Source organism: Lonchura striata, chromosome 22 (genome assembly GCF_050655825.1).
Source record: "Lonchura striata isolate lonStrDom1 chromosome 22, ASM5065582v1, whole genome shotgun sequence".
Lineage (NCBI taxonomy): Eukaryota > Metazoa > Chordata > Aves > Passeriformes > Estrildidae > Lonchura > Lonchura striata.
Genome location: NC_140724.1, coordinates 6,482,675 through 6,604,570, shown reverse-complemented (window position 1 = coordinate 6,604,570; position 121,896 = coordinate 6,482,675). Strand labels below are relative to the sequence as shown.

Sequence of the window (121,896 nt, the reverse complement as noted above, 5' to 3'; positions counted from 1 at the left end):
GAGTTCTGCAGAACCAAAAGGCATCAAAGTCTCTCAATGGACGTTTCCACCAAGACAGGAATTAAATTAAGAGGCGCAGCAAAGCCCAAATAATGTTTTACACTTAAGAGAGTCTTTGCAGCTGAATGATACCGAAAGACACGTTTAACCAGCACACAGTGAGCCCCCAGAGGCACCAGCCCTACATTAAAACCGCTGAGGAGCAGCAGCTTTGCAGGGAGGGCTCAGGGCTCTGTCCGGCCCTGCATGGGAAGGGTTCTCTCTGGGATATTAACTGAAATATCCTCTGCTTTACAGCTGCCAGATAAAACAGCCAAACCCAGTTCTGCACTTCGGTAGGAAGAACTCATTAAAACACAGATTCCCTTTATCCAGCAAAAGTATTTTCCATGGAGAGAGGAGAAGGAAGGCACAATGGAGACGGTGCTTGTCATCAGATACAGTTTTAATAAAATGTACATAAGTTTACAAGTGGAACATTTCTTCACGATTACCAGGAACAGACGACCCCAACCGGAGTGCAAAAGTTGTGCCCAGGGATCTGCCAGGCATGGGGGGCACAGAGGGGACTGGGGGACTCAAGTCACTGTGTGTCACTGTGCATCACTGTGGGGACCATGGACACTCCCAGCTCCGGCTCCTCCTGGACACAGAGGAGTTTTTCCAGGGCCAGACTCGGTGTGTGGGATGCTCCACCTGCTGCATCGCACACCAGAGCGAGCCCCCTGCCCTCCCACCCCATCCCTTTGGGGGCAAGGGATCAGGAACGCTGATCAACATTATCCCTCTGCCTTCACAGGGAGTATTTCCAGGTGTGCGTGAGGCTGTTCGCCCACCTACAGCAGAAACTACAGGCTGTGGGTTATTTCTAGAAACGCTCATGCAGCTACTCAGGTTTCAGGAATGTGTTTCAGAACTGGAGCAGGATTTCAGCATCATGATACAACCGTAAAAAATGCTTTGGGGTCTGTCAGTGTGCTCGAAGGCATTGATTTAACACTGTGAGGAAAGAAACAAAAACCCACAAAAATTCAACTCCCCAACAGAAGAGTCTTTGGTGGAAGCTGAGTTAAAGTAACTGAATAGCACTTTGGAGTGATTGAGTTCAGCAATTAAGCAGATCTCGCCCGGTTTTGCTGCTGTGGCACTGAGGACACGATCAGGCCGTGTCGCCAGTGCTCACACGGGTCGGGGTGAGGCAGGAGAGGGGACACTGGGACAACCCCCAAAGTCCTGCAGCAGCTGGGGAGGACAGTCCCCCCAGCAGTCACGGCAGTGAGAGACAGCTGCTTGTTTCACTCAGGTAGAAATTCTGATCACTTTGAACAGAGACTTTAGTGCATTCCGTGGGTGAGAAGCAAGAGCCAGTCCCTCTCCCAGCAGGAATCCAGGATTGACGTGGTACAAGGGCCCAGGGCAGTGAACACCTTCTACTACAGCGTTACAAAACACGTGAAACCAGTGGTTCTTTTCAGCAAACTGATTTCAAAACACACCCATTGAGTCTGTGTAAGTCTCACTTCATTAAGATCACTGATTGTGTGGCAAATAATTAGCATGATTCTTCCACATTCATTAAAACAATAAGCTTCAGATGCTATGGAAATTAAATTTCCACTTATAACTCATCACGCTGAGGCTGCAGCAGCAGTAGTATAGGATTAGGAGGAAAACAGGCTGGAAATGAGAAGGGTATTAGACTAACAGGCATTGAAATTGAGTCTTCTGACCATAACCAGACATCCCATTAGAGTCACATGCAGAGATACAAACGAGCTGCCTCCACCCCTAGAAGAAATTTAAAAGAGTTTAAGAACTGGATGTGTCTGGCAGGATCATGAGCTCTGTGGCACAGTCAGCCTGCTCTTCCTGTAAAGTGCCTGAAGGGCAGAAAAGCTGCCAAAATGCCAGCTGGAAATTCAGCCTGACCTGGGCTGAGCAGGGCTGGAGTGGAGCCCGCATGGCTCAGTGCACCTTCCCTTTCTCCCAGCATGAAGGGACAGGCTGATGCTCCTCCAGCACCAGCTCTGTGGGACCTGCACGTGGCACTGACAGAAGCTTCACTGAATTATTCAGAAGCAATTTTTCAAGTAAAAATGAAGAGAAGGAAGGAGAACCTGAATGCAGTGAGCAGAGGTGACACCTCGAACCCACGTGGCTCACACAGGGTACTGGCTCACTCCAGCAAAGCACCTCCCTGATCCACAGGTCCATCCACAGCACCAAGGCCTGACCTCCCTCCCAGCAGCTTCCGAGCAGACTCCAGGGCTCGGGGGCAGCTCCTGGCTCAGTGGGGCTGTCACACTGGCTGGTGGCTGGGCTCACACTCCCTGTCCTTGAATTCACAGTTTGCTCTCACAGTTATTTTCTGCGTCTCTCACTGATCCCATCCAGCTACAACTGACTTGGGGGAACACAGATTTAAAACTAAAACCACCTCCCTTGAACCAACGAATTTCTATGGGGTTGTGATTGTTTAAAAGAGGTGAAAAAATCTACCAAAACTCACGTGTCATGGAGTGATCCCCTCTGCATGCTCGGGCTGTGTGTGGATGAAATTATTGCTGCTGCACATCCTTGCATGAAGCAAAGTAAAGCCTTGATTCTCTAAAAATGTTGCTGGAGGGGTTTTGTTGTTGCCGCAGTTCCATCCCTGGAAGCGTTCAGAAAAAGACTGGATGTGGCACCTGGTGCCAGGGTTTAGTTGAGGTGTTGGGGCTGGGTTGGACTTGATGAGCTTGAAGGTCTCTTCCAACCTGGTGATAGGGTATACCCCCATGAAAGACTGCAAGAAACCTTATATATATATATAAAATTTTTGAATCACCTTTAGAATGACCTAACCCCAGTCCAATGCCCTTTCAGTGGATCACACACTCACCTAGAAAAAGCTCAAGTACTTGTTAAGAATCCTGAAAGTGGAAAATGGGAAGGTCCCTTTCCATTAATAACCTAGTGGGGAGGATATGCTCATGGTTCCACAGATTCTGGTCCATGATGTGTACCTGCAAGGGTGGTCTGACCAGCCTCTGTTACTCTAACTCCATCATCAGCTTGGGAAACTGAAGGGACAAGATGAATGGAGCTTGTTCAGTGACTGGTTTGTGATGTTTGGGCCGTAACTTTGAACATTTTTACACAAGAAACAGTTGGGATGATTGGTAATTCTGAATATATTGTGTATATTGTAATGCTAATACATGGAGTTTTTATAAAGGGGTTGAGCTGTAATATAATTACCTGACGTTATTTATATCCTTTGTTCACGTTACCACAGATTATTAATAAAGGTTTGTTTGTAAGATATTTTAGGGAAACCCTCCCAGTCAAGGCCTAAACTCCAGCCCTGGCTGGTCAGGAAGCTTGCCATCAGACCCAAGTATTTCTGCGCTAAAATCATCATTGTCATCGCAACCATGAAAAGTGAAAGCTCTGCCTGATTGTTTGCATGTTTGATTTTCCAGCAACAGGAGCAGCCTGATTGCCTCACTGGGTTCACAACACCTTCCCTGCCCCAGCCCCGGGGCAGCAGCACTGCCTCGTGCTCCATCCAAGGCTGTGCTGCTGCCCTGGCTCTGCTCACCAGCACTGCCCAGACTGGCACCAGACATCCCAGCACGGCTCTGGCTCTGTGGCACAGCACCCACAGGGCCGTGGCTGCCACTGCTGCCGAGCAGCAGCAATATCACTGAGAGCAAAAGTCACAATAAGCCTTTAACCTGTGAAATCATGTCCTTTCCAGAGCATTAGCAAGTCCTGCTTGACTCGCTCTGTAATTAATAAAACTTTTAATTCATCTTGTAGTGCATTTCTCCACCCAGGAGAACCACCAGAAAATATGGAATACTGCTGGTTCGAGAAAAGCATAGAAAAAAAATAAATGGAGGGAAGACAGTGAGAGGAGGAAGGTGAGAAGCAACTGGAAAGGATACGAGGATCCTGAGAGCCCGGCATTCGGAAAAACATAACTTAAATGGTTCAACTATATATCACTGCAAATAGAGTTCTGACCAAAAATAATAATTACTTTATATATATATATATGTATATATTGCTATGTCATTCAGTTCAGCGCAGAGGTCTGAGGTCCTCCCGAGGCGGTCCTGCAGGCAGCACAGCCCCCGCTCCCGGCACGTCAAGGCTTCTGCTTGGCTGCTTTGGAAGGGAAGGGCGCCGAGGCGAAGGGATCGGCGCCGGGCAGCTCCGTAGTCCTGGAAGACAGCGGGACAACCGAGACAGACCCCGCTATGGCCTGTCTGCTGGTGTGAGACACCACTTTGTAAGCAGCTATGGGCTGGGCCTCGAGCCCCGGCCCGTCTTCGGGGCCGTAGTGCCGGGAATACTTGGACAGGGACTGCGGACGGAAGGGCTTGTTGGCCACGGAGCCCAGCGCGTCGCCCTGCTCGGGCAGCGCCGCTTTAGCAGGGCCGCTCTCCTGGGCCTCCACGGCTCTGACGGAGCAGGGATGGAGATTGCCTGGCTGAGCAAAGGCAGCAGAAGGATGCGGAGCTCTCGCCGAGGCCACGGACCCGTGCGCTGCTGGATCCAGGCCCGGGAACATCGGCTGAGCTCGGCCGTCGCCTCCCTGGCTGAGGAAAACGGGCGGTGTGAACGGCTCCTTGTGGCAAGTCAACTCTTCCACGCTTTTCTTCTTGGTGAAAGGGGCTCTCAGAAACACATCTGCTTCCTCTGGATGCCGCAGAGCCGCGTTGCCCTTACAAATAAAAGGAGCTTTGGTAAAGACATCCACTTCATCGGGGACCTTCCTGGAGCTTCGGAAAGGAGCCGTGGCAAACACGTCGGGTTCGTTAAAAGCCTCCCCGCTGTGCGACTGGAAGGCCGGGAACAGTGGCTCCCCTGCTCTGGTCTGGGGATCCTCTTTGGAGGCCTCGTGCCTGGGCACAGGCTGCAGGAACCCCGGGCACAACTTGCACGTCTCCTCCTCCTCTTCCGAATCCATCAGTAAAGGCCTGGACCCGCTGCAATCCAGAATATCTCCCTCGTGGTCTGTCCCCTCTCCTTCGCTGCTGTAGAAGGAGCTGTTGCTTGAAGGTCCATCTCTGGCCAGGTACTCCGGCTCTGAGTTGTGCTGCACTTTCCCCTCCAGCATCTCGGGCTGACCCTTGTACGAGGCGCGTCCGTCGCTGCCGGGATCTCCTTTACAGAGCTCGAGAGCGACAGCGGGGAACCGGCCCGGAGCCCTCTGCACACCTACGAACACAAGAGATGGGTGTTACTGAACCAGCTCAGCAGTCACAGCAAAGGTACGTTACACAGGAACGGCAGATGGAAACCACCACCATGCATGGAAAATGGGCAGGAGAGGGAGGGCAAATCAATGAAAAAATAATGCCAGGGAAGGTGTTGGCGACACGGCCCAGGGACACCACGGGTACCACTGCTCAGAGGATGGGAGATGTCTGACACACGCATGGGCACGCACAGCACCCTCAGCACCATCCCACCAGGCTTCTCTCCCACCCACCCACCAGCACTGAGCGCTTCCCTTCCCCACGCTGCTGCCTGAGGGAAGCTCCAGCAGACAAGTTCTGTCATTCCATCCTGCACTGCTGCTCTCCAAGCACACCTATTGCTTGGCCTAGCCTCTCTTCCTGTGGGCCAGCCCACAGATAGGTGGAAAAGCTTGTGGAATACGTGGGGATGCCCCAACACCTGCTAAAATAACAGGCCACTCTCAGAGACTGAAGGTCAGCTTACAGCTTTTAGTGAATCCTAAGTAGCAGCTATTTTAGTAGCAGCTATTCTTTTTAACCACTGCCAGACAAATGATTTTTAAATACTCCACACCATGACTTTAAATCAAGGAGCAGAGCTCCAATGACCTGGCTTGTTTCTGCATTGGTGTAAGAAGGCAGTGCAGGGAGAGGCTGTCCTGCCCTTCTCCAGCTCCAAGAGCCACCAGGAGGCCTTAGGACTCACACAGACAAAACAGAAGATCTCTTACCTTCACAGAACTACTGGCAGGTTAGAAGTGTCATTGGACTCGTTAGCAAGAGGATAGGAGAAAATCACATGAAAACTAAAACAGCAGGAATTGCAGGAAGAACGAGGAGGGTGAGGAGGCTGGTTGGTACCCAGGGTCAGCAAGGCACCAACCAACACACCCTGCAGTGCCAGAACCACACCCAGGGAAAACTCTGCCCAGGTGAATTGTTCATGTTTGCACACCCATCACAGCCCTCGGGCACTGCTCCTCCATCACACCCACAGACACAAAATAGCCCCTTCTCCATCACTGCTCACAAGTAAAGACACAGCAGCCGTTGATGAGGCATCAGAACCAGAATTTATTGGGAACTCTCACCTGGATACATCACACTGCTAAATAAAGACAGCGCAGCTGTGAGAACATTGCACCTCCACAGAAATCCCCTCTCCTGCAGCCCGTGCTGTCCACGCTGGCTTTCCCTCAGGGCCCACTCTGGGATTCCAGGAGCAGCAGGCTCCCAGGAGGGTGGTGGCCTACCCTGGCCAGGGGTCACTGGGACACTCTGAGCTACAGCAGGACCAGCTGCCGCGTCATGGAAACGCCTCTGGATCCACATGGATCCAGGGGAAAAGGCATTCAGCATGCAGAGCAGGGTCATGCACAGCAAGGGCCCACTCTGCACAAGAACAGCACATCTGGGTGGAATTTCTGACTTGTGCAAGCCTGTGCCCACACAAGCCATGGCATTTGGGACAGTGAGAGAGGGAGGACAGCAGCTAAACCCATCTGCTTAGCAGCACGCAGCTCTGAACATGGGGACACTGCACAAGGAGCAGAATGCCCTGTTCTGGGAAAAAATCCTCTTTCTGATGTTCTCTGTGCCCATTCACGTGAGAAGGGCACCAAATGCTCAGCAGCAGTTTTCTCCTGTACAACACTGGTGTGTATAATATTTGATTCCAGGGTCAGATATACATACTAAAGAAGATTCCAAACTATACTCAGGCTCTTTTTCAAGAGGGAGAACCTTAAAAAAAAAACCTCTGATCACTCAGTACCCCAGAAACACACTCTGCAGGTATTCAGACAGCAGCCTGAAAGAGTTTTACCCCAGGTGACAGCTCTAGCACCTGGAGTTTCCCCAGCTTCCAGGGAAAACAGTGCCCTGAAGTGGCAGAGTACTGAAATAACCAAGAGAAAATCGAGAAAATATTTACTCCCTATTCACAAGAGGCAAAGCAGTCACCACAATGGGTGAGGATCTCACTTCTGGAGCAGAGCCCAAAAAAAGGTCAGGGGAGACAGAGAAACTCCTGGAGTCTAAAGCTCCCCTTTCACCAGGAAACTCTCCTGATTTCATCAAGCCAAAGTCAGGACAAAACATCCAGGAACAGGCAGCTAAAGATCAGCACAGTTACCAGTGTGCAGAATTACTAGTTTGGAATTTTGAAGGGCTCAACAGCCTTTTATCACTCCTTCATTCTTGCACTGTGCAGGTTTTCCTTGTACTGCAATTCCTAGAAGCAAACTGTTCCAATTTCTAGAAGCAATCCCATTAAACAACAGCACAGAACTAACCCCACCCAGCACTCCCACCAAGGAGGAACAACACAGCACCAAAGGTCAGGGACACCTGTGACACTGCACAATTTGCAGGATCAAGTGTTTCTGCTCCAAGCCACTCACAGTGGGAGGCCAGGAGGCAGATCGAGCCCTCAGTTCCAGAGGAAAAGGAATTGAATGCTGCAGTCCTGGCACACCAACCCCCACCCCACCTCCCAGCAGCTCAAGAGCAGCCTGAGCCCTGCACAGCAGAGCAGCCTCAGGCTGGGAGATGCCCCCAGAACAAGCCCAGCCAGCAGCCCCTCCTGGCTCCCCAGGACCAGCACACTGAGTGATTTTTAAAATAAGGTGGTTTTGCACAGTTTTAGGCCAGAGAACACCATTATGGTTCCTTCACAAGAAGCTCCCTCTAAAGTGTTTTTGCTTCACACAGATCAGCTCGAGCTGCCCTGGCCTGTGCTGAGTGGGCTGGAGGAGGATGATGCAGATCTGCCACAAAGCCAGGATTCTCCCACCACTGTCCCAGCAGGCTGCACAGCACCTGAAGCCCTGGCCAAGGAGGTCTCAAAGGATCCTGAGAAGACTTGGACAGTCCAAACCCAGGGAGCTGCACCTTCTGTTTTGGGACAGATGCTCCCAACACAGCAGATACTGTCAGAAATGAGGCGGCTGACTGAACTCATCTGGTTAAAGATGAACAGGAGGTTTCCAAAGGCAGGGGCCCTTCCCAGCCTGAGCCCCTCAGAGTAAGCAAGAACCAACACTAAAATTCCAACTATTCCTTTGAATCTCTGCCACTCAAAGACAGAGCTTGTTCCTGCACCCAAAGCACGACCTGAGGTGAAGGGAAATTGCTCCACGTGCTGTGTTTGACCCTGACAGGAGATCCACCAGAACAGCTCCAGCCCCTGCTGCCATCCCAGCACCAGGGCACTGCCATGGGCAGAGCAGAACACCTGCTGGGGTGGCACTGAACCCCTCCTGAGCCCTTCAGAGGGGACAGGAACACCTCCAGCCAAGCTCCAGCACGGATTCTCAGCCCCTCGGGGGACACCAAGCGTGTCCCCTGGCAGAGCTGTGCCCTCAGGGCAGCTCTCACACAAACCCTTCAGCTCTGAGCACCAGCCCAGGCCCCTGGGACACTCACAGTTTCTGGAGAGTTTAAAATGAATCCCCAGTCTCCACTCATCTCTCAATTCCATTCGCTCTGCAAGCACATGGTGAATATTTTCTGGTGAAGGAGGTTTAAGAACAGACATCTCTAAAATATCGTATTTCCACCCACACCCACGAACAGCTACTTGAAAAAGCAATAAAATAAACATTCACATCTGCTTATTTAATAGCATTATTAACAACCCAGTGCATTTGTCATTTTTTCCAGAACCCTTGAACAAGCGCCATTAGATTTAAAATCTTAAACATTCTTTAAAAGTACTTTAATTCACAGAAATCTTTGTTTCTAATATACAGTAGATGGTTACTTTTTAAAATCCATTCTCTTTTCATATAATCTCAGTATCTGACTATACAATAACTTTCTATCTATAGCGTCTTCATGTTTTCCAGTCCAGCTCACCTGTGCTTTAGGAATATAAAACAAAAAAATAATAAAGTTCTATCCACAATTTTACTAAGGTCATTTCCATAGTTCTCATGTAAAGCTTCTCTTGGAAAGTGCAGTATACACATGTAATGATACAACACACGTAAGCAATACTTTTATTAGTAAGTGTAGGTTTTAAAAGAAGAGTAATGTAGAGACACAACCGATGGGAGTTCTATGTACAGAATTTGTTAAACTAAGTGTCGGGCTGGGGAGGAGATGGAGGGAGGAGAGGAGGAGTCACAAACTTGGGGTTCTTCCCTTCCCAGCGAGGTCAGCACAGACACATTCAGTCGCTCGCACTTTCGCACGGGGGAACTGCACCGGTACTAATACAGCTACAAACACAAACACGGGGAGCAGGAAAGCTGGGGAAACTCCACTGCAGAGGGAGAGTCCTTCTGCTCAGAGAGGGCTTTCAAATACGAGATAGAAATTCCAGACTTTGTGGTAAGCCAAGGAGAAGGAGCTGAGCGGATCCAGCTATGACAAACCAAGCGTGGGGGGAAGGAAAAGGGAGAACCCATCGAGTTGTAGCAGCACTGATTTCAAACCACCTGAACCGAGGGCATGCGTGGTCACAGAGACTGGGGTGGAGAAAGGCCCACAGGAATCTTTGTCTACTGAAACAATGGCTCCATACTGAACTGGGGTGCACTATAGCAGTTACAAGAGAGAATGGAGAACCCAGAACAGATACCAGATGCTTGACTAAAACCAGGATTAAAAATAGACAAACAGCCGTAGGACAATTTGTTTCATACACCATTTACAATAGGTTGAGGGGATTTTCTTTTTTTCCAGTCAAACACAGAAAAGAAGTCACAGAAAATACATCTGCTGCTGCCACAGCGCCCTTTTCACCCCAAAAAAGGCCAATGAAACACTAGTCACAGCCATACTCACATGGATTTGGTTCAAAACCTTGTCACGCTTCACTTAGGGTCATTTCTGCAGCTTTAACAATCTGGTTTTTACTTTTGTCCTTTTTTTTCCCCCTTTCTCTGTTTTCCCTCCCCCAGGAAGCGCAGTTTGTTCCCAGCAGGATTGTCAAACAGCAAACCACGAGCTGGGGGCAGCTGGAAAACTCTTCATGTGCACCATCACCAGAGTATGGCCGGGAGGAACTCAGGGCTTCCTCCTCCTCGGAAGCAATTCAGAGCCACCAGCTCTCCTGCCCCGTGTCCTGCAGCTGAGGGACGTCCCTGCCACTGTCCCCTGGCCCCTGCCCAGCCGTGGGGACAGGGGAGAGCAGCAGAGCCACAGCCCAGAGCCCAAAGCCCAGATGGGGCCGCGCTGCTCACGCCCGGCTCCGGGAACAGGAGGCTGGGCCAGGGTCACAGAGCAGCCCCAGCTCCTGAGCAGGGCCCGGGGGCTCTCAGGCTGCTCCCCTGGACACAGCCACGGGACAGGGCAGAGGGAACCAACCTCCCAGGGCCTCACCAGCCTTACAGACACCAGGCTGCCTGGAGAACTGAGCCAGAACTTCCCCAGGGCACAGCAAGGCAGGGAGAGAGGTGGGTGACCGTCTCCTGTTGGCAGATTTTTCTCTTAATTAAAGGAGGGAAAAAAAGAAAAGAAAAGCCCCAAAGAAGCACAAGGAAGGGAACTCTTCTGGCAAGGAAACCGGAGTGTGGGTACGTTACAGAAACTGCTTCTGCTACTGTGGCACTGCTACAGGTCTATGAGCTGATCCACCAGCAGCAAAGACCTGGCTATGTTGGGAAGACTGGACTCAGAGCTTCCACTGTTGTTTCTAGAATGCCCACCTGGAAGTGTGAGAGATAGGAATTCAGTATTGAGCAGGACACACACACACACGACAGTTTCAGAAGTTCAAGATCAAGAAAGAAAGAAAAAAGTCAAAGCAAAACAGAGAATTTGCTCAAGCTCTTCTCATTATTTCTATCACCATAGCAATGAATCCCCTGCTTGGTGCTCCACCCTCTTCCCCCAAACCAAACCAGCACAGCAGCCAGCAAATCCCTACAAACCCATTCTGACCACAAAGTTTATCCAGAACCCTGGCCTTACTAAGGGATCTCTAAAACAAATTCAAGGACAGGTCAGAATTTTAAATCTTGAAATCTCCTTTAGGAGCACCTTTGGGTGCTTTGAGCTGCTTCCAGGAGAACTGGGCTGTCGTGGGACTGGGACTTGGATACTAAAGGAGAGACCCACAGGATGGTTTGGGCTGAAAAAGACCTTAAAGAGCATCTGGTTCCAACCCCCCAGGGGTGGCCCAGCCTTGGGAGAAATCCCTGACTCCCAGCAGGAGCAGAGTTTGTAATGCCTGAGCTGCTCCTAACGAGTGTCAGCCTCTGACAGCCAAGACTAGTGCAGAGCAGGGGCTCAGCACACTCCTGCTGTTGACCAAAAATGGGAGTTAGGGAAGCCAAAAGGTTCTGTGACCAAACTGAAAAAAAAAAGAAGACAAAAAAGGCTTAAAAAAATCCCACAAAAGTGATCAGCTGCCCAGGCACTGCCCTCCAGGCTCTGCCTGCCCAGAGCTCCTCAAGGAGGTGGGGACAGACCTCTGCTATTTCACAGCTCAGACTGGAACCAGTCACAAGTGCCACAGCACCACTGCCCCAAAACTAATTTATATATCCACTCTGCCTTTTTTCCTTCCCTTTTGCACTCCCACATCCTGGCTTACCTTGTGAATTTTTGGATATCAACACTGGAATTGGGTCAAACTCATCTTCTGTCACTTTTTCAGAGCCCTCAGGAGCATCAAAGCCTGATATCAGGTTAGTATCTTCTGCAGCATAGAAGAGAAGGAAGGGTAAAGAAGCAAAGACAGCAGAGAGGCTGGTTAGAATTGCCAGGAAGTGTTAGAACATCTTAATGTCTTCAGAGGCAGCGTTTAGATGCAGGAGTTTTATTTAAAAGGTGAAATGAAGCTGGTAAGTCTGGGCAGGAAAGAAGAGAGGCAATGAGATACAGAAGTGGAGGGGATCAAACCAAACCAAGCAAGACCCAGAACAAAACCTGACCAGTCTGAGGGCTCAGCTGGAAGCCGTGGCAGAGGCTCAGCCTGGCTCTCTGGCTCCCAGCTCTCATGCACAGGGAGAGGAAAAGGGCTGGGGGAGAAAAAACAAACCACAGAAGAAATTCCAGTCATCTATATGAGACAAAACCCTGCGCTTTCACCCGCTGCAATGAAACAAGAAGGGCAACATGAAGTCAGATTTCCAAGGAGTTGACCTGCCTGGAGAGTACCCAGATATTGTGAGAGCTTTTCCAGAGGCCCCTAGGGCAGTTCTGGGAGATAATTCCATTTATTTCAAACCACATCAGCTGCAGTTCAGCACGTGGTGGGAGGCACTTCCAACCATCTCCACAGATGAGATGAGATTATTTATCCACCTCATCAGGCAATTATGTGTTTTCAGAGCCTCTCACACTCCCTGGGCATCACTACTTGTTCCTTCAGACACCTCAAATACCCTCCCAAATCTGCTCCCCAGCTCCTATGAAGTGTTTCTGAAAGCCCAGCAAGGACACATCAACCCAGCAGTTTTCATTCCTGTCTGACTCCTGCTGGGAATAAAAGATTTCCACCTAAAGCTGGACAAGATTTAACAGGTTTGGGGAGAGGGAGGTGAGGCAAGAAAGCACTCGTGGAACTACTCTGTGCCCTGGAGGATCAGACCTAGGGAAAACAACCCCCAAAAGCTGTAGGAGAGCAGGGCTGCTTTTCCATGATCCCAATGAAAAAAGGCTCAGAGCAGGGCTGCTTTTCCATGATCCCACTGATAAAGGCTCAGAGCAGGGCTGCTTTTCCATGATCCCAATGAAAAAAGGCTCAGAGCAGGGCTGCTTTTCTATGATCCCACTGATAAAGGCTCAGAGCAGGGCTGCTTTTCCATGATCCCACTGATAAAGGCTCAGAGCAGGGCTGCTTTTCCATGATCCCACTGATAAAGGCTCAGAGCAGGGCTGCCTTTTCAGCCCTTCTGGTCCCACTGGTGCCTGGAGCACTGCAGCTCCATGGGCTGATGACACCCAGGGACAGCAGCACCTGTCCCAGAGGTGTTTCAGATCATCACCAGCACCAGCACTGGATAAACTAAACCAAAAGTAAAGAGTGAGACTGATGTTCAGTTAATAACCACACCCAGAGCTAAAAGTGAGGTTTGGAAAGAAGCCCTCAGTGAGTTCTGGAAGATTTTAGCACCTTGCCCCGCCCCTGCTAACTGAGTCTCACCTTCCTCAGCACACACAGGCCTTTCCATCCCAGAGGACAGCCCTGGCAGAGCCATGCAGTAAATTCATTTTCCCATTAAGCCACAGCAGCACACCTGGCCTTTGCTGTGCCCCAGGATGGAGCAGTAAGTGCTCCACACCCATTTCAGTGCAAAGGGAAGGGGCACAGGGGTGGATCTCAGCTCTGAGCAGCAAGAAGGACTGCCTGTGCAACCCCAAAGCTCTGGGGAAAGCACAGACTCATTCTGAAGTGCTGTCAAGTGCAAAATTTGATTCCAGGCTGGTTTTGGAGCAATTCCTCTGAGGCCAGAGCATTTCTGTTGCTACAGGGACACTCAACAAAGGAGCCAAGCACCCCCCAGCTCTGAGGGGCACCAGGAATCAGCTCTGCTGCTCTGGGCCCATCTTTCAGGGCAATAAATAGCCCAGGAGTCCTGGCCTTCCCCTCAGGCTCTCATTCAGGTTGGCTGTGGCACTCCAGCTGGACTCAAGAACTTCTCCTGACTGGGACAACGTTCTCTAGGGCTGCAAGAGCTCATCTGCCCGAGATGCTAACTCCAACAAACCACAGCAAATTCTTTTTGCTCCAAAATCTTGTGACAGATGATGATCAGGCTCCCTTCTGGAATTAATAATGCAGGAAAACCACCAGTCTCAAAGGCCACGAGGAAGAAGCAAACCCAGAGTGCAGTCACTGAGGGAGGGCTGCACACAGCCCACCCTTCCTGCCTGCTGGATCCCACTCCATGGAAAACAACACCATTCTGGACAAACCCTGGCTTTACAGTCAAGCTGAACACTCGATTCTTTTTCCCCCCTTAGAACATCAGTGCACATTCCAAGTTTGAGCAGTTTGGGAAGAAAACAAAGCAGTGGCTTGGAGACAATAAAGCACCAGAACAGGGCAGAGTCTCTGTCTCTGAGGAGGAGGGCCAGTTTACCTTTGTGAGGCTGAGCTGTGAAAGCTACAGGAGCAAACTCATCCAGGAGGTCAGCAGCAGGGTTAGAGAGCAGAGAACAGTCAAGCAGAGAGTCTTCCCCAGTGAGAGAGTCTGGATCCAGGTGAGCATGGACAGGACACAAACAGGGTTAAGCTCTCATTGCCACATCCCCCTCAGGCACAGCTTTGGTGCCAAGCCAGCACAGGAACTGCCACTTCTGGTGATGGAGGAGATTCCCTGCTCCCAGTGAGGGCACAGAGCACCTCCAGCAGGGCTTTGTGCCCCTCTGGAGCTGAGCAAAGGAATCCCTCAGAGGCAGGTGACAGCTCTGCAGAGAGGAGCTGCAAACCCAGCTCAGCCCAGCTGCTGTGGGCAGTGCCCAGCCCAGGTTGCACAAGGAGAAAGGGCTCAGGAGCTGCTCTGTGCCCCCCAGGACACACCAGGGACTGCTCCTGAGCTCTGAACCACCTCGTGGAGCCATGCACCAGCACCTCCAGGGCTGGGAGGCTGGGCTCAAGGAACATTGCACAGCACCACAGAATCTCCTGAGTGGGAAAGGACCCACAGGGATCAGAGCCCAGCTCCTGGCCCTGCACAGACCCTGAATTCCCACCCTGGGCATCCCTGGCAGCGCTGTCCAAAGGCTCCTGGAGCTCTGGCACTCTCTGGGTCCGTGCCCACTCCCTGGGGAGCCTGGGCAGTGCCAGCCCCTCTGGGGAAGAGCCTTCTGCACTCCCCCCAAGGAGAGGAGCAGCCCAGAGCACTCCTGAGCTGGCCCAGGTGCCAGCAGTGGCAGAGCAGCCCCCGGGGAGCAGGCAGAGCCCCTGGTGCCTCACCAACCTGTTCTGTTGGAGGCCACGGAGTCGCTCTGGGACACGAGGCGCTGGGGCAGCGGGGCCTCCAGCCCCGGGATCAGGCTCTCCACAGCCACGGCAGCTTTGCCTTTCCAGGGGCACAGGAGAAGCCAGAGGTTAGTGTGCAAGGAAAAGCAGGAGGAACTGAGGCAGGAGTTGTCTGAATCCTTTACTGGCCCTGTAGAGTGTCAGCTCAAGGGTTTGGTTGGTTTCGAACTCTGGTTTCAGCTTTCATTTATTTTAATTTGTACAAGCCCAATTTGAAACGCCCAGAGAGTGGAACAGGAGGTCACTAACACCTGCCCCACAGCTGAACAGGAAGAAAATATCCACAAAATCCTTGTCCAGCAAAAGGAAAGCGGTGACCACTAGAGTTCCCTTGCATTCAGAGTAACTGACCATTAAAATTCAGACAACTGCCAGAAACTGCCAAAGTTTTGCTGTTACAGGGAGTCGGGTCCTTCCTTTCTGTCAGAGCCACAGGTCACACCCAGCTGGGACCCACCCACAGCAGCTGATGGCAACAACCCCAGCCTGCACTCCTGTCTTCAGGGCACCTGGCAAGTAAAACACAGCTCTGCAGCACCCCAAAACCCTGCCTGGAGCCCAGGTGTGGGAGTCCAGGGCACCAGGCTCACAGCAGCCACCTCTGCTCCCAGCCCTGCCCAGCCCAGGGAACGCTGCCCTTCCTCCTCCTCCTCCTGCTGAGGGCCACAGAGACAGCCCAGCCATGGTCCAACACAAACTCTTGACCACAAAGAAAGGTACTTCTGCCATACCTTTCTTCAATCAGCAATCAACTTTCTCTCTCCCAAGGCCCAGCAGTGCCACTGCCAGAGCAGAGCAGCCACCAAGTACCCACCCCAGAGGGAAAGGGCAGCTGTGCCTCAGCACCTCCATCCCTTCCCAGGGGCTGCTCTGGGGGTCAGGGGGAGCATGCAGGGGGGCACAGGGGGCACAGGGGCAGTTACCATTGACAGTGTCTGCCGTGCTGCCGAAGGGGTCAGCCAGAGGCAGCAGCTCGGGGAGCAGGAGCGCAGGCTCGGGAGATTTGAGGCCCTCAATCAGTTTTTCTGGGGCAAGCAGGAAAAGGAATAAAGGAGGCAACAGAGAGAAAAAGCAGAATGAAGAAGAAGACACCATTAATCAGGAGCTCAGCTCGCTGTGCTGTGTGTGAGCCCCAGAGCAGCACCTGCACCACAGGTGGGAAGTGGCTCCAGCACAGAACCCTGAGTGCCCCTGGCTGCAGAGGACCTGTGGGAGCTCAGCCACCCCTGCCATGGCAGGGACACCTTCCACGAGCGCCAGGGTCCAGCCTGGCCTTGGACACTGCCAGGGATCCAGGGGCAGCCACAGCTTCTCTGTGCCAGGGCCTCACCAGCCTCACTGAAAAGATTCTCTCTTTAACCTAAAACCCTCCTCCTTCAGCTCAACACCACCATCCCTTGTCCCACCAGGCCCTGCCATGAAGTTTGTCCCCCAGCAGCACTCAGAGCCATCAGAGGAGCCACCTGAGAGAGGTGAGGACATCCTCACCCACCGTGGGCTCCTCTCCCAAGGAGCCACTGCAGAACAGCCCACAGTGCTGCCACTGCCATAGTTTTTATATATATATAAAACATATATAAATATGTATAAAAACACAGAGGGGGATTAAAAAGTGCCCTCTCAGCACAGCCACACACTGCAACCTTTGAGATTTGTCAAGTTCCCTCTTCCTCACAGTAAGAAATTCCTGGTTGTTTCCTATCAGAGTAAGGAAAACATCTGCATAAAGAGCAGAGCAAGAACCTGCAGCTGATGGGTCTTGGAGCATCCCCAAGAGGCTGATGCTGGTGGCTCCAGAGCCTGGAAAACCAAATCACTTCCTCCAGGAATGAAAGCCTCTCTCTTCTGGTTTGCACCAACACCAGGAGGAGCAGCAGCCACTGAATTAACTCAGGATTTGTAGCCTGGGACAGGCAGACAGGCCAGACCCCACCGTGCACGGGCTGAGGAGCAGAGCTTTGGGCACTGGCCTGCTCTTCAGACCCCTTTTGCAGCACATGCACACACCTGATGGAGCTGACAGTCAGCCAGACTTTGCATCTGCAGCCAGCAGGGCCAGAGGCTCTGTAGCCATGCTGCTTTCACTGCTGGCCACACACCCCTTCAGCCACAAACACCCAGAAAGCATTTTAGGAAACACCAGAGTTAGGAAAAAACATCAGTCGAGATAACACCAATCATATCAACATCAAAAACGTCAAATCAAGAGGTGAGAGAGGCAAAGGGGCTTGGGTTAGAGCAGGCTATTAGAAAGAACAAGGACTCCTGACAAGTTGCGAGTTAAACGGAGCAGAGGGCAGAGCTGTGTGCCAGGGCGAGGACGCAGTGCCCACCAGGCAGGTGGGGCACACACAGGCTGGTACTCACTGCAGGGCTGCCCTGGGCAGCACACAGCTCAGCAGAGCACACAGCAGAGTCCTTTCCTTCGGGGGCCAGCTGGGAGAGAGAGACAGGGCTGTGAAAATCCTGCCAGGGAGGGACACGGCCAGCAGGGCAGCATGGCACTGGCCAGGGTTTCTGCCTGCTGACTGATGAAGTTTTAGCAGCTCAGAACAGCCCTGAGTGCTGCCAGGCTGTGGTGCTCCCTGGGCCAGGCCAGGGAAGCTGCACTGCCACTCTCCTGCAGAAATGGATTGGTTCTCACACAGCAGGGGCAGGAAGAGAAGGGGAATAAAGGCAAAGGGAATCAGGGCTCTGCAAACACCACGGAGCTACCAGCACAACACTCAACAGCTGTGGATGTGACAGCCTGCTCAGAGACAGAGAAAGCCAGAAAAGCTTTCCCAGAATGGGCCTGGGAGACCTTAGGGAGCTGGAGATAAACAGTGATAGCCAATCATTATAAACAACCTGCAGGTGTTGTTTTTCTAATATCTGTTTTCTTGTTATTCTCCTAAGATTGTTTACACATGGGCATCTTGTTAATTATTCAATCAGGTGATTGATTCAATGACCAATCATCTTGCTAATTCTTCAACCAGGTGAAATGCATTAATTAAATGACCAGTCATCTTGCTAATTCTTCAACCAGGTGAAATGCATTGATTCAATGACCAATCAGGCCCACCTGTGTCAGACCAGTGTATAAAAGAAGAATTCAGTAAAGACTGAGGCACTTATGCCACTCAGCCTTCTGATGACTCTGGGTCATTTCTTATTAAACAGGGACAAACACTGGCTCCTTAAGAGAGCAAAACCAAGCAATTTTAGTTTCACCTTCAAGATCTCAAATATTTGTAAAATAGTAAATTCTCCCCGCTACAAATTCAAAGCCCAGGCAGAAGAACACTGGATGCTCTTTACACTCATTTAGCTGGGATTCTCATGGTCTGCTGGCTTTATTGCTTTAAATCATCACTCCCCCACCTTGTCCTCCCAGTAAATACAGCAATAAATCCATCATTCCCACATGAGCAGTTGCCCTTTTGCATCTTCCCAGCTCAAGATGTAAACCCAGACCATTAGTGCACACCCACAGCTGCTGTGCCTGCCTAATTGTGCATGTGCAATTACTTTATCTCAATGTGTTATCTTGGTGCAAATAAATCCTCAGCAGAAATACAGTTGTTTATCAGAGCTGTTCTGAACACCCAGGCATAGCTGGGCACCCAGTTATCTTCTCAGAATTGATGGGCCTGGAGTAGAGTTATGGTTATTAAAAACATCTCATCAAGTGTTTTATTCCCAAAAAAATAAAATGCCCTCCTCCATCAGTCGGAGTGACCCCACAGAGAGAGTTCCCCTGACCAACACCCAGGATTAGTCAGTGGTGAAGCCTGAAATAAGCTCATTAAGAACAACTTGGCTCATTTTCCTGCACATACACAAGGAAATATGTTTTCAGCATGAATATTTAATTCTCCCTTATTTTAACAGATGTTTTGCCATATTTTTACATCCCTCTTGCCAGCTCCTCTTCCTAGCTATAATTCCATTAAGAACTGCAGCCATTAGCCAGGGGAGGAGGAGGAGGAGGAGGAGGGACACCCACTGCACCTGCACCTCCAGGTGCCAAGGGGAGCAGGTCTGTGGCCTGAGCTGAGCTGCAGCCAGGTGAAAACCTGAGCTCAAATCCAGAAGTTTGATCTTTTCTGCTGAATTTACAAGCAGACAAGCCCTCTTAGTATCAAAGCTAAGGACTGGTCTGTAGCCCTAGTCCTTGAGAATATTCATGAGCTCCTGGCCTCAGGTTTTACTTTAAAAAGAACAAACAAATGGAAATGTCTTTTTTGGGTCCTCCAAAGCAGCAGTGAGCCAGAGCCTTGGGCTGGAACAAGGATGGGACTGCAGCTGTGCTCTGGGGCTCACTGACGTGGGACCTGCCACACACTCACCAGAGGGCTGAGAGAGGCTCTGAGATAAAAACATCCCCAGATTCCAAATCCCACCGATTTGCAAATAAGCTCCTAAGCACTTACATAATCTTGTGCTAAAAAGTGTTGGCTGCTGCAGTCAGAAATGTGCACAGAAAAGGCTTAGAAGCAGCACTGCAAAGTAAATGAAACAGCACCAACTGCACTGGAAAACCTTGCCAAATCAGAAAAGGTCACATGTAACTTGTGCTTCACAAGATGCTCAGATTTGCAACAGACTTTGGAAGCCAAAGAAACACTGACTCTTAGAGGAAAGAAAGATTAACAATAATAAAACCTACAATTTCAAGGTTGGAGGCCATTGGAAAACAGGTAATTAATCACCTGGGGATTATTTCTCACAGGATCTTGGAATGGTTTGTGTTGGGAGGGACCTTAAAGCCCGTTCCATCCCACCCCTGCCATGGCAGGGACACCTCCCAGGTGCTCCCAGCCCTGCCCAGCCTGGCCTTGGGCACTGCCAGGGATCCAGGGGCAGCCACAGCTGCTCTGGGCACCTGCGCCAGGGCCTGCCCACCCTCAGGGAACAATTCCTGATTCCCAAAATCCCATCCAGCCCTGCCCTCTGGCAGTGGGAGCCATTCCCTGTGTTTGTCCCTCCAGGCCTTGTCTCCAGCTCTCCTGGAGCTCCTTCAGGCGCTGGAAGGGGCTCTGAGCTCTCCCTGGAGCCTTCTCTGCTCCAGACTGAACAACTCCAGCTTTCCCTCCTAGGAGAGGTGCTCCAGCCCTCCCATCACTTTTGGCTTGGCAAGCTCAGCCTCCAAAGACACCCACCTACACTTCTGGCATTAGGAACAAAGAGAGAACCCCAGGCCCTGCCATGAAAGCCATCCCCACTGCCACAGAGCCCTGCAGAGCCTGGCAGTGCCCAGGACTGCAGGTGTGCCTGAACAGCAGCAGGAGATTGAGAGGCCAAAACGAAGGCCAGGACTGCCCCCCTCAGCCCCTCAGCTCGGGTTACCTGGGGTGTCGGATAACGGGAGAGGAATGAAAGGGTCAGGCACAGTCAGAAGAGCAGGGCTAGAGTCCAAACTCAGAATGTCTTTCGTTTTTTCTGCTGGTAGAGTAGAAGAGAGGAAAAGAAAAGAAAAGGCAGAGTGAACAGAGAAGAGGAGAAAGCACAGAGCAAAACCCCAGCACAGGCAGAGCCCCAGCTGTGGCCTGACACAACCACTTTTTAGTGTGCTACTAAAAAGAATGAAAACCCAAACAAAACCACTGTTAGCATGCAGCTCTCCAACACTATTTGACCCACAGATCTCAGAACATTCCCTGGCAGGGAAGAACTGTTATCTGCCTTCACAGCAGCACAAAAGGTGAAAGGCTTCACAAAGGACACACAGCCTATTTGTTTGCAGTAAAATCTGCAGCACTGTGCACCAGCCAGGCTGGGACAGGCTCCTGTCTCTGGGGAAAGAAAGAGAAGGGATGGAAGTGCCCAGCCCAGCACCAAGATTCCCAAGATACCTTCCCACGCCAAGCCCCAGCACTGGTAAGTCAAGGGGCACATTTTGAAGGCAGACACTGCAGGAACTGACCATGGCAGAGCAACCACAGAGCCCAGGGCACACAGATGCTCCCCAGGCTTTGCAGAAGGTGCTTCACAGCTCAGCGTGGAGCTGCTGCTGCTCAGCATCATCCACAAAGGCTGATGGAACATCAGAAACTGCTCACAGCTGGACAAACTCGGAAAACAACTCCCCAGGGAGCACTTTTGTGTCAGGGACTTCAACTCCTTAATTCTCCAGCAAGGACCAACATACCAGGCTCAGTTATAAGCTCCCCTAAATCTCCTTTTATAAACAGAAATAAGCACAAATGGATTTGTCACTCCTTGCCCCACAATGCATTCTTCAAGAGTTGTGTTTCAGTGAGGAGGCATCAGCCAGGAGCATTTGTCACCAGGGGGAGGATCCCTGGCTCCTGGAGCTCCTGGAAGCAGCTTTCCACCTCTGTGCTTGGCAGGTCTGAGCTGCCCACAGTGAGAACTGATGCTGAAGGAGTAGAAATGAGCAGCATCATTCACCAAGGGTTTTTGGCACGGAAGGGGCTGCTCACAGCAAAACCTTAGGACACAAGGACCAAAGGAAAACCAGACAAGGTCCCACAGGCAGAAAAACTCCTCAGTCCAGCCACATTGGAGCCACACAGGTTTTACTCCTTGTTATGAGCTCCATGGAACTTCCACACACTAAGAAGCTTCCTTGGGAACTCAGGGCTCAGTTTTTTCCCCCACCACAAGCACACCCCACCTTTGCCTCCACACAGTGTCCTGTCTCTGCCACCCAGCTGTGACATTCCCTCCTCTCCTGAAGTGCCAGCCCTATCCCCTGCAGCTCTCAGTGTCCATGCAGCTCTGTTTGTGCCAGTTTTCCTTCCCTTTCAAAGGGGCTCTGGCCAGGAGCTGCCCTCCCATGCTGTCCATGCTCCCAGACTCACCTGGCCCAGCAGGGAAGGAGGAGCCACCGAAGGCATCCGCCGGGGCCGCGGGCGCAGCGGGCTGGAAACCTGGGATCAGGTTCTCTGTGGAGCTGCCTGCCTTTTCTGGAGCTTTCCCTGGAATGCAGGCCCAGAGTTAGGGGCACATCTTCTATTCTGAAAGCAGGCTGCTCATTTGTATTTTTAGGACACTGTTCTACTAGGTGACTTAAGGCCCTTGCTGCAAATCCCAACTTGCAGATGAAGCAGAGTTTAAACTGCAGCTGCCACAGGCACCTGAGCAGGGACACTGTCAAAGCAGCTGCTACCTCTGCCTTGGAGGCAGAACTGCAATCAGAAAGAACCTGGGAGGGTTTAGCCAGAGGACTGCAATAATACAGAGGACTGTAATAATACAGGGCACCCGAGCAGTCCCTGCCCAAAAGCACCCACGGCACCTTCCCTTCCAGAGCAGGTAGGTGTCACAGCACCCCGTGCACCTACCATCCCCCAGCTTGGCAAAGTCCTTGTTCAGCAGCTCCTCGGCTGTCAGCTTGGAGAAGTTGTCATCATCAAAGGGGTTCCACGTGGACATGTCGGGGGGGTTGTAGACATTCTGCTGTGAGGTCCTTGGCGAGCCCGAGGGCGTGGTGGAAGCAGATCTGGATGGGATCACCCCAAGCAAGAGCCATTAACCACCCACATGAAACCCCCTGGCCAGCACCATCAGCTGCTCCAAGCAACTACACTCTAATGACTTCCCAATTAAAACATCCAGGGGAAGTTACCGCAGTCCCATGCTCAGAAGCCTGGGAGCACTGAGGCTGAGGACCCACATCTCAGGGGTTAAAACCAACAACCAAAAGGCTTTTTGCCTGTAGACACTGCCAAAGCAACCTAGAAAACACTCCTAGGCAATCAGAGCTCCATTAAGATCTCCAAGACCATCAAGTCCAACCTTCAGGAAGCGCTGGTGTCAAGCAGTGAGAATGAAGTGCTCACCAGGGCTGTGGCTGAAATGACACTGCCTTTTGTGTGCCAGAGAAGGCCCTGGTCACCTCAGACAACATCAGGACTGTGGGGCAAATTTTCCAGCACTTCCTGCCAAGCCCTAAACTGAGGTCTTGAAGGCAAAGACTTGCTCAGAGTTTTGTGCTTACCTCCATTCAGAGCTTTGCATCCAACACCTCCCAGAGCATTCAACAACCCAGCCCCTCGCTCATACCCCACACAGGGACCCTGGGACTACTTGGACTTGCTGAGGCTGAGCCCCAAAGCCCTGGCACCTACTTGGGCTTGCTGAGGCTGGCCAAGAGCTGACACCCAGGGCCTGGCACCTACTTGGATTTGTTGAGGCTGGCCTCAGCAGCTGCAGCCTGCAGCAGCTGGGTGGATTTGCTGGCGGGCACGCCGAACACGGCGCTGTGGGTGACGTCGCTGAGGATGCGGCGGTGCCCCGCGCGCTGCGCCTTGGGCGAGGACGGCGGCGTGAGGGAGCCCAGCTTCTGCCCCTGTGCCTGCTGCTGCTGCTGCTGCTGCTGCCTCTGAGCCTGCACCTGGGCCTGCCAGGGGAGGAAAGCACAGTGACCTTGCTCAGAATGGCAGCCACGGGGAGAAAACAGCTCCTGCTGGAGCACCCAGCATTCCAGTCATGGACTGGGAGAGAAAACAGCTCCTGCTGGAGCACCCAGCATTCCAGTCATGGACTGGGAGAGAAAACAGCACCCAGCATTCCAGTCATGGACTGGGGACAGTCTGGAGGGGAAAAGCCAAACACAACAAATGTGGTAGGGGGATTTGCTGCTCTGCAGTGTTTCAGGATTACAGCACAGGCAGAAAGTCTCTCCCCTTTCTGTGGTGCAGCTCTGGAGGTAAAACCTCCATTAGGACTTGGCAAAGGCTGGCTGGGCTCAAACCTGCTCAGGGGTAGAGAGGCTGAGATCCAGAGCAGAGGTGGAAAGAACTCAGATCAGCACTCAGGAGCTGGCAGAGGAGCATTTGTACCCAAGTCCCAGAGCCCCAAGGTCTCACCCCCTGCTCCTGTGGCTGCGCCGGTGGTGCCGTGCCAGGCTGGGCCTGGGGCTGCTGCTTCTGCTGAGCTGCTGCTGCTGCTGCTGTGGTCTTCTGCTGCATAGCTGCCTGCTGGGCCAGCAGCTGCTGCTGCTGCTGCTGCTGCTGGTAGTAGTTCTGCATCAGCTGCTGCTGCTGCGCGGGCGCTCCTTGCTGCACCACTGGGAACTGGGAAACAAGAGGTTGGACGTGTGGTGGACCTAGACCAAGTCCTGCTGCAGGACACACAGGAAGTGCCTAAGAGCTGCACCCATTCCCCCCAAAAGAGCAGGAACTTGTCATAAACACAAAGGTACAGCCCCGCAGACACAGAGATGTGATGAACCCAGCACACACACCCACCTGCTGTGCCTGCATCATCTGCTGCTGCTGCTGCTGCTGGAAGTAGGCAGCCTGCTGCTGTTGCTGCTGCTGCTGCTGCAGGAGCTGCTGCTTCAGGAAAAGCTGCTGCTGATGCTGAGGGGTGGCCTGGGGCTGTGTCGAGGGCACCTGGGGCTGTGCCTGGGGTGCTGCTGCCGGCTTGGCCTGGGGCTGGGCTGGAGGCTGTTGGGGGGCTGCTTTTGGCTGGGGGGTGCTGGCAGGGAGCGAGGGCTGGGCACTGCCCAGGGCAGCCGGGCCTGCAGCTGGGATGAGAAGCCAAAGGCAGGTTAGGTCACTGCCTGAGGCACACGGGGGAGCAGGGGGCACACAGACACTTGCTCACCCTGGGGCTGAATGGCTGCCTGGGCTGTGGCTCTCTTCCTGGGCGTCAGGGCTGGCTGGATGGGCAGAATTCCAGGGTTGGGCTGGGTCTGTCCTGCTTTAGGTCGCTGGCGGGGTGCTATGGACGTTTCTGTCGTAGGGATGGGGTCTGTGAGCCTGTTGAGGAAGGAGGAGAAGGAAGGGCAGTGAGCACAGCCTGTGAGCTGGGCAGCTGCTGCACAGAACACACAGCAGGGGTAAACACTCACCCACACCTCAGCAGGGTGTGACTGACAGAGGTGACATGCTCACAGGCACCCAGGCACAGTGAAACCTCCTGCATGCATTCACAACAATTAACCCAACACCATCGTTCTGACTCCTCTGCCAGTCGTGGCATCCTCTCCTGGTGGACAGCTGGGACTTGTCAAAACCACTCAACTTATATCCAACTATTTCCTACAACATATTGCTTGAAACCACTCAGACTTCTGAATGAGCACATGAAGGACACAAATCAGCTCGTGAGCAGCTGGTACCTTTGGGCAGAGTTGTCTAAACTGCCATCTTTGGATGCACTTTAACTTCTATACATGCACCCCAGAATCAGGTCACTGAACTCTCTGCTCAATGTTTACTGAGCTCCAAAAATGCACAGCAAGAGAGAGGAGCAGCTATGCCCCCAGCCTGCTGTGGTTTGTAGATACCAAACTGTTCTTGATAACTAATGAACCTGATATCAGATTGTTTCTGAGTCAGGGACAATAACTGTGCTCAGTCACCACTTGGCAGCTGAAGTCCCAAGGAAGCAGCTAAACAATAACACCTTTTCTAATAAACAGCAGAGACAACAGGCAACAAAAGGGGGAGTAAAAAGCAGGTGGGATTACCTGGCCTTTGGTTGACTCTTCTTTGCAGCAGCTTCACTTGCTTTAACTGGGTCTGGGAGTTTAGCAGGGATTGGAGAGTTCTGCAGATCCCAAAAATGCCCAGTTTGGTATTTCAAGGGCAGAAAACAGAGTCAGAAATAATGTGCAAAAACATCACAATAAAACAGGGAGATCTGGGCATCCCCAAAGCAATTATTCCTCATGTGGACACATAACAAACACTACAAGGTTCATGCCATGGGGAGACAGGAGTTTGGGAGAGTCTTTACAAAGGAAGAAAAGAGGGCTCAGCTTTTTGACCACTGAGCATGGAATATGAACATAAAGCTCCACAGCACAATTTTTTAAAAGACATGTCATTTTTAAAAGACAGCCAGGGGACAGTAGTGACAAAATTTATTAATGATGCTATAAAAACAAAGGCATAGTAGAACCCAAACTACCTCTTATTCATAAAGACCATAAATCATCACCTGAACATGGGGAAGAAAAAGCCCTAAGTTTCTATTTATGTAGAAACAACAAAATAAAATGTCTGTCACAGTCTTCATAACAATGTAAGAAAATAATTGTCAACTCCATTTTGCAGATGAAGTCTCTGAAGAGACACCAAGAAGGGGCAGATGGTTGTGCAAGGTCTGATGCAGTTCAGATGCCAAGTCCCAGCCAAGGCCCAGAACTGCTGTGCTCAAACCCAAGTGCAGGCCAAATTACACACGCTATGATGAGCGTGCCTGGAAATCAAATTTCCCAAGCATGGCCTAATTTCCCATGTTCACATGCATGAGATCTCTTGGTTGGCCTCACACTGGTGACTGGGTGAGGAGGTAAATCAGGGACAAACAGAATGAGAAACTGATTTCTGACCCAAAAAATCCAAACCAAAGCGTGCTGTTACAAACAAGACCCTCCTAATTACAGGACTGGGGAACAACCAAGAGGACAGAGGCAAAAGCTCAGAATTCATCAGCTCCCAGAGCCCCCTCAGGCCACCCCTCTGCTCACCTGGACGTTCTGCACCGGGCAGTCCTTCTTGGCCAGTTTGAATGCAAAGTAGGACACCTGATAAATGTCAGGCCTCTTATCAGGGTCTGGCTCGAGCATGTAGCCTGGAAGAGATGGAGATGCTGAGATCAGAGCAGCAGGACACACAGATGCAGGGCAGCACATCACACTTGATCTAGCAGAGGACTTTTCTGTGCTGAGGGTGGGGAGCCCTGGCACAGGGTGCCCAGATTTGCTGTGGCTGCTCCTGGAGCTCTGGGAGTGTCCAAGGCCAGGTTGGAGCAGCCTGGGACAGTGGGAGGTGTCCCTGCCATGGCAGGGGTGGGATGGGATGGGATTTAAGGTCCCTCCAACCCAACCAATGCTGCCTGGCCAGGGAACAGCACCGGGTGGGACTGGGCACGTCAGGTGAACCCACAGGAAAAGGGTTGATCCAGCCCTGGTGTGCCAGCAGGGCAGGGAGACAGGGCAGCCACAGGCACCACTGCAGACAGCCCACATCAGCAAAGAAAATACCAGCCTGCTCTGCAAACACATCCAACTCTGTGTGAGTCAAGACTGTGGCTAGGGAAAGGAAAAAAATCAAAGGCTGTGCTGGAAACAAGAGAGCTTCCCCAGCTTTGCCAAGAGTAGTGCATTGTACACTTAATTACACATTCACTCTAGTTACTGGGATATTTATAAATCATTTCAGTTCTGTTTCCCAGTTCACAGGAGATGAATTCTTATCACTAGCCTAAGTCACTGTGGTGTTTTCAGTTCCTTATCCAAACAGATTTATTACAGCAGAAATACGTTTCTGCATAAATAGCCTTATTGTCAAGCTCCTGCAGGACCCAGAGCAAGGCTGTGTGTGCTCCTGCCCTTGCACAGAGCTGCCTCAGCCTGGCCAAACAGAAACCTCTTTGTGGGGCCCATCTCCTGGGGGTGAGCTGCTAAAGCAGCAGGAGATCACTCCCAGCACCTCTGTGAGCAGCTGCTGCTCTGCAGGGCTGCGGGAGCAGGGCCCTGGCAGACTCACGGATGAGGCAGTGCATGTCCTGCGAGTGCCGCGAGTTGTCCGGGATGGTGAAGTTGCCATCACAAATGGCCACCTGGCTCTCCCCAAAGGGCAAGGTGAAGTAGCACAGCTTGTACAGCAAACAACCCAGGGCCTGCAGGGAGAGAGAGAACAGACTGACCACGCTGAAACCATCCTGGGCTCCTGCTGGTGCCAGGCCTGCCCCAGCCCCCTGCGAGGGACCCGGGACAGGCACAGCTGCAGGGGAGGATGAACATGCACAGCTCTCCCTTGTCAGACTCTGATCTGGGGGATTGCTCATCATCACACCACCCTGTGTGTCACTGAGCAGGAAAAGCCCTTCTGCCACACTCTGGGAGGAAAGAGCAAAGCAATAGCACAAATAAATGGCAATCATCATCATTAATACATCCATTCTGACAAAGAGAAACCCAAACTGTTTCCAATACTAAGTCCAAACAACCTTTCAACTGCCATAAATAAATGCCAGGGAAGTACAGCTCATTCTGCAGGCTGCCAGGTTCTGCCACCCTTCTTTTGGCACCAAGAACCACCACCTCTTGCAAAAGAAAACAGTTTTTGCACAAAGGGCTAATTATGAAACACTCCCACCACCTCAAAGGGGGGGGGGGGGGGTGGCAGGAAACATTTCCTAATCCTAAGAAACTCATCATCAGCTCATCTCTTTTGTCACAGGATTTCACAATGAAATTGCACGCTGGCTTCAAATAACCTCGGTAAGGTTTCAGGGAAAGGGAGGCTCCAGCAGGACAAGCCCTGGAGCAGGCCTGCAGGCTGAGGCCACAGCCCAGTTGACCCACAGCAGCTGCTGCTTCCCCAGCCAAGCTCACTGAGGGGACTTTCAGATGTCACACCAACAATTCTCCCTCTTGTAGATGCAGAACTACTGAGCATACATCAAAACTCTCTTTTTCTGCTTCTACCATGTTACCTCCTAGCTCAGGGCTCCAAAATAACCCAAAACATGCTCTCAGTTAGCATTTTAAACACTTTTAAACACGTGCTGATCTGCCACTCCAGACAGCACAGACTCTTTCTCACCTCTGTCCCACCCAAAGGAGACCAGGTTAGCCAGGAATGAACCCCACCACAGCTGGATCTTGTTCCCACCATGAAGAAAGAGCATGGCAGGATTGCCCTGATCACCAGAAACAATGCAGAAGTTTGGCCTTTGGCCAGTTTGACAACTCAGCCCTGTGTTCCACAGGATCAGCACACTGCTGCTGCTGGGGCAGGGCCATTTTTTCAGGTTTCTACTCAATCCTGACCAGAACTTTGATTCCACATACCAACAACCCAGCCCCAGCACAACCAGCCAAAACACCCTGAATTTTCTGATTTAACTCTTATGATAGAAAATCACATTTGCCCCATTCAACCCTGGAGTTTCATCCATCTCTAAATTCAAACCACACAGGAGGAGCACACAGTCAGCTCCAGCAGCCTCCCTGCTCAGCAGGAACTCATCAGACACATCCCCAGAGGAATTCTGCATTCCAAAGCTGTCCAGGATCCCAGAGAAGGAGGCCAGCCCCGTTTCCCTGCGTGGCACTGAAAGCATGCCCAGGGTTTGCCATACATACCCAAATGTCTGCTTTTGTAGTGATGAGTTTGCCACTGTACAGGTTCACCATCTCTGGTGCTCTGTAGGACAACGTCGTGTACCTGCAGGGGAAGGTGGATCAGGGACTTCAAAAGGAGCATATCAGGTATGTCACATTCCCAAATAACTCAAAATTCACTCTTTCCCTGTTCATTTTAAGGAAAGGGATGCTAAAGGTATCTATTGGAAAAATCTATACACCTCAAACAATAAAACACCCTTCAAACTGCCTTGGGAAGCCAAAATAATAACCACAACCCTCTCTAAAGCACAGAATTGACCACAAAACTGTGCAGTCATTTTAAAAACAGAAACATTCAAGGATTTAAAGCATTAACAAGGTCAGTCATCAAACGTCCTCTGCAATGCCCTCACTGCAGGGCTGTGGCCAACTGTATTACAGAGATTGTAAATGGATCTGTGGTCCTAAAAAGTAGATTTCCACATCAGGAGTCCTGCTCAGAGACACTCTGGCAAGGGATGGGTCACTGTGTGCCTCAAACCAGTGAGAATCTGCCTCATCTTAACAGATCACAACAAACAGAAAAGCTGGAAACTGCTCCACAGATTATGAGGCTGTTCTGGTAAGATTTCCTGCCAGCAGGTCTGTCTTTGCTGCCTGCTGCTCACCCTGATCACTGCCAAAGGCAAAGGTTTTGCAGGCTGAAGTGTACAAGTAGGGCACTCCAAGGGACTGCAACTGAAAACTCCAGCCAAACAAACCCAGGAAATCCAGGCAGGTGTAGCTGAATCCCAGCAAAACTCAGGCATCTGTAGCCAGCCATTCCTAATAACAGGAGTGGCCAGTCTGCAGCAGTGATGCTGTCAGAACTAAAGCAAGGCCAAGGACAGTGTGCTCCAGCCCTGACCCAGGGCTCACTGAACTGAACCCCTTTTAAAAAGCACCAAGGGGCACCAGAGCTGCTGCCAGGACAGCTGGCAGTGTGTGGGGCAGGAGGAGGAGCTGGACTGAACCCTCCAGGAGCTGGCACTTCCCATGCAGAGCTGGGATCACGCCAGTCAGTGCCTGGATCCGTGGGGAGGGGAGCTCAGCCAGGATGGGATTGTGCCACCCCTGCCTGGAGCTCAGAGGAGCCAAGACAGATGAAGGACAGAGACAGCCTGACCCTGCACAAGACAGAACAGGTCACTGCCTCACTGAGGTGGGGCTGCTTCTCTGCATTAATCTCAGGTCCAAAGCAATTACATCAAGCTCAATTTATTGTTTCACCTTCCCCCAGGCACTCATTCACCTGCAGCAGACACTGCCATGCAGCACAGCCAATCTGCTGCAACAGGCTGAGCAAAATGAACCCCAGCACAGGAGAAAATTACCCTTCAAACACAACAGAGCTGAGCTGAAAAGGCAAAGCACACTTACTTCTTGATCTCCTCCTCGACTGCGTTCACCCCCTCTGTTTGAGGGTTCTGGAATTTGTTGGTAGCACTCCCAAAGTCACACAGGACGTAGTGGCCACGGTCATGCAGCAGGATGTTTTCAACCTGGCAGCATCACAGACAGACACAGAATCACTCAGACAAAAAAATAGTCAGGGTTTGGTTTTTTTTTTTTTCAGATGAGTCAAGGTTTTAAGTGCCTGAAGACATATCAGACACATCTGACACTAAAGCTTAAAGTGACAGCAAAGAAAACAGGCATCAAAACTGTCACATCTCCTAAAATAGACATCAAGTCATGTAACACTGCCTTCCATCCTGCCACCCCTCCCTTCTCCTCCTGCAAGCACATTTCCTTGCCTCTTGTAAGACTTCAGTGTCCCAGTGCCTTTGGGGCTCACCCTTCCTGAGCTACTGTGGCCCTGGTCTGGCCTCTGACCTGGGGACAGGAAATCCAAGCTGTCCCAGCTTTACAAAGGGTATAACTCCTCACAGTCTATGGGGCAGAGGGGAGGCAAACAAATGACACACTCACTTCCATATTTATGAAATTAAAACATATCTCCAGGTCTTTGTCTGCCTCTTACCTGTCCCTGAGGGTCTCGCTGAACACAAACTTCAGCTCACGCTCACATTTATTTGCTTGTTCTCAGAGTCTGCTGGGTGCCCCACAGTCCCTAAACAGGGCTGCAGCAGCAGAGGCTCCCCCAGGCTGCTGAGAAGACCCCCTTTCGTTCAAATATGATTTGGTACCTTCAACCAGGCAACAGAAACAAATAAAATCAACAGAAACCTTCTGCTCCATACTCACAACTGTGCATTAACAAAACTCTACCTTGCACCCACCTAAGGAAATTGCCTGTTCCAACACTGACTTTAAATGTGTGAAACCCTGCGTTCAGATCTTTGCTTTGGCAGAGCACCCCGTGTTCCAGCTCCTCATCTGTGCAGCAGCACTAACAGCATGTTCTCTTGAGGGAACACACCATTTTTCATGTCTTTATCTTCAATCAGTGTCAAACACTCAGATACAACAACGAGATAAAACACACTGCTCACAGAGCTCAAAATAAATTAAAAAATCACCACATAAGCGTTTGCTAACAAAACCCTTTGGAAGCAGAGCTCCCCATCAAGGATGATCTTTACAAGAAGGAAAGAAATAGAAGGAGTCAGCATTTTAAGCAACAGAAAATGCAGCCAAATTAGAGCAGCTGAGGGGGAGAAGGCTGGCTTGAAACCAAGGGTTAAACACGCCCCTTCCCCCGTGCCATCCATCTGCTTTGAATAAAGCACTGCACACAGATGTTCTCTCAGCAGACCAACACTGGCTGTTATTCCCTGCTCCCTGCAAATACTCCTCCAACATTTCCCCAAGAGTCCTCCCCCTTTACCTGCCTGAGAAGTCTGAGGTGATTTCTCACTCAAGCACCCTGAAAGGTTTGTTAGACATCAGCATGGGACTATCCAGCAACCAGGTTTGACAGGAGAAGGAAAAAGTAAACACAGCAAGAGAAATTCCTGCTACGCACTGCCAGGCCAGAGAAAACTGTCTTTAAAAGGAGGATGAAGGTGTCTTCTTCTGGTCAGACAGTCAGAAAGCTGCACCCCACCCTGAGCACAGGCAGGGGTGACACAGGAGCTTACCCACAGAGCCACGTACCCTTTGCCCACCGAAATGCTGCCTAAAGGTGCTGCTGTCCCCAGCTGTTGGCCACTTCCCACCAGCTGGGGACTGGGCCAACAGGAGGCTGCTCTGCTTCAGGCAAAGCCTTTGGGTTAATTCAAACTCAGAGCCAGGGGCCAGTGCAGCTCCTCCAGCTGCACTTGTCTGAAAGCTCATTCACAGCCTCCCTTCTGCTGGCAGAGCTCTCTGGGCAGGAACCTCCAGCACCAGAGCAACATCAAAGAGCTGGAAGGCAAAAAAAGCCTCCAAGCCCCCAGCTGCCTGCAAAGCCAACATCTGCCCCCTCTTCAGCAGGGTGATATTCAACCCAGAAATCATCTACATGTCCCTCCTTACACCCAGAACTTGTACTAAACTTCTCTGGCCCTTAATCTCTCTTGGCTTTGCAACTGTCCCTTGACAGTATTACATTTTAACACAAATGAAGTCAAAATATATATAAATATTCATTCTGTGTTAGTGCTGAGATCCCCAGAGGTCACCGTGACAGAAACAATACACTACTCAAGCAGAAAACATGTCTCCAAGCAGAGAAGAGCCAACCCCGACTCTGGGCACAGCTTACCAAGAGTCAGGCCTTGCAAAACCTGCCCTGGCCTAGGCAGGCAGCAGTGGGCTGGACACCAGCACCAAGAGCCCACTGCAACTGCAGCTCAGGCAGAAAGCAACACTCCAGATCAACTCACTAACCCAGCACAGATGGCCCAGATTTATTCCCCTGCAACACACTGAGTTTGTTCTGCATTAAACCCCCCAGGTAAGGGCAGGGTTAATGTCAGCTGCAGAGGTTCCTGACTCTCACCCTGTTTTCCTGACCTGGACAAACTCCTGCAAGCTGCCCACAGACTTTACAGCCTTAAACCCAGGACTCAGATTGGTAAGAGGTCACCTGTTTCCCCCTGGGAAGAGACACTGGAGCTGTTCCTGTACCCAAACTGACTGAGCAGGGGCATCACTGTCACTTCAAACATGCCAAAGCACACCAAACCCTGAGGATGTTTTCCTCTGCTCTGTTTTCCTATCTGGCTCTCCTTGGTACACGTGGTGTATAAAACAATGAGCAGTGGCACAAACAAACATCTGTGAGGGCTCTGAAAAAAGAACCTGCCCCTCGAAGAACATCTAAATTTCAAATGCACACAGCAGCCTCCTTCTTGGCTGAGTATTTCATTCCAGCTCGTTGAGAGCAAAGGGAACATCTTTTTGTTTGCTGGATTACAGGCAGGGGATTTTCCCCAAGCTGGCCCAGCTAAGCACACAGAGTTTTGCAACAGCTTTCATGGTCAGAGCTCCAGAGGCCACTTTCAAAAGCTCCTAAGGATTCCTACCCCAAGGCCAACACTTCTGGAGCGCTTCTTTTGATCTGGAAACAATTTTGTGAGCTACCTTAAATAAGCAGTGTTTCAGGTCACTGTGAATAATTCATCGGGTACATTCTGGCACACGTGCAAGCCACAATTATTCACAAACATTTGTGTTTAAGTAGATCTATAGATGGCAAACATATGGTAAGCAACACTGAGAGGCTCATTTCTTTTTTTATCTTCCAGCAGAGAGGTGTGTTTATGCCCACTTTCCCTCATCAGCAGCAGGAGAAGCACAGCGTGGGCAGCCGGCAGACAGGCAGGAGGATGCTGCGTGCTGCCCTGCTGCAGCCCTGGGGCCAGAGCTCACCTTCAGGTCCCTGTGGATGATGGGGGTCTTGCACTGGTGCAGCCGGGCCACGGCCTCGCAGGTGTCGCAGAAGATCTGCAGGACCTCGCTCTCGGTGAAGCCGGTCTGCAGGCGCTGGTTCATCAGGTTCACCACCTGTCCCCCTGCAGGGCAAGCAGCAGGGACAGTGAGGACACCGAGTGTCCAAATCACAGCAGGACACCGAGTGTGGGTCCCCAGATCACAGCAGGACACCGAGTGTGGGTCCCCAGATCACAGCAGGGACAGTGAGTGTGGGTCCCCAAATCACAGCAGGGACAGTGAGGACACTGAGTGTCCAAATCACAGCAGGACACCGAGTGTGGGTCCCCAGATCACAGCAGGACACCGAGTGTGGGTCCCCAGATCACAGCAGGGACAGTGAGGACACTGAGTGTCCAAATCACAGCAGGACACTGAGTGTGGGTCCCCAGATCACAGCAGGGACAGTGAGGACACCGAGTGTCCAAATCACAGCAGGACACTGAGTGTGGGTTCCCAGATCACAGCAGGGACAGTGAGTGTGGGTCCCCAAATCACAGCAGGGACAGTGAGGACAATAAGTGTCCAAATCACAGCAGGACACTGAGTGTGGGTTCCCAGATCACAGCAGGGACAGTGAGTGTGGGTCCCCAAATCACAGCAGGGACAGTGAGGACAATAAGTGTCCAAATCACAGCAGGACACCGAGTGTGGGTCCCCAGATCACAGCAGGGACAGTGAGGACACTGAGTGTCCAAATCACAGCAGGACACTGAGTGTGGGTCCCCAGATCACAGCAGGGACAGTGAGGACACTGAGTGTCCAAATCACAGCAGGACACTGAGTGTGGGTCCCCAAATCACAGCAGGGGCATTGAGTGTGGGTCCCCAAATCACAGCAGGGACAGTGAGGACACTGAGTGTCCAAATCACAGCAGGACACTGAGTGTGGGTCCCCAAATCACAGCAGGGACAGTGAGGACACTAAGTGTCCAAATCACAGCAGGACACCGAGTGTGGGTCTCCAGTCCCAGCAGGGACAGTGAGTGTGGGTCCCCAAATCACAGCAGGGACAGTGAGCTGTGGGTCCCCAAATCACAGCAGGACACTGAGCTCTGGATTAATTTTCTTTTTCTTCTTCCAGATAGGACTTCTTTTGTCTGACCAGAGGAATAAAAGGCTGGATTTGGGGCACCCACAGTCCACAGATTAGTCTGCCACATGTAAGCAAGAGGAGGGAGGAAGGGAGACACTCACAAAACCCACACTTTAAGTGGCTTGGCTGAAGCTGTTGACTGCAAAGAATTAAAAATCCATCTGTAACAAGGGAAACTCTGGACAAACAAAACAAGTTTTCATTTATGAGTCCTGAATTTATCTCAGCTTTGGGGTTTTGTTGCTGTCAAGGCCTTTCCAAAACAATCCTGAGGGGTTTTTTTCTCCTCTAAACACCCTAGACAGACAGAGAAAAACTCCTTTCTGAAGCTCTGGTGAAGCAGTACTGCATCATTCCACATCACAAGTGCTGGAAAACTTTCGTGGTAGGAAAGAAAAGCTCAGTTTAATGAATACTACAGCTGTGAACATTTTACACCCAAATGAATGCAGTTCTGCACACAAAGGCACTGATTTGGTTTGGAAACTGTCAGCCACAAAAGGAAAGTAACAAGGGAAAATCAGTGTGTAACAACCATTGCAAGGGGAAGGCTGCACAGCATCTGGCAAGAGCCACGTGAGAAAAGCCACCTCCTTCCAGATGGAAGGAAGCTCCTCAGAAAGATGGATTTTACTTCATCAGCCCAAAACGTGGGTACTGCAGCTGGGGGGGTGCCTGTGAAGAGCTCGGGTTTGTGCCTCCCTCCACAGCAGGCTCTGCACTCGGGGCTGAGCAGGGATTTGCCAGCCTCGTGCTGACAACATCTCTGGTCATGCTTAGCTTGAAGCTTAAAGAGAGTTTATGGAGTGATTCCTTCAGCCAAACTGCACAGAGTTCCTGCTCCCACCAGCAAACAGCCAGGCAAGGCAGGCCAGACCCTGCAGCACAACAGAGCAGCAGAGGACGTGGCAGAACACGAGCCTACACTGGGCCTGATTACACACAACTACACGTGTGTAAATGCTGCAATGCTTTTGAGTTCCAAGCCAGACAGGCCCAGAAATACCCATTTCCATCAGCTGCCACAGGCTCCTGAAGTCACCTGGCCAAAACATTATTTTTGCTGAACATTCTTCTGCAAGAAGACAGAATTTGAGCCCAGCACATGCACCATGTTCCAAACATTACATCCCAGCCACAAAGATCAAAGCTTTGGGACAGCTGGAAGAGCCTGTCTGGCTACACACAGCCAAGCAAAAAGGTCAGAGGTAACAGGAATGCTTTCTGGCTTCCCATTATCCATGTCTTGCTTCTTCCAGAACAATCCTAAGCCAGGCTGATGTGGAACAAAGCTTGCAATGAGACTAAAGTGAAGAAAAATTACATTCCTGGCTGCTTTAAGAGGAGCCACTTCTTGTGTGGACCATTCTAAAGACAACAGCAAGATGTATCTAAGGGTTCTCCTTCACAATAGAGGGGACCCAGGACCACCCTGGGCAGCAGCAAGGATAGTACCAATCCCATCAGCAGAGTCAACACAGCCCACTTCTCCAGCCCCAGCCCTGGCTTTGCTGAGCTCAGAACAGCTTCCCGGCAGCTTAGGGACAGCTCTTTTTTCAAAAGGAAGACGTGCAAGTTCCCTGTAAGCACGGAAGGACAAACCCAGCCACGAGGAGCCCCACAGAGCCCCACTCACCCCGGCAGAAGTCCATGAGGATCAGCACTTCCCACACGTCCCCGCTGCTGACTGAGTTGATGCTGGAGTCGATGTAGCCCACAATGTTCTTGTGGCCAGACAGATCCCGCTGCAAGACAGACAAATTCACACATGCACCAGCCATGTTCGCACATGGACCAGCCCAATTCACACATGGACCAGCCACATCCACGCCATGGACCCTCCTCACCCTCACTTTCCACGAGCCACCATTCCAAAGGCACCAAAAGAATACAGCAGCAAGTGCAACCCAAGTAAACAAGCTTTGTGAGCAGAGCTAAACCTTTGATGCAAGATCTAATCTCATCTTTTCCCACGTAGCCGAAAGCTTCCCTGCACTATCACAAACTACAGCAGTTCACTTAAAAGGTATTAACCTAATTTAAAGCTACTGCAGAAATCACACACAGAATTGCTACAGGTAGGAGTTTCTGATATGAAGATCATCCACCCCAAACCTGTACCTCGTGTGGCAAATTCACAAAATGAGGATTTTGTGAATTCCCCACCTGGCAGCTGTTCTAAATGCTCATCAGTATCTCTGAATACAACTTCAAAAGTGGCACTTCCATGTTTACCATGCTGCAAACAAGATTAGGCAAATTTATTTGGATCATCTCCACTTTGTCTTTTGTTTAGGGAAGCTAAGTTTGAAACAGCTATTAAAAATAGCTACGCCATCATATAAATCCTTGTGGCCAATAATCTAAAGAAACATCCCAGAGCTTGTTACAAACTCTTTACATTTCAGAAGCCCTGGCAGCAGCTACCCCACAAATACTGTTTTTATCTACCAGCCTCAGCAATGCAGAGATAACCTTCATCCCGACCCACAGGATTAGAAGATGCTGTGATACAGATTTATCTCGGGATGGAGGTCTGCCACTCATGCACTGATTTCAGTTCAGAGATATCAGAACCATCAAGTTTAAAAGGCTGAAGACTTGAGATCTCAACTGAAGATAGAGAGACTGAATTCCAACATCCCCAGTCATGCTCACATCTTCTGCCCTTCCTTTTCCCACTAAGCCATTCAGTTCTCCCCTCATTTTCCCATTTTTTTCAGGTACCGGGTTTTCCTTCTCCACTGGACAGGACCTTTTGAAATAGGTCAGTACTGGATTTACACACAAGTCCAGAGGTCAGCTCTCGCCACACAAAAGCCATTTTTGCTAGGAAAACACACAGTTGGTGCCCTGATGCTCAGAGCTCGCAGGCAGAAGGTGCCCAGGCCCCACCCCTGCACTCCAGCCTGGGCCCAGCACAGAGCAGGGACTCACCATGATCTGGATCTCTCTCTTGCAGACCTGCAGGTCGTACTCGTTATTGACGTACATCCTCTTCAGGGCACACTTCACCCCATTGCTCGTCCTCACCAGGAACACGATTGCAAAGCCACCTATGAGGAGACAAAATCACCTGGTCATTGGCAAGAACCTCTTTGCCAGGGGAGCAGAGCTGGGACAGGGAGGGCACTGAGCAGCTCCCACCACTCCCAGTGGGAATTGTCCTTCCCGTGCCCCTCTCCAGAGCTCCCGGCTCTGCCTGGACAGTTATCTCCAGGAACTCAAAGGGATCCAAGGGGGTAATCTTCAATTAATGGCAATGAAGTTAACACTTAACATCTCCACAAAAACAAGCAATTACACCAGTTCCTGGTCCTGCCAGACAGTTCCTCATTGCTCCATTAATTCCCATTATGAAGAAGAAAGCTGGAGGAAGGCAATGCTGCCTTGGACAGAAATCAGAGCTACAGATCACCCACTGAAGCACCAAAGGCCTAAACTTAAAAGGCTCTGCAACTTTGAAGCTTAAGTTGCATTACAAAGCTGATCTGTGCAAGAAGCAGAAGAAACATCTCCACACGCGGTTTGATGTTAATGCTTTTAAATCAGGACAGAAGAACAAGAGAAAAATCCACAATTCATTCTGTGGTCATTGCTATTAGTAAAGTCAGGATTCCCAGGATAAATGGACTTGTTTCAGATGAAAGCTTTTAATCTCTGTCAGCTCTCCATCCAAATACACAGGTTCACATTTGCAGTCCTGGCAGAAATGGGAAGCTGATGGAGGATGGAGGGGAAGAGGCAGCAAAAGTTTCACACTTGGCTCTCCATGGTTGTTTTCAATAGCTTTTATGACATTACAGTTCCTCTTCCACCTCAACACAGGTAACTCACCTGCCAGCAAGGGACCTGCTCAGCAGGAATCTCTCCTGGCAGGCAAACCCCTCAGCTCTACTCAGCACAATCTGCCTCAGGAACCAGAGCAGGCTTTCCAAGGAAGCCCCACTGTCTCTTAGAAGCAGCCCCAGCAGGAAGATGGGACAGAAAGAAGAAACAAAACAAAACAAAAAAACACCACTCCTCCTCCCTTCCCCCCCCCACAAAAAAAAAATATAAGCATCAAGATTTCAATTAAAGGTCTTGAAAACTATAGCCAAGCTGCAAAATGGACACTCAAATGGATTAAAGTGGGACATGGCCCTGGGATGCAGCACGTCACAGCTGCTCGAGCCCCCTCGCAGCTCTGGAGGGGCCTCTGTGCACAGCGCTGGATTCAGACCCAAAAATAACCCTGACTCTCCCTGAAGCTGCTGCAAGTTGAGGATCTCAAATTACAAGTCATCTTTAAGAGCTTCTGAACGCACAGCAGTAGCTGTATTGTTCTCCCCAGCCACATCTGTCTCGTTTTTGGAGAACAAATCTGCACATCCCGCTGTGAATCTTCATCCCAAAGGGTGGCTGTGGAAAAGAGTAACACAGCAGTGCACTGATTCTTCTTTCCCCTGTTATAACCCACAACAGAGCCAGAAAGAAATAAGGGACCACAACCAACACAATTTTCCCAAACCTTATTTTGCTAACAGCCTATATTTTTCAGAATAATCGGAGAGATCAGGTTTGGAATACTTTTTTTTTTTTTAATTTCTGTTAATTAATTTAATTTCATATATCTCAGAAAAATACTAGAGAAAAAGGGTTTTTTAAATTTTAAAAAACCAAAAAAAAAACAAAGAGTTGGTTTTTCAAAGTTTATTACAGTCTCAGCCATTCTCAAAACTTTTTGGTAATCACAAGACTTTTGGGTTTTCCTCCCCCCCAAAATGAGCAGTCACCCAGGAGAAGTCTCTGCTCCACCCCAAGGGCTCAGTTCCCTTTTCCCAGCTCTGGCGAGGCCTGCAGGATATGGGATCTCTGTTTACAGTGCTGTGCTCAGCAGAAAGAAACACGAGCTGAGCAGCAAAAATTGGTCAATTAAACTTTTCTTTTTTTTTAAAGCAGCTTCACTAACCTCAAGAACCTCCTCCTGTTCCCAACCTTTGCTTCAGCTGAGTGGGACTGGAGCCTCTTCAGACCAACTGCTAATGCCTCATTCACAGGTCCCTTCCCTCTACCAGGATCCTGGGCTAATTAATTAACAAAGTCACCTCCAGAGCACCCTCGTTAGAACATGCACATCGTGCACAAGCCAGGTGGCACAGAAAACTACAGTCTGTGCAAGGGAGAACACAGATAAAGCACCCCGAGAGCCCAGGGGAGAGACCTCCCAAATGCCCAAAATGGTCAGCATCATGCTGAAAACCACACACTTACCTCATCTCTTAACTGCTGACAGCTGCTTAACCCTTCCTCTTGCCCCCTGCACATCTACACCACCTCCTCCTCTGCCTCAAGGGCTCTCAGCTTCCAGGGCTCCAGACCACAACCAATTTCTCCCTCGTAATTCCAGTCCAACCCCCAACTCGGCTAAACCTGGGTGAAGTTGAAAGGAAACAGATCAAAGACAAATTTACAAGCAATTATGATGAAGCCCTGCCAGATGCACATTATGGGACCATTTACAGAGAACAGCAAGCCAAGAGCCTGGCACTGCCAGCTCCAACACGAAGATGATCATCCCGGGATCTGAGCAGCCAAGGGCAGCCCGGGAGCCTGTGCTATGGGTGCCCAGGGAGGGTGGGTCACACACAGGCACAGCTTAGAGGCAAAGTATTCCAGGCCCCAGGAACATCCCCGTATCTCTGCTGGTAAAGCTTCTTTTCCAGTTCACGTGTGGAAAGCTTCAGCTGCAACAGAATAAATAAATCCAGAGACCTGCAAGTGCTAGGAGGGACAAGAGCAAGAGCTAAGCCTGAGAGTCACCTCAGAGGCCAGTTCTCCCCTGCACACGTGCCTCTGATTTAAGGTTCTGAAGGAAATTCAGCTCTCTTCCCACATCAGCCAGCAAAAGCTAAAAACCCTTCCCATTCTAAAACATGAGAAGTTATTTCTGTGCTCACCCTTAAGACATATTAATACTGCTGAGCAGCCAGCACTGGGATCACAGTCAGCTCAGAGCCACCACCAGCTACAGGGGTTTCTCTGGGGAAACTTTTTTGTGTCTTTGGGACTTAAGGCCTGCCTGAACTGCATGGAAACATGGTTATCATGCTGCACACTGCTGCCCAACTGTTGTTCTTGCTAAAAGGTTTTAGGATAAGCTGAAAAAATACTGGGAAGTTCCAATTATCTCCAGTCAATACAGATGCCAAAGCAATTTTCCATGCAGGTTTGTGTCAGGGCACTGGCCAGCTGCCAGCTCTGGTAGTTATGTTTTCAGCCCTTCTGTAATTTCAGCAGGATGCACAACTCCTCACAGCCAGGCAAGTACTCCTGAACTAGGTAAGAGCAGCTGCAGGTGATCCCCCCCAGCTCCTCCGAGGTAAGGAGATAGCTGTGCTGAGCCCAAGGGATTCATGTTGGACTGCAGGAATCCTCCTGCAGCCAGCAATGCCAACTGAGCACAGCATTGCTGCTGCACGGAATTTGCACCAGCTGAGCCCCTCACTGCTCTGCATGCAGAGCCCACTGTGCTTCAGCATTGCAGCTGAGGGGAGGCCAAGGGCTGCTCAGATGCCCCCAAAACTGCCCCGGGAACATGCAGCCTCCAGGGACAGCCAGGGAGGCATTTTAAGCTCCAGCTGTACCAGCAGGCACTTAATTTTAAGTGCTCTGCTGAACCAGGCACAAAGCCACTCCATTTGCACAATTCCAATACTCACTGATCCTTATCCATCAAGAATTATGTCATATTTTGCCTTATCTCACCAGCCAGAAGAACTTCCTTAGCGCTTACCTTCCTAAGTACAATGGCAGGCTCACTCAGGTTTTGTTTTTCCCCCCAGTCAGGATGCTGTGATCCAGCTACAGGAAACCCACAGCGAGTCCCTTGCATGGGGTGGTTCCAGCTCACCATCCCCAAAGCTTTACTAAAACTCAGTAATGTGGTTTTCCCCCAGTCACAGCCACAAGCAGCTGTCACACAGACACTGCACATTACCCAGAACTGGACATCCTCACCTGGCAACACCAGAACCATTTTCTCTCTGCTGTTGTCCTGAGGAAGCCATCCTGCACCTCTGGCTTCTCTAACTGGAGCAACATACAGTCATTCAAAAAAAGAAGAGTTTTTCCCCCAGGTGTGTATATACAATAGTCACTCCTTTCAACCCAAACTATTCTGTGCTGTGATTCTTGATCCTAAAGCACCAATGTTTTTGGGCATCTTTTCTAGAGACTCAAGTGCCCTGGGATCCTGTCCTCTGAGCAGCTGGAGCTGCAGAGACCCCAAAAACACCTTCCTGTGACTGCTGGAAGTGCCACTGGGACCCCACCAGGAGTCTGGAGGAGACTCCCCAGCAGCTCCTGTAAAAAGCACCACACTGTCCCACAAACCCAGCCAAGGAAAGCAGTCCTACTGATCCTGCTCGTGCCACCATCTGCTGTGACCCTCCCCACAAGTAAATATTTGCTGGTGTATTTTAATATGGGCTTTTTTCTCAATAATAGCTCCCCATGATTTGCATTAGGATTACAGTGCTATTTTTGAGGCTATTAATCTGCAGCAATGTATTCTTTCTGTTGCCTTTATTCCACTCTTCCATTGCCCAGCAGGAGGGTATTGCTGCACATACCTGCTGAAAACACACCATTTCAAATTGCATTTTCCCCGTTTTTATGCCACTTCTGAGCTCTTTGTTTCCAGGACAGGGTATTTCACTCCAAATTAAGCTTTCTGTTCCAGCATTATTCCTCGTTATTACTAAATGTGCCCACAAACCAGAGGCAGCACTGTGAAGTGCTCTACTGTGATACATAACGAGGGGTTGGAATGAACAGGATCAGTGCACATTGCTTTTTCTGCTTTATGAAGCATCTGCAACACCTTTAAAGTCACAGTGTGTCAGCATTAACATCCTTACAGAAAAATACAACTGTCTCATTTTGTTTTGAAAGTCATTTAGGGCATAATTCAGAAGGCACAGTAATGAGGCAGACTTTGCATTAGGGCTGTAATATCCAAGATGATGAAAATACCAAAGGAAGTGAAGACAACACTGGTACAACCCATGATTTACTGAGTTCAACCTGGAACATTATCTCTGCTCCCCCTTCCTTTGGATGGAGACAGTCAGAAACACAAGCAATTTGCAAGTAATTTCTCTGTTCTTCAAGCATGCTGTTAAAATGGATGTTATTGGGGTGAGAAAACCTATGATTAACAGAAAAGGGCAAAAAGCTTACAACTTGACCAGAGAATGTTTGGGTCAGTTTGCCAACACCACTGAGAGCAGCAGGGTGAGCTGCAGGCCCTGCTCACCCAGCTCAACCTCCCTGAGACCTCCTCTCACACAGCAGCTCTGCAGCCTGGCTCCAGAAAGCAAAACCTGCACCTTCAGATGGTCCCAGCCCAGAGCTGACCCCTCAGACCACAGCACCTCCTGTAAGAGACAGCAACGGGTCATCCCAACAGGATGGGACTGAAGGTTCACCTTCTCCTGACACCTTGGCTATGGCAGAACATGTTTCCAACAGGAAGAACATTTTTAGAGGTTTCCCAGCACTACCAGGTACCACAAAGGATTTCACCCAACCCAGCCTCTCCTGGCAGGACTGACCCTGCCCACAGTCCCTCCCAGCACCTCTTCTAAGCTGCTCTTTCACCACTCTACTCACACTCCCCACCTGCTCTGTAGCAATTTATTCCTGGGTGCTGTCACCCTGTCACCACCAGGATCTCTCACCAAGATCTCCACTGGATTTCAACCCCAAGTTCTTCCCCCACAGAGCAGTGTAGCTATAACCCATCTTTTCTCCACAGCCTCCTGGTTGGATGCTATCCAGTCTTTTCCAGATGATCCAGCACAAGAAGGCTAGAGGGACTCAAAGCAGTGGTGGTTGTACTAATGTTCTCCTTTGTGTTTGCATTTTGTTGTTTTAGTACTACATGTTGGAGAGACACGACACTTGGGGTTTGGGATTTAATTAGTGCCTGTGACTCATTCTCCCACCCAATTCCATAATCCTCTGGTTACAGCAGGGTATTTACATGCCATTTTATAGCCATATCAGTGAAGATTATTCACCCTCAAGCTGCAGGCACAGAAAACACACAGTCTGTCCCAAGGCACAGGCTTGCATCACCTCTCAAGAGTACATGGACAAAACCAGTGTTGGTTCCCCATAACCAGCCTAAAAACCCAGGATTTTCTGCACCTGGGCCAAACTGGGCCAACAGTCAGCACGCTGAAGCCCAAAGCACTGACAGGGTGTGCTCAGCCACAGGCTCACACACATCCACAGGTGTAAGGGGCACCTGCACAACTGTCTGAAGGTGGCAGTGGGGACAGGGGGGACACTCAGGACACACCACACACACAAACAACAGCAGCAGGCTCTGCTCCAGGGGGGGCTGAATGTGGATCTCCTGGTCTTACTACACCCAAATGTCTGTAAACAGTGCATGTGTTTGTGTACATGTGTGTTATAAACCAGAGTCCAGTTCTGAACAAGAACAAAACAAACCCTCATGCCCTGCCAACAGCCTCCCCAGCTGAGAAGAGCAGATAATAACACTAAATTAAACAGGGCCTCTCTCAGCCCAGATTTTCTACCTCAAAGGAAATAACAAGCTTCACTTAGCTGGTTTTTGTTGTATAAGTCCCTTGACTTATGTAGGCATAACAGTGCCAAGTTGAAGGGACTGCTTTGATTTAAAGCCCGTCCCAGCACCTCCCAGAGCAGTATTTCAAGGAGCTCTCAGTGCCTGACCTCACCATACTCACCTGAACAGGGAGTTAAGCACACTAAACCCAAACAAAAATCTGGGTGGTTCACTGAGCTTCCAGCTGTGGCTTCGTCTGCTCCTCTGGGCCGATTCCACTGTCCCTAAGCAGCACTTTAAAAGGTTTCATCCTGCAGTGGAGATAGAGCTGCTCTGGGAAATTTATCAAATCAGATCTTGAAACATCAACCGCCAATTAAATAGTCTGAACATTTAAGTTTTATCTTGAGGGCAAAAGAGAAAGGGCACACCACTAACTCCAGCTGAAAGAGTTTTGTCTGTGGAAGGAGCAATGGTCACAGTAACTCAAATTCCAGCCTGGTTCTGCCCATTTTAATTGGCTGGAGGAGGCAATCAGAGCTCCAGAACTGCAGGGAAAGTAGATAGCACCTAGATAAAGCACAGAGGACATCTAGTATTTCATGACAGGAGACCTGAAACGTGCACAGTATCAGGAGAATCAGCTGAATCCTGCATCTGCCCAGATGGAAAATTAGCTAAGAAAGTATTTTTGCAACAAGATCAGGAATTTAATAGTGAACATACTCTAAAGAAGATTGTAACAGTTCTAAATGTAAAAAGCCAGGAAAGCTCAGAGCTAAAGTGAACATACAGGAAATGCAGCTATTTTGTGAGTGCTTCTAGTGATTCAGTTGAAGAAACACAAGGCACACAGACACAGGTTGTGTGTCAAGCCAGCCAAGGACAGAATCCCTGTGGCACAGGACAAACTCTTGAAGATTATTCAAGCTTTGCTGGGCAAATCACCAGCTCCCCTTCCCTCCCTGCAGAGCAATGTGCTCAGCTTGTTTTCTGCTGGGGCTTCCCAGGTTTCATCCTACTGCCAGAGGAAAGCCGTGCTGGGAAACTGAGGTGGATTCTGTGCTCACCCAGTCCATATTCACAACAGCAGCAGCTCTGAGCAGGACAGGTTACAACTCACTGCTTCACTGTCCATAGCAGGGAAATACATGTCAGCCCTACAGCTCCCAAAGTTAGGCACTGTTCTTCCAGCAATTACCATTTCAAGCAGCCAGAAATTCTCCACACAGCTCACATTCGAGCTGGGAAGAATTTGACCTGCACAAAGTCCATCTCACATAAGCAGCAGTTTCCACGTGGAAGCAGCAAGCAGAGGAGCCTCCAGGCTGGCCAGCTGAAATCCCTCAGGCTGAGAGAGCTCTCCAGGCACGGAGAGCCCAGCACCTGCCCACACAAAATGCAACTGGGACTCAGTGAGAGGCGGGAAGAAAAAGGGAAAAAAACCGAAACAACCAGCTCCAAAGATAGCCCCAGAGTCCACCAGAGCCAGCACCCATCATCAGGGCAAAGGTCTGCTCCCAAGAGAGCAGAACAGCCCAGGCAAAGCCCTGCTTATCTCAAACCCTTCTCACTCCCAGCTCCAGCACTGCTTAAGCTTAAGGCTTTAAATACCAGCAGGAAAACTTTAACAGAACATCCAGCACACCTGAGCAAAGGACTTCTCCCCAGGTAAAACAAAGGCTTAAGCTTACACAGAGTTTGTGGGTCAGCCTCTCAGCCAGGGGAAAGCAGGGCCATAGTCAGCCCTACTCAGATTTACCACAGCTGAGAATCCTAATGTGATTATCCAATATTACCAACATAATTATAGGGCCCTTGCTTAATGTCACTGCTGCAATATCTAGGCCATGACAGGACAGATTTAGATTTACAAAGCTCCACCCTCTCCTCTTAAACAGGCAGGATGTCACCATGGTTAATGTTGGTGTGGCAGCCCCAGCCAGGAGTGCCTGAACTGTGCAAAATAATACAGCCAGGAACCTCATCCAACATACAACACCAGCACAGCCTTTGCCTCTCCTGATTTTAGAAGAGCAAGACTGGTTGTTTAGGGATTGTGGCAGTTTTAGGAGTGAACATTCAGTCTATCAGCTATGATGCTCACATTGGCAAACAGACACAAAATAATTACAGTTAGAGGCATTTTCACTGCATGGACAACATGGGAAAAGCATAACTGCCTCTTGTCATTTCCCTGGGGATTTATTTTGATAGAGCCGATTTAAAACCATTCAGCTTCATTTCTTTGTGTGTTTCAGGACCCCATCTCATTACAGACCTCTAGGAGACACCTCACTCCCCACACAATCCTGCAACTCCCAGGCAGCTCCACTGAGGAGAACAAAACAGGAAGCTGTAAATCACAACACAGCAGAGAAAGGAGGGGAAAGGAAATTAATCTCTGCCATGCAACAGCATTTTAGAAGCCTAAAATAATCACCGGGCAAGATCCAGGCAGTGCATTAAACCCACACTCTTGTCAGAAGCTCCAGTCCAAGGGCAGCAGCAGCCTGGCACTCCGAGAGCAGCCCAGACACCCCAGCTCAGGGCTATTAAAGTCTCCCAGTATTTGCAGTGTTTGTGACAGCAAGTTCCTAACAAGCAGCAGCTCACTGGAGGCGATGGCACCGTGCTGCCTGTCACAGCAGGAAGCACGCTGAGGTGTTCACGTGGGGAGATCTGCTGGGCATGTGCTCCGCTGCACAGCCCTGTGCATCCGCTCCATTACTCCCTGACGGGCAGACTTGCAAAACCAAAGCTGATAGAACAGTGTTTTATTGCTATGCAGCAAGACACGCTGCCTCCAAATAGATTACTTGGCAAGGCAGACTCAGTCCCTCTCTATTGTAACAATTTTAGTCCTTGAACTTCCACTGTAAGCCCAAAAAAAAAAAAAAAATTAATGGGTCATGAATAACTCGTGGCTTAAAAAAAATTTACAAGAATCATTTGTTTAGTTATCAGTCAGCCCTTTAAAAAGCATATTTCAGCTGCTATTATTCCCAGCAGCTGCTAATAGCATCTGAGCCCTTGTTCATCTCCAAGTGAAATTAGCACTGGCATCAACATGCTGCGGAGCATGACGGGCTCTGAGCGAACACGGCTGGAACTGCAAAGCCAGCAAGAAGCTGCAGCGACTGCAGGCAGCTGAAGAGCTTCCCTGGAAAGGCAAGGCAGCCGTGAATCACTCAGCAGGAGACGAGAGCAAAAGCAAAACGAGTGGAGCAGAGAGCAGGTTGCAGCTGGAGGTGTAGAGGAGGGAGAAAGCAGCATGAAGGCCAGGGCTGGACTAACCGGGCTGGCTTGCAAGGGCCAGGCAGAGCAGGCCGTGGAGAGGTCACGGTAACAGCACACTCCATTTGGGAAGCACTCATGCAAGGATCCCAAGGCAGCTCAGGACAACAGAAAAGTCAGGCATTTAGGAATTGTGATTGCCTTTGGGAATTCAGGTTCCTAGGGCAGCACCCAGACACGCTCCTGAGCACGGCAGCAGGAGAAGCACAAGCACAACTCCACACATTCCAGAGGAGCCCGAGCTCACGGCCATCAGCACCCTGCCAGAGATCCACAGCAGTGCATGGAGGCTTCTCTCCAGCCAGCTTCCTCTCTTAAACCCAGGAATGCAGTTCACCTTTCCAGGAATGCCAGATAACTGCAGGTTATGGGTACCTGTGTAGCTACAGGTTACAAGTACCCCTGGGCCACTGAAGTGCCACCTCCCTGAGTAAGAGGAAAACACAACTTAAGCACATCCCATTCCTCTGGAGGGCATTTGCTAATCCACCCCTGAAGACAGCAATGACCTTTTCAACTCCTGAGTACATGCCAAGCATGGAGACAGGTATCCACTGTCCCACCAGGCAGGTCTTGGGGAATTTAAACTCCCAGGTACAGCCAGGAGCACAAAGTATTCATGATTCAGCACTTAATGGGAAAAAATATCAGCTCTACATGAAACAGGGCTTTGAGTTTTCCACACATGCACAGGTGAAGAGGGGAGGTATGAACTCTATGTCTGTTCATTTATCAGATGTCTAGGAACAGGAAAAGTAGCTGGGGTCCAGAACCTGCAGTCTTGTCACTGTTACTCACCAAGCCTGTAACCATTGGGGGTTGAATTCATCAGTTCAAATGAACTTAAATAGTTGCTTTACTTATTTATATCTCAACTTAAATAATAAATATATTACTAAATCCATCAGCTGCAGAAAAACTTTCAAAGGTACAGCCTTTCAAAGGTAAGGCCTTGTTATGTTTAAAACAAAAGCAAAAGGTAGAAAACAACCACCTGTCCCCCTTCAAAAATAGCATAATTTCAATTTTTTAAAAAGTCCAATACATTTAATCCTGTCACATGTGCTGCTGAAAGCTGGGTGAGCAAGGCTGAGTTTGTGTGTTTCCATGGTCTATGAATAATACCAGAGCTCCAGAAGACCCTGTGTGTCAACTCTCACACCATGATGAGCTGTACCAGCACAGCTGCTTGCACCTCACAGCCTCTCTCTGAACAGGCCTCCTAAGGCAGCAGCACAGAGTGTGTTCTGGTGCCAAGGGAAGGGCCAGGAATCTCCAAGGAGCAGGGACAGGCTTTGTTCTGCACTTGCATTATGTGACACAGGCCTTGGTCCATGATAAAAGTTCCTGGGTACTATGGTGACATGAATATTAATGACCCTGTGATTAAAACACCAGGCAAGGAGTTATATTTGCATTTAATACAAGACTGTCCCTGCTGTCCTACACAGCCCTTATCAAGCGGCTTCATCTTCATGGGCTTCAGCTTCTCATTTGTGAAATCATTTGATGAGCCTCCCTGCCACCATCTGTTTGTGTGCTCCGCAGAGAGGGGACGGGCACAGAAGCACAGGTCGTGTGACACCTCACACACAGAGCCTTTGTGTCCTGCACATCAGCTCAGCAGTTCAAACTGCAGCTGCTAAAGCAGCACAGAAACAGAAGGGCAAACTCAGGCTCACATACCCAAAAGTGCATCTCCTGACTCAGAAGCAACAGGTAAAGGCTGAAAGAAGGGCTCTGACATCCAGCAGATTTTTACTTCCCAGAAACATGTGCCCAAGGATGACAGGACAGTGTGACCTGCCTGTACTGCCCTCTGCCCACTGTCCCTCCTCCAGCCCTTGCCACCCCACACATCAGGGCTCTGCGACGCATTTCTTTGTTTCCTTACAAACATAACCAATAAAAGCCACAAACACAAGAACCAGCAGGATCACATCAGCTGGCTGAAAAGGCAAGTGTGGCAGCACTTGAGTCCCTGCACACACACAGGCGCCGTCACAGATCCTTCCAGAGTGTTTTCTTTAGGAATCTCAGGGTATTGCTCATGACACCAGCCATCTGCATACCCCTGGTATTACAGACTTCTTGCCAAAGGTCATGAAGAGAGTCATTAGAGCAGAGCCCTGGGCCAGCAGCAGCCACAAACAACCTTCGTGTGGCCACACTGCAGCCATAAGGGAGGACTTCCCATCGATCCAGCTCCCTCCTCCCAGGCAGCAGCTCAGTGCCAGAGAGGTCTTTATGGCTGAAGCACTTCCCAAGGCAGAAGCCATTAATCCTTCAAAGGGTCACAACAGGTAACTGAAGTAACACTGAATTAGCAGGTAGGTCATGCAGACAAGGCACATGAGGCGGAAGGTCTCCATTTCTGTGCTTTTCACATCAGCACTGACTTCTTGTGCTCCTTTTAAGAATTTCAAACCACTTTGGAAGTCCACATTGTGCATCACTCTCATAAATGTCTGAATAGCACCCCTACACAACCTGGGATAGTGATCACAGAAACATATATAACACACCAAACCAAGGGCCCCTCCTGCTTGCTCTGGTGCCTTGAAGAGAGACCGATGTTCAGTGGCAGCCACAGGAACCAGGCACATCATGTCCTCATGGAGCATTCTGCACACCTTTGAGACAAGCTTGAGTTTATTCCACTGCTGCCATTTGTGCAGCAAAAGCACACATCAGCCCTGCAACCATCATTTCGCTTACAGAAGGAGGGACAAGCTAAGATGATATCTGAACAACAGCTGTGCAATTAGAGCCTTGGAAGATCGTGCATTTTGCTCTCACACCCTCGAGAACAGCTTGCCAGATTGCTTTGTAAGGTCACACAGGCGCATTCTGGGGCCCCCTACCACAGGCCTATGGGAAGGGAAACTGGTGTGTGACTAACAGTGAATGAAGATCAGCTCTACCTGCCCTCCTCACAGCACCAGCCAGCTTCCAGCTCAGCTGTGAGGGGATGCACACGCAAATCCCTGCTCAGGGAACTCAGCTGCTGATGGCTTTTTTTATTTTTAATCTATGAGATCACCCGTCACTGGTACGTAATTTCTTTCTGCAAAATCATGAAGCAAACCAGATGCTATGAGCATCTCGTTCCAAAAATGTCTTTAATCCAATCCTGCAACACATGGCCCAGGGTCCTGGTGTCAGCAGGGGTTCTGCCACAGAGCAAGCATGAATTTACACCCAAATCACACGTGTGCCAAGAGCTGAAATCGCAGCAAGGCAGCACTTGAGAGGAAACACAGACTGCAATTAAAGCACCCAATCTGGAAGGCCAGAGATCAATTCCTGACTTGGCCACACATGCTCTGCATTGCTTCACCTCCCTGTCTGAGTTCCCAGCAGCCCTAAAAGGGGTGGAAGGACACACTGACAGGCTGTGCCAGGGCTCAGGTACTCTGGGTAGTGAGAGCTCCTCACATCAGAGGAGCTGCAGCAGCTCCCCTCTGTTTCACTCTGCTGCATCACACTGAGGGCAGCTAACAATAACCTTCATTTCATTTAGTGGCAATTCCTGGACCTCCTACAAAAGAAGAAAGTTTCCATAATGACAAAAAGCCACAAATGAGAATTACCTTGCAGTGCTTCACTTAAGTCTTTCCAAATCTTTTCCTTGTGCTTGTAAATCACTGTCAGAATTGTTCCTACTCTCAAGAAGTACAGCAGCCAGTATCTGATCCAAGGAGGTTTGTTTCCAGCATGATACCACCACAAGGACATCCTGTGCTTCCCCCATCCAAGGAAGCCAGCACCCCCTTCCTGGGAAACTTACTCAGCTACCCTTGTCATCAGGAGATAACTCCTCCATAAACCAATTTTGCTTATGGCATGTTCTCCTCAGAGACTTCCTGTCTCCTTCCACACGTAGCACACAAGTAAACACCCAGCACAAGAGAAGGCAAATTGGTTGTGACTTTCCAGAGAAGCAGCACCAAGCCCTGCAGCTGGCACGCTGCCTTCCCAATGGGCACAGCCACATCCTGCCCAGAACATTTACTCTGAAAAAAAGTCACCTTCAAGGGAAGCAGCTCCCAGTCCCAACACAAGTGTGCAGCACCTAGCCAGTCCTGACCCCTTATTAGCCATGATTAATGCAGGTGGGTGAGCTTGGAAGGCAGGAAGTGCTAAATCCAGAGTGGATTCCAGCCTGTCTTCAGCACATTTATAACTTCCCACCTGCTCTCCTCAAGCTGCTGACAAGCTCCTGCACAAAGGGGAGAAGGCCCACACCACAATAAAAACATTATGCACGTGCAACCAGAGGTTAGCAACCTGTCCTTTAAAACTACTAGAACACTTCTGCAAGACCCCAGCTGGAGAGTTAAACCATGTATTACCCCCAGCCAGAATCCCAAAACTGAGCTTTCACATACTAGCTGACAACTTCACAGCAGGACTGCTTGAAACAGAAACTCTCCTGGTATCACATGGAAGGTTCCTTCCTGGGATGCTGACTGTGCTGGGCTAACACTGCCTTTAAACCAGCTTTTAGCTGCCACAGCTGTTCCATAAGGAACCAGCCCCCCGGGTACACCCCAGACCCTTTCTGTGACAGGCTGCACAAAGCCCACAAGCCAGGCCAGGCCAGTCTCTGGCCCACACAACTTCTTACACACTTAAATCCACTAACACCTGCTTTTCCTCCCTAATTACATCTCAGGACACAGCACACACTGTCCCAGCAAAAGCTGTGCCGCTAAAAGCACCAAAACACTTGGGATACCTCAGCATTTACCAAATAACTCCCCTGAGATTCTTCACAAGTTCCCCTGGCTTCTACTCTCAGAAAAACAGACTGCTAGAACACAGAATTAAACATCCTACCTGGCAGAGCAGAGTGCAGAGTACATACATGTTCTGCCTCACAAGAAACAGGGAAAAAATAAAAAGAAAAAAATCACATGTTCCACTCCAAGAGGAGAAACAGTTTAATTCCTAATCCAAATGTCACTGGTCAGCTGATTAGCAGCTGGCCCTTGGCTGAAACTAGAAAGCAGTAACTCGCAAAATACACTTCAAAGCAGTGTATTGAACCCAGCCACACTGGAATTGAGTTGAGGATCACATAAATCTGCAAAATGTGCCTCAGATGGGGTTTGCTTTAAAGTGAAATTATTTCAGAAGAAGCTCACGTGTGTTTTCAGTGACTTCAGGTTCTGGTGCTGCAGGGAAGGGAGGTGCCAAGGGTGAGCAGGGCAGGGGTCAGCAGAAACCCTCTGCACTCAGGCCAGCCACAGCCCTGGGCAGCTCAGGGCACCCCACCCCACCAGGCTGGGCATTCACAGCCTCCCCCAGCTGCTCCCCACATGCACTGGCCTGCAGGTCTGCTAAGGAAATTCAGGATGAAGCCCACAGTGTCCCTCTTTTCAAAACAGAGGAAAAATACAGCTGGCAAATGTAAGATGATTTTGTGACTTTGCACTGGTTTGTAATACCAACCATTAAATGCTTTCAAATCAACACTAGCTACAGCACACAGGCACATACCAGAAAAACTTAAGTGAGACAGCCAACAATCATTAAACCTGAATCCCTTACTTACACACTTGAAGGGGAAAAGACTTTCAAAAAAGTACAACTCATTTTAAAAGTAGCTTTTCACAGACCTGCAGGAACACAGCCTGTACTTTCTGCTAGAAGCAGAGCAAGACAAAACCCTGTTCAAGCACGTGCCCCATCAATGTTTACACACCTCGGGTCAGCTCAGCACTCTCTGACAACACTGGGAGTACAGAGTCACACAAAGCACAGCGGCCCTCAGAAATGGGACACTGGGGCAATCTCCAACCTGTTTTAGCTCGGAGGAGTACCCGTGCCTTGTGGTACTTTGCCACACACCTCTCCCAAACTCCTTAGCAAATCCCTCATTTATGGCAACATCCTTCTCAATGTTTCTGCTGTTTTGTTCTCTATCAGAGGGACACCAAACTCCCAAGAGCTCCAGCATGGGGCTCTGGGGTGAGGTTTTGTTGTTTGTGTAGGGTTTGTGTTTATTTTGTTTGTGTAGGGTCTTCCCCCTACACACAGGCAGAAACAAAGAGCAGGATCTGATTTGGTACAACGCAGTTTTGGTTTATTTTCAGAAAGAAAACAGCAAGACAGCAGCCTGACTCAGCCCCACACTGCAAGAGCTCCTGGGGATTGCATTCAGCTCTGTGAAACACCACTCACCCCAAAACCAGCCACAATGCCCCTAAACCCATACTGGGGCACTGTGTGACTTCAAATCTGACCCTGCAGACCCCCAGGACCAACAGCACTGCCCTCCCACCACAGATAATCCTTCTGCAAACTCTGAGGGGAATTTTTCAAGAGCTTATTTGTGCTATTATATAGATTAGAGCAGGAGAGTTACAAAGACCCAACTAGGTACAACCTATTGCAACACACTGTAAAAAACCCACTGATTCACCGTATCCTGACGCCACAACCAACCCCTCAAATTCCTTCTACATTATTCCCATCTACTTCCTTCTAAAAAGGAAAGGATGTTCCTCCCTGCCAAGGCAGGCAAGCATCCAGACAGAACTATTTTTAGGGGTGAGGGGTGCTCCTAACCAGAACAGGTAATTTGGGAGATCCACACAAGAGCCCAGAGGTATTTGGAGCCATTTGCCACTTGGCACAGGCAGTGCTGCAGCCAGGGCACACTCCTCACCAGCAGGGTTGCTCAGCAGAATTCAGGGTGACCAGGCACAGCTCTGAGAGCAAATCACAATGTTTCAATTCCAAAACTTCTGGTTCAACTCAAGTCTCCTCCGCACCATTCATCACTGCATCAGTTCTCTCTTTAAGCCACTTTTACATCTCTTTTTTTTTTTCATGTTTCACAGGCTGCACCTAAACACAGGCCTCCCCCCTCCCTCCTAAAGCAACGGGGATGACAGGTCCTTCCTTCCCAGACAGGATACTCCTCCTACAAAGTGCTTCCCAGGGGACTTTTCCTTTTAGCAGAAATAGCCAGGAGTTGCCTCTTCAGCACTGCTGGAACCACTGCAGATACAGAGAGGTTTTCCAGCCGAGGTTTCAGACGTCAGGAGCGTGGGGACCGGGCTGCCCACGAGCTCCCCAGGTCTCCAGCTGAGTCAGGGTTTAGAAAAGGCTGTTTACCAGCACACTCAGCCACACTCAGGCATGCAGAGCTGCAGCACTCCTGACCCACGCTGCTCCCCAGCTGGCCCAACTTTCCTACAGAGGAAATGGCATTGTCACTGTTCCCAACAAAAGGTGACGAGCTGCAAACCGACACACCGCCTTGCTCGTGTCCCCTCTGCACACAGAAGGATTTCACACCGCCCACAGCAAAGTCTCGCTGGGAGGGAGATACCTGGGCAGCACCTTTCACCAGAACTCCCTCTGCCTCACAGAACAAACACAGCCCCTGCTTCACAGGTGTGCTAGCCTGCTGTGAGCAGCCCAGAGCTGCAGGCCGTGCTCCATCCCACAGCCAGCCCAGGAAGCAGGAGATGCAGGGAAAAGCCCCCACAAGCAGCAGCTCCCCCCAGGACAGGGAGGCAGAGAAGGGAGGCTCTTCTCTCAGGCAATTCGTGCTCCCACCTCCACCTCTGCTGCAGCAGGAGAGCCCGGTGACACACGGCTTCGCTTCCCGGGGCAGAACCTGCCAGCACATTACTCATCAGCAAAAAAAGCCTCTGCCTTCCCATGTTACCAGGATGAGGCCATCCTGCATTAAAAAGAGACTGACAGCTTCTCAAGTTTAGCTCATGTAGATCCTAAGCTTCCAGGGCCAAAAGGGCCTCGCAAGTATCAGTCCAGGCAAACCTGTATTGCAAATTTCAAAGGAAAAAAAATCACTATAGCTGCTAGGTAAAAGCCTGGTTTTGGTTCTCCTCTCAGCAGAACACATCAGAAACCAAGTCTAAAAAAACAGCCACAGACCTATTTTCTTGTACACCGCGGTGAATTCTTACAAATCTGAACACAGGCAGCGTACACAGAGTCCCTTTTCCATTTTAGGGCTCTTTCTGTAAAAGCCAACACAGGTCCTCCCACTCAGCTCTCTCCCAGCAGCTCTCCTCTCCTTCGCCATCAAAACAAAACACTGTTTGGACTAAATCTGCCCAGGATGCTGTGCAGGAGGCACCAGGAGCAGGTCTGAAGAGGCCAACATCTCTCTGAAGGTCGAGGCTAAGGTTACCAGGCAGAGCCATGCAGGAGGTTCCTTACAGCCCCAACAAATGAAATGTAAAATGATAGTTCAAGCAGCAGGGCTGGTTACAATTAAACAAATGCCACCAGCAGCTTGCTGCACTGCAAGGCCTGCACACATCATGAGTTCCATAACCCCTAGGATTCATTTTTAGGTGTCTGTTTTATTTGGGGAAAACAAAATAAATAAATAAAATTATAAAAAAAAAAAAAAAAAAAAAAAGGCAATTGGGATCACCACTTCCCCTTGCAGACATCCCACACACAGAGAAATCCCTCATCCCAGGTCACAGCCAGCCTATGTACATAACATAGCTACAAGGAATTTACTCCAGTGTTTTAATCCTCTCAGCTTGAGATAGGAAAGGAGGTAACAGCTGAAGAAAGTTTAAGAGTGAAGGACACCACTTTTTTTATTTACAGCACCTTGTTCTGCACCAAAATATTTGACAATTTTGGTTTGGGTGTTTGTTTATTTTGTTTTTTTTAACTCCCAGTTTAGAAGAAGTGAGAAACAACTTCTAACAACATTCCTCCAATTTCTGAAGCATTAAAAAAAAAAAAACAAAAACAAAAACAAAAAAAAAACCAAATCCAGGAAACCCACACTGGACTTACAGATGGGAAGATCAGACACGTCAGCTTACAGACACCACTGGACTGCAATTCTGCCAAGGACGGTGAAATACTCAGGAATCCGGGGGTCAGGGAGGAGGCTGGGTGCCCGGGACAGCTCGAGGCCTCCCTTTCAGCTCGGGGAGGCAAAAGCAGCGCTCAGAACGGCACCGGGACCTTACCTTCCGCCAGCACCTCGTCCACCGTGACCTGGTGCCGGCCGATGCTGAAGACCCGGCCGATGTAGCCGCTGCCCGGGCCGCTGCTGCCGCCGCCGCCGCCGCTGGTGCCCGAGCCGGGCCCGGAGCCGCCCTGCTCCCGGCGCGAGTCGAAGAACTTCTTCATGTCTCAGGAGGCGGCGGCCGCCGCGACGCCGGTGTCGGTGCCGACCCCTCCTGGCTCTGCCGCGGCCGCTGAGCGGGGCCCGGGGCCGCTGGCCCGGCGGGGCCGAGCCGCGCTGTCCCGCGGGGACTCACACCTGCGGAAGCAGCGGGGATAACGGGCTGGCGAGTCACCGCCGCGGGCCGCTCCGCGAGCCCCGACCGCGCGACCCTGCCCGGTACCTCGCAGAGCGCGGCGGGTGCCTCCATGCGCCCCGCGGGGCCGGCCTGCGCAGCCCCACCGGCTCACGGCGGGGGCCGGCTGCCGGCAGCGCCCGGGGTCCGCATCGCTGCCTGGCGGCGTCACCGGCGACCACCGAGCCCGTCAGGGACACGGACAGGGACCGACCCCGCCGCCGCCGCCCCCCGCCGGCCCCATCCGACCAGGAAATGGGCCGTCACAGGAAGTGCCGGCTGCCGCCGGGAGCACCGCCCCCGCGCCTCCGCCAGCTGCGGGGCCCGGCCCCGCCGCCCCGGGCCGTCCCGTCCCGTCCCGTTGCGTTCCTCCCTGTCCCGGGATATCGCGTCCCACAGCGTCCCGTCCCGCGGGCCTCGGAGCGCCCCCCGCCCCACGGTGCGGCGGGCGGGGGAGCGGGGGCCCGGCGGGATGGCGGCGCCGCGCGCGGCATGCTGGGGGCGGTAGTTCGCCGTGCCAGGCGGAGGGGGGGCCCTGGGGGCGGCGGGGACTACAAGTCCCGGCATGCCGCGCGGCGGGGCCGTGAGGGGCTGTGGCGGAGCGGCCGGGCTGGGGTCGTTCCTCAGACCGGCCGGGGCTGTGAGGGGCTGTGGCGGAGCGGCCGGGCCGGGGTCGCCCCTCAGACCGGCCGGTGCCGTGAGGGGCTGTGGCGGAGCGGCCGGGCCGCGGTCGCCCCTCAGACCGGCCGGGGCCGTGAGGGGCTGTGGCGGAGCGGCCGGGCCGCGGTCGCCCCTCAGACCGGTCGGTCCCGGAGGCCGCCACAGGAACAGCGGACGGGGCCCGGGGGCTCTGCGTCCTCGCCGCGAGGGATGAGTGCAGAAATCCTGTCCGTGAGGAGCCACGGCCCACATTAGGGCTTTGCACGATGACGTGCTCAGTACAGAAGGTTCACGTGCCCTTTGGAATAAATATGAACCGAGTAAAGTCTCAGTTGCTTCGATCCATTATTTTTAAATTTTTTTTTAATTTCTCTGACTTGTGAAAATCCCCAGGCATCTCTCAAGACTGGTAAAACACCCAGTGCAAAATGTGGGTCCCATCACTGGGGATTTCTGGGGACTCTGCAGAACTGAACAATTTCCAAGGAAATTGGGCATCTCTGTAGAGCACAGGGAAATGACTCATTTCCAGCTAAAGAAGATAAAAGCCACTGCATGCAGAGAGCTGCAGATGCACTGCCGAGCTTTTTTTAACCGTACCTGCAGTGCAGTGCAGGCAGTGTCAGCCCCACGCAGGGCTGTCAGCCCACGGGCACACAAACCCCACCCATGACCGCTCTGGGCAGCAGCAGGCTGCAGACGCTGAGGATGTTCTTTATTCCAGGAGACACAAGGCTCACCGCACTGCTGCAATCCCTGTGACCTTCACGGGGATCAGAGGGAGCTGAGCCTGAAAGCTCCAAGTGGAAAAGCTGATCCGTGGCCACAGCACAGATAGGGCCTGGCGCTCCTCCCGTGTCAGAGTGACTCCAAAGTGCTCCCAGCCTTGTCCTGCTGCAGGCAGGAGCCTCTGACTAATGCACTCAGTCCTAAAAAACAAATTTTAAGCTGCTGAAATCCCATGACACAAGGTTTAAAATATCCGAGTGTGGTCAGCAGAGCTGCTTCCCTGCACATTGTCTCCCTGATCCCTGGTTCTCCTGCACCGCTCAGAAAATGCATTCAAATCCCCAGGAAGAAGCACATTAATACAGCTGCATCCCTCTTCATCAAACTTTCCAGCCAGCTCAGCATTTTCTAAATAAAAACACAGGCCTGGGCAGGTTTCCTGCGGCCCCGAAAGGCGAGGGCACACTGGCCCCTTCTGGAGAGCTCCGGGAGCAGCAACGACGGAGAGCAGCGCTGGCACAGCTTCCTGTGCTTGCTGCCACTAAACTGGCCAGGGGAAACAGCCGTGGTCACATTTTCCTGACTTCACCGCATAATAATCTAGTCTTAATCACACGGCAGTGTTTATCTTGATGAGGATGTTGGGAGAGCCTTTTTTACACAGTGATAGGGGTAACTGTTTCAAAGTAAGGGAGAGATATTCAGATTAGATATAAGAAAGGAATTGTGCCCTGTGAGGGGGATGAGGCCCTGGCCCAGGGTGCCCAGAGAAGCTGTGGCTGCCCCTGGATCCCTGCAAGTGTCCCAGGCCAGGCTGGACAGGGCTTGGAGCACCCTGGGACAGTGGAAGGTGTCCCTGCTCATGGAGCCTGGAACAAGATGAGCTTTAAGGTCCCTCCCAATGCAATGCATTCCACAATTCTGTCTCTTTAATTATACATTTACTGCAAAAAACTCTGTTAAGCTTCTCACCAGAAAATAAAAGATCCGCTGTTCTATCCATCTCCCTGCCTGTGATTTTCTGGAGTTCCAGGATTTCTTTCCAAGCCCACAGTAGTGGCCCCCAAACACTATTAGCATAATGAGAAAAACCATCACTGATCTTCATCACCTCCAAGAAAACATCAGTTCTCAAGCACACTGTCATGCAGCTGGGCTTTACTGGGTCCAGAGTTGTGCAGAGGAACAAAAATACTCCAGAAGTCAGATCTGTATTTCACATGCTTAAAAACTTCCACCTCCTTGGTGCTCCTGTTTGCCCCTGCAGGAATCCTCACTGGCTCCAGCAATGGCTCTTGCTTCCTGTGGCTGGAAGCCAATCTTCCATCCACAGAAGTGGCACACCCAGAAATAAAGGAGCTGATTGAGCTCTGCAGGCTCTCGCATGTGGGATGCAGCGGCCTGGATTGACCCTGTGCACAGCCAGGGATGGAGCACTGGGTGGGAAAGAGCTGTGTTTCTCAGGGAGCATGACTGCACCACAGCTCCTCTCTGTCCCTTCAAGCAGCTGCTGTCACCCTAAGGGAAGTTTGCAGGCTAGGTTCTCCCGGAGAAGGGATTTATCAGCTGTGTTTCCAGTGTCAGGATCCTGTTGGGGCTCCTCCTGCCCCAAGCTGCCTCACCTAGGTCTGCCCACACCCTTTGCTCACTTCTGTTTCAGAGCAGGGTCAGGAAAAGTAATCCTGAGCTGGGCAGTCATAGCTCTGTTTCCATCCCCTAGAGCTGGGTTATGGCCAAATTACGGAGCAACTAAGTAAGATTAAACTAAATGGAGGCAGATACTAATTAAGAAGAAAAAAGTGAAAGCTACTCATTTCCTCTTCAGAACTAATGAAAGTAAGCATTCCTTAAGCCCCCTCCCTCTCTGGAGGTTTTTGCTGACTCCTGTTCCCCTTTGGATGGATTCACGGTCACAGGCAGGCAGCGAAGCCATCAGACCACCGATGGCCCCGGACTGTTTTCATTCCCTGCTGTTTATAGCTTTAGTGAATAAAAGAAAACAGCAGACTGGGCCCGTGGCCAAGTGCAGCCTTCAGTTTCTCTGTGGGAGAAAGGCAGAGTGGGTGGGTATCTCTGAGGCAGTGTCAGCACAGCATATGCTGGGGGACAGCAGTGTGGAGAGCCCCCCACAGCTCTATCAGCCGAGATGCTGCTAGAGCTGTCAGCGTGAGGAGCTGTGAGAGCAGCTGGGATCCCCTCCTGTGTGCCCACCTGCAGAACACGAGCATCCCCACCCTGGGTACCCGGTGATTGAAGCACTCTTGGAAGGGGAATTCGACTCCCGGCTGTCTCATCCCCGCAGTGCTCATCGCTGTCTCCCCTTACAGCTCATTGTCTCAGGCAGGTGGGCTCCCGTGTGTGTCCAAGTGGTCTCTTGCTTTAAAGGCATCTTAGGTTACAGGAATTTTCTCTAATCAGTTCTGCTTCTCAGTTCCTTCTTGGCCTTGTGTGACATTTGTGTTTATATAATCTACCCAGAGAGCCTTTGAGTTGCATAGCAGTGCTGGTATGCTGTGCTCAGGGTTCTAAATGCCTGGATTGCTAAAAGGGAGAGTGCTGCGCATTCCCCTGATAATGCTGAGTGCACAAGCAGTGTTTCTAATGGCTATGAAGAATTAAGAACAGTCCAGTTTCTTATGTGAGTTGGAACAGTTCGGTTTTCCCACTCAAATAAGCACTGCTCATCTAGGTCTAGGAGTGTTTCATCTTCCTTCCTCTCTTTGTGTTAAAAGGGCTCTACTCCAATCATAGATCAACAGCTCCAGGCTGCCTCTTCCTAAGCTCTTCCCCAAAACACCTCTTCCCAAAACACCTCAGACTTGTGGCTGTTTCACCTTCCACAGTGCTGAACAGCAGGTAAGGACACACCCTTGCTCTAAGGGTCAGAAGTGCCCCTGGATGTCTGCAGCGAGCCCCAGCAACTGCAGCTCACTTTGGGACTACTGTGATATTGATACATGCAATGAGAGAATTCTTCACCCTCTCCCAAGCACGCAGAGCTCAGTGCTTTGGAAAAGCAAGGGCTGGTTTTCAGCCTCCACCCTACCTTCGGGTACTGCTGCTATGGAGACAACACTGACTGAGCTACAGCATCCAACACACTCCCACAGCACTTGTGCAACCCTTAAATAACCCCATTTTCAGGGGCTGCTGCTAGCAGACTGCCAGTGCTCAGGTATGAAAATGAGCTCTTCCCTTGTGAACCTCCTAAAAACACCAGCTTAATCCCCAAAGGCCCAAAATCTGACCCTCTCTGGGTGAATTACTTCATTAGTGCCAGAATTTGGAGCTCAGCGAACGTGGTGAGGCTGTTCCTCTAGAGCTAAAGGCAGGTAGGTACCTGCTAATGAAAGGACACACCGAAAACCTCCTAGCAAATGCTCCTTTGCTCTCTGAGATGCAAATTTAAAAGGTCAGGTCCTTCAGGCAAAAACAAATGCTGCCATTTTCTAGAGGTTCAGCTTTGTTCTCATTATGGGACTGAAGAAATACCCTACCTAAAGGGCTGCTGCTTGAGCCCAAGTTATTTACTTAATGCACAGTGCCCTCCCTGTTTTTTCTGTGACCTTCAATTTTCATGAGGTCCTTTGTAAATGGGAGAACAGCAGGACAGAATGGGAATAGAAAGCATGTGTGTAACTGAGTAAAGTCTGGGGGGTTGAGAGCTTTAAACCAAGGGTGGTTAAAATAATTGATAGGACAAATGAAGTATCTGTGAACAGAAGAGCAATGTGCTCTGTCACTGCACTGAGAGGGACTGCTTGTCCCTTGCTGTCCCTCTTTTGATGCAAGGACAGCAAAGCTATGCCAGCCAGTGATATCCTTCAGCTGGAGATACTGGAGAATAACCATAGCCTTCCATCCTTTCAGAGATGAAGACAAAGCTGAAAGTTGAGCAGACCCTGCACAAAGGACTCCTGGAGAGACAAAGCTTTGTCACCTGAACCTTCTCTAGGAAAATACAGCAACAATCCTTCACCTTCCTGAAGGGAGCAGCTCCTGTAGCAAGGTATACCAGGGTTCCCTAAAACCCCTGTCACTCTATCCACCTTCCAGAGAAGCTCAGACAACTCTCAACATGCTCAGAAGTTTTTGTGCCTTTTTTTTTTCTTTTCCTTTCTGGTCCAAATAATCGTGACTGAATCAGATGGCTCCAGAGCCAGCCAAGATTACAGGGAAGTTGGCTGTGTGATGTGTCAGGATCTGGCTGCTGAATGGACTACACTTACATGACTAATTCCGGGTGGCCAAAACCATCCACACAAACACTTTGTATCTTCAAGTGTTCCTCCTACTTGGTGCCTCTCCCAGGGGGAAAGAAAAGGTTAAATTGTGAAAATAATGAATGGGAGGATTGCTGCAATACTTAACTAATTTGTAAAGCAAATTAATAACTCATGGTATTAAATAATTACTATTGCACATACCAGTGACAGAGTCTTCCAGTCCTAGGGACTGAAGAGACTGGGAAGCAAACAGAAGGATGAAAATACACAGGCTAAAAAAATCACTGGCCATGTAAGATGGAGAAACAAAGCAGTTCTGCTGGAGCATTAAAATGGGCCCAGAGCAGGCACTGCTGACGTGAGGAGAAGGGATGAGAATGGAAACTTTCACAGATGTAGGAAAGAGAAAAGTTTCTCCTCAGCAATAGTTTATATGTGCTGGTCCACACTGAATCTTGCTCAGAGTCAAGTGCCAGATTTTGCAAGGGAAGACGCTCTGCAGTACAAAAGGAGAGGGCTTGAGGCTTGAACCTGTTTTTTCTGTTCCCCTGGTCTGTCCCCTTACATCAGCAGTCGGTGCTGGGCTCTGTGGAGCTGTTTTGGGAGCTGAGCTGCAGCAGGAGCTGCAATAAATAACCCACACAGACATGCTCACTGAGGCGCAGCCTGCCCGCATCCAGGCTGCTAAATTTAGGTTCTTCCAGCAAAGGAGCATGTGCAAAGAGGCACAGAGCTGTCCTGTGAGCTGGAAAAAACTGAGAGGGTTTGCCCGGGTAATAACAGCATGCTTGGCATCAGAGGAGACCAAAGGTCCTGAGGATAAACACTTGAAGACAAGATACATCTATCGCAAGGCTGATTTCCCTCTGTCAGCCGTGTGATCATGTCCATGGCTGACCCCGGCAGGATCACATGGGGTTAAACTGAAGTCCCTTTGCCTGAAGGGTTTTGGCTTGAGGGCACTGCCATTTATCGGGGCGAAAGCAATACTCTAATGCAAAGAACCATCCTTACTGAAATCATGGCTGTTTGCCATGCAGAGTTCTTAGACAAGGGGTGAGGATGCTGAAGACCCAGAGAGGCGCGGTGGGAGCACAGGAGGCACGAAACAGATGAGAAATCCCCAGGAACAACACCGCGGGAGGAACAGGACTTCTTGCTCGAGGGTGTTGCTGCCTGTGTGGCTCCCCGCTCGGGTGTGCAGGCAGGAGTGAGAGACCAGAGCCTGCGGCCAGAGCCGCTCTGCTCCCGGGGACTTTTACAGGGAATGCCGGGCAGGGGGAAGCCGTCCCAGCCCTCCGTGTCAGCCCAAAAGTGCGGTCCGGGGTTACATTCCAAACGTGCAGAGTGAGCGAGGCTCCCCGGCAGCTTCTCCGTGCTCTGGATCCCAACCAACTGTTCAGGGATGGGCAGGGCAGGGCTGGATCTCCGCACGTCACTGCCGCGTGTCGCCAGGGCGGGGACTTTGCCAGCCGGGACAGCCACCGGAGCTCTCCGCAGCCGTGCCGGGGACCCGCGGGGGACACAGGTGAGTGCGAGGGGGCCGGGGCGCCATCCCCGCTGCGGGATCCCCATCGCTGCCGCATCGGGGCGGCCCGGCCCGGGCTGGCCAAGGACGGGGGGCAGCTGTGGGCTGGAGGAAGGGCTGACCTTCCCCGGGCACAGGCAGTGCGGGTTTTGGTTCCTATTTGTGCCATGGCCGGGCTGGCACGTCCTGGCCGCCGGAGCGCCGAGGGTGTGGCAGGGGGTGACGCGGCTCGCGGTTAGGCTGGATGAGGCGCACAAGAATCATATTTTTATTTCTTCTGAGGGCCGTGGCCAGATAAAGGTCACTGTGTGGGAGGCGCTGGGATACTTCAGTGCCTCGGGGTCGTGGCAGAGCCTTTCCTGAGCTGCGGGCTCGGAGCGCTGCGGAGAGCCCCAGCCCAGCCCCGGCAGCCGGGAGCGCAGCCGGGGCCGCGTCCCGCGCACCGCAGCCGCTGGCGCTGAGCGAGCCGGGAGAAGCTGAGCCGCGCTGGGTGTGGGTCGTGTTTGGGTCAACGTGCACCCAATGAGGGAACTCGTCGGTCGGGTGCAGTGTTTGCCTCGCAAGGAAAAGGCTCACAAAGCGGTGCGTTTCCATCCAGATCCGGGGTGCAGGACTGGCAGCGCTGCGAGCTCAAACTGGGAGGGGAAAAGCCCTGTGTTTGTATCCTCTCAGGCTGTTGGAACTTTCCTTGCTGGTTCCTGTGTGTGTGTGTGCTCTGAGCACACTCAGGAAAACCTGACTGTGTGCAAGCCTAAACTTGAACTGGCCAGCACATGTGATAGTGTCAGCACTTTTCTGATAAATCAAGTTTATTCAGCTTTTAAAGGATATTTGATATGGGCTTAAAACAGGTTGTTTAGCTGATGATGGCTGCCAGGAAAAGATCATCCATGGAAAAAAAAAAAATCCAGTAATGGGAGGGATGCCTCCTACACTTGCACTCTGTCACCTGGGCACAGTGTTTTGAGCTTGTTCTCAGCCAGGTTTATTGTACTAGACCTTTATTCTGCGGTGAAGCAAATAACATCAGGACCGTAGCACTGGCTGGCTGACTCTTGCATGTGTAGTTTAATTCTTCAAAACACAGAGCGAAGTACTGTTCCTGTCCTGAAGCTGTTTTTCCCTGGTTGAGCTGCAGCACCAGGAATTGTGTTAAGCTGCTGAGCACCTCCCTTCTCTCTCTGCTTGCCCAAGGAGAGTTTCATTCATCTAAAGCCCCATCGTGAGCAGCTCCTGCAGACCCCTTCAGCTGTGAAAGGGTTACAGGGGCCACTGCCAGACAGCCTGGCTGAACTGCTGAGCTCTCCCACCTGGAACCTCAGTGGCTCATCCTCACACAGAAATGCACCAGGAACAAACCAGCACTTGCGGATTGAGCAGTGGGTCTGCCCTGCTGCCTTTCCAGTGCTCTGCTCTTTCAATTCCCAGTGGTGTTCCCAGGATGAAGAAATCGGAGTCCTGCAGTCAATATTCAGTGTGGTATTTCTGCTGTTAATGGATGTTGCGAGAGGATTCGCTCTGAGTGCAGTACATGCAGCCTCTCCTCATGGTTTGGTTTCCTTCTGCCAGCTCATTTGCCCTCAGAATTTCTCTGCTTCCCTTTCCCTTGCTACTGACCTTTATTTTGCCCTCTAATTGACTTGCTAAACCAGCCTGGCTGATATTCCTGCTTCACAAAAACAGCAGTGAAATTTGGAGCCTTCATTTATTGTCTGACTAAAGCAAATAAAATTGGCTTTTTACTTCTGTAAAAAGATTCAAGAAGAGCAAAGATGACTTTTCTGAGGTCTGGGTCATCCTGTGATCACTGGAATTCATGATCAGATGAAAGGAAACAAACTCAACACTAATAATTGCTGTATGTTGCCTGATTGCACAGGGAGTAGTAAGGTAGAGGTGCACCCAGGGGTGCCTGTGAGTAACAGGTCCGTGGCAAGTGGCACACAGAGTTACTGGCCTGAGCAGCTGCCCTGGGCATTCCAGGTCTGTAGCAGTCATGTGGAGCAGGAGCAAACACGCTCCTGATCTTGCACAACTGTCTGGGCTCAGGGCTGGCAGCACCACGAGGAGAACTAGGCAGAGATGTCATTCACTGCTGGCACCTCTGCTTCAGGGCTTTAGTGAGAGAACTCGCTCAACCCTGGAATAAAACCACACATTCGGTGGGTGGACTTGACTTGCTGTCACTGTTTTTGCATCTTTTGGATTTATTTTTTATTTAATTCAATTCCACTGTATGTAGGTATCACTTTAAGTCTGCCTTTCCTAACTCATCTCCTGTGATGCTTTGATGAACTTGGGCTGTAGGGAAGTGAACCTTGTCCTGGTATATGACATCCTGTCAAGGGATCAGGGACACAGGAAAATTTGGGTGTGTTCATGCAAAGGCTCTCTGCAAACAAAATTATGAACAGAACTAATAACCCTGGGCAGATGGCAAGGAAGCTTTGGGGTTTTTCAAGGGTTCTGTCAGTTAAGACTACTGCCCTACAAGGAAGGACACAGTGCACCAAACTGAGGGGATGTTGAATATAAAATGTCCTATTAAAATATTAATAGGAGAAGTAATTCTCCTGCCCAGTGCTCAAGTGGGGTTATCCTTTGTGTGCTCACCTACACCACGGTGTCTCTGCCTCCCAGGCAGGATCTAAGCGATGTTAGGGCTGTGTGGGCAATCTCCCCCTGCTTCATCCTCACCCTGCTTCATCCTCACCCTGCTTCATCCTCACCCTGCTTCATCCTCATCCTGCTTCATCCTCACCCTGCTTCATCCTCACCCTGCTTCATCCTCACCCTGCTTCATCCTCACCCTGCTTCATCCTCATCCTGCTTCATCCTCACCCTGCTTCATCCTCACCCTGCTTCATCCTCATCCTGCTTCATCCTCACCCTGCTTCATCCTCACCCTGTTTCATCCTCACCCTGCTCACCCTCAGGCTCTCACCTGCCAAGGTCAAAGCCATGTGTTTTGGAGGACATGAGAATAAAAACTATTTTCTGTGCTCCAGGGCAACACTGTCTGCTTCTCCTCGTGTCCTCAGCCAGGCTGTCACACTGGCAATAGAGAAGAATCACTAAATTACCAGTGCTAATCACCTGTGTGTCCACCACATCCCTTCCAGCCTGGCCCTGGCCCTGTGCTGTTGCATTCCAGCCTTTGCTCAGCACAAAGAAGGGCTGGACAATTGGGGAAGCTGCCCTGGGCGTTCACTTGGGCTGCTCAGTCTTGCTTTAGTCCTCAAAAAATTAGATGGTTATTTAACCAGCTTCATTAACCTTCGAGGGAAGGTGTATTCTATTAATAATTTGCTAGAAAACTAACACTCCCTGTGTTTTATTATTACAGCTGTCTCAGTGCCCGGGACACAGACAATAACAGATTGACTAGATCCCAGCAGGATGGTGAGTGAGTGTGTTTGCTGTGCCAGGCTGTGCCAAGCCTTTGCTTTGACTTGATAAACGTGGGGAGTGGAGCTCAGATAAGGACACAACAGGAAGAACACTGTTACTGTCTGTCCCTTCAAGGGGGTGAATTTACCATTTCTTTCTGCTTCCTCGTTGTAGAGGAGAATGACCCACACATACAGGCTTTTGCCTTTGGGGAGTTAATGGAAAACCAGATCAGATATTCAAATAATTCAAAGAACATTAATTTCTCCAAGTAAACTTCCTAGGCATATTATTCTTTCCAGATTGAGCCTACAAGGCAGCCATTTCTATGGGTGTTATTACAGAATCTTGGAATGGTTTGGGTTGGAAGGAACCTTAGACATCATCCAGTTCCATCTCCAGCATGGGCAGGAACACCTTCCACTGTCCCAGGCTGCTCCAAGCCCTGTCCAGCCAGGCCTGGAACACTTCCAGGGACAGAGGAACATTTTTCTGCCCATTGAATGTTAAGTGGTATTTTGCTGATGATTTTCTTGGGAACATGAAGAGCTTTGCAAGAGAAGTGTATTTCCCAAGAAATTGCACTAGAGCAGAGGCAGGAGAAACCTGTTTGTGAATACCATTTTGGGTAAAACACTGGGTTTCCTGGTGTGTTATTTAACAGAATTATGGTCCTTGACTGCTCTTAGAGAAGTCAGGAATGGGGCTTGGATGGGAACAGCTTCTTCTATGATTTACTTGGAAAACTGCTGGGAAGAAGCTGTTTTCACAGCTGAACGGAGATGTCAGGCTGTGTGCCCTTATGTAACTGGAAAGCAGATACTCCATGGGCAGCCACATTAAGATATCTTCTCCTTTCACTTGAGTCCCTGTAGCTTATTTCTTATGTGGCTGGGAAGTCCTGGAATAAGCCATTTCATTTTTGGAATGGATGGAACCTGGTATGAAATCACTCATGTTTGGAGGGTGAACTTTACTGGCTATCACTTTCCAAAAGAGATGTTGGCATCTTTTGAATTGTTGTTTGTTTTTTTTTATTCAACTCTGCACTGTGAATGTCTCACTTTGTGACTTTTCATAACTCCTCTCCTATGGGTTTAGGCAACAGTCAAGGGTGTCTCAGCTTTCAGTGCTGAGCAAGAAGCACAGGCACTAAGGAAGGCCATGAAGGGATTGGGTAAGTTATCTCCCTCTGCTGTTAAACCTTCTTTTTTAGTTCTGCCAGTTGGGAAGGTTTTTACTGGTGGTTTTTTGGAGGGGAAGTTCAGCCATTTGCTTCACCTCACTGCCTTCCCTTGGAGGGAATTGGGCAACTTGAACCCACTGGAAATCCAAGTCTTGGCCATAAAAACATCTTTAGTCAGGCTCTTGTTTTCTCTGTCCCGTGGTGTGGTGCTGCCGGGCTGAGGCACTCGTGCACAGATGAGACCCAGGTTGTGCAAGGATGTGTGTGAGGTTGTGTGGCCAATGGCACACCCTGGGCAAGGCCAGAGCAGGCCTCTGGTTCTGGTACAGGCAGCCTGACTGGTTTTCATTGGTTCCTTCAGGCACAGATGAAGATGCCATCATTGAGAGCTTGACCAAACTGAATGTTTCCCAGCGTCAGCAAGTTCTGATCACCTATAAAAGCACTATTGGCAGGGTAGGTGCTCTTCAGAGATCTGTGCATGTGGGCGTTTTTGGGTTGTACCACTCGGGTGAAATGTGAAGAACATCCCAGTCTCCACAAGAGCATGACTGGCACTGAGCACAAGCTTTCCTTGGCCAAGTCTTTTTGGTCTTGTTCACTTCACAGTAACTGTTCATCCAAGGAGGGCTGGAGCATGAAGAAATGTATTGAACGAGCTCTTCCTCTTCCCCAATGGCTGTGTCTTTTTCTCCTTTCTTCTCTTTCTGTCTTCTAGGATTTGATTGATGACTTGAAGTCTGAGCTGAGTGGGAATTTTGAAAGGGTGATCATTGGTTTGATGACTCCTACTACCATGTATGACGTGCATGAACTGAGGAGGGCTCTAAAGGTTTGGAAATCCTTTTTTGTGTTGCGTGACTTATGGTCAATTTAGTTACGCAACGGCATAATTGCATATTAAGTATTCATTTCTTATTTAGTTCTATCCAATAAACAAAAGTCATAGTTGCCACAGCCTTGTCTCTGTGCTTCCCTAGGGAGCAGGGACAGATGAAGGCTGCCTGATTGAAATCCTGGCTTCTCGCACCAACGAGGAGATTCGGCACATCAACCAGAACTACAAACTCCGTATGCAGCACCCTCTGCAATTTCTTACTGGCTCAGAAGCCACCTGTGTGTGTGCAGGGGTGTGTGGAGAGGCAGGAGAAGGGGCTGTCAGCATCAAGGACTAGAATTACACCCAGAAATTGAGTTGTTGGGAATGTAATGGGGTGGGATGGTTATGGCTGTCTGTCCATGGTGGATCTTTTGCCAGTTTTATACTGGCTGTGCTTGTTATTTTTGCCCTGCACCACTCAATATGATGGCTGTGATGAAAGCCAAGAAGGGCAAGGGCATCCTGACTTGTCCTAGTCACAGTGTGGCCAGCAGGACATGCCTGTCCCCCTGTACTGCCCTGCTGAGGCAACTCAAATCCTGGGGATAGTTTAGGACAGATGTTAGAAAAAAGCTCTTTGCCCAGAGGGTGGCTGGGCACTGGAACAGGCTCCCCAGAGCAGTGGTCACAGCACCAATCCTGATGGAGCTCAAGGAGTGTTTGGACAATGTTCTTGGGCACATGGTGGGACTCCTGGGCATGGTTCTAAGCAGGCCCAGGAGCTGGACTTGGTGATGCTTGTGGGTCCTTTCCCAGTCAGCAAATCCTGTGACTGTGCAAGCTGTTAGTAACAGATGTGTTCTGTGTGTGCTCTGGCAGAGTATGGCTCCACCCTGGAGGACGACATCGTCTCTGACACGTCCTCCATGTTCCGCAGGGTCCTCGTGTCCCTCTCCACGGTGAGTCCAGGACAGGGCAAATAACGGGGTGGGGGACATCTGCTGGACATCTCTGTCTCAGAGATGAGGTGCTTCAGGCTGGCTGCTAGTTCACTTCTCTTGCATTTCACCTTGCCAGCACTTCACCCCAGCTTCTGTGGGGAGAGCAGCCTCACTCTGCCATGCCTTAATGCCATATGATCTTTTTAATAAAGTGGATGTCTGCTTGTTTCAAAAGAAAGAACAAATCACATCCATTACTCAATGTTAAGAACCCCATTATACATCTCCAGCGACTGGTTTTGAATGGGGAATTTGCAGGACTTACTTCCATTAGTTGCTCTGTTGAAATGAGTTTTTCATCCTTGTATTACTGCAGGGTAACAGAGATGAGGGAACATTTGTGGATGAAGCCCTTGCTCAACAAGATGCTCAGGTGTGTAGCAATTATCTTCCTGGCAAGAACTGTCTGGGTTTGTGTGTGTGATGTGTGGTGAATCCCTGCTGTTTATAGACCTCTTGTCCTCAAGTAAACTTGAAGTTGTGCTAATCTGCAGTTCCCCAGGTGGAGAATGGATATTAGGAAGTATTTTCCCCCCAAAAGAGTTGTCCAGCTCTGGCACAGGCTGTCCAGGGCAGGGGTGGAGTCCCCATCCCTGAGGGGATTCAACAGCCACATGAATGTGGCACTTGGGGACGTGAGTTAGTGGTGAAGTGAATAACCTTAGAGGGCTTTTCCAACCCAAATGTTCTATGGAGCAAAGATCTCATGATATACACCTGGTGTTCTCAGTTATCCCCACTTTGTTGATGATTTCCAGTGCCTGTATGAAGCTGGGGAGAAGAGATGGGGCACAGATGAGGTGCAGTTCATGTCCATCCTCTGCACACGGAACAGGTGCCACCTGCTCAGAGGTAGGACCTCTCTGGTGTCCTGGGCTTTTTCCCTTGTTTGAGGACTGTACCTCTGTAGGAGCTTTGTGCTTGTTCATTAACTGTTTGTGATCCCTTCCTGAGACAGCAGACATTCTCAGGGCCAGTAGATTCAAAATGGGAGTTGAGTAAAACACCCATACAACTTCCTCTAGCCTGTGAATTGCAGAGGGTGACGTGTGGCTCCCATGGGACAGAGCTAAGCATGGAAACTGTCTTCATTAAATAGCAGTTCTGGAAAATCCTTGCAGCAGTGGTAGGCTAATTAGCAAAACAGCTGATAATTAAAATGAATTCTTTCTGAGGGGCAGCCCTGGTTTAGCTTGCAATGTCACAGTAATGGTGCAGTGTTTGTACAGGCTGTGAGGAGCTTGATCTTGCAAAGTGATCCTCGGGGGGTACACGCTGAAGCAGCTCACTTGGCTCTTTTATCCAACTCTTCCTCCTAGTTTTTGATGTGTACAGAGCCATTGCTAATAAGGACATCACAGACAGCATTAAATCCGAGATGTCAGGAGATCTTGAGGATGCTTTGTTAGCTGTGGGTGAGTTCCCTGCTTTTAAACTTTGTCTACAAACTAATTAAATAATTAGAGATACTGCCTCTTGCCCTGACTGTTTGCACAGCTTCAGGAGGCAGATTCTTCTTCACTGTTTTACAAGCCACAGTGTTTTAATCTTTGCAGATGCAAAGACCTGGCAAGAAGGCTCTGTGCTTTATATTTCTGTGCCAAGGGTGCTTTGGCAGATGACATATGCTGTGTGGAAGCTTTAAAGCCTTAAAAATATTTTATTGCTGTGCACTGGGCATGGAGACATCAATTGACAGCAGGTCACTGACTCGGGATGTCTGCACTGTGCTTGTTGAGTTGCATTTTTACAGAAGAAATGTCTGCACTGAGAAAGTGCTGGAAAGGTTGGGAAGACTTTATCCTTCAGTGTTTATTGGTTGTAATTCTCTTGTTCTTGTCTCTCTTACAGTAAAGTGCTTGAGGAATAAACCTGCTTATTTTGCTGAGAGATTGTACAAATCCATGAAGGTAAAGAGATTTTGCTATTTCCACCCCTCCCGCCCCCCCACCATAGTTAAGTCAATAGCATGACAGCAATTAGAGAAAGTGTGTTAATTGGGGGGAATAAAAGAAGTCTGAGGTTTTCTGTGGAGCTCTTTTCCTTCAGGAAGCTCAGAGCTGATGATGTCCCTGCATTAATGCAAAAATGGTCAAGTCAGGAGTGGATTCCAAGGAAGGGCAGAGCTCAGTGCTGTCCCTGGGGTGCCCTCAGCCCGGGCAGCTGCTGCTGTGTCCCCGCAGGGCCTGGGCACCGATGACAGCACGCTGATCCGGGTGATGGTGTCCCGTGCTGAGATTGACATGCTCCACATCAGGAGGGAGTTCCTGGCCATGTATGGAAAATCACTCCACTCCTTCATTAAGGTGAGCTTGGAGTCTTACACACACCTGTGTTTGCTAAGCAGCACCAAGGAGACTCTCCAAACAACTTTTTGGGTATTTTAGAGGAGGTGGAATTAAGGAGACTTTTATGTACTGAAAACCTTGCTGAATGTTCTTGGTTATTAAGTTGTCAAAGAGGATACAAACACTACACTAAGTCATTTATGCTGAAAGGAATCCTGCTTTCCATGGAGCTGCAAAACTAATGGTGTTCCTTTTTTCTGCTCTCTCTAGGGAGACTGCTCAGGGGACTACAGGAAGGTTCTGCTCAGGCTGTGTGGTGGGGAGGATTAGAGGACGCCTGGGAAGCCTGCTGGGTGATGGGAAGCAGCTGATCATAGACTTGTTTAGGTTGGAAAATATCCTTAAGATCATCGAGTCCAATTATGATAAAGATTTCTTTCTTCTTTTTTTTTTTTTTTTTTCCAAATGCCTTATTAATTACTCTGATTATAGACTTAGGTTAGTTCATATTCTGGTTAGATAGTGGCCATTCTTGTTAACCCTTTTGATACACTTTTATGCTTGGAACACCCATTTGCCTACTAACTGGGCTGGTGAAGCCCAGCTTACACAGAATGCTGGAACCAAAGGTATAAAAGTTGTTTCCTGACCAGCTGCCCTTCTGCTGTTGTGTTCACCAGCAAAATGCATCAACTAAAGCAAACCTGAGAGTGCGAGTCTGCACAGGGAAAAGCCAACCTCATTGGTACATGGAGACTGCAGAACAGGGGTTTGCCTCCGTTTTTCAGTAAAATTAAAACACAAAGAAACCAAATATCTAAAATGCAAGCACGTTTACATATTATCTTGCCTCTGTTAGTGTGGAGCATTAACAGCCTGGCTTTGCTGTGTGTATATGTTGCCTGTAGGTCTGTAAGTGGGGGGGTTGTCACTGGTGACATGAGAAAAACCTTTTTCTGCCCTGCTTAGAGCAGCCCTGTGTTTTTGGTCTGTCTGTTGGAATGTAAATAATTCGGGTTGTAGTATAAACCCTGCTCTGGATATAGTGATGTCATTGGAATGGTGCCTTTTAAGGAATGACCCGTCCCCAAAACCCCACCTCACCAGCCTGGTGCTGGGGCAGCTCCCCAGATTTTCCTGGGACATGTTCCCAAACGTCCCCGAGGTGATTCCCCAGACCTGCCAGGACAGCTGGTCAGTCCCAGTGCTTGTGCCTGGGCCTCACGTGGATGTCCCCTTCAGCCTCTGGGAGAGGCTTCTCCCCCAGACCCTACACACCTGCCTGTTCGCTGTTTGCACTCCAAAAATGGAACTCTGCTTTGGCTTAGCACTTTGTTTCTTACCGCTGCTGAATAATCCTGAAGCATCAGCCTGAGCCTGCATTGTCAAAGCTCCAACGCTGAGGTGGCTACACCCCAGTTCCATCACTCACTTTCCTCTAAACAGGCTGCTGCTGGCTGGAGTAGGAGATACCTCTGTGGCCTCCAATAAAATAATTTTCTTTCTCGTTCCCGGGCTGCCACTGGAGACACATTCCTGACTTTTGCCGCAGAGGAGGCAGAGCTTTATCCAGTTCTTCTGAGGGGACATGCCCATCCAGCAGAGCAGAGGTGCTGGCTGGGGGTGGCCGTAGTGCCTCGGGTCAGGTTGGGTTTCAGAGTGCTGAAAAAGGAATAAAGGATTTGTTTCTTAGTTCCCGTGGCGATGCTGTGTTCTGGGAGGGACGGGGAAGAGCTTGTTCTGTCCCGAGCTCCTGTGCTCCACATGGACGGGGAGCGGCTGCAGCGCTGCTGCTTCTGCTCATTCATCCACGTTTTTGTCTTCTCGGTGTCCTTTTCCCCGGTAAGGACTTTCCAGCGTACAAACTCAGTCTTTGTCCCTTCTGTGTCTTCTGGTCTCTGGAAAATGTCTTTGTTGTCCATACATTCTTCAGTCCAGATGTCCAACCTCGACCATACATTTCTCTCCCAGGCTTTTTTCATTGAACTACATCAGAGTTGATTTATGTTTCAGTAAGTTTCAGTCATTTTCAGTCATTTTCCCAAGCTGTCTTTCTACAAAAGCAGCCTATTGGAATTTTGCTAAATGCTGGCTGAGAGTAATCTAAGAATAAAGCACTAGAGATATATATACACATATACACATATATAGTGCTTTATTCTTAAATAAATATATATATTCTTAAATATATATGTACACATATATAGTGCTTTATTCTTAAATATAGATATTATATATAATATATAAACATTATATATAATAAATATTTAGATATAGAATATAGAAATATATATGTAAGAAATACAGACATAGATTTCTTAATATATTTAATATTTCTTAAATATATATTTTTCTATATATGTATGTATATATATACACACATATAGGTAATGTATATATATAACCTATATATGTGTGTACATATATAGGTTACTCTATATATACATATACATATATGTATATATTATACATATATGTATATACATATAGGATATGTATACATATATACATAGATATGTATCTGTGTGTGTATATATACACACATATATAAATATATAGATATAGATATATAGATAGATATAGATGATATAGATATAGATATAGATATAGATATAGATATAGATATAGATATAGATATAGATAGACGTAGACATAGACATAGACATAGACATAGACATAGACATAGACATAGACACAGACATAGACATATATTAGATATATAGACATAGACATAGACATAGACATAGACATAGACATAGACATAGATTAGATATAGATATATAGATAGATATAGATATAGATATAGATATAGATATAGATATAGATATATAGACATAGACATAGATACAGACATAGACATAAACATAGATTAGATATATAGACATAGACATAGACATAGACATAGACATAGACATAGACTAGACATAGACATAGACATAGACATGGACATAGACATAGACATGGACATAGATTAGATATAGATATATAGATATAGATAGATATAGAGATAGAGATAGAGATAGAGATAGATAGAGATAGAGATAGAGATAGACATAGACATAGACATGGACATGGACATGGACATGGACATGGACATGGACATAGACATAGACATGGACATAGACATAGACATAGACATAGACATAGACATAGACATAGATTAGCTATAGGTAGGTCATGATGCCGAAAGTGACGATTAAGAGAAGCACGGCAGGATTCCATGTACCGTTAACAAATCCTGCCGGGCCGTGTCGCTCGCCGCGCTCGGGCCGGAGCGGCGCCCGCCGCGTCACCGGCCCGGCCGCGCAGGCGCGGGAGCCGCGGGGCCGCGGCCGCTCCGGCCGGGGCTGAGGCGCCGCCGCCGCTCCGGCCCCGCTCCGGCCCCGCTCCGGCCCCGCCGCGGCCCCATGAGGCGCGGGAGCGGCCATGGGCTCGCTGGGCAGCCGCGTGCTGCGGCGGAAGGCCGGGCTGCCGCGGGGCGAGGCGGCGGCCGCGGGCAGGGCCGGCAAGAGGAAGCGCGGCGGGGCCGAGGGGACCGGCGACAGCGACAGCGACGGCGAGGCCGAGCGGGAGGAGCGGCTCCTGCAGCTCCGGGGCCGCAGGTCTGAGGGACGGCAGTGGGGGCGTGCAGGGACGGGGCCGGGCCGGGGGATGCAGGGCCCGGCTGGGGGGATGCAGGGCCGGGCCGGGGGGATGCAGGGCGGGGATCTGGGGATGCAGGGCCGAGGTCTGGGGATGCAGGGCCGGGCTCTGGGGATGCAGGGCCGAGGTCTGGGGATGCGGGGCCGGGCTCTGGGGATGCAGGGCCGGGCCGGGGGGATGCAGGGCCGGGATCTGGGGATGCAGGGCCGAGGTCTGGGGATGCAGGGCCGGGCTCTGGGGGGATGCAGGGCCGGGCTCTGGGGATGCAGGGCCGAGGTCTGGGGATGCAGGGCCGGGATCTGGGGATGCAGGGCCGAGGTCTGGGGATGCAGGGCCGGGCTCTGGGGGGATGCAGGGCCGGGCTCTGGGGATGCAGGGCCGAGGTCTGGGGATGCAGGACCGAGGTCCGGGGATGCAGGGCCGGGCTCTGGGGATGCAGGGCCGGGCTCTGGGGATGCAGGGCCGGGCTCTGGGGGATGCGGGGCTGGGCTCTGGGGGATGCGGGGCCGAGGTCTGGGGATGCGGGGCCGAGGTCTGGGGATGCGGGGCCGAGGTCTGGGGATGCAGGGCCGAGGTCTGGAGATGCGGGGCCGGGCTCTGGGGGGATGCAGGGCCGGGCTCTGGGGATGCAGGGCCGGGCTCTGGGGGGATGCAGGGGGGCCCCGGCGGGCACAGGGAAGCGGTGCCGGCGGGCCCGGCTGGGCAGGACGAACCCCCGAGCGCTTGAGACCGACGGTTGCTGCTGTAACAGGAGGATCTCAAGGAGTGTGTCTCACTGTTTGTGGTCTGTTGTTTTGTTTTTACTAGGAAAAAATTGAAAAGCACATCAAAATATATTTATCAGACACTGTTTCTGAATGGAGAGAACAGTGATATCAAAATCTGTGCTCTGGGAGAGGAGTGGAACTTGCACAAGATTTATTTGTGTCAGGTAAGTGGCTCCTTTCTAACTCCCAGTAGGAACTCTGTTTTTAATAAAAGGATGCCTGAGAACTCTGAAGCATGACTGCTGGAGATCGGGTTTTTTTTCCACTTTATATTTAGGACTTTAACTCTTTTTGTAGATGTTCACAGTTAGCAACAGGAGTTCCTGTTGGGAAGCAGTGCTGTTAGCTTCATGTTTGAAAAATTTCTTTGCTTCTTTCTCTTACTGATTAATTATTTTGTTAAATTTATTTTATTCTTAATCTTGGTGCATCCTCTGTGAAAACAGTCCTGACAGTTGTCTTTGATGTCCTGAGAACATGTTTGCTGGACAAGTGGCTGAGAGACTCCTGTGATGCAAGTGTTCTTGCAGGGCAAAGGACACACTTCCAGAAGGGATTTTTGGTGCCCCAGCACAGTTTTACTGCCCCTGGACTTGTGTGCAGGGACCTGCAGCGAAATTGCTGCTGCTGGGTCTCTGTAGGTGTTGGGTGATTGTTACCAGCCTTCACAAAAGGATTCCTTGCAGCTTCCCTGCTGCTGCAGGAGGAATGCTTTCCCAGGAACTCTGAAAAGGAATAAACGCTAGTGCACAGTCAGGAAATGATGCTGTTTCCATAAACATTTTCTGCTGGGCTTGTGTGGAGGTGGAGTCCTTTGTGTCTGTGTTGTGGGAGCGCAGAGGTGCTGGTGGCTTCGCTGTCTGTGCTGTGGCAGAATCAGGAAGGAGCCGTGGCTGTGCCCTGAAACACCAAATTCACTTGTGCCCGTGTCTTTCAGGGGTTCTGGCTTTGGCAGGGTTGGTGTGAAGCCTCAGGTGCTGTACCTAGACAGGAGAGCACCTGTGTGTGAGCTGCAGTGGGAGCCAGAGCAGGGCTGTGGCACGGTGGCACTGGCAGGTGCTGCACATGTGGCTGCAGTTTCTCTGGTGCAACAAGTGACAGGAGGAGCCAGTTCTGGACTTTTTTGTGGCTGTTGCTGTGTCAGCGCCCGAATTTCAGAGCAGCTTCAAGAGCTGCTTTCATGGTCTCAGCAGGGGAAGTGTTCCATTGCTTTCTTGTAGGAAAAAGCCTTTTCTTTATGGAGTGTGAGAACCTTTTAACAAGAATAAACTGGAGGCAGGAGAGTCCTTTGTGTGAGGCAGAGCAGAAGCAGTGACCCTGAGGGGCCGTGGGGTGTGTGACAGGAGCAGTGACACTGAGAGGGGCTCTGGGGTGTGTGACAGGAGCAGACACAGCTCCCAGTGCCACTTTGCACCCCAGGGAGGGGACAGGCAGCCTGGCTTGTGCAGGGTGGGCACAGCCCTGCTGTGGCTGCAGGCTGCTGCTGTTTCCTGACACTGTGGCTCCGTGGTTGCTGCATCTCAAGCTGCTGAAGCTGCTCCTGAGGCCTTAGCACGGGTTGGTGACTGAAACTGGGTGTGAAATCTTTTCTGTGGGTGCAGCTGTTTAGAGGGGTTTGAAAGTTGTCTGTAGAGGCCTTGTAGGAGCAGTGTTTTTGGGACATGAGCTTTGGGGGGAGTTGACCATTCTCCCCAGGCAGGTTCTGTTCCAGGGCACACTCCTGCATTGCAGTGGTGCTACTGTAGGTGAAGTGGTGTTGGAGGTGAGGAATAACTCCATGTGAATGACTCTGTGCCCCTGAGCAGACCCAGCCTGGCTGTTTTGCTCCCCTGCTCTCTCCAGGCACTGCCTCAAGCTCCATGAAGGACAGTCAGACTGTGGCCAGACTCTGCCTGGTCACAGCAGCTCTGAGAAATGGGGCAATTCTTTCTCCTGATGCTGTTACAAAAATGATAAATCCTCATGGAACTGGGGAGTTGATGTCTTGTGGCAAAGCTGAGGCAGCCTCGTGAGGAGTACAAAGATGAGTGAGGTCCAGGAACATAGGAACATGTGTGTTTCAGAGTTAGGGATGTGCTGAGGGTACAGAAATACTGAGCTGATCAAATGAAATCAAAACTGGGTTTTGTGTTGTTTGCTGCCCTGAGCTGAAATGCTGAGGGAAGAGGTCAGGGAATGCGGTGCTGTACAAATAGACTTTATTTTTTTGATCTCTCAGGTAAACTTCATTGATAGCATCTCATAATGGGCACATCTGCTGCTGGGAAGGAAAATCAGGAACCCTAGTAGAGCATTATCTTTCCCTTCCTTTGGATGGAAACCTCAAATTCTAGTTTTATGTGCTTTTCACTTAATAATAAAAGGTATATTGCTGTAAATGGTGTGTGTGTCTGTGTCCTTGGTATGAGGCTACAGCCTTGTACAATAATTTGTATGTCTTGCATGCCTTTTTTTTTTTTTTTTTTTTCACCCTAACTGGCATTCCCTAATGCCTGCAGGATTTGTTGTTTGCCAGTAACCTTAAGGACTTAGTTCTTGGACTAATTGTGTCCCCACTGGTGATGTGGTTTGTGGGAAAAGAGCTTATGTAGCCTCTCTGGCCTTTTTAAACTATTTTCTTATTCTGGTTACACACACATAGCCCCAACTTTCCTGTAGGCATTTTGAGTGTCAGAAACAGCAGCTACAGTCAGCCCCTCAAGTCTGTCAGAATGTTTTAACTTGTGAAAGTTCCCTTAATATATTTTGTTCTGCATAAAGGTAAATATTAACCGTGTTTGGTTCCATGTGCTGCTTTTGGCAGTTTTAAGTGGGATGAAATCTCTTAGTTGAGTTCTTTTTTCCTCTTCCTTCATACAGTCAGGCTACTTTTCCAGTATGTTCAGTGGCTCTTGGAAAGAATCCAGCATGAATGTCATAGAGCTGGAGATTCCTGACCAAAACATTGATGTAGAAGGTAAGTGGGAGCCTTTTATTTTAACAGAACCCTGAAGGGAGAGGTTAAGTTAAACCTGGTGATGTTCAGAGAAGGCTCATGAGGTTCAGCCTGTCTTTGTGCAGTTTTTCAGCTCTCAGGGGTGCTGAAGAGTTTGTTTAAATCGTGGGAGCTCAGCAATGGATTTGTTACTGCCCCATGTTGTGTTTTCAGTCTGGTCGGTTGCTCTAGATGAGGAGCCAGCACTGAGAGCACAGAGGAGGTTTGCAGTGGGGGGGTTTGGTTGTGCTTAAGGGCTCCCCAGTGCCCCTATGTGGTAAGCACATTTCTCTTTCTCTCAGGATTTTTCACAGAGAGAAAGAGAAAACAATTTCTATTTCTGCTCCTTGTTTTTCCCATGTGGAATGTGTTTGGAGAATTGTTTACCTGGGGTGAGTGCTTGGTTGGATTCTGGTGAGGATTATTTGAGCCTGATGGCCAAGCCAACCCGCCTGGGGCTGGACTTGAGAGAGGGCCACAAGTTGTGAGTGAGTTAGATTTGGTAGTTAGAAAAGCAGGTATGTAGTTTTAGTATCTTCCTTTACATAGTATATGAATGTATTATAACATAGTTATACTAAAGAAATCGTTCAGCCTTCTGAGCTGGAGTTGGACATCATCATTTCTTCCCACTGGGTTTGCCTGCATTTTACAATACCCTGAGTTCCATACAGTGTCTGGTGGTGTTTAAGGACTCCCCAGTGCCCCAGCTCCTTGCAGTGTCTGTGTTTAAGGACTCCTCAGTGCCCTGGCTCCGTGCAGTGTCTGTGTTTAAGGACTCCCCAGTGCCCTGGCTCCGTGCAGTGTCTGTGTTTAAGGACTCCCCAGTGCCCCGGCTCCGTGCAGTGTCTGTGTTTAAGGACTCCCCAGTGCCCCGGCTCCGTGCAGTGTCTGTGTTTAAGGACTCCCCAGTGCCCCAGCTCCTTGCAGTGTCTGTGTTTAAGGACTCCTCAGTGCCCTGGCTCCGTGCAGTGTCTGGTTGTGTTTAAGGACTCCTCAGTGCCCCAGCTCAGTGCAATGTCTGTGTTTAAGGACTCCCCAGTGCCCTGGCTCCGTGCAGTGTCTGTGTTTAAGGACTCCCCAGCACCCCCAGCTCCTTGCAGTGTCTGTGTTTAAGGACTCCCCAGTGCCCTGGCTCCGTGCAGTGTCTGTGTTTAAGGACTCCTCAGTGCCCTGGCTCCGTGCAGTGTCTGTGTTTAAGGACTCCCCAGTGCCCCAGCTCAGTGCAGTGTCTGTGTTTAAGGAATCCCCAGTGCCCCAGCTCCATGCAGTGTTTGTGTTTAAGGACTCCCCAGTGCCCCAGCTCCGTGCAGTGTCTGTGTTTAAGGACTCCCCAGTGCCCCAGCTCAGTGCAGTGTCTGTGTTTAAGGAATCCCCAGTGCCCCAGCTCAGTGCAGTGTCTGTGTTTAAGGACTCCCCAGTGCCCCGGCTCCGTGCAGTGTCTGTGTTTAAGGACTCCCCAGTGCCCCAGCTCCATGCAGTGTCTGGTTGTGTTTAAGGACTCCCCAGCACCCCCAGCTCATTGCAGTATCTCTCTCTCTGACTGCTTTCTCTCTGCAGCCCTGCAGGTGGCTTTTGGCTCGCTCTACAGAGACGATGTGCTGATCAACCCCAGCCGCGTGGTGGCCCTGCTGGCAGCAGCCTGCATGCTGCAGCTGGTGAGTCAGAAACTGCTTCCAGCTGTACCTGCGGGGAAACGCGGCGGTTCCTTCGGGTTATCCTCGCCCACATGGCCTTTTCGGCTTCTCAGGCAAACGGGGGGAAAAGCCAAACACAAAGCAGTGGGTTTTTTGAAAGCTGTGACTAAGATTAAGTGATTTGTGAGTGATATCTAAAAGTAGATTAAATAGGATTTGGAGCTCGCTTGCTCTACCCTGAAGGCATTCAGTACCCTTTTCCTTCACGGGAAATATTCTTAAGGAACATATCTGAGGAATGATGGTTTAAATGGTCTGAACGGAGTAGCACCAGTCACTGCAACCTGTGGGACTTTGGGGATAGCTCAGGCATGAAAATCTGTGTCAACAGCGCAGTGTCTGACGTTTCCTGTTGGGAAGTGAACACTCAGAATGTTTGTGTGCTTTTTCCTCCCTGCAGGATGGCTTAATCCAGCAATGTGGTGAAACAATGAAAGAAACCATCACTGCCCAAACCGTGTGTGGTTATTATAATTCTGCGGGGACGTATGGGCTGGACTCTGTGAAGAAAAAGTAAGAATTACTATCTCCAAGCTCTTTTGGACATTGCCAATTAACAGTGAATTTACACACAGTACTTACATAATGGCCAGGAAAAAATTGTTTTAATATTTTTTAGAATAGAATCTTAGAACATCGAGGTTGGAAGAGACCTGTAAGATCATCCAGTCCAACCATCCACCACCACTACCACTGAAACCACTAAACCACATAATCCAGAGCCAGATTCACACCTCCAGGGCTGGTGATTCTACCACTTTCCTGGCCAATCTATTCCAGGGCCTGACCACCCAAACAGGGGGAAAAAAAAAATCAGGCAGCTAATCTGAATTGATTGAGTCTGTCCAGATCCCTCTGCAGAACCCTTCTGCCCTCCAGCAGATTAACAATCCCACCCATTTTAGTGTGCAAATTTCCTGAGGGAGCAGCTGTTGCAGGAATGTTTACACAGAGGAGAAACAAACAGAAGTCCTAATTCCTTGCTTTCCATGCAGGTGCCTTGAGTGGCTCTTGAACAATCTGATGACTCACCAGAGTGTTGGACTCTTCAAGGAACTCAGGTACTGGGGCTGCACATCCCTTACAGGGATGAAGGACAGTCCCTGCCCAAGACTGGAGCCCTCTGCAGATCACATTCTGGGCTATTGCTGGTTGCTTGTTCCCTACCTCCCCTTCTTCTTTTTCTCTTTCCTGTCTCACTGACCTGTTACAATTGATTTTTTTCCAGCATAAACCTCATGAAGCAGCTGATCAGCTCCTCCAACCTGTTTGTGCTGCAGGTGGAGATGGATGTGTACACTGCTCTCAAAAAGGTACTTGCCTGGGGCTCAGTGCAGTGGAACCTTTGTGGGGTTGACTGGAAGTATTTAATGGAGTAGCGGGACTTTCATAGAAATTAGTGCATTGTGGAAATGTCTCTTATTAATTAACATGCAGATTTCTTACCTGGAACTTCAGCTGACTCACTAGAATTTATTTGTGTTGCCCAGTGGATGTTCCTTCAGCTCGTGCCTTCTTGGAATGGGTCTTTCAAGCAGGTCTTGACTGAAGCTGATGCCTGGTTTGCTGAGCGCCGGAGAGGTAGGAGGAGCTGGCCAGCCTTGGTTTGGGGTCTGAACACGAACAATTTCTTCATTTTAATGGCAAAAGCCATTCAATAACCATAATAAAACAAAAGCCATTAAACGCCCACCATAACTTTCTCTAAACAATAAGTAAAAACCGCAGTGCAAACAGGGTCTGGGAAAGCTTTGGGGAGCCAAAGCATGAGGTGGGTGCTGTGTTGCAGAGTTCGGGGGCGGCGTTGCCTTCCTGGAGTCGGCGCAGGGCAGCGCGTTCGTGCCCGTGTTCGCACACCTGAGGCTGCAGTACATCATCAGTGACCTGGCCTCGGCCAGGATCGTGGAGAGGGACGCCCTGCTGCCCGCAGGTGAGTCAGGGAGGGCTGGCCACAGCTGAGGCTCACCTCCCTTCCTGGCTTCAGCTTCTTCACCCCAGGAGAGATGAGAGGGGCTGGGCATGTCCCAGGAAGGACAGAGCTGGGGAAGGCCTGGAGCATGAGTCTGATGAGGAGCAGCTGAGGGAGCGGCAGAAAAGGAGGTTCAAGGGGAACCTTCTCACTCTCTGCAGCTCCTGACAGAAGGGGGCAGCCAGGGAGGTTGGGCTGTACTCCAGGAGACAGGGACAAAAAGAAATGGTTTCAGGGGAGGTTCAGGTTGGATCTTGGGAAAATTCATTGTCATGGAAAGCTCTGGCACAGCTACCCAGGGCAGGGGTGGAGTCCCCATCTGTGGGGGGATTTAGCAGCTCTGGATGTGGCACTTAGGGACATGGGTTAGTGGTGGCCTTGGCAGTGCTGGGGGAGCTGTTGGACTCAGTGACCTTCGAGGACTTTCCCAGCCCAAATCACACAGTGGTTCTTCTCGACTGACCACGTTCTCTGTGCCTTCCCCAGCCTGTCCTGCCCGTGAGTAATTGGGAAGGTCTCAGTGTGTTTACTTGTCTTGCTGCTCACATGTTTATCTCCAGCATCTGGTTTGTGGTTGAAGATTCAGCAGAAGCTTGAGTATGAAAATTACAGGTACAGAAGTCTGTAAAGGCACCCATGTAGGTGTCATCACCATGTGATGAGCATTCTGCTCATCAGTCAAGTTGTCAAAATGCTCTACAATACATACATGTTACTTTATCAATGTTTGAATGGTCCCGGGGCCCAGATAAGCTGGCTGATTTGAGGCTGATTTCCTGGTGCTCATTGAAAAAGAGTGTGGAACTTGTGCACAGCTCACTGGTGTCCCTGAGCCACGATGAGCACTGTGGTGGCTGGGTGGCACTGTGGTGACAGGGAGAGAGGACACAGGCAGCTGGGTGGCACTGTGGTGCAGGGACAGGGGACAGAGGACACTGGTGACAGGGACAAGGGGCACAGGGGGGACAGAGGACACTGTGGTGACAGGGACAAGGGGCACAGAGGGGACAGAGGACACTGTGGTGACAGGGACAAGGGGCACAGGGCAGCTGGGTGGCACTGTGGTGCAGGGAGAGGGGACACAGGGCACTGTGGTGACAGGGACACAGGGCACGTGCTGCATGCAGGAGGATCTGCGTGCTGGGAAGTGCTCTCAGAGTTTGGTACTTGCCTGCCCCTGCAATCTGTTCATGCCAGGTACAGCCACGAGCTGTGTTAGATCAGAACTTTGGCTCTTCATTTGCAAGAGGTTGAGATAAATCCTGGGCTGCACTTTGGAACAGGCTGCCATCATTCAGTGTTTGAGGGGATGCTTTGTGCCTGAGAGGCTGCAGACAGGGCCATGGCTGCATGGTGTGTGTTCTGCTGGAAGATTATTCCAGATGAAATTGCTCTCAAGGAGGTAGAGAAGCAAATCACACCAAGTAGTTGAAAGTAGTACTGTGATTATTTATTTCTTTTTATACTCTGTGTGTGGAGGTCCTGGAGGGGAGAACTGAAATTCTGTGTTAGGAGTTCACAGCAGTCTGATCTTTGTGCAGAAAAGGTGCAGGAGACAGGAATACATAATGTGTCTGTGTGAGCACAGTGTTTGTTGTTCTGTTTTACTTGGTGGCTTGTGAGCATTTCCTCAGCTGTGGTTTCCTTCTTCATAACTCAGCAGATGAACTGCAGCCGAAATGTGAGGCAGGAAATAGATACATGCAGTACACAAATAGAGAAGATGCTCCCTCCTGACACTTTTTTCCTTCTCTCTAGCATATCCATTCTCTGTTCCTTGCCTATGTAGGTTTCCTTAATTCATTTTTTATTTTCTGTTGTACTTTGGTTGATGCCTGGTTTGCTCCTATCACAGTCTGTACTTTCACTCTAGAGTCAGTGGGACAAAGGCTGGTTTTAAGTTTTCCGTCCATGGTCTGGCCTCTCCTCCCTTCTGTCACATTCACCAGCTTCCTGGATTGTTTCTGGTCACGTTGGCTCTCCCTGTAATCTCACCCAGCCCATTTCCCAGAGGGGGTTCTCATTTCTGACCTTGCCCCCTTGCCCCATTTGTTATCTTGACTAAGAACTTCTTACACCCCATGCTTTTGTGATCCCTTTTGTGTCTGCCTGACAGACTACTGAGTTTTGTTCTGTTTCATCTCTTGGTTGCACAGCCAATAAAATCTTTGTGTGTTCTCCAAGGAGGACATGATTTATGTTTATTCTTAGCAGGCTACAACTTCTGTTTGTTTTACCATGTTTGTGTTAAATCACTGTTTTCTTTTATCCCTTGATTGTGTTTTCTTCTTCTTTAAGTTAGGTAGAATTCCCCTGGGGATTCAGAAAACAGCACCTTCTCCCAGGAGCTTGTTAACAAGCTCCTTGGCTGAGCAGAGCTTTGTGTGCTGAGAAAACGTGTGGAGTTGCATCACTTGTGGCAGCAGTGGTTGTTTGAGGAGGTGAATGTAGTCTGGAGTGACTGCCTGTTCTCTGTGGGTGTTTATCCCTTCCCCTGTGCTCAGGCCTGGGAGCTGCAGAGCACAGGGAGTTAGAAGGGGGGGGCTGCATACGCTTGTCCAGTTCATAAGTGTAACTTTATTATTTCTGTGTCTTTTTATTTCTCTAATTTGAATGTATATGACCATCCCCATTCCCAGCTCCAAAGACAACACCAAGCTTATTTATTTTTTTTTTAATTTTAGAATGGCTGTCCTCTGTTTACAAACAGCAGTGGTTTGCCATGCTCAGAGCAGAACAAGACAATGATATTGGGTAGGTATATTACAGGCTTTATTTCTTTCTTAAATGAGAAACCTTCCTCTCACAGAAATTCTGACATGAATTATTTTGGAGTTTACATTAAAAGGAGGGGGGAAGCATATTTCAGTGCTTTTGAACTGTTGATCTCTGTGGAGCTCTCAGTTCCCCTCTTGGCCGTGCTGCAGTGATCCAGGACCTGGATTTAACACCAAAACTATGGCAAAATGTACCTGGGGGAGTTGATCCTGCCTTTGTCTTCTCTGCTGGCTCCTAGAGTGCTTTGAGGAGAAAAAATGCCAAGTCAGGCAGCTGCAGAATGCCTGTTACCTCCCCAGACCCAGCAGGCTGACTTGTTCCTTTGTCCTGTGTGGACAGGGACGTGTTGGCTTGTAACAGGAGCTTCAGAAAAGCCCCACACTCTGGTCTGAAGAATAGCCAAGAACTTTAGAAAGTTGTTCTCTTAGGCAGCAGTCCTTTAGGAAGTGGTGGAGGTAAGGTGCAGAATTGTGACTCACATTTGGTTCCTGCAGATGAATTTTGGGTGGCCGTGGCCTGTTTCTGCTGCAGCTCTCTTGGGAAGGTTTTTGCAATGCTGCTGTGTCTGAGAGCAGACAAGGTCACCTGGCTCATGGGGAAACAGGGGTCATAGGGAAGTGAGTCACCAGAATTCTGATACAAGACACTGTATTGGCTAATTTGGATGTGTTTGGGTAGTTCAGTGCATTTGAATTGTCAGCCACTGGATACACATATTGCTGGGAAAGGGAGTTCCCACAGAGCTGCAGTGAGGATGGTGGGGGTCATCCAGCTTGGAAAAGAGCAATTTCAAAATTCAGCTACAGCTGAGGATTTCAATGGCTTTTGGAATGGGCAGAATATTTTTCCACATTTTTCTTGCTTGTCTAGTTTTCTCCTTTGCAGTATGGGTTGGTTATTTATTTTAAGACAGTGAAAACCAAAGGTCTCAGAAGGGCACACATGCAGCTGTTCCTTTGTGTTGGTGCAAATGTTTTGGCCATTTGGCCAACATGTAGCTGCAGGAAAAGAATTCAGGTTTTATAAGCCCATCGTTTATCCAGCTCTGCTGCTCTTACTCTCACACCTACTGCCCGTGTCTGTATCAAACATGTTTTCCCTCAGGGGCAAGGAGGCAGACTTAGGAATCAGAGCAAGGCACGAATCTGACTCCTCTGAGTGAAGTAAGGCTCTATTTCCATATCCCACCTGGTGCAGGGTATAACTGCACCTGCTTCTTCTAACACTGCCAGCATGGAAATGGCACTGCTTGGAAACGTGTGATGTGGCTTGTCGTGGTGACTTCACAGAGAGCAGAAGAAAGTGTTTCCCTTCTACTTTGAATTTGCATTTAAAAGGCTTAAATTAACTCTTCAGAATTGGGGAAGTTTTTAGTGTTAGTAGTGGAGTTTGTGGCTTTGAACTGTAGCTGCTCAAGGTTTACTTGTGCTAAAGTAGATCACTTTTTTTTTTAATTAAACATGTGTTCTGTGGCAGAAGCCAGACAGATCTTTCAAGTCTGGGACTGGAATCACTTCTGCTCTTAACAGTCTCTTTGGCAGTGTGTGAGAAGGAAGCAGAATAACTCCACTGTTCACTGTGTGGCAGCTGGTGGAAGTGGTTCAAGCTGAAGTTCTGCATTGTCTGAAGCTGCTCCAGGGATGGAGAGGGGAATGTTAATGTCAGTCTGAGCATTATGGACTAATGTTTGTGAAATTTGTCACTAATTAAACAGAAATAAATCCTTTATCACCATTACTGCATTTAGGTCAGCCACAGAACCAGTTCAGCTGGAAGATGTGGAAAAGCACACGGGAGGTTCCTGGGTGAATTTGTTGAAGTGTGATGAGCTTGTATGTATAACCTGTTCTTTGAACACTTCACCTCCCAGGACTGGCTTTTACAGAAATGAGAAAAGACCTGGGCTGAGCTTATAAAAGATTTAGCTGTGAGTTGCTGTGGAGTGAGCAATAGGAGGAGAACAGAGGCTGCATGTCCTCTGGCTTGGAGGGCACTGCTGAGTCTTGTGGGTTTGCAGTTTAACCTGTGGGGATTGATGTCACTGGGATTAATAAAGTTCACTGCCAGCCCTCAGCTGGTGTAACTTGGACGATGTCTGGCAGTGGGTGTTGTGTTACTGCTGTCGTGGTGTGTGAAGCAAAGTGAGTGACACACTTGTGGAAAATCAGGGCTGATCTCACTCGTGCTGGCTCTGCAAGGCTGATCTACGTGCTGGGCACAGGGGAGGTGCTGGGTGAGAGGAGCTGGTCTTGCTGTGGATGACGCAGCCGAGGGCTCTGCCATCTTAGGAGCTCTGAGAAGCTCTGGTATTTCTTGGTCACTGAGGGGAAGTGATTTTTTTTTTTAGCCAAGTTGTGTAACCAGCCCCTTGAGAAACCTCTCTCAGTGTCTCGTGGCTGCTGCTTCATAGCACTGCTGTTGTGCAGAGCCCTGCAGCTGTGCCCCAGCACTTGTCTCTGGTTGTGCCTAAGAAGTCAGCCTGCTGTGTTTAAAAAACACTTGGGTTTTTACAAGGCTGGGAGAATGCATTTCATTGCAGCAGCTAGTATTTTGTTAACTGGAAAAGTTCTTTTGTAGAAGTCCTGCCTAACTGAGGTGTCACAGCCAGGTTTATCCTGCAGTTTTGTAGTGTAGGTTGATGTTTATGGGGCAGTTTGGGATGGAAGAGGCTCTAGGAGCTCATCCAGTCATGCTGCTGCTCAAAGAAGGGTCAGTTGTGAGTCCTTTCCAGCTCAGAATATCCCATAATTGTGTGGTCAGACAGGTTTACTCCAGTCCATTCACCTTCCCCACGTTAAGGTATCATACAAAGCTGTTGTGTCCTTAAAGATGCTGGTTTGGTTTTCTTTCAGGCCTCAGGAGATCAATAAGGAGGAACTGGAAGGAAACAGCATGAGGTGTGGTCGCAAACTGGCCAAGGATGGTGATGTAAGTGTGGCACGTGGCAAGCTGCAGAGACAAGTCAGGCATTTCCAAATCACCTAGGTCCTCACTGTCAAACTGCATCCAGAAGATGTCACGGAGGAAGATAGCATTTTTTTCTCCCCAGAGGGATGGAAGCTGTGTCTCTGGAAGGAGCTGGTGTCTCATTGTGCTCTGGTGCTGCAAGGCTGGGAAAACTGTTAGTCCAGGCAGTCAAACAGAGCTCTGATCACTAGTGTCTTCTTAGCTGGAAAAGGAAGTTCTCTTGATAAAATGAAACATTCAGAGCCAGGGCCCCCTGCTTAGGTAACAGATCTTGTGAAACAAGCAGAGAACATTAATTTTTCCCATGGAAGTCACATAACCCGGAGCTGTTGACCCCAAGGAGTGCCTTGGGCACAGCTGGGGCTCAGTATTTGTTACCCACTGCTGTGCTTGTCTGGGAGGCAGCTGACACTCAGCTGCTCTCACTCAGTCCCCTGCAGTGCCCAGTTATCCCAGACAGGTGCTGGCAGGGATCCCTGAACCCCTCAGTGCAGCTCAGGATGACCCCTGGGAGCTGGCGTGGCACCCCCGCTGCGTGTCACAGCCCATCCTCAGCCTGTCCCCTCTGTCCGTGTCCCCTCTGCAGTACTGCTGGCGCTGGACTGGCTTTAACTTCGGCCTGGACCTGCTGGTGACCTACACCAACCGCTACATCATCTTCAAGCGCAACACGCTGAACCAGCCGTGCAGCGGCTGCGTCAGCCTGCAGCCGCGCCGCAGCATCGCCTTCAGGTGCAGCCCGGACTCCCTCCGTGCTGCCAGCCCTGCTGGCACTGCCTTTGTTAAAAACCTGCCCTGGCTGCTCGGGGGAAGCTCCTTGTGCTGAAATTCGGGAGGCTGAAGTGCTTTGGCTGTTGTGCCCCCAGGTTGCGCCTGGCCTCGTTCGACTGCAGCGGGAAGATGATTTGCAGCAGGACAACAGGATACCAGATCCTGACCCTGGAGAAGGACCAGGTGTGTCTGTGGGCTTGAGTGCTGGAGTTCAAGGCATGAAAAAAATGCTGAGAAGTCACCAGTGCTTTTGAAGGGGAGTTGCTGTTCCTGTTGTCTTTCCTTATGTGGAATCTCAGGCATTCCTGTTAGAGGTAGTGGGTAATTAAGCTAATTTGTGAAGTGGCTCTAGAGTAGGGTAGTGTGGGTTTCATGAGTGTTGATAATATGAAATTAGTTCCCATATTAGTGAAATGAGTGCCTGTGGTGCTGCTGTCTGCTGCCAGTGTCGTGTTCAGCTGCTCTTCAGCACTGCTGGCATCACCCTCTGCATAATCTGGCCATCAGACTCCTCATTTAGAGGCAAATTCAGAATGTTAAGACTCTCATAAAGTGAGGAGTTAAAAGAATGTCTGCATGTTGTTTAAGGGTTGGATTTATTACTCTATTAAATGAATTAAAGAAAGGAGTGGAGTTTCTTAGAGCAAGTGCCGTTTTCCACCCATGCTGACAGCAGGATTTAGTGGGGCATGTGTGGGACTTGTTGATCAAGCTTCTCAAATCCCAGCCAGCAGTGATAGAAAGGTGGTGAGAACACAGAAAACCTTTCCTTGCCAGTGCCATTCTCACTGGAGGGTGAAGTTTCAGTTTTGATGTCTCAGTTGTTTTGCATCTTCATAGGGTTTAAGTTTCAATTTTGCTGCCCCAAAACCAGTTCCTAGAGCAGAACCAAAAAATTTCTACACACAAAATGAAATTTGCTTTCTGTTTCAGAATGCCTGGTTGGTGAAATCTCCCAAATCTGAGAAATGTCCCTTTCTCCCCAGCATGTTGGAGGGGAAATTTGCTCCAACATTTCCTCTGGCTGTTCCTGTGCTGCAGAGGGCTGGGAGCTCTGGGGTGGGAGCTGTGGGAAGGCTGAGAATCTGTCACTGTGATAAACTCGAGGTGAAGGCGAACTGCCTTTGCTGTATTTTTTATACTCTGATTTTAGTCTGTAGCCATTTAGATGTGCAGAGTGAGCATTGTTGTGTCAGCATTGTGCTTTCTGGTCCCCCTCACCACACAAATGTCCTGTGTGTGCTCCAGGAGCAGATCGTGATGAATTTGGACAGCAGGCTCCTGACATTCCCCCTCTACATCTGCTGCAACTTCCTGTACACATCCCCAGAGAAGAGGGCAGACAGCGAGGCCCAGCTGGATCATCTGGAAGCCTGAGACCAGCCTGGGGCACCCTCTCCACCCTGGGTGCTGCTGGAAGCTGGCACAGGCAGGCCTTACACTGTGGCAGCAGCCCTGGCCTTGGTGCTCTCCTATGCAGCTCTGAAAAGACCAGACAATAGGTAGGCCAAAACCAGTCATCCTTTTTATTTTTTTTTAAAGTTTTATTTCTGTTCTGCACCATCAGGCAGTGGCCATTCTGTGTTTGAGAAGTGTTACACTTGGGCTTTTCCAGGTGAAAACTGAGCCAAATGGGAAATAGGGAATTTGTGTGGATCACAACTTAGGAAATTACCTGTTGGACTCTGAGCACACATCGTAGGTTGTGTGGGTTTTGTCAGTGTGGGTTTTGGTTGTATTATTTGTTTGTTGGGTTTTTAAATAACTGATCTGTAAATACCAGATCCATATTTTGCTTTTTTTTTCTCCTGGTCCTTTTCCATTAGGGCCAAATAATCTCTGTAAATGTGGTCTCTCAGCTTTGGTTATTTAACTGCACAGCCTTTCCCACCTGATGGGTGTAATCCTTTTTTGCAGCTCACACACACACATTTCATTCTTGGTCTTGTTCTAACACTGCAGCCAATAATTCTCTGTCTTTTAGCAGGTCAGTTTACTAATAAGGATGTTCATAAATGAAATATTTTTTCCATGTACAGCAAGTACTCCAATGTCCTCACCATCACTTGAGTCCTCTCAGCAGCAGCTCTCAGCTGGAGTTAGGCTGAGTGCTGACTCTACTCACACAAACCAAATACCAGGTTTTAACCATTTTCTGTGGCTTGTTTTAGCTGTTACCTTGGGAATACATCCCATGTTAACTCAGGAACTTGTGACTTTCGAGTGCCTTTTGAATTGTATGTGTAACACCAACTTCACAGCAGTTCAGCAAGGTCACAGGATCCAAAGGCAGAGCTGGGAACAAGAGATTCCTCTCCACTTGGTCTGATGGATGAATCGTGTCATGGTACACTCTGTTCAGTCTTTGTTGGGTTTTATGTTTGTCTCTTACAATTTTGAATTCTTACAGCAGGATTTTTTGATTCAAACTGGGAATTTTTGCCTCGTTAGCCTATTTTTTTAATGTCAGAAAAAAAACCCATTTGTACTTTATAACAAGGGTAAAAATATGCTGAGCAAGATTGAAAAACATGGCAATGTGTCAGTAAATGATTTCAAGTGGAATATTTGCCCATGTGTGTCCTTTCCTGCTGGGAATAGCTTTTTGTCTTGGATTCACCCTGTGGATTCAGCACCTCGCTGTGATCTTGTGTTGTGTCACAGCTTTGGCAGCAGAGAGCAGAAGCATTTTCAGCTGTTAGCTGCTACAGCATCAAACTTATTTATAGAATTAACTGTATTTAGATACTTAACTCTGGCTTTAATTAGAAGTACCCACTCCTTAAGATCGATTCCATGGAAAGCAGCAGGGGCTGCTGGTTAATGGCAGAGGGAACAGGTACCTCAAATCCAGGTGGGTTTTTGCAGCACATCAAAGTCTGAGCTGTGCAGGGCTTTCACCCCTGCCAGGGCCTGACCGCCCCCCAACCCACCCAGTGTCACCAGGATGTGGGATGTGGAGCAGGAAACTCATCTTGGGATTTCTTTTCCAGGCTACAACCCCTTCCCTTGATCCCTGGGTGTCCCTGTGCCCTCCTGGCTGTGGGGCACTGCCAGTGCCAGGGGCCAGCACCAGGGATTTGGGGTGGTGCCCTTGCTCAGGGCTTGCTGAGGGGCAGAGACACACGACACTGAGCCCAGCCACGGGTGGTGGTTGTTTTTCTCTGCTTTATTGTCACTGACGAGGAGCAGCAGTGGTGGCCGAGGGGAGCTGAGCAGTACAACACCACACTCAGGAGAACGGTATGAAAAGTACAAAAATAAGGAAGCCTATATATAATATCATTGCAGTCAATCGCTAGAAATAAATATTGTAAACACCAAAGAACAACATCAGGTGAATCTACAGCATTCGTTTCTGCCAGCAGCCACACAGTCTTTGGCTTTATGACTCCCACATCGAGATGCATTTTCTTTGCTTCAGGCCAGAAACATTTCAGACTGGTCAGGGATGTCCCAAGGGAAAGAATTTTCCTCTCTCCAAATTACCTTGAGCACAGGAATTGCCTCTTTTTGCCTTCAGTGCCCATTTTTGTGCCAGAGCAAGTGACTGATCTCCCAAAGCAGGCATTTTCCTTGTCTGGAGGGGCCTGGGGCGAGGTTTTGTTGTTGTCACCCTGTAGCTCACACCCCCTGCACAAATGGTGCAATTTGCCACCATAGTGCACTTCTCCTCTGCCATGCACTTGGACCTTTCACCCCCTTATCTCTCTGAGAGCCAGATGGGTTTGGATTGCCTGATAAGGGAGAGCAGGCACCGGGTTATCTCTGGTCAAACTGCGCCCGAGCTGCTGCCAGGCCAGAGATCTGTGCCCCACTGATACCCTCGGGCCACTGAGCACGAGCTTCTCCCTCCCAGCCCTGGACTCCAGAAAGGGAAGAGGCAAATTCTGCTTGCAAATCTCACTAATTTGCTGATCATGTTTATATAGATCTACATGGTTTTTTTAAACCAAATAAAATCCTGTCCAAAGTACCAAGGAGGAGAGATTTGCCAGGGAGGGAAGGGCAGAAACTGTTCCCTGCTGCCTGCGTGGCCAGAGAACATTCCAGCACCCCGGGAGTGCAAAGAAAATGCATCCAGATGGGAACAACCAAGCAAAACAAAACCATCCTAAACCCACAAAGCAGCACTTCTTGCTGCAGGGAAGACACAGACTGGGCAAATCAGTCTGAGCAGTCTGTCCCCACAGATAATCATTTGCTCTTCCCTTCATATCAGTAATTAGGATTTAATCTTCCCTTCTTCATTTGAAACACATTCACAGAACATGCCATGGCGACGTTTTGGTGAGGTCCTGGTGGGGCTGGACATCCCACAGCTGCAGGGCTGGGGACCCCGGGAGCACAAACTCCTGCAGGGGCTCCCCAGGCCCCTCCCTGCAGCCCTGGGAGGGTGCACCTGCACCCACAGGTGTCCTGCAACACTTGAACTGGGCACATGCCAGACCCTGCTTACCTCTGAGTCTGAGCAAAAGCTTTCCAGCATTAGGGGAGCCTTGGGGTATCCAAAAATCCACCTCCACCCCCACAAGGCAGGTGAGGGGGCTGTGCTGACCCTGCTCCAGGTGCCTCAGCTCCCTCCTCCCCTCTCACCCTGCTCAGATCCCCATCCTTCCCATTCTGCCCCCAAAACTGCTGTTGTTTAAAGTTTCACTCACTGACTGATGGAAACGCTATGGATTTCAGACGGGGCACAGCTGGCTAAGAGTAAAAACAGCCACTAATGCAGCTCTGCACAGTGCAGCAGCTAAAAAGATTTCTGTTTTGATTTTTCAGTAGGCAAAATGCTGGTTTTCTGAGGGAAAAAAATCACACAAAACTGCTTGGTACCAGATTACAGGATTTCTGTATCATCCTTCAAAGATTTATTTAACAGCTTCTAAAACTTCCACTAAACTTGGTTTCTTACATCATTTCTATACACAGGTTTTATTAGTTATAATTGTCTTGAGGCTTATAAAAAAAATAAGCATTTAAAATGCCCAAAAGAATAATTTTCCTTTAAAATTGTGCTACTGAACTTGACCCCCATCACAGAAAAGAGACTTTTGGTAATGAGGTTACCCCAAGCAGTATAAAAATATACATAAAAATAGACAAAAACTCTATCCTCCAATCTGAAGGGCTGATTGTGGGGCTTATTAGTTATTATAATTTTTTGTACATCACTGAAATTTCATTAACTTCTGCTAAATATTTACAGAAAATCTCCCCACCCTCTGTCTGCCTCCTCCCACTGAGGCAGAGACCTGCAGCTTTTAGTTCATCCAGAGTTTTCTGTTGGCAAAAATGGATCCCTGCATTGGGCTGGGTGATGCTGTGGGCACAGGGGTCCCTGAGGACCTGCAGGGCCCTGGGTTATGTCATCCCCCCATGGATGTCACCTTCCAGAGCACAGCTGGGGAGGGCAGGGGACAAAATAAAATTTCTCCTAAGGTTAAGCCCAGCCTGAAGCCAACAGCATCACCGCAGGGCCCCGCTGCTCCTGCACGCCCTGGCTTTCTGCTTTCCCTTTTGTCCTGGTGATAAAGTCAGAATGCCCAAACCTCTTGCACAACAGTCTTCAGGTATTTGGGTCTCTTTTCTCCAGTCTACCCCAAGAAAATTTTAAATTAAAAAAAAAAATTACACGACAGAAGGAAAAAAAAAAAATAATTACTCTGTACTTTTCTTCGACAACGTGAAAAGGTGACGTTAAAACTAAGTGATACAACCCCCTCCCGAGACTATGTACATAAAAAGACATCAGATCTCTTAAAACATAAATATACAGTGTATAAATCCAGATGCCACCTGAAGGCTGCAGCCGCAGAAGTGTTTCACAGACAGAGCAAACCAGACTCCAGGCCAAGGGCAGACACGGCCACGGGTTTGGGGCTCGGCTCCCGGAGCCCCGCATGCACCGGGGAGGGGTGGAGGTGTCGGGGGGAAACACGCCACGCTCCTACGGCTACGGGTGAGGTCAGGAAACGGGCTGAGACCCCGAGTCCCCAATTATTTCCAGGCACGTGCTCTGCTGGGTGGCTGAGGGGCCCCTGCAGCTCCAGCGGGTTCTCCAGGACTCCCCGCCAAGGGAGGGACGCGGTACCCCCGGTGCAGCCGCGGCCACGCCGTGGAACTCTGCACCCTGTGCTTTAAGTTACCATGACTTTCATGGAAATAATGCAGCCTTGATCAGGGGAAAAGACTAGTGGGGGTTTTTAGCCCAATCTTAAGGGTTTGATTCTACAGCACGGACAGCTACGACTCCGACACACATAAATAGGGACTGTTAAAGTGACAATGCAGTGTCTGAATTTTCCGAGTGTTATCCCTACTGCTGCTAGGGGAGGACCACTGGTCGGGGTGGCGGGAGGAGAGCTGGGGTGTGACAGAGGTGGGACAGCTCCAGCTCCACCTGGAAATGCAGGGAGAAGCCGAAAGACACTGTGAGCTTTACTCGACAGCTGGTTTTATGGCATGCAAGGGAACTCCTAACGCTTGGTACAGAGCCCACGGCGTCTCCAGTCCCACCGTGGTGCCTCGGAGAACGAGTAAAGCTACGAGTCTGCTTGGAGGGGAGGGGTGTGTGGGTGTGTGCAGAGGGAGGAGGGGTTGGGTGAGGAAATGTCCTGTTCTGCTGAAACCAAGCTCTTGGGCAAACCTGCTTCCCTCTACCGCTGCCCGGCCTCGCGGATGCGGCAGGCCACGGCCGTGATCAGCGCGGCGCCTTTGCCGCTGCCGTCCTCCGACTGCAGGAAGGTCACTTCACACTTGGGGGACAGCTGCTTCACTGTCTCCTGCAGGACCGTGGAGAAGCTGCAGGGCAAGGAGAGGGAGAGGCTCTGAATGAACTGGCCGTGGGGTGAAGGTGACAGTCCCAACCCTAATCCGCCTTGCACAGAGCCTCAAAGAGCAATGCAGAGCCCAAGGGGAAAGGTGGAGGGATGATGGATGGATGGATGGAGGGATGGATGCATGGAGACAGAGTTGCCAGGGATGAAGCTTAGAAAGCCCAAGTCTCCACACTTCAGCCCAAGCCCATGGTTACAACACAACCGTGCTGTGCCTTCACTCAGGACTAAACCCAGCCCCTTCTCAAGTCCCACCAAGTCCTGGGACCACTAATGGCCCTGAGCAGCCCCACCTTGGGGGAGTTTCCAGTGCCTCCCTTTGCGCATGGGCTCCTGAGCCCTATTTAAGCTCAGCCCAGTGCCTTAGTCCCTGTCTGAGCCCCAGTGCCCAGCAGCACCAGCTGGGCAGCTCTGGCATGGGCAAGTTTTCATGACCCCACTCACTGCTGGTTAGAGCTGCCTCATGCCCATGACTTGGAGCTCTGGCTGAACCTGGTCACCACATCCAGGTCAGGCCCAGTGGGACTGGAGGAGCCCCTGTCCTTACGGGAGCAGCTGACTCCTGCTGGGGCTCAAATTTGGGTCAGCGAGCTCCTGGCAGCCCTCGAGCCCCCGAAACGGCTCAAATCCTCCCCCATTACCCCTGCACCTTTCCCCAAGCCCCCTCGGAGCACGGCCAGAGCACTCACTGAGGGTGCAGCTTGTAGAGCGTCCCGTCCACGCCGACGGTGATTTTGAGGAAGTCGAGGCCGCGGTTCTCGCGGATCTTGTCCACCACGGCGGCCATGCCGGCGCCGCAGAGCTGGGCCGCGCGCCGCGCCACCACCGTGCACACCTCCTTCACGATGATGCTGTCGTCGCACGTGGACTCCAGCCCCAGGTGCTGCAGGATGGAGCGCACCTGCAGCAGGGCCAGGCAGTCGCTGCGGGACACGCGGGGCGGCGTCAGGGATGGAGCAGCCGGGACTGCGGCCTCCCCGTCCCGACCCCCGTCCTGCCCAGCCCGGGCGCCCGCGGCTCCTGGCAGTGCCGGGGGTGGCCCTACAGCCCCCTTCAACCTCAGCTTTCAGGCCTGGACCTGGCCTGCTGTCACATCCTCGTCAGGGAGGCTATTTCAGGACACAGCCAGCGGACTGTGACACCCCTGCAACCCCACGGGATGTCCCCCACCCGCTCCGTGCCCAGGGCAGAGGATAAAGAGCCGTCTGTGCTGCCAGCCCCAGCCAGCCTCCTTGTCTCTCCACACAGCCACGTGGGCTCTGCCGATTTATCCCTGTGCCACCACCCTGGCTCCAGACCAAGCACGTGGAACTTCTCCCACCAGCCCTGAGGGCACGTCCTCCAGATTCCATCCGTGCTCTGCTCTGACTGCTCACTCCCTCTTGGAGCTCACCTCTCTATCTGGGACAGGAATTTGGTTTCAAAGATCCCTCTGGTCTTCAGCCTCTCTGAGATCCGTCCCCGGAAGAGCAGCCCTCTCTTGGTGAAGTCCATCAGGATGTTGCGGACGATTTCCCCCAGGTACATCCCACTGATCATCTTCTCATACCTGGGCAGGAGAGGACGAGGCCGGACATCAGGACAGGAAGGGACGCTGGGGCCGGGTGGGGATTCCAGCTCTGCCCGGTGCCCTCAGCACAATCCCTTCAGCAAGTCTGCCCATGGCAGGGGACGAGGGACACGTCCGTGTCCTGCCCATCCTCCCCTGGATCCACCAAGGGGCTGGTGGGGCAGATCTGCTCCCAGACCCTCAGCCCCATTGGGGTCCCCTCCAGCCCCCCAAAGCCACCACCCACCTCTGCTTGCCAGGGTTGAGGGACAGCTCATCCACCGCCACGTCGAACTCCGTCCGAATGTCATCCAGGCAGCCGCTGTCCCCGAAGGCGCCCCACTCCATGTTGACACACATCCTGCCCTCGTCCCCTTCCACCAGCTCCACGTTCCTCATCTCCTCCATGTAGCAGGCGTTGCTGCCCGTGCCTGTGGAGAGCAGCGGGATCAGAGGGACCCTGGGACACCTCCGGGGCAGGGGTGGCACCACAGAGCAGGAGCTCCACCAGGAACTTTCAGTTCTCACCGACAATCAGCCCAACTTCACAGTAGGGATCCTCGTAGCCACAGGTCATCATGGTGCCAACTGTGTCATTGACCACTGCCACCACGTCCAGGTCGAATTCCTGCACAGGGATGGATTGCAGGAGTTATTCCTGGAGCGCTTGGAATTCCTGCCAAGTCTGCTCCCCCAGCTGGGAAAGGATCTGGCTGGCTGGTGAGTGTGGCAGTCAGAGTCACAGAGTCCAGTCAGTGGAATAATCATAGAATGGTTGGAAAGATCCTCAAAGCCCATCCCATTCTTCCCCCTGCCATGGCAGGGACACCTTCCACTGCCCCAGGCTGCTCCAAGTCCCATCCAACACTTCCAGGGATCCTGGGGCAGCCACAGCTTCTCTGGGCATCTGTCACCCTGGTTTTTTTTTAAAGTTTCAAGGTTCTTTTAAAAGTTTTCTATCTTGTCTGATGTTTATGTATTTCTACTAGAGTTTCTCACACACTGTTCATGTAAACAATGATTATTTTACATTCTTCTTTGTGAGAAGAAAGAATTGATGGACTGTTGGTTTAACCAGTGTGGTTGGAGAGGTGGTAATTCCATCCTCCAATCCACTGCCACTTTTAGAATTCTATATATTGTGAGGTTGGGAATAATGTTCCCTCCTTTTGCTCTTTTTTCTTTTAGTTTAAAACTGTTCTCCCTTATCCCCCATGACCATCCACCTCCACAGGCACCCACGGACTTCCCCACCCCAGCTGCTGTAGGCAGAGCTCAGAGCTCAGACCCCTCCAGCTGCCCAGGGCTGGGTCAGCCCTGCCAGGAGCAGCCCCTGGGCAGGAGCTCGGGGTGGTCTGTGCCGAGGAAACGAGCTGGTGTCTCCTGAGCTCAGGGCCAGACAAGTCTGCTCCAGCCCTGGCCAGCAGCCAGCCCATAGCTCCAGGGTCTGAAAATCCAACCTCAAGTGATGAGTAAGGGTGGCTGTGAAAATTCCGACACTCATTACGCTGAGCTCAGCCCAGTAATTTGCTTTACAGGCCAATTAATGATGCTGAGGAGAGCCAGGATGTGGGAGCAGCCGCTGGCTTCTCCCAGCCCTGTGCCTGCTCACCTCTCTCCTGTGAATGGCCTCCTTCAGCAGCCCCACCACGTCCTCTCCCTCGCAGCCCGTCGCCTTGAAACCTTTCGTCCACTTCAGGAGAATTCCCTGTTGTGGGAAGAAGCCCCGAGTGAGACCCTCAGCAGCAGGTGGGAGGCACAGCCAGGCAGCTGCAGGAGGGCTGGGCTCACCTCGTCCAGGTTGTTCTGCTGGCAAGGGAAGGAGAAGGTGAATCCCAGCGGGAGCGACACGCCCTTCATCCCCATGTACTCCAGGAAGTCGGAGATGCAGTGGACGATGTGGTCAAAGAGCTGCGGAGCAAAGCCAAAGAGAAAAGTTACCACCCCAGCCAGAGCCCAGCCTGCCCAAACCGCCGGGGGCTCCGACCCGTTCCCAGGCCTGCTGGAATGTTCAAATCCTCCCAGGCCTTTGAACGGAGCGGGACGTGGCTCAGCTGCACTGCGGGAGGTGAGCAGCCCCAAAAAGCTCAGCTCACCCTCTTCCCCACCCACAGCGTGGCCAAATCCCTGCACCATCTCCACCTCACAGGTCTCTGGAGGGGTGGGAGCCAGCAGGGAGGTGACACGGGAATCCAGTCCCTCTGCAAATGATCCCCACAGCCCTCCAGCCCAGTCTGCTGCAGACACTCCCAGTCCCCCAGCACTGCCTGGAGTGCTTTGCAAAACTTTCCAAATGTGTCTCACCGCTTGTGTTGTGGTTTCCCTATCTGGGAAATGGGGATGATGCTTATCTGCCCTTGTGGAGTGTGTGGGATTCAGGGAGGCTCACTCATGCCTGGGAATAACACCATTTCTAACCTAAAAACCAGACTCCAGCTTCCCCAACTCCAGAGCCTTGGGCACAACTGGCTGCTCTAAGGGCAGGAGAGCACCAGCCCTCCCCGCTCCTGCTTTGGCTCCCTGGAAAGGCCAAACCAGCTCCCTGGTCAGCCCTGCCCCAGCCACCCCAGGGAAGAGCCCCTTCCCCCTCTCTGCCTGCCCGTGCTGACCTCCTCTCCCGTGCCCTGCATGATCTCCACGGGGATGGAGTAGATCTTGTTGTGCATCTCCACCCCGCGCCGCATCCCGTTCCGGACGCGCACCAGCAGCACGCGGAAGTTGGTTCCTCCCAGGTCCAGGGCCAGGAAATCTCCCTTTTCTGCAAGCCAAGAGAGGATGGTCAGGAGAGATCCCAGCACAGAGCATGGCACAGAGCAGAGGTGGATCTGCCCTCTTCCAGGGAGAGGGGTGGGAACGCAGATGTGGCTGGGGATAGGTAGGAACAGAGGGTGGAGAGGTTTGCTCCAGATTCGGGGTGACAATGAGTTGGAAGGGACCCCCAAGGATCCCTGAAATCCAGCTCCTGGCCCTGCACAAGCTTCAAGCCAAGGTCAGGCGCTTGCCCAAGCCACAGGAAGGGCCAGGAGCACAACCCAGGCTGAGAGAATCCTGTGGCAGGATCTGTGGCCACGCAGAGCCAGGCTTTGTGCTAAGTCAGGGGCAGAACGTCCCGGAGGCTCAGTGCTCTGCCCAGTTCCAAACTGGAGGTTTGTGCCACTCCCACCACAGAGAGGAACCGGCCACAGCAAAGGGTCCAGCCGCTCCCAAGGATGCAGGACATGCACGGGCTCACACACAGAGCCTTGCACAGGGCACATCACCTGTTCCATCGGGAGTGGAGCACACGTAGGTGGGCAGCATCTTCACCGTCGCCTCCGCGTGCGTCTCCTTGCCCAGCCCTTTCTCCATCTCTATCCTCATCCTTTCCTTCACCTCCAGCAGCTGCTCGTGGCTCAGCTTGAGGGGCTCCAGGATCTTCTGCCGGGCCTTGTGCTGGGCAGCCAGCCTGTAGGCCACGGCCGTCACCATGGCCGCGCCTTTGCCGCTGCCGTCCTCCGAGCGGATGAAGCGGATCTCGCAGTCCGGCAGCAGCTTCCGCACGGTCTTGTGCAGGAGACGGGCAAAGCTGGGGAGGAGGAGGGAGGGGACCTGAGTGGGACCTTCTGGGGAGCCCCTGGGACCCAAACGAGGGGCCTGAGGGGATATCTGGAGGCGCTTCTCTTACGCCAAGCTGCGCGTGCTGCTGGCAGCAGCAGATCCCTCTCTGTCCCTGTCCCAGCACCCCAAGTCCCTGTCCCTGTCCCCAGCACACCCAGGTCCCTGTCCCCAGCCCCGTCCCGGTCCCGCACTCACTGCGGGTGTTTCTTGTACACGGAGCCGTCCACGCCCACGGTGGAGCGCAGCCTCTCCACGCCCTTGTTGTCCTTGATGCGGCGCAGCACGGCGGCCAGCGTGGCCCCGCACAGGCTGGCCGAGCGCGTCGACACCACCTGGCAGATGCGCAGCGTGGCCAGGCAGTCCTCCTGCGACGGCTCCAGGCCCAGCTTGCTCAGGATCTCGTGGGCTTTCTGCAGCCCTTCCTTCTCCCTGCAAGTTCAGAAGGGGGTTCGTGCCTGGGAACGCAGCTTTTGCGGCTCTGCAGGTTGGCTCAGTGCCGGTCCATCCGGGAAACCCCCAGATCCCACTTACTTCTCGATGGCAGAGACAAATCTGGTCTCGAAGTGGCCCGTGGTGAGCAGATCTGGAGTCAGCCTTCCCCCAAAGAGCAGCCCTTCCTTGGCCATCTTCACCAGGATGAGCCTGACCAGCTCCCCCATGTATATCCCGCTGATCATCTTCTCAAACCTGCCCGAGGGGAGGCATCAGATGGAACCAGGGATTGGTTTGGGCTGGAAAAACCCTCCAAGGTTTGATATCAACTCCAGCCATTCCTCAGCTCTGCCAAGGCCGCAGCTGACCCAGGTCCCCAGGTGCCACATCCACAGCGCCGTTGGATCCCTCCAGAGATGGTGACACCACCCTGGGCAGTCTGTGCCACACCTGACCGTCCTTTCAGAGCACAAATCTTCCCTAACATCTAAGCTGGGTGAGGGTGTCTGCCTGGGCTGGTGGGGGACTTTGCTGGCCAGGAAGGGAACAGGAATCATTCAAATGAGCGGGCCACAAGGGCAGCAGGTGGGGCAGACAGCCCTGATTTGGGACAGCCAGGTTTGGGACAGCCAGGTTTGGGACACAGCCCAGATTCGGGACACAGCCCCAGGTTTGGGACACAGCCCAGGTTTGGGACAGCCAGGTTTGGGACACAGCCCAGGTTTGGGACACAGCACCAGGTTTGGGACACAGCACCAGGTTTGGGACACAGCCCAGGTTTGGGACAGCCAGGTTTGGGACACAGCCCAGGTTTGGGACACAGCCCCAGGTTTGGGACACAGCCCAGGTTTGGGACAGCCAGGTTTGGGACACAGCCCCAGGTTTGGGACAGCCAGGTTTGGGACAGCCAGGTTTGGGACACAGCCCAGGTTTGGGACACAGCACCAGGTTTGGGACACAGCCCAGGTTTGGGACAGCCAGGTTTGGGACAGCCAGGTTTGGGACACAGCCCCAGGTTTGGGACAGCCCTGGTTTGGGAGAGCCAGGTTTGGGACAGCCCTGGTTTGGGAGAGCCAGGTTTGGGACACAGCCCCAGGTTTGGGACACAGCCCCAGGTTTGGGACAGCCCAGGTTTGGGACACAGCCCAGGTTTGGGACAGCCAGGTTTGGGAGAGCCAGGTTTGGGACACAGCCCAGGTTTGGGACAGCCCAGGTTTGGGACACAGCCCCAGGTTTGGGACAGCCAGGTTTGGGACAGCCAGGTTTGGGACACAGCCCCAGGTTTGGGACACAGCCCCTCTCTGCACCGGCGCAGAGGACACGGTGACCCAGTTAGCTGGGCTGACCTCCGCAGTGCCAGTAACGCCGGCGCTGTGGGAGGATGGACAATGCTGAGCAAACCAGGAGCCCGAGCCAAGAATCTGCTCACAATTGTTTGCCAGGGTTGAGCGAGCCCATGTCGATCTCGCGGTCGAACTCGGTGCGGATGTCGTTGAGCACGCCGTCGTCACCAAAGGCCCCCCACTCCATGTTGATGCACATCCGGCCTTCGTCGCCCTCCACCAGGTCGATGTGCCTCATCTCCTCCATGTAGCAGGCGTTGGTACCGGTTCCTGGGCCAGGCAGGGCTCAGGGTGAGCGAGGACACCGCCTTGCCCTCGTTCCCAGTATTCCCAATTTCCCTCTGGCCACAGCCCAAGGCACCGAAGAAAGCGAAGAACTAAACAAACGCTGGACAATGCTGGTGTTCCAACACTGATATCATCCCCCTCTCTCTTCCCACAAAGGCCTACAAGAAGCAGGATCTCCCTCTGGCTCTCCTGGAGGGCTGACCCCAGGACACATCCCCAGAACATCTTCCGCCCTGCTGCAGCTCACCAACAATGAGGCCGACTTCACAATTCTGGTCATCGTAGCCACAGGTCATCATGGTTCCCACGGTGTCATTCACCACGGCCACGATGTCGATGTCAAAGTCCTGAGAGGGTGGAAATGAGAGAGAGTGACCCAACAGAGGCAAAACTGACAAAAAGGCCCCAAGGAGCCAGGGTGCCCAGTGCCAGGAGCAGGGTGCCCCCACCCCAGCCTCTTACCCCTCTCTTCTTGATGGACTTGCGCAGCAGGGACACCACATCCCTCCCCTCCACGCTGCTGCACTTGAACCCCTTCGTCCACGTCACGAGGATGCTCTGCAGGGGAACAGCATGAGGGGAGCTTGGAGGTGACACCAGCACAGGGGACACGTGGCCCCGTGCGAGGGGAGCCCCCTGTTATCAGCTCAGCAGCTGAGCTATCAGCAGCAGCTTCCGTGTCAGATAAAGTTTATGGCCACGAAATAACACGTGAGCTGCTCGTTCGTGCTTCCCATGAGCAGGTTTGATTGAGCCCTGCAGCAAAACTTGTTCATGAGCCCAAGGAATGCTCCTTGACCCAACCCTGAGGGGTGGATGGCTTGTTGTGCCTATGGAATGCTCCCTGACTCAGCCCTGTGGGGTGAGAGGCTCATTGTGCCTTTGGAATGCTCCTTGACCCATTCCTGTGGGGTGGGGGGGTTCACTGTTCCTATGGAATGATCCCTGACCCATCCCTGTGGGGTGGGGAGTTCGCTGTACCTATGGAACAATCCCTGACCCATCCCTGAGGAGTGGATTGCTCGCTGTGCCTAGGGAACAATCCCTGACCCAGCCCTGTGGGGTGGGTCCCACAGTCCCCTGTGGCCCGAGGCAGCTGCCCAGGGGCTGAGCTGAGCCCTGGGGGCAGGCAAAGAGGAAAAGGACTCAGTGACATTTGGAATCTACGGCCACAGCCCCCTTAGGGAGGCAGACACCCGCCCTCCCTTAGAGCTGGGGAAACTGAGGCACTGAGCGAGGCCACCCCGGTGAGGTCACGGGGCACAGACCCTTCCCCCTGCAGCCTCTGCACTGTCCCGTTCTTCCCAGCCCCGTGTCTGCAGGAGGAGGGTGAGGAGAGCCTTCATCCCCCCGGAGCCGCCGGGAGGACGCACCGGGGCTGCCGCGCTCCACGGAGCCGGCCCCGCTCATCCCGGGGGAGAAAGGGCAGGGAGAGCCAGGAGCACCTCCAGCCTGGGGGGGAAAAAGGGACAGGGAGAGCCAGGAGCACCCCCAGCCTGGGGGAAACAAGGGCAGGGAGAGCCAGGAGCACCCCCAGCCTGGGGGAAACAAGGGCAGGGAGAGCCAGGAGCACCCCCAGCCTGGGGGGAAAAAAGGGACAGGGAGAGCCAGGAGCACCCCCAGCCTGGGGGAAACAAGGGCAGGGAGAGCCAGGAGCACCCCCATCCCAGGGGACAAAGGGACAGAAGAGCCAGCAGTACCCCTCAGCAGCAGAGCCCACGTGCCTCGCTGGGCTCGGGGATGTTTGGTCTCCCAGCAAGGTCACAGCTCTGGCAGAGCTGACAGGGACAGGGACAGGGACAGTGACAGTGACAGTGACAGCCATTGGTGCCTGGGGCTGGCAGGGGGGACAGAGGGGACAGGGCACCGCCCTCCCTGCGCCACTGCTCGGGGAGGGAGATGTGAGACTCAGGGATGTGAAGCTCAGGGATGTGAAGTTCAGGGATGTGAAGCTCAGGGATGTGAAGTTCAGGGATGTGAAGCTCAGGGATGTGAAGTTCAGGGATGTGAAGCTCAAGGATGTGAAGCTCAAGGATGTGAAGCTCAGGGATGTGAAGCTCAAGGATGTGAAGCTCAGGGATGTGAAGCTCAGGGATGTGAAGCTCAGGGATGTGAAGCTCAGGGATGTGAAGTTCAGGGATGTGAAGTTCAGGGATGTGAAGTTCAGGGATGTGATGCTCAGGGATGTGATGCTCAGGGATGTGAAGCTCAGCACGTCTGGCTGCAGCTCTGGTGAAAAAGCTGCTTTCCAGGGAGGCATCCCAGGAGAACATCACAGGAAAACACAGAAACATCACCCCCAGAGCCCTGCAGCTCCCAGGGCACACCCCTGGCCCTGCTGGCACACACCCCCGAGGACCCTGTCAGAGGTCACGGATGGGCGGTAGCTGAAAAGCCTTCAAGGTAAATCAGGGGAAACCCAGGATTGCCCAGAGCAGCTGTGGCTGCCCCCAGATCCCTGGAAGTGTCCAAGCCAGGCTGCACAGGGCTTGGAGCAGCCTGGGACACCGGAATGGGACCCTGCTCTGAGCTCTGAATGGTCCTTAAGGTCCCTTTCAACCCCAACCACTGCAGGCTCCTAAGAAAACCTGGCCAGATGTGTTCAAAACAGGAGATCCAACACCACTTATTGTCATCAAACAGCTCTTCAAAAGGCAATGTGGCACATATCCTTAATTCTCTTTTAAAAAGGGGGTTTATAGTGTGTTTGGAGAAGATGACAAGCAACAGGGTTACTGGGAGGTGATGCCAATTCTCTGAAGGAATCTTCCATCCTCTGTGTCCCTGACCCTGCAGCCACCGAGTCATTGCACCCACAAAAACATTCACAAGAACAAAAGGACAGTGCTGAGCTCCAAAGGCTTGGGAAACGCCTTCACAGGGATGGGAGAGGTGGCCCTTCAGGAAAGGGTGACCCAAAATCAACGAGCCTCATTAAAAACCTGAGTTTAAATTGGTGTGGAGCCCACAGGGAGAGCACAGCCCCTCACCCACCTCGTCCAGCTTGGTCTGGTGGCACGGGAAGGAGAAGGTGAAGCCAAGGGGGAGCTTCTTGTCTTTGATCTGCAGCTTGTCCAGGAAGTTGGCCAAACACTCGGCAATGTGGTCAAAAAGCTGGGGAAAAGGGTAAAGAGTGACAAAAGGCCCCACACTCGGAGGGAGAGCATCCCTGGCCAGGAACTCCCAATGCCCTGGCCAGGAATTCTGATCCCCTTGGCCAGGAACCCCCATTCCCTGTCTGGAACCCCCATTCCTGACCAGGAACTCCCATCCCTGGCTGGAACCCCCATCCCTGGCTGGAACCCCCATCCCTGGCTGGATCCCCCATCCCTGGCTGGAACCCCCATTCCTGACCAGGAACTCCCATCCCTGGCTGGAACCCCCATCCCCAGGTTGGAACCCCCATCCCTGGCCAGGAATTCTGATCCCCCTGACCAGGAACCCCCATTCCTGACCAGGAACTCCCATCCCTGGCTGGAACCCCCATTCCTGACCAGGAACCCCCATCCCTGGCTGGAACCCCATCCCTGGCCAGGAATTCTGATCCCCCTGACCAGGAACCCCCATTCCTGACCAGGAACTCCCATCCCTGGCTGGAACCCCCATTCCTGACCAGGAACCCCCATCCCTGACCAGGAACCCCCATCCCAGGCTGGATCCCCATCCCTGGCTGGAACCCCATCCCTGGCCAGGAATTCTGATCCCCCTGACCAGGAACCCCCATCCCTGGCTGGAACCCCATCCCTGGCTGGAACCCCATCCCTGGCCAGGAATTCTGATCCCCCTGACCAGGAACTCCCATCCCTGGCTGGAACCCCCATTCCTGACCAGGAACCCCCATCCCTGGCTGGAACCCCATCCCTGGCCAGGAATTCTGATCCCCCTGACCAGGAACCCCCATCCCTGACCAGGAACTCCCATCCCTGGCTGGAACCCCCATCCCTGGCTGGAACCCCCATTCCTGACCAGGAACCCCCATCCCTGACCAGGAACCCCCATCCCAGGCTGGATCCCCCATCCCCGGCCAGCACACGGGGGCTGCCCAGGAGCCCACCTGGCCGCCGCTGCCGCGCATCAGCTCCTCGGGGATGGCGTAGATCTGGTTCTCCATCTCCACCTTGCGCAGCCCGTTGTCCGACACCTTCACCCGCAGCACTCGGAAGTTGGTGCCGCCCAGGTCCAGGGCCAGGAAATCCCCGTCCTCTGTGGGGGCAGGACAAGGAGAGCCCGTGAGCTTGGAGGGCCCTGAGGCAACCACCCCTCCCAGCTGCCAGGGGAAAGTCAGATTTTTTATTATATTTCATCATTTTGTCCATGATTATATATTTTTTTTTGGTATTTTATTGCAGCAGTCGCTGTATTCCCTGCTCCTCCTCTGCCCCCACAGAGGATCAATATTTTGACCATTAGAGGATCAATATTTTGATCATCGCTGAGGCAGATCCAGGTGCTTTGGGGCACGAATCCCACCAGCTGCCCCAATAAAATCCCAAACCAACAGGGATCCCGCACGCTCCTGGCACGTGGCAGCAGGAAAGCAGGGAGGGAGAAGCTCCCAAAGAGCTCTGGGGCCTCACTGCTGCCCTTTCCAGGGAGAGCTGGTGTGGAATCTCTGCTGGTTTTTTGCCAGGGTAGGGTTAAACCTGCAGGACGGGATTTCTTGTTGGGACTCGGATGTTTATCTGTGTCACAGTCTCACAAACCCTGAGTTCTGCAGCACTTCACCCTAACAAACTAAAAATGGAGCCCCATCTCCCTCTCTGCAAGGCCTTTTAAGGATGAACTGCCCAATTAAGAAATGGTGCTTAAATTATTTTTAGTTTTAACCCAATAACCAACCACCCGTGGCCTGCAATGGGGACTTTTTATCCAATTACACAAAACCACCCAAACCCATGGAGGAGAAAGACGGAGAAGGAGAAGGAGAAGGAGAAGGAGAAGGAGAAGGAGAAGGAGAAGGAGAAGGAGAAGGAGAAGGAGGAGGAGAAGGAGAAGGAGAAGGAGGAGGACTACCTTCTGCCCTAAAACCTCCATCTTGTTTTATATATATCACTATATTCTAAAACCTTAAAATCTAATTTTCCCACCCTGTGACATCACACACTTCTGTCCAAACTCCACTGCCACAACCCCAGTTCTGCCATTCCATTTTGGAAGCCTCTCCACGGCCCCAGGTCAGTGCAGCAGGGCACAGAGAACACCTCAGGGGTGATCAATACCAGCAGGGCATGGAGAACACCTCAGGGGTGATCAATACCAGCAGGGCACGGAGAACACCTCAGGGGTGATCAATACACCAGGGTAAGGGCACGGAGAACACCTCAGGGGTGATCAATACACCAGGGTAAGGGCACTGCAGCCTAGAGAGTCACAGGGTCTCAGCTCCTTGGAGGTTGGGCAGGGAACTCAGGAGGATCCCGAAAAAAGAGCATTTTAGGGGGGATTCCTGGGAGCTCCCGGGTGGATCAGCTCTGCAGGAGGAGCACGGCAGCCAAATCTCCCTCGGAAAATTCCCAGCCGGGCTGGGAACACGTGCTGGGCTCCAGGTCTGGGCACTGCCCCCACCTTGGCTCCCGTGATAAGGTATCAGCTCTGGTGCTGAGCCCACAGTTCAAACAGCCAGGGCACACACACGGCTCTGCTTCCAGGGCTCCTGCTCCTGCCGAGGGCTGGGTCCGCAGAACCTGCTGTGCTCCTGGGCTGTGGGATCACCCCCCAGCACCTCGGAGGCTGCTCGTCCCCGAGATCCCTTCTAGGGACTCCCAACCCACTGCAGCTCCACAGGGACTCCTCTGGCAAAGTGGATTCATGCAAAGTGAGAGGCAGAGGAGAAGCTGGGAGGCCAGACTGCAGGGAGGTGCAGGAGAAGGTGGAGCTGCAGACCCTGGCAGTTCCCACTGCAGCCTCTCCCTCCCTCCCTCCAGACAATTCATGGTGCCAGGGAATGGGAAGGGACCCCAGGGACCACCCAGCCCCACTCCCCTGCCCTCCCTGCACCTCTGGCCCATCCAGCCTGGCCTGAGCACTTCCAGGCAGATACAACTTCCTTGGGAAGCCTCGCTGGGATCTGCTGAATCCCTGTTTTCTGGGCACCAGAACAGCCATTTTTCCAAGCCTTTCAAGGCTCTGTGCCACACCAGCTGGTTTTTTTCCTGCAGAGGCAGCCAGGCACTGGCAGGAGCTGAGCCCCCCAGCCAAGGGAAAGGTGCTGCCAAGAGCCATCCCTTGGATTTTCCAGATTTGACCCCCAAGTCCTGCAGCATCCCCCTGAAAGTTCCGGGCTGGGGTGGTCAGTGGCTGGGGCTCAGCAATGCACCACGAGATCCTTGTGCCAGCACCACTGTGGAGGAGGAACCCTGGGCACCCAGAAAAGCCTGGAAAAGCCAGGATTGGCGCAGGGAGGAGGGTGATGGTTGCACTGAGCAGGGAAAGCCCTCGGGAGAGGCACTGGGGCTCCAAGGAGAAGCTTGTTTGGCAGCTGTTTCCCCATCAGCTCGCTGCCAGCACGGCACGGTGCTGCTCCAGCGGGTGCCAGAGCCAAGCAAAGCAAGGAAAGTTGATTTTAGAAGAGCTTCTGCTTTCAAAGCAGAATTCCCCCCTCTTATCACCCCACACTGGAAAATTGCAAAACCCCAGAGAGGAGCCAGGGCTGGGTTTGGCTTAACCTGCAGTGTGACCTTGTATTTCCATAAGCACCTCTCATCCCCCTGGAGCTGAGCATTAAACGGGGCCTAATCCCACCCAGAGCCACGGGAGGAGGGCAGGGAGGACAGGGATGGGCACAGGAGCTGCAGGAGCAGGGCAGGGAGGACGGACACTTCTGCAGGGGGGTTTGGGAGCCCTGTGGCACCAGCATCAGCCCAGAGCAGGGCTGGAGCAGGGAATAACCTCTCCTCAGACTGGGAGCAGCTGCTGGCACCTGGCACAGGTGCCCAGCCCAGGCCAGACTTTGCCCAGGAGCTTTGAAAAGAGGGAAGGAGGAAGGACAGCCCTGGGCATGAGATCCTCCCCAGATGCTGCCAGGCCATCTGTGCCAGGGATCTGGCACCAAGCCCCCAGCCCTGACTTGCCCCTTCCAGCCCCCTCCCCAAAACCCAAAGGACACTGGTGCCCTCAGAGGCTGGATCCAGTTGGAGCTGGACAGGGAATCCCAGCTCCCATTTCCCTGGGGTTTGCTCTAAACCCCCTCATTTTCCAGCCCCCCTGGGCAGCTGCAGCGCCGTGACTGCCCCAGCATCCCTCTCATGTGACATTTTCTATGCTGCTGCTCCTCCTTCCCCCTCCCCCGGGTGAGAAATGCCAGCTGGGACACTGGAGAAGCTGGACACAGGGAAGGGAGCCAAGGATCTGTCTTGGAAGGGCATGGGGAGGGATTGCTCCTTCTCCCAGAGGCAGGTCAGGGTGCTGGAAGTGCTGACACACACTCCACCTGCACCCAGCACCTTTGGCTGCACCAGTTCCCGTGCCCAGGGGCGGCTCCTGGCCGTCCCTGTAATTAAAAATATCCTCCAACATTTAAGTAGATTGGGATCTCGATCCCAGGGCAGGCAGCCAGGGCCAGCTTTTGGGTGTAGGTGCAGCTGGGGGGCCAAGATCAGGGGGTGCTTTGAGGATTAAAGGGGCTCAGAGGGTAGGTGGAGACACTTTGAGCAGGGCTGTAGGGAGAGGACAGGGGAATGCTTTCAAACTGGAAGTTATTAAAGTATACACAAGATTTAAGTTGTTGGGGAAATTCCTCCATGGAAAGGGCTGTCCAGGCCTGGCCCAGCTGCCCAGGGCAGTGCTGGAGTCCCTGTCCCTGGGGGGATTCAGCAGCTGTGTGCATGTGGCACTTGGGGACACGGGTCGAGGGTGGATTGGAACCTGGGGGCTTTTCCAGACCAAACCAGTCCATGGCTCTGTGATTCCATGGCTCTGTCCCTTCTGTCCCTGCCCCCAGGGAGCACACAGCCAGCAGCCATGAGGGGTTTGGGCTCTGTCCCTCTTTGTGCAGCTCTCCTGCTGGTGACCAGCAGCCCCTGCCACCGAGGTTTGGCACAGATCCCTGGGCAGGAACTGGCACAGGGCAAGCCCAGCCCTGCATCCAGCACAACCAACCATCCCTGGGGCCTCCAAGGCTGCTGCCAGCCCAGCTGTGGATCTGGAGCAGCTTCAGCTCCTTCCCTCAGCAGCCAGGACCGAAGAGCTGCAGGGTCCTGGCTGCACAGGGGCGATGCTGCAGGGATGGACACGACTGGAGCAGCCTGGGAGAGGGAACACGTTCCCATCTGGATGCCGAGGGAGCGTTCCCTGGGGCTGGGAGGAGGATGTGCCTGGCTGCAGCGTGCCCTGGGCAGCTCGGGGAGAGGCAGAAAGGGCACATTGTGAGGGCCCTGCTCTGCCTGGCCCGGTGGCACTCGGGCAGCGCTGGCACCGCCGCCGCCTCGCCGCTAATGAAATCTGATGAGCCGGACCCGTGACTGTCTCTGTCCTGCCAGCAAGGGCACGCGAGGGCGGCTTCCCTGCCTCCTCCCTCTGCCTGCAGGAACTGGGAGCCCCTCCAGCCCCAGCACGGAGCGGGCAGCCCGGCCTGGCCCCGCGCTCAGCCGGGCCAGGGCGAAGCCCCCGCAGTGACCCCAGGGGTGCCACCCCCGCTCTGGCAGTGCCAGGAGGACGCGTGTCCCCAGCACTGCTGGCCTCTCCGTACCTGTCCCGTCCGGGGTGGACCTGACGAAGGTGGGCAGCATCTTCACGGAGGCGGTGGGGTTGGTGTCCGCCCCCAGCCCCTTCTCCATCTCCTTCTCGAATCGCTGGGACACCTCCAGCAGGGTCTCGTCCGAGAGCCGCATGTGGTACAGGTACTTGTCCACCTGCGGGTGCAGACAGAGCCCGGGGTCAGGCAGGGCTGGGGACGGGGCACAGGAGCCTTCCCCAGGGCAGGACGGGGCAGCTCTGCTGGAATTGCTCACGCCAGGCACCAGCAGCATCACCCACCCTGCTGCTGCACCTCTGCCCAGGTGCTCGACCCCGCATCCCCTCCCAGCTCTGCCAGCCGGGAATGCCAGCCAGGAGCTGCTCCTGGTGCTCCGGAGCAGCGTCCCGCTGGGCCAGCTGCAGACACCCAAACAGCAGCTCCAGCAGCAGGAACCAGCTCAGCGGTGACTCAGGAGGTCGGCAGGGGAGGTTTTCCAGGTGCAAAGCCCTTCCCACTCCAAGTACCACCGCACCTTGACCTTGACCCCCAGGGCCTCTTCCTGCAGCCAGGAGGCTCGGCAGGAATCCACTGCCCTGTCATTTCTCCACTGCTGAGATCACCCCCGAGCCCAGAGCCACTCAACACCCCGGAGCAAAGCACGCTGAAGTGACAGAAGTGGGAGCTGGAGTGACACAAGCGAGGCCGGAGTGACACAGGCGCGTGGCCGGAGAGGGAAGAAATCCACCCCGTCCCCTATTCCTGGAAATTGCCGTACCCTTGAGCTGAGAACGCTTCTAAAAATGGCATGGAAGCATCTTGTCCTGCCTGGGAAAGGCATGGAAAAGCTGCTCCCCAGCCACCAGCGTGTGCCTGAGCAGCCTGGCCGGAGCAGGGAGCGGGAGAGGCGGCGCTGCCCGTCCCAACCCGTGCCCCGCTCCAATTAGCCTCACTCAGAATTAATTAAAGGGCAGTGCAAGCCCTGAGAAGTCCAGAGGAAAACTCCACCCCGTGTGCTCACCTGTCTGCAGGCACGTAACAGCGGGGTCAGCGAACGCGGGCTGCGTTCGGGGCTGAGCTGGAGGAAATGGGCATTTTGTGGGCGAGTAATTGCACCAGGCCAGCGTGACCCGCTCGGGGATGTGCCATCCCCCCTGGGCTGCACACAGGGTGTCTGCCTGTGCTCCAGCACATCCTTCCTTCCCCACCCCGAGTTCTGCTGGAAATCTGGGAGCTGGGATCCCCCTGGTGAGGCCGGGATGGAGGAAAGCCCAGCACATTGCAGGAGTGATGCTGCATCCCCCGAGGAGCAGCATGCTCTGGGTGAAACCTCCTCCCCGCTTCTCCTGCTGCTTTCAGCTCCTTCCCCAAATCAGGAGCTTCCCAAAATCGAGCTCCTTCCCAAAACCAGGCAAACACAGGGGAAAGGCCAAGGAGAAGGAAACCTGGAGATTTCCTGGCACCAGCTGTTTGCCAGCCTCTCCTTATCCAGCTCAGAAGCAGGAAGTCAAACACTCTCCTCCCTCCCCTCCTGTTTGCTTTCACCTGCTGAAAATTCCCTCTCGTGTGCTGAGGCTCTGGTCACTGGCACCAGTAAGCTCCAGTTAACTGGTTAAGAGGTGGCTCTGGGGCTGGAGCTCTCCTCCATGCCAGCCCCAGGGTAGGAAACCTCCCCTGAGCTGTGCCAAGGGTTATCCCGAGGGTTATCCCGAGGGTTATCAGCCCATGCCATCAACCCAGAGCGGACACTCCTCATCCCAGAGAAGCTGGGTGCTTCGGGAGCTCCTCAGCAGTGAAACCCCCCACCCAAAAATCCCAGCACAGGGAGAAGCCCCCGGAGGCTTCACCCCTTCCCCAGGACAGGCCCTGCTCAGCACGTCCCCCATGTCCTCCAGCAACCAGAATAACCTCAGCCTGAGGAACAGGGTGACCTCCCCTAATCTCCAAAGCCCTTAAAACCAGGATCATCTTCTCCCAGCGTGGATATCACCCCACTTGGCAGCTAAAGCAGGTCAGGGTGTACAGCAGGGCTCCTTCCCCAGTGAATCCACCCCGAGCCATGGCCACCAGCCTTCCCAAAACTCCCCAGCCCCGAGGGTACTCTGAGCACCCCTCAAATTGTAGCAAAGGCGGGATAAAACAGGGAATTCAGGCTGCAGTGCCAGAGCCTGAGCATCTTTCAACACAAAACACCTTCTCAGTCGCTTAACACTTTTGAAGAGTGTGGAGTAGCTTAGGTCAGATTGCCGGTTCCACACAGACAAAGTCACCAGGTTAGGATCCTGAAGGGGCAATTGAGTTTCTGGAAGGCTTCCAGCCTAAGTAGCGGTGTTTCCTCGAGGAAATCCAACCAAAGTGAAGGGAGAAGGAAGGATGGCAGCTGGGAGCGCTGGGCATGCCCCAGCCCGGGACGCCGTGTTAAAGCTGCGGATCACGGAGTCGCTGTGGGTGTAAATGAGCTCAATGCCACGTTTTGGAAGCAAACCCCAGCAAATCCCCATCTCCTGGCTCAAGGCTGTCTCCAAGGCTCAGCTCATTTCCACGCCGGATGCTGGAGAGGTGCCCAGGGCCGCCCGTCCCGGCTGCACGGCCACCGCTGGGAAACCTCAGCTCGCCCCAGTCCTGCTGCTGTGCCACCCGCGCTGAGCCAAGCCCAGCTTAAAGCAGCCCAAAAACAGCTTTTATCCCCAGCCTCGAGGTTCTGGGGCTGCAGCTGGACACAGTTCTACTCCTCAAGGCTCCTCCAAAGTAGCCTGGGCCCCAAGGGATCAGTGCCGGGGAAACAGTCATTAAATATGATCTTCAAATAATTAATTCCAAGTCAATGCTGTTCTCCATAGGAACGAATTGGGGCTGGAGAAGAGAAAGCCTAAAGGGGCTCCAGGAGAGCTGGAGAGGGAATTTGGCCAAGGGATGGAGGAACAGGACACAGGGAATGGCTCACAGTGCCAGAGGACAGGGATGGGTGGGATATTGGGAAGGAATTCCTGGCTGGGAGGGGGACGAGGCTCTGGCATAGGATGCCCAGATCCCTGGCAGTGTCCCAGGCCAGGCTGGACAGGGCTGGGAGCACCCTGGGACAGTGGGGGGTGTCCCTGCCATGGCACTGGATGGGTTTTAAGGTCCTTTCCAGCCCAACCCAAGCCATTCCAGGATGCTGTAAATTCCTTGGCTGACTCGCTGCCCTGGCAGGGCTGCTGAGGGTGACAGGGGGCAGGAAGGGCAAAGCCTGGGGACTTTTATTCTTCTGCAATAGGGTCAGACATATCTTTCCCACTAATGGTCCCGGGTCCTGAGAAGGGGAAGCTGTTTGCCTTTTGTTTTCTTTTTGCTCTGCATCCTGTCCCAGAGCCACGTGGCTGCCAGGAACCGGGCCGGGAGCACGTGCTCCCCACCCCTCAGCATCTCCTGCTGCAGTTTTCAGCTGGATGTGACTGATTCCAGCAGATTTCTGAGCAAAAGCAGAGCACTGGGAGAGGGTGGCTCCTTTCTGGGACAGATTTATTGCTTCTTTGGCAACAAAGCCGAACATTTGTTGATGCAAGATGACGGAGCATTGTTCAAAGCTGGGGAAGGCTGGAACACCCCAAATCCCATGGCTTGTGCTGTCACCCCTCTCTCCAGAGAAATTTGTGCTGGGAATTATATATTTTTTTTTCAATTCCTTCCCTCCCTATCCCAGTTTTTAACTTGAAGCACGCTGTTTTGTAGGAATCCCTGAAGTCTGAGGGGATGCTGGCTCCCTGGGAGGGGGATGCTGTGCAAGCACCACCCCAGCGAATCCGTGGTGGGACTTGAAGATTTGGGAAAAGCGAGGCAGAGGCAGCAGGGTGAAGGCCTGAAGGGTTTATTCCCTGCTCCACATCCTCAGTCCCCGCGCTGCCCATCCGTGCCTGCCCCCGTTTCCCACCCCGGGTGACTCAGAGCAGGGAACCGGCTCGTCCCCTGCCCTGGGTGACACAGGGGTGATGCGGGGCTGCCCCACGGCCTCCAGCTCCTCCACGCCGGCTCCGAGCCCACGTGTGCCCGGGATGACACACGAGCCATCCTCACCCGGCTGAGTCAGAGGGTTCCTGCTGGGCCGGTTCCTCCCGGTCCCAGCCCCGGGCCAGCAGCTGGATCCACGCCGGAGGTGGAGCCGGGCGCTGGTGGCGAGGAAGCGACACCGGAGCATCCCGGCCCATCCTCGGGTGACCCCGCTGCCCCACAGCCCCACTAGAGCTCCAGTTCTCCTGCCCCTGCCCCCGTTAAACCCACAAGGTCCTGGGCAGAGATCCGGGGATGGCAAAGCCTCGCCCCCCCAAAAACCCCACTGGCATGGGGGGAGCATCCCCCTCTGGGGGGAAACTGAGGCTGGGTAGCTCTGGTGAGGAAGAAGGAGACAGGATGGCTTCCCAAAGGTGGGAGAAGCTGTCCTGCCACTGACCTGGCTCCTGCCACTGACCTCGGCAGCCCCAGGGGAAGCTGTCACGTTGGTTTTCCAGGAATTTGCCATAAATGCCCCTCCCATACCCACAGAGGCGGCCAGCGAGGAATCAGCTGGGTAAAACTAATCCCAAGAGGAAAACCTGCCCCTGCTTGGGGACGGCCACAGAGGCAGGGAAATCAATTCCACCCCCGTTTTTTTCCCCTTTTGAAGGAGGGGCGGGGGAGAGGAGGCGCTCAGCCCCACTCCCAGTGACGAGGCTGAGGGACGGGGAGGAAGGCCGGGGTGAGCTGGCACATCCCAGGGCAACGCAGGGCAGCAGCGGCAAACTTTCAAGCTGGGATCTCAAAGGACGCTGCCGAGGTTAATTAAAGTTTGCACAATCCCTTGGGGGTTAGATAAGTCTGGACAACCCACTTTCCAGGCAGGAGCTGGGGAGGAAGGCAATATGCCCCCAGATGAGTGGCAGAGCAGGTAAAGCTGCTCCATGGCAAGAATGAGAAGCAAAATCCCATTTTCGGGGCTATTTTCAAGGCCTGGAGGTGGACACAAACCACAGCTATTGGAAAAGGCACTTTTTCACCCCGGCTGAGTTCCTTTTGTCCCTGATCCAAAGGGAAAACACATCCCAGGCTACCACCTACAATCTTTTCTCGCAAATACAGGGTTTGATAAAAAGACCCAAACAAACAAATCGCAGCTTTCCAAGAATTTCACCCCCTCCACCTCCCTGTGCTGGGGACTCCCTGGCTTCTCCCTTTGCCTGGGGAGCTTTATAAACCGGGAATAATTTTTACAGCCACGGTGGAAGCAGCCAGGTCGGACAGCTGAGCTCCGTGCTCTCCCCCAGCTTTGCCTCCCTGGGAGTATTCACGGGAATTTGTTTAAAAATAGCCCAGAAATTCCAGTTGTGGAGGCGGCCAGGAGGGCAGTGGATCCCCAGCTCCGGCCAGCAGCTCCCGGATTTTTTTTTTTTTCCCTCCCTCACATCCCAACAACCTTTTTTAATTTGGGTTTGGGAGCCGGGAGGGAAACGAAGCCGGTTCCTGAGGCTTCGCACACCCTTCCCCGGTGGGTAGGGAAGGCGAATTGTCCATCGCAGCTTTCCCCCGCGGTATCCCCAGCCGTGCCCGATAAGGAAGGCGTGAGCAGCCCGGAGCGGGGCCGGGCTGTGCCGCTGGCCTATTTCTGCCCGGGTTACACAACACAGCCCCTTCCCGAGCCTGGATTTGCTGTTGCACAACCCCGGGGCCACCGGCGAGCGGGGAGGGAGAAGCCGAGCCCGTATTTCCTTGCGGATCGCTTTGCCTTGGGAAGTTTTCCCTGCACTTTGTTTGGGTTGGGGTTGGTTTTTTTTTGGTTGGCTTGCTGTTCTTTTTTTTTTTTTTTTTTCTTTTAATGCTCTGCCTCAGTTTCCTTCCTATTTAACACCGCTGAAGAGCCAACGTGGCAGGTTTCACTCCCCCGGTAGCATCTCCAGGGTTATCCCAGGTCTCTCCAAGCATTTCCCTCGATTTTTTTACGGCCGTATTTGCGAATCCCGACCGCCTGACACTCAGAGCAGCAAATCCCGGCCATTCCCGGAGTCAGGAATCACAGCGAGCTCCTCTCTGCCCTGTTCCCAGATGCCAGCGGAGCGCTGCAGGAGGAGCCTGAGCCTCCGCGCTCTCTCCCATCCCGCATTTTTCTCCAGGAATAATTTATCAAGCCCAGCCTAAGCGCTGTCCTGGCCAGACAAAGCCGGAGCCGCGGGAGCCGGGACACTCGCTCCGGGCATCCCAACGGGGCTGGCACGCTCCGGGGAGCTCCGGCCCCCAAACCCAGGGCTCAGAGCCCCGAAAGGACGGGAAGGGCACACAGGAAGGGGTTTTCCAGCGCTGTCACTGCGGGCACGGGGGACACGTGCGGCTCGGGCCGGCGCTCACCGCGTGGGGAAGGGACCGAGGGGCGAGTGCCGCCTCCGGGCCGGTGGCCCGGGCTGACCCCGCTCCCCCGGCGGCTCCGGCTCCTTGTGCCGGGCCGGGCCGGGCGGAGGCGGCTGCCGGGGATGCTCCGCGCCCGCGGATGCTCCGCGCCGGCGGGAAGCGGCGACACGTGGGGGTCCCGGCTCCGGCGGGCAGAGGCACGGAGATCCCCCTTCCTCCTCCTCCTCCTCCTCCTCCCCCTCCGCCGCCCGGCCCCGCGGGGTCCCGCGGCACGTACCGCACGCGGCCGCGGCCGGGCAGCGCCGGGGCCTCCGCCCGGCCCCGCTTCCCCTTCGCTCCCCGCTTCTCTTCGCCTCCCGATCCCTTTTAAAAAGTTTTCTCTCATTTTTTTCCTTTTTGTTTTTTTTTTTTTTCCATTTACTTCCCCCCCCCTTTCTTTTTGCTTTTTACTCCTTTCCTCTCCTTCCGCTTTTTTCTCTTCTTTTCTCCTCCCTTTTACTTTCTTTTTTCAACTTTTTTCCTCATTCTTCTTCCTTTCCCATTTATTTCCCTTTTCACTTTCCTTCCTTTTTCTTTTCCTCTTCTTTCTCCCTCTTCACTCTCCCCTTCTTTTCCCTCTTTTTTTTTTTTTTGTTTTGTTTTTACTTTTACCCATCCTTTTTCTTCCTTTTTTTCTCTCCCCCCATATTCTCTTTTTCATCCCCTTTTTTCCCCCCGCTTTTTCTCCCCCTTTTCTTTTTCACTTTCCCCTTTTCACCTTTCCAAATCTTCCCCTCCCGCTCCCCACTTTCCCCCGGCGGGACCCCCCCGCCTCACCTTCTGCGCCTGGTCATGGCTGAGCTCGGTGAAGAAGTAAGCGACGAGGTGTGATGCGATCATGGCGGGAGCGGCTCGGCTCGGCTCGGCTCGGCTCGGCTCGGCTCGGCTCGGCTCGGCTCGGCTCGGCTCGGCTCGGCTCGGCTCGGAGGGGTCGGCGCGGAGCGGCCCCGGCAGCGCCGCGCGCTCCCGCGCCAATCGCGCTCATTGAGGAGCTTCCCCCGCGCCCGTGACGTGGCCGCGCCGCCGCCTCCCATTGGCCCGGCCGCGAGGGTGTGTGCCCGGCGCGCGCGGGGGGCGGGGCCAGCGGGGCGGGGGGTGAGGGGGGAGCGGGGGGACACCGGGGGGACAATGGGGGGATATTGGGGTGATACTGGGGGAACACCGGGGGTGCATTGGGGTGATACTGGGGGGGCAATTGGGGGGACACTCGGGTCATACTGGGGAGACACTGGAGGGAACATTGGTGCGATACTGGGGGGACAATGGGGGGACACTGGGGTCATACTGGGGGGACACCGGGGGGACACCGGGGGTGCATTGGGGTGATACTGGGGGGACACTGGAGGGAACATTGGCGCGATACTGGGAGGACAATGGGGGGACACTCGGGTCATACTGGGGGGACACCGGGGGGACAATACAGGGACAATGGGGGGACACTGGGGGGGACACCGGGGGGACAATGGGGTGATACTGGGGGGACAATGCGGGGACAGTGGGTTGATACTGGGGGGACATTGGTGCCATACTGGAGGGGGACACCGGGTGGACAATGGGGTGATACTGTGGGGGTACTGGGGTGTTACTGGGGGGACACTGGAGTGATACTGGGGGGGGCATTGGCGGACAGTGAAGTCATACTGGGGGGACATTGGTGCCATACTGGGGGGACACTGGGGGCACAATGGGGGGACAGTGGGGTCATACCAGGGCGACACTGGGGGTTCATGGGGGTGATACTGGGGGGACATTGGGGGATACTGGAGGGACACTGGGGGTGCATTCGGTGGGCACCGGGGGGACATTGAGGGGAACATTGAGGGTACTGGGGGTGCACGGGGGGACAATGGGGGAGCACTGGGGGGGCACCGGGGGGGCACTGGGGGTGCACTGGGTTTGCACTGGGGGGGCACTGGGTGGGCACTGGGAGGGCACTGGGTGGGCAGTGAGAGGGCACCGGGGGTGCATTGGGTGGGCACTGGGGGGGCACTGGGGGTGCATTGGGGGGTACTGGGGTTGCCTCGGGAGTG

At 52.0% G+C, this 121,896-nt stretch overlaps 4 protein-coding genes and 1 long non-coding RNA gene across 13 annotated transcripts; 3 read left to right on the top strand and 2 right to left on the bottom strand.

Annotated features, from left to right (window-relative positions):
* Nucleotides 1–427: 427 nt before the first annotated feature.
* Nucleotides 428–57,761, bottom strand: AAK1 (AP2 associated kinase 1). 9 transcript variants are annotated; one of them, XM_077789229.2, is made up of 22 exons: nt 57,416–57,633; nt 57,035–57,330; nt 38,108–38,226; nt 36,807–36,915; nt 34,016–34,158; nt 30,638–30,759; nt 29,237–29,318; nt 27,633–27,765; nt 26,612–26,715; nt 25,607–25,686; nt 24,739–24,893; nt 24,378–24,658; nt 23,997–24,203; nt 23,307–23,527; nt 22,470–22,627; nt 21,987–22,103; nt 20,509–20,601; nt 16,098–16,199; nt 15,113–15,214; nt 14,273–14,383; nt 11,779–11,883; nt 8,838–10,888 (listed from the first exon to the last, which is right to left on the bottom strand). In XM_077789229.2, the coding sequence occupies exons 2-22, from the start codon at nt 57,195–57,197 to the stop codon at nt 10,794–10,796; spliced, it is 2,802 nt and encodes a 933-aa protein (XP_077645355.1). In that variant the 5' UTR covers nt 57,198–57,330; nt 57,416–57,633; the 3' UTR covers nt 8,838–10,793. The 9 variants fall into 9 exon arrangements, with proteins under 9 accessions (XP_077645356.2, XP_085415388.1, XP_085415387.1 ...); XM_031506733.3 differs by having other exon boundaries at nt 20,509–20,604; nt 57,416–57,631; XM_077789230.2 differs by lacking the exons at nt 8,838–10,888; nt 11,779–11,883 and adding an exon at nt 428–5,211 and having other exon boundaries at nt 20,509–20,604; nt 57,416–57,761.
* A 6,668-nt stretch (nt 57,762–64,429) lies between these two features.
* On the top strand, nt 64,430–74,887 carry ANXA4 (annexin A4). Its single transcript, XM_021545394.4, has 13 exons — nt 64,430–64,510; nt 67,857–67,912; nt 69,002–69,077; nt 69,448–69,542; nt 69,805–69,918; nt 70,067–70,157; nt 70,786–70,865; nt 71,224–71,280; nt 71,666–71,759; nt 72,227–72,322; nt 72,759–72,817; nt 73,091–73,213; nt 73,466–74,887. Exons 2-13 carry the CDS (start codon nt 67,910–67,912, stop codon nt 73,523–73,525), a joined length of 948 nt encoding a protein of 315 aa, XP_021401069.1. The 5' UTR covers nt 64,430–64,510; nt 67,857–67,909; the 3' UTR covers nt 73,526–74,887.
* A 1,665-nt stretch (nt 74,888–76,552) lies between these two features.
* Nucleotides 76,553–93,325, top strand: GMCL1 (germ cell-less 1, spermatogenesis associated). Its single transcript, XM_021545378.3, has 14 exons — nt 76,553–76,797; nt 77,645–77,768; nt 80,464–80,560; nt 82,139–82,236; nt 82,676–82,788; nt 83,271–83,336; nt 83,504–83,588; nt 83,766–83,856; nt 84,065–84,205; nt 86,929–86,998; nt 89,875–89,950; nt 90,576–90,721; nt 90,856–90,943; nt 92,009–93,325. Exons 1-14 carry the CDS (start codon nt 76,622–76,624, stop codon nt 92,135–92,137), a joined length of 1,500 nt encoding a protein of 499 aa, XP_021401053.1. The 5' UTR covers nt 76,553–76,621; the 3' UTR covers nt 92,138–93,325.
* Nucleotides 93,326–93,908: 583 nt separating this feature from the next.
* On the bottom strand, nt 93,909–120,874 carry LOC110478627 (hexokinase-2). Its single transcript, XM_077789231.2, has 18 exons — nt 120,644–120,874; nt 113,492–113,654; nt 108,860–109,008; nt 107,800–107,919; nt 105,268–105,363; nt 105,053–105,152; nt 104,604–104,787; nt 103,274–103,429; nt 102,938–103,171; nt 102,406–102,710; nt 101,755–101,903; nt 100,937–101,056; nt 100,758–100,853; nt 99,674–99,773; nt 99,393–99,576; nt 98,990–99,145; nt 98,286–98,519; nt 93,909–97,561 (listed from the first exon to the last, which is right to left on the bottom strand). The coding sequence occupies exons 1-18, from the start codon at nt 120,704–120,706 to the stop codon at nt 97,417–97,419; spliced, it is 2,754 nt and encodes a 917-aa protein (XP_077645357.2). The 5' UTR covers nt 120,707–120,874; the 3' UTR covers nt 93,909–97,416.
* LOC146765610 (uncharacterized) lies at nt 103,964–104,565 on the top strand. The gene is made up of 4 exons (XR_014949862.1): nt 103,964–104,003; nt 104,037–104,070; nt 104,221–104,270; nt 104,456–104,565. It is a non-coding gene; the product is annotated as an uncharacterized LOC146765610 (long non-coding RNA).
* Nucleotides 120,875–121,896: the final 1,022 nt, after the last annotated feature.

What these genes read in the sequence shown, in the direction of transcription:
- AAK1 (XM_077789230.2), bottom strand. Translation starts at nt 57,197, where the DNA reads ATGAAGAAGTTCTTCGACTCGCGCCGGGAGCAGGGCGGCTCCGGGCCC. An exon ending in GGACGAGGTGCTGGCGGAAG is followed by an intron (nt 38,227 to 57,034) that starts GTAAGGTCCCGG and finishes GTCTCCTCATAG; the next exon opens with GTGGCTTTGCAATCGTGTTC. An exon ending in CCCGTTATCCGACACCCCAG is followed by an intron (nt 16,200 to 20,508) that starts GTAACCCGAGCT and finishes TGCTTGCCCCAG; the next exon opens with AAAAACTGATTGAGGGCCTC.
- ANXA4 (XM_021545394.4), top strand. An exon ending in AACTGAGGAGGGCTCTAAAG is followed by an intron (nt 69,919 to 70,066) that starts GTTTGGAAATCC and finishes GTGCTTCCCTAG; the next exon opens with GGAGCAGGGACAGATGAAGG. An exon ending in CACTCCACTCCTTCATTAAG is followed by an intron (nt 73,214 to 73,465) that starts GTGAGCTTGGAG and finishes TGCTCTCTCTAG; the next exon opens with GGAGACTGCTCAGGGGACTA.
- GMCL1 (XM_021545378.3), top strand. Translation starts at nt 76,622, where the DNA reads ATGGGCTCGCTGGGCAGCCGCGTGCTGCGGCGGAAGGCCGGGCTGCCG. An exon ending in ACAAGATTTATTTGTGTCAG is followed by an intron (nt 77,769 to 80,463) that starts GTAAGTGGCTCC and finishes TCCTTCATACAG; the next exon opens with TCAGGCTACTTTTCCAGTAT. An exon ending in GGACTCTTCAAGGAACTCAG is followed by an intron (nt 83,337 to 83,503) that starts GTACTGGGGCTG and finishes ATTTTTTTCCAG; the next exon opens with CATAAACCTCATGAAGCAGC.
- LOC110478627 (XM_077789231.2), bottom strand. Translation starts at nt 120,706, where the DNA reads ATGATCGCATCACACCTCGTCGCTTACTTCTTCACCGAGCTCAGCCAT. An exon ending in TGAAGTCGGCCTCATTGTTG is followed by an intron (nt 104,788 to 105,052) that starts GTGAGCTGCAGC and finishes TGCCTGGCCCAG; the next exon opens with GAACCGGTACCAACGCCTGC. An exon ending in TTCCTGTCCCAGATAGAGAG is followed by an intron (nt 98,520 to 98,989) that starts GTGAGCTCCAAG and finishes CGTGTCCCGCAG; the next exon opens with CGACTGCCTGGCCCTGCTGC.